Source organism: Phyllostomus hastatus, unplaced genomic scaffold (assembly GCF_019186645.2).
Source record: "Phyllostomus hastatus isolate PE091 unplaced genomic scaffold, TTU_PhHast_1.1 phas_scaffold_193, whole genome shotgun sequence".
NCBI lineage: Eukaryota > Metazoa > Chordata > Mammalia > Chiroptera > Phyllostomidae > Phyllostomus > Phyllostomus hastatus.
Genome location: NW_025334015.1, coordinates 5,110,004 through 5,254,182, shown reverse-complemented (window position 1 = coordinate 5,254,182; position 144,179 = coordinate 5,110,004). Strand labels below are relative to the sequence as shown.

Below are 144,179 nucleotides of genomic sequence, written 5' to 3'. Positions count from 1 at the left end.
AAAGCGATAAAATCAAAACTGTACTAAGATGCTACTTTTCATCTATCAGGTTGGCAGAAATCTCGAGGTTTGTGAAAATATTATATTAATGAAGTAGTGGGGAAAGAGATCCTCATTCATTATTGTTGGAGACCCAGGAAGGCAACACCCTATCAGAAGAGGATTTGTAAATATCTGGAAAAATATGTGCATTTACTCTTTGACCCACAAATCTCACTACTCACTCAGTACTAGCGAATTTCACTACTAATCCATCCCAAAGATACAGGAGCCATTACTGCAAATGACCGGCCCACACAGTTCATCCCTGCAGCATTATTTGTAATGGCAAATGGTTGGAAACAATTCAAATGTCCATGAATGGCTAGTTGCATAAGTGTGGGGCCTGCAGGCAGTGGAGCACTCCGAACCTGTAAAAGTAATGAGAGAGAACTGTACTGATGTGGAGTGATCTCCAGGACATAGAAAGTGGGAAAAGCAAGAACTGGAACATTTGTGTACAGAGGATGCCACTTTTTGTTAAAAATAAAAAGAAAAGCCCTGTTGGTGTCGCTCAGTGAATTGAGCGCCAGCCTGTGAACCAAAGGGTCACCAGTTTGATTCCCAGTCAGGGCTCATGTGTCGGTTGCAGGCCAGCTCCCCAGTGGGGGGCATTCGAGAGGCAACCACACATTGATGTTTTTCTTTCTCTCATTCTCCCTTCCCTCCCCTCTGTCTAGAAATAAATAAAATAAAATCTTTAAGAAAAAGGAAAGGGAAGGAAAGGAAAGGAAACAAGTGCAAATATACATATGTGTTTGCTTATATTTACAACAACAAATACTGGAAAAATAGATCGAAAGCTACCAAAAGTGGAAGAATTGGCATGATTGTGGTTATAAGTCAGATTTCTTTACATAAACCTTGTATAAATTTCACTTTAGACACACATAAATATTTTATATATTCAAAAATGATATATAAAAATTAAAAATGAACAAAATCAACTATAAATCAATTTGATGAATAAACACTTGGAGAAAATAAGTATTCCAAGTGACTTTAGACCACAGTGATAGAGGAATATATTCTAAAGATAAATAAAGCTGGAGAGAAATTTTAAACTTCACTTGGTAGTTTAATTATTAGTTTCATTGCTTTAAAACTATTTTATTTATTGTAGAACAATGCTAATGAGTAATTATACTAATGTTGGGAAAAAGAATTTTCAGTGTATGGAAAAACATCTAAAGAAGACATTTTTCAAAGCTAGTTAAGGACTTGAAAAATAGAAAGAGAAATGCAATAAATTCTAGTTTCTTCCTCTTTCTTCTTTTCTTTTTTTAGGGGACGTTAGGGGAAGAGATCCCCTCTCTGGGGGACTAGGTGGTTTTGAATACATTGAGAGGCTTCCCTTGGCTTGGGTTCTCTTACACTGAGTACTCCTTACAAGCCACAGAAATAGACTCTGGTTGCCTGGAAGGGGAAAGGGCCTATTAGAAGAACAGTCACAAGATCAAGATGGGTGCTGCCCAGTTATACCTTGGGCGGGGGTGGGGGGGGGGTGGGGCTTGCAGCAGTACACCCCAGGCCTGCTTTATTTATGCACTGCAGCATAACAGGCCACCACAAAACTTAGTGGCTTAAAACAATCACAACGCATTGTTTCTCACAGTTTTGTGGATTGGCTGAAAATGATTTTGTTGATGTCTCCAGGGCTCACCCATGTGACAACATTCAGCTGGCGGATAGACTGGTGCTGGGGTCATCTTGGAAGGCCAAGGAGACTGGACCTCCCTGTCCTCATGGTCTTTTATCCTCAGGGAGGCTACACCAGGCTCCTTCACAAGGTGACGGGGTGATGGGAAATGTCTCAAGAGGGCACAAGTGGACCTAGAAGGCCTATCTTTGCAGCTGTACATCACTTCCGCTGCCTTCTGTTGGTAAAAGACTTTCACCTGGATATCCCAGATGCCAACAGTTGAGAAAACAGACCCCACTCTTAATGGGAAAGACCACAAATAGTTTGTGTCTATTTTGCATTAATCAGAGTCTGTCCTCTGGCCAGTTATTTGCAGCACCTCTCATCGGAAACGGAGTCCACATTTCTACCCGGACTCTGGACGGGCTCAGCAGACTGTTCTGAATGGGAGAATGCGGGCAGGGCATTTCCAGAAAACCCCAGCACCGGTCTATCCACAGTGTCCCAGCAAGGCTGGCCCTTTCTCTCTTGGCACGCCATCTTTGCCGTGTGAACATGCTTGGCCTGGGCTCCAGAAGGAGGCAAGACCCCATGAAAAGAAAGTCGCTGCAGTCACTGTGCCACCTCAACACCGCTGCACGGGTGGTCCAGGGGAAGAGCTGTCCAACCAACTCACAGAGTCGTGAGAAATAATAAATGGTGTTTCCAGACACAACATTTCCAGGTCGCTTGTTACACAGCAAAGAAACCTGCTACCGGGGTTTCTGCCGCAGTAGCCGTGCAAGTCATTGACATGACTGCTCCACAGCCCGGTGTCCAGGTCCCTGGGCTCCGTGCTGGGGGCAGGAGTCTGCCTCCAAATCAGCCAGCTATGGCTGGGGTGTGAGGGGCCCCATCTCCTACCTCAGACAGAGGACCTAGCAGTCACGCACGTTCATATCTCCCATCCCTGCATGCTGTGTCCCAAGGAGTTTGCTGTCTCTGTTTTAACCTTCAAACCCAAGCCCAGGTAGGCTGATTCTCCTTCCTTGCTTCCCTTTAGCACAGCTGAGAAACTTTGAAACAAACAAACAAAAATTGCCAAAATCTCAAAAGGGACCACAGACACTAAAACAGAAAATCGAGACGATTATAATGATCTCATTGACAAGGGTTCTGATGTGTGCTGGCCAGACGGCCAGACAGTGCTGTCAGACGTAAGACTGCTATCAGTTCTCACATCTTCTTACATGTCGAGCATGTGCACCTGCTGCAGATCTGACAGCAGGTCAATGTCAAGGCCACACAGAGCACACACAGACTGAGTGTGGTCCATTCCGGGAACTTGCTGTTCAGAAATCCCACTGGGGGAGTTTTGCTGGGGGAGACAGCACTGCACAGGGCTTGATGTTAGAGACTAAAAAATCAGACAGACTCGTCCCTTCATTTGTAAAGTGGGAATAAAATGCAGATCATGGTGCGGATTAAATGCAAAAAACACATGCATAGTATTTAGCATGGTTGGCTAACAGTAAGGGCTCGAGAGTTCCTTGTTAACAGCACACTGAGAACAGCACTGAGCACAGGGATGCCGCCCTTTCGTCTCTGTGCCCTCAGAATCTGCCACCCAGCATGTAGTAGGGGCTCAATAAGCGTTCACTGAATATCACTTTGTCAGGGGTTAGGGGGTCAGGGAGCATGGGGACACCAGCAATAGAATCATTGGCCCAAGGTCACCACACCACACTGCCACTTCCAAGGACAGCTTATAAATCTCTGTAGTGCAGGTTTCCTTTCAGTCCCTTTTCCTGAGTGTTTGGATCATACCTGACTGAGCATCAGTCTTCGGGAGAAAGATTCAATCAGAGCTCCAAGACTGACTCCTATTCTAGCCACAAATGAGCAAGTGTCTGTCTCTTCTTTTCCCTGGGCCGGTGGCAATCTCAACAAATAGGCTTTTAAATTAAGTAGTGATTTGGAATGTAAGTGAGTACATTTAAGATGATAAGAGACAGAGAAATCCTAATGGCTGAAATATTTGTCATATCACAAGTAAACGGAGTGTTTCGGGAGTCACTAATATAACTAATTTTTCCAAATCCTTCTCTGCTCTGTGAGAGAAGATGAGGTCAGTGCGGTTCAGCCAGCCTGCAGTGAGCTGCTGCCAGGGGACTAGGGAGAATACTGATGGATGCTGAGGCGCCGGACCGCCTTCCTCAGGAAACCAGAGCCTGATTGTTCAAATTAAGCAGTGGCTGCCCAACAGCAGAGGCAGGTTGCTGCAAAACAAAATGGTGGAGAGATGAACATGCAGCCTAGATGGCTTTTCCCCGGCTGGTTTGGGCTTGGCCCAGTGCTGTGGGCGTCTGCAGAGAAGTTGGAAATAATCTAAGGCAACTACCTCCCCCACATTCTTGCCCCCCCCCCCGTTTTTTAATGTCCTCTGCAGCAAGCCCAAATGATGTTAGTCAAACCTCTTCTCCGTGTTCCCATGGCCTTGGGTCTCACTACTCCCAGGCAGTCCATTGCGATCCGCACGCCCAGAGGGACCCAGAGACCTCTGGCATTGCAGCCAGACTGACACTCTGCTTGTGTCAGCAGTGAACTGAAAGGCAGATGGCCAGTCCTTTGGGTGTGGTGCTTGGAGGGATGAGGTTTAACACTAAAACCTGACTTCAAGTCTTGCCCTCACCCTCAAATTTGCTGTTCTACCTTCCGGGAGGAGTGACACTTGCTAAGATCCTTCTGCTTTGCAAAAATGGGAATGATGTCTACCCCACAGCCTTGTCCAGTGGGGAGGGCAAGTGGAAAGGGAGAAATGGTCATTCTACCTGAACCTCACATTCACGAAGGGCATCACATGCAGATTTTGGTGTTATCTCAAAATAAATATACATTCAGCCCTGGCTAGGGTGGCTCAGTGGATTGAGCACTGGCCTGCAAACCAAAGGGTCACCAATTCGATTCCCAGTCAGGGTACATGCCTGGGTTGTGGGCCAGGTCCCCAGTAGGGGATGCTGAGAGGCAGCCACACATTGATGGTTCTCTTCCTCTCTTTCTCCCTCCCTTCCCCTCTGTCTAAACATAAATAAATAAAACTTTAAAAAAATAAATATGCATTCAGCCACAGAGAAACACTAACAAGACTGTAAGGGATGCTGGCCATTCAACTTGACATCCCTGTCACTTGGAGCAGACCTTCCGCAGTGTGCTTTAAGGAATTTTTAAAATAAATTTGTCTGGGACAAGTATACTGCAGGCATTTTTTAGCAGTCATTCATTCGATTTAAGTATGCCACAATGCTTGTAATCTCAGATTGGCATTTCTTAGCATTTGAGAGCCTAAAAAAATGGAAATGGCTTAGGTCCTCTCTCTGAAAGGCTCTGTCCTGCCTGCTTATATGATTCTTGTTATAATCAAGTAAGATTAATAATGTAAATTGGTTTGTTATTAAAAGGCCTTATAGATTATATGTGGTGTCCAGAAGAGTCAAACTTTTAGAAACAGAAGTGGAATAGAGGTTGCTAGCAGCTGGGGGAGGGGAAAGGAGGAGCTATTGCCTCATGGATGTGGAGCTCTAGTTTTGCAAGATGAAAAAGTTCTGGAGGTCAGTTGTACAACAACACACACACAAAAAATGTGTACTGAATGATACACTTAAAAACTGTTGAGATTGTAACTTCATGTTATATGGATTTTAGTAGAATTTTTTTAAAAATTGAATTAATTTTTTAAGTTTTAATGTAAATATTATATTGCTGCTATTAACAGGACTAACAGTAATTATATCTCAGTCTTTCTTGAAATATGTACTGAGGATCTATTCTGTGCAGTACCAGAAACTGTGCAAGGTAGTAGAGACTTTCAACTCTGCTGGTGAATGAAGTCACACAGAATTCCACGAGGCAGATAACAGGAAATTTATGGAAATGTGAAAGAAACCAGCACGTGAGTGTTGGTAGGTACATCAGTATGGGAATCTGGTCCACTCCTGTCAGTACGGCTGTAACAGCATACCTGAATGGAAGTCAGTGGCCCAGACTCTGGCTGGGCACTGCTGCCAGTTAACAACAGAGGGAACATGATGACAAGTAGTCCCTCAAGCCAGAAATCTCATTCTAAATTTCAGCTCTGCAGTTTACTACCTGTGCGACATTGGGCAAGTTACTTAACCTCTCAGTATCTCAGTTTCCTACTCTAACAAAGGGGGAATAATAATAGTGCTAACTTGAAAATGCTTTTATGGAATTTAATGAGCTAATATTTATCATAGTATTCAGAACACTGTCTCACATATAGGGAATCCTATACATATGGGTTAAATGAAATAGCATACTTTCTAGCAAGCCAGTTAGTTTTCTGGACTTTGGTAAAATAATGAGGTGCAGTAAATGACTTCTAAACATACTTTCAGGTCTATAAATTCTGCAATTCTAAATGTTAAACAATGAAGACTTTGTAACCTCCCAAGTCATGCATTTAGTTTTTAACCAGTCTAATTGGTTGTAGTAAAAGCTTTCTTTTTGAAAATATTTTATTTATTTATTTTTAGAAAGAGGGGAAAGAAAGGAGAAAGAGGGAAAGAAACATCGAATCAATTGGTTGCCTCTCACACACCCCCAGCTAGGGACCTGGCCTGCAACCCGGGCATGTGCCCTGACTGGGAATCAAACCAGTAGCTTTTCATTTCACAGGCCAGCACTCAATCCACTGAACACCACCATCCAAGGCATAAAATCTTTCTGGATAGTAATTATGCTGGGGTCTGGTTAAGAAACCAGAGGCTTCCAGTCAATATGGCAACATAGGTAAATGCAGTACTTGCATCCTCCCACAAACACATTGAAAACACAACCAAACTACAGAACAACCATCATTCAGAATCCCCTGAAATCTGGCTGAATTTAAGTCCTACAACTAAGGAATTAATAAGAAAGCCACATTGAGACTGGATAGGAGGGGCAGAGACACAGAACAGACTGGTCCCACGTGGCAGATAAAAATGAGGAGGAACATCTCTGTTACAGAGGACCCCATGAGCAACAAGGGGCCCCAGTCTCATACCAGGCCTCCCAGCCCAGGGTTCCAATGCCAGAAAGAGAAGTCCTCATATACAGCAGGGATTGTGAGTGAGTGAGACAGAGTGCTGCTGCAGTCCCAGGCAGTTCCTCTTAAAGAACCCACACATGGACTGGCTCAGACGCACTTACTCTGAGCTCTGGCTGAGACAGCAGCTTAAAAGCCACCAGGGGCGTTCATGGAGTAACTGAATTATCCAATGAGAGCTGAAGGGACAGCTTTCTCCCAGACAGAAGAGCTAGCAGAGACCATTGTTCCTTTGCTGAGCCCTACCCCTACAGAGCTAGCAGGTGGGCACCATATCGGAGTATCCAAAAATCTGGCTAATACCATTTCCTCTGCCCTGGTGATTCCCTGAGGTCCCGCCCCACCGAATTTTTTGTCTACCCAAGCTTTTTCCAGTGGCTTTTCCATACAAATGGCCTCTCTTGGCTCATTCTTTAAACTTTCCTAAAATCTTTCAAACAAGCAGCATCTAACCTCAGCATGACCTGTACCTCTTGCTAAGCAGCCCTAGAACAGGCTGTAGCAGCAGCCAGCCTTTGTTCAAAGTTTGGCCCCTTCTGGGTACCTCTGAACTCAGCACAAGTAGCAGCCATCTGCAGATCACTTTGTAGCTCATGCCAGGTGGCTCCAGACAGAGCACAGGCAGTGGCTGATCTTGCAATGCACCACTCAGGAGGCTCCAGAGCCAGTGCGTCTAGTGGACAGCTTCAGACCATGTCTAAGCACCATCTACCACCTCCAAAAGTGACACACTCAAGGGGAAGACTCAGCAGGTACCAGAGGCCTGATGAAGTAAGTCCTGTTCTGTGGAGTGGGCTCCAGCACAGCTGATCCTCTACAGTGGTCACAGACAGTTCTTTCAGCTGATGGACCTGGGGTCAATTCCTTCCCCCACACTGGTGTGCCAACAGCAATTAAGGCTCAACTACAATAGGAGAGTGTAACAGCCCACATAGGTGGTGCACCTAGAGTACCCAACTCAGGTGAACAGGGAGTCTGAGTGCCTGGACCCTTCAGGACACCCACTACATTAGGTCACTCTACCAAGCCTAGGAGATGTAGCAGCTCTAGCTAATACACAGAAATAAACAAAGGGAGGCTGCCAAAATGAGGAGACAAAGAAACATGTCATATATAAAGGAACAGAATAAAACTCCAGAAAAAGAACTAAGCAAAATGGAGATGAGCAATGGACCAGATACAGAGTTCAAAACACTGGTTATAAGGATGCTCAATGAACAACTGTAAAGGACACATGGACAAAACCAAGGTGGGGGGAGGGAGGGATAGCTGGAGTGGGAAGGCAGAGTTGGGGGTGTAAATGCAGACAACTTTACTTAAACAACAATAAAATAATTTAAAAATAAAAAATAAAAAAGAAGGCTAATCAGAGGAGTGTTACACAAAATAAATAAAACAATGTAGTAAGCCTGGAAAAAAAGAATGTTCAATGAACTTAGGAGAAAAGTAGATGAACTTAGAAAGAACATAAACAGCATTAAAAAAGGACATGAGCTCTGGCTAGTGTGGCTCAGTGGATTGAGCACCAGACTGCAAACCAAAGGGTCACCAGTTCAATTCCCAGTCAGGGCACATGCCTGCACTGCAGGTCGAGTCTCCAGTATGGGGTGCTCGAGAGGCAACCACACATTGCTGTTTCTATCACTTTTTTTCTCCCTCCTTTTCCCTCTCTGAAAAATAAATAAATAAAATCTTAAAAAAAAGGGACACAAAAACCATAAAAAACAACCAGTTAGAAATGAAGGATACATGAACTGAAATAAAGAATACTTTACAGGGAATCAATAGTAGAGTAGATGAAGCCAAGAATCAAAACAGTGATTTAGAATATAAGGAAGGAAAAAAACACCCAATCAAAACAGCAAAAAGAAAAAAAGAATCCAAAAAAATGATAACAGTGTAAGGATCCTCTGGGACAACTTCAAGTGCACCAACAGTCATATCATGGGGGTGCTAGAAGAAGAGAGACAGCAAAGCAAGAAATTAAAAATCTATTAAAAAATAATGATGGGAAACTTTCTTAACATGGTGAGGGAAATAGACATACAAGTCCAGGAAATGCAGGGAGTCCCAAACAAGGTGAAACCAAAGAAACCCACACCAAGACACCCCATAATTGAAATGCCAAAGTTTAAAGACAGACAATCTGAAAAGCAGCATGACAAAACCAGTTATTTACCTACACAGGAGCTCCCATAAGACTGTCAACAAATTTCTCAACAGAAACTTTGTAAGCCAGAAGAGATTGGCACCAAATAATCAAAGTAATGAAAAGCAAGGACCATCATTCAAGGTTATTGTATCCAGCAAGGCCTTCATTTAGAATCAAAGGGCATATAAAGAGCTTCCCAGACAAGAAAAAACTAATGGAGTTCATCACCTCAAAACCATTATGACATAAAATGTCAAAGGGTCTTCTTTAAGAAGAAGACCAAAAAATCAAAATGTGAACAATAAAATGACAATAAACACATATCTATTGACAACTGCATCCAAAAAACTGAAAGAAAACAAACAAGCAGAACAGAAATAGACTCATAGATACAGAGAATATTTTGATTGTTGCTAGGTAGGAGGAGAGTTGGGGGAATGGTAAAAAAAAATGGTGAAGGGATTAAGAAGTACAAATTCATTGGTACAGAATAGTCACAGGGATATAAAATGCAGCACAGAATATAGTCGATAATATTCTAATATCTATGTATGGTGTTAGATGGGTACAAGATTTATTGGGATATCAGTAAGTTATCTAATGTATAATCACTGGGATGTACACCCAAAACTAATGTAATATTGTATGTCAGCTGTAATTAAAAAATAAAAAATGGTTTAAAAAAAAGAAAAAGAAACCAGAAACCACACTAAGGATCTCAATGGAGAGAATTTCCTATAAGAGAGTGAGTAAATAGTTATTGATAACTGCCAAAGCTAAAAGGGAAGACTAAGATAATAATTTCTGGAATGGTCATGCCTTCTATGGCTGGGTCATGAAGGGAAGGAGAGGGGCTGTCACAGCCTAAAGCCTTGGAGGACAAGCCCATCGGGCTGGAGCCAACTCTCCGGGGAACGGGTGCTGCTTGACTGCTGCTGGTGCCTCAGGAGCTGGAGGGGAGTCCCCCGGAGGTGGGATTCAGACTCTGAAGAGGGATTTCACTGACAACCTCTGAAAGGGCACTGGATATTTGTCTGAGATGTGATGGAAAAAAGCTAGAAACTAGAACCAACTGCCATCATCATGGTGGAAGGCCATTGCTGGGCAATGCTATCAGTAACAGCAAGCAAGAGGGGAGGCCCTTATCCTTCCTCCTGCTTTCTAGTCTCCACTGATGCCCCTTCAGGGGGACTTAACAGAGACATAGTTGGCAATGAGAAATGGATTTTTTAGAAACTGAGCTCCAACCCCCCAAAATCAGAATCTAAAGGAATGGGTTTGGAGGTAGAGACTCAGCAACTGTCATAATGGTCCTGAAACTGCTTCCTACCACTTCAATTCAGCTATGGATGCCAGTTCTGACCTCCGGGCTAATACTGAATATATTCACACTCTGCAAGTATTCAAAAATAGCTATCCTTCCCTCCTCATGCTTTCCTTTTCTAACCTAACAGAGCCTTCTGTTAATTCCTCCACTGTGGGCTCCCTAGGACAGGAAGCCTCTTAGGCTCTTCACCTCACCCCTCTGCAATCAGCATAACCCCAAAAACATGCCAGGTGCTTTCTCAGCACTGATGTGAATTAACAGATTGCTCTAAATGTCAAGAAATCAGTCCTTGTGTTGAGGTCAAATCAGCCTGCCCTAAAGCAAGTGGCCTATCCAATTTGGCAAATTACCTGACCCACTCCAGACCTGTTTCCTCAGAGTTCAGACATCCCCACCCACCCACCCCTCCATCTCTGAAGAACTCTGAATCCCTCACTCAAGGGAGGAAGTAAAACCTTGGTACAGTTCTTAGAAGAAAATTGTATTTTAAATAAAGCATTTTCAGAAGGAAAACTTACTGAGGTTTGCACAGCTGGGGCACTATGGAATCCAAACCCCAGAGCTCTGACTCTGGTCCATGAATCCCAGAGAGACAGGGCCTGCAGCATACACAAAAATAAAGAAGACACAGTTGCAATCTCAGAGGAGCTCACTGACAAATGGGGGAGACAGCCAGGCACCCGAATGCCTCTAAACTGTTTGAAAAGTGCTATACTAAAGATGCAAATTGTACAGGAAGCACTGAGTCAGGGAGTCACCAACTTTGCCTAGGAGAGTTCTGAAGAAAAAAGATTTCAGGTGGCTCTTAAAAAGTGAATAGATTTCCAGGTGGAGAGGAAAAAACAAGCCATTCTAAATCCACAGGATTTTATTCTCTCTTGGCTCTACCCAGGCTACCTTGGATAACTGCATCTTGCAATACTTCTTACTTCTTCAGTTGCACTCATTTCCTTTAAATGGTGAGACCATGCTCCTATGTTCATTTGCATTAGTCCTCTTCCTCCATCCTGATCTCTGCTGGAAGTTTTATTATGGATAGGTTGTTACACTCAACAAATTTATCCTGACTATAAGCACAATACCCAAACCCAATCTCTGGACATTTAGGAAAAACCCAAAGTTAACATTGTATGTTATGGTCAAATATTAAATGCTTTTCTCCTAAGATCAGAAACAAGGCAAAGATATCCACTTTGGCCAGAGGTCCTAGCCAAAGCAATAAGAAAAGAAAAAGAAGTAAAAGGTATACAGGCTGTAAAGGAAAAAATAAACCATCTTGACTCACATATAACATTATTGCTTGTGAAAAAAATCTTAAGGAACTCCACAAAATCATTACTAGAATTAAGAAGAGAACTGAGCAAAATCACACTATACATGGTCAATATTTAAGTTCAATGGCATTCCTACAATGTAGAAGCAATTAATTGGAAAATAAAATTTAAAAACAGTTCTATTTACAATAGCATAAAAGTGTAACTGGAAATCAATTTAATAAAAGATGCAAGATTTCTTCATTTTAAAGTACAATACAAATAAACAAACTATAAATTTGATTACAATCACATATTTCACTCATAGTCAATCATGGTCAAACACACACGAATGCATGAACATTGAATAATCATTGATCGACATTTCGTCATCGCTTCTCATCGCACAAATGACACGCGCGCGACATTACAATACACCCTCGAAACAAACATACAGACAGAGATTCATCTTATTTATATACTGTTTCTTACATACTCACGATTATCCAACGTCTGAATGAACATTATATTGATATTTCAGCCACTTCCACAGCTGAGAGCTTCACCACACAAAGAAAGCAACTCATTGATGAACCAGATACTTCATTCACACTTCGACAACTGATTATTCATCACAATACTTGATGATATCCGAATAATATCAACTGAGCAACCACGACGTGAGTACAAACATAAAAGATATCCACGCCATGGTCGATTCACAGCTTTGCACACGCATGTTCACCACCGTTGTCACACACACATCATGCTACAAAGAGATTTTAGATCTTTTCGACAACCCAAGACGTCTTCACCACAATTTGAAGATACGATGCCAAACGGTCTCATGTCAAACATGAACACATTACACCTTCATCCACGCACCACAACGATTCGTCAATCATTCATGATCCACAAGCAGATTTGTCGGTTTATTGGTCACGCATCATCCACGCCAAGATTGATGATTGAAACCTCATCACGCCGATGAATGCGCTTGATCACACAAACCATTATCTTCCTTACGCCGATCTTCCGCATCTTGACATTGACATGTCATGACAAATGATTCGAATGGTATTGACTTATTGAAGATTCAAACCACACGTCCTTGAGAATTCAATGATACGAGTTTCCAAAGATATTATCGGTTTAGCGATTCATCACATAACGCGCCGCTCACAGACACAAATTTATTCATGATGCGCCAGAAGATAGGCAAGACAACATTTGCATCAAACACCTGATATCATAAACCGTTGAATAACCCACAGATATTTTTCACATTTCATTGTTATTTCAGCATTGAAGATATGGCTCAAAGAGATCCAAAGACTTCAGTTTCATTATTTGAGTTGATTGTGCGAGGGGGAAGGGAGGAATGGGGGGAAAAGGTACAAGGAAGAAGAAGCATGATTAGTAGGCATAAAATGGATGGGGAGAGATAAAAAATGGTATAGAAAACAGAGAACTCAAAGAATTTATATGTACAACCCATGGGCATGAACTAAGACGGGGAGAATGCTGAGGACTAGGGGTGCAGTGTGGAGGGGGGATAAAGGAGGGAAAACTGGGACAACTATAATAGCATAGTCAATAAAAATACTTAAAAAAACTACAAAACATTGCTGACAGAAATTGTAAAAGACCTAAATAAAGAGATATATACCATGTTCGTGGATTGTTAAGATGTCATTTTTACCCAATTTAATCTATCCTATTATTAAAATACCAATTATAATTCAAGTACATTAATTTTTTTAAGAAATCAAGTTGATGTTTAAAATTTACATGGAAAAACTCTCTGGCTGGTGTGGTTCAGTGGACTGATCACTGGCCTGGGGACCGGAAGGTTGCTAGTTGGATTCCTAGTCAGGGCACATGTCTCGGTTGCAGGCCAGGTCACCGGCTGGGGGTGCGCAGGAAGCAACTGATCGATGTTTCTCTTGCATGTTGACATTTCTCTCCTTCTTTCTCCCTCCCACCTCTCTAAAAATAAAGAAATAAAATATTAAAATTTACATGGGAAAGCAAATGATCTAGAAGAGTCCAAACAAACTTTAAAAAGAAAAACAGACTTGGGGGACCCATGCTATCTGGTTTTAAGACTCACTATAAAGCAATAGTAATCAAACTGAATCCGACACAAACTTAACTGAACATAACTGTTCCAGTTATTTGTTACTAAGTAACAAATCACCCTGAAACAGTAAATTAAAAATATAACAATCACGTGTTTTGCTCAGGAGCTGGGAGTTGACTGGTCTCACCTGACCAGTTCTCGCACAGGGTCTGTCCCACAGGGCAGCTGAATGTCCCGAGGACCCGGTGGAAGCAGCATGCATTTAATGATCCAGACATGGAAGTTACCTGGTGTCAGTCCACACACTGCCTATTAGAAGTCAGTCCCTGGATATGGCCCTTACTCTCCAGGGGAATTGAACCCCACACCTTGATGAAAGCAGCAACAAACCATCACACAAACCAAACAAGTGAGATGAAAGTCACTCTTGGCCTAACAGAAAGTATGGTGGAATCAAGGAAGAATCTGATAAAACGATGGGAAATGCCACACAGGACTCTTCGAGTTTCTTAAGTCTCCTGGTGAGATTTACCACAATGGCAGGTGGGGAGAAGGTAAGAAGTTGGGTTTGGGGAGGCACTTTTTCCCTCCTCAGAGTGTTGGCCTTACTTCACCAGATGAGGTTCCCCAAATTTCACGTAGCTTCTCTCTTTCGCTTCCAAGCCTTTGACATATGCTCTTCCCGTGGGTGAGGATGCTCTTTCTCTTCCCTGTGACTGTCTTCTACTCATTCTTCAGGTTCAATTTAGGCATTTTGCCCTCCAGGAAGCTCTCCTTGACCCCCAAGCAGGGTCAAGGCCGCTTCCATGGGTTGCCATAACACTCTGTACTTTGCTTCTTCTCAACGCTCATTAGTATCTTGTTGCTACCTGTTCACTTATTGATACCTCTACCCTTTACTAGAGTGGAGGTAACCTGAAGGCACAAGGCAATGTTTTGTACCCCTTCATATTCACAGTGCTCTAGTAAGTTTGATGAATGACTTAAATGAGGGTGTGGAATATTCCTGAGCTAAAGTAGGACTCAAAGTCTCACAAGGAGGTGGCTGCAAGATCTCTTGCTTCATCCAAGGTATTGGGCATCACCTCTTTGCAGATGCAAACCAGAACCAGGCAGAGCAGATCTGACCAGGTGATTAGCTAGTTTCTTAGTGCAAATAGCCAACAGTGTGATCTGCTCAACTGTGGCCTCCCGCCAGCCTCCCCAAATCAGCCAACTTCCCTTCCCAGCTCCTCTCCCAGAGTAGATCGACCTGCTCCCCACTAAAACTATAGACGCGATAATAGGAGGGAAAAAAGGGTCGAGGGTTGGACAATTGGTGGCGACAAGATGAACATAGATTAATGCTGCGGACCTTGCCCTGACACCCCAGCCTGGGCTGGGGAAGGTTCATAGTTGATACCCATTAAAGGGCTTAATGAAATAATTACAATTCACACCCCAGAGCATCAGGGAATCAATACTGGGGAACTCTGGGCCACTCTGGTGGTGGCCTCCCACTGGCTGCACAGCTCAGCACAGCTGGAAGTGCATGCGGTCGACATGGAAGTTGCATTAAAAGAGGGCAATAGTGGATTAAAAGCTGCCGGGATCCTGGGGACTGGCCGTTATCCTCTGCTCCCTGCCTTGCCCCATTTCTGCCCCTCGGTGCACTGTTAGCCCAAATCGATGGGCTGTCAGGCGACATGGCCAGCTCCAGCATTAATGCGAGCTCACAAAGGAAGCCTGGTCCTATATTATCACTTCTCTCGCCTCCAAATTACCACATAATGCAGGCCACGGGCAGCCTGTGACATGTTAATACTATACTCGATTTGCTGGGATTGGACTAAACATTTCACGGCTAAAGATTTCATCAGAGACTCGATGACAGAAATAAACTGCTGCCCACGGGGAAATCACTGGAAATAATAGAATTAGGCATTGTTTGGGAATGCGGAGGAGGAAGGCTGGGAGGGCGGGGAAGGGGGCTGCTGCCCACAGCTGGTGGGTGGTCTGCTGTGGGTCCTGCTTGGGAGAGGCGGATTGTCACTAACAGCCTTTTTGCTGGCCCCCAGAAAGAACAGGTATTTGACTTTAGTCTAGGACTTACTTTCTATTTTTGTGCAAAAGCTGGGGAGAGGCTTTGTCTTCTATGATAGCAGGGGATGTGATTGTCCTGGGTTGAATTGTGTCCCCATCCCATGCCACCACCACCAAAAACAGATAGAGTGAAGTAATAATTCCCACTTCCCCACAATGATTTGACCTTATTTGGAAATAGGGTTTTTACAGAGGCAACCAAATTTAAAAATGAGGCCATTTGGGTGGGCCCTACTCCAATATGACTGGTGTCCTTCTAACAAAGGGGAAATCGGGACACAAACACAGACGTGTGGGGAGGGAGGACAACGTGGAAGCCGCAGGAAGCAGAAGGCCCTGTGACCGGGGTGATGCATCTGTGAGCCCAGGAACACTCGAGGCTGCCCGAAGCCGGGAGAGGGACATGGGACGGCTCCTTTCCTGGTGCCTTCAGAGACCGCGGGGCCAGCCAACACCCTGGCTCCAGACTGCCACCTCCAGAGCTGTGAGACAGAACATTGCTGTTATTTTAAGCCACACAATGTTGGTACCTGGTTACATCAGCCTTAGAGAATGTTAATCATGATTATTATTTAATTACTAGTTGATAATAGCCTTTACTGAGCACATACTCTCTGAGCCAGGCAGAGCTAAACACTGGCTCGTTTACTCCTCATAACAAACTGAATGGTGGAGGCTCATAGTCCGGTGTCACGGGCAAAGAAAGGCAGCTTCAGAAAGGATAGTGAGTTTGAGGTTTCACACCTAGCAGGCAGCAGAGCGGGTCCCTGCTTGACAGACATACTGGAAACCCTAAATTGACAAACAAATGGAGAGATCTCTGGTGAATATTTCCAGTAGTTTTTCAAGCAGGAGCTTGCCTGCAGCCTGCTGTCTTTTCAGTCCAGTCTAGTGTTTTCAGGCCCTGGCTGTCAAACCTATACCTCCTTGGTTTGAGAGTCCAGGGTCACAAATGACGTGGACAATGACAGCACAGGGGGTGGGGAGACGGCTGGGGGTGGGGGTGGTGATGAACGGGTACACCCTTCCTGTTATAAGATAATTCAATAGCTTTTGGGGGTCTGAGGTACAGCATGGTGAGTATTGTTAACAAGACTGTCTATGTTCTTGAAAGTGGCTCTGACAGGAACCCCTAAATGTCCTCACCTCAGCCCAGGCTGGTGTGGCTCAGTGGACTGAGCGCTGGCCCGTGAACCGAAAGACTGCTTGTTCAGACCCCAGTTGGGGCACATGCCTGGGTTTCAGGCCAGGCCCCCAGTTGGGGGCACATGAGAGGCAACCCATCCAGTATTTTTCTCCCTCCCTTCGTATCTCTCTAAAATTAAATAAATAAAATCTTTAAAACATATTCCTTTTAAAAGAATGTTTCCACCACAAAAATAAAATGGTAATTTTGTGAGATGACAGAGGTATTAACTAACCCTATTGGGGTAATCACTTGACAATACGTTAGTGTATCAAATCAAGACTGAACTTATGCAATATCATGTGTCAATCAAGCTGGGAAAAGGAAAACAGCACAGCTGTGATTGCTCCACTCCTTCAGAGTGAGGGTCTTATGTCTTCTCTTGTAGTTCTATTGTTCCTCCACCTCCCTCTGCTCAACTGCCCCAGCAGGACACACATTCTCATTCACATGTCTCTTTCTCTCTCTCCTTCTTTGGAGAAGCCAGTTCTGCAGCTTCTTTGATCTCTCTTTTCTTAAATTAAAAAAAATCATAAAACTGCCCAGCTGGTGTCACTCAGTGGATTAAGTGCTAGCCTGCGAACAAAAGGGTCACCAGTTTGATTCCCAGTCAGGGCACATGCCTGGGTTGCGGGCCAGGTCCCCAGTAGGGGGTGCTCAAGAGGCAACCACACACTGATGTTTCTCTCTCTCTCTTTATCCCCTCTTACCCTCTCTAAAAATAAAATTTTTAAAATATATTTTATTGATTATGTTATTACAGTTGTCCCATTTCCCCCTTCACTCCCCTCCACCATGCCCACCCACTCCCACCCACTCCCCCCACTTTAGTTCATGTCCATGTGTCATAAGTTCTTTAGTTTCTACATTTTCCATACTATTCTTGCCCTCCCCCTGTCTGTTTTCTACCTACCATCTATGCTACTTATTCTCTGTATCTTTTCACCCTCTCTCCTCCTCCCACTCCCCTGTTGCTAACACTCCATGTGATCTCCATTTCTATGGTTCTGTTCCTGTTCTAGTTGTTTGCTTGGTTTGCTTTTGTTTTAGGTGTGGATGTTACTAACTGAGTTTGATGTCTTTTTTTACTGTTCATATTTTTTATCTTCTTTTTATTAGATAAGTCCCTTTAACATTTCATATAATGGCTTAATGATGATGAACTCCTTTAACTTGGCCTTATCTGAGAAGCACTTTCTCTGCCCTTCCATTCTAAATGAAAGCTTTGCTGGATAGAGCAATCTTGGATGTAGGTCCTTGCCTTTCATGGCTTGGAATACTTCTTTCCAGCCCCTTCTTGCCTGCAAGGTCTCTTTTGAGAAATCAGCTGACAGTCTGATGGGAACTCCTTTGTAGGTAACTGTCCCCTTATCTCTTGCTGCTTCTAGGATTCTCTACTTCATTTTTACGTTGACTAATGTAATTATGATGTGCCTTGGTGTTTTCCTCCTCGGGTCCAACCTCTTTGGGACTCTCTGAGCTTCCTGGACTTCCTGGAAGTCTATTTCCTTTGCCAGAATGGGGAAATTCTCCTTTATTATTTGTTCAAATAACTTTTCCACTTGTTGTTTTTCCTCTTCCCCTTCTGGTACCCCTATAATTCGGATGCTGGAACATTTAAAGATGTCCTGGAGGTCCCTAAGCCTCTCCTCATTTTTTTGAATTCTTGTTTCTTTATTCTTTTCCGTTTGGTTGTTCCTTTCTTCCTTCTGGTCCCTTCCATTGATTTGAAACCCAGTTTTCTTTCCATCACTATTGGTTCCATGTGCATTTTTCTTCATTTCACTTATTGTAGCCTTCATCTGTTCATCTAATTTGCGACCAAAATCAACCAATTCTGTGAGCATCCTGTTCACCAGTGCTTTGAACTATGCATCTAATAGGTTGGCTATCTCTCAGTCGCTTAAAAGTACTGGCCGCAGGGCTTTCACATCTGTTTGAGCCATCTTTTTTCCCCCTTTGGTCTGGTCGCACCTGTTAAGTATGAGGGGCAGAGCCTTAGATGTTCACCAGTGCAGGGCACCTCAATTGCTGGATTGTGACATTGTATGTGCGGACGGGGTCTGAGAGGGAACAATGGCGCCTGCTCTACTCTCTCTAGGACTTCAGTCCCCTCTGCCACTTCCTGCAAGCAGATTGGGCCCTTCTGGTGCTGGCTCCTGGGCGGGTGGGGTTGTGTACTTTCCAGGACTCTGCGGGTCTCCCCAAGGAGCTCTCCTGTGAAGCTGGGAGATTCTCTGGGCCTCAACCCCCACACGTGTTTTCAATTGGTGCTTTTAGGCTTTGTTTTCTGGTACTGGGTCCCTGGGTTGCGCAGTCTGTGTCACTGCCTGTTTTTGCTTAGTTTATCTGCATCCGAATGCATGACTATGGACAGCCAGCTGCCTTGCACACCTCGCTGGGTCTGCTGGTTGCCTCCCTTGCCCAGGGTCTGCCACCGGGTCCATCAGCTGTCCCTGCCTGTCTGGAGTCCGCCAACGGCCACCTGCACCCTGCATGCCCGTGTCTGCCAGCCACCGCTTTTTCCTGCTGGGACCCCTCGACCCCTCTCCGTAGGCCTCTGACTCTGCCCCTCCTTACTGGTCTGGATGAATGGTTGTCAGACTTTCATTCAGTTCATTTCTCTCTGTTCTGGCTGTTTTTTTGTTTCTAAATTTTTGTTGTCCTTAGTTTTGTTTGTGTGAGGAGACACAGTGTGTCTACCTATGCCTCCATCTTGGCTGGAAGTCTAAAAATAAAATTTAAAAAATATTTTAAAATATATCATAAAACTGCTTTATTGAGAACTATAATTCACACACCACAAAATCCACCTATTTGAAGTGTACAGTTCTAGCCCTGGCTGGTATGACTCAATGGACTGAGTGCCAGTCTGCAGAATGAAAGGTTTCCAGTTTGATTACTGGTCAGGGTACAGGCCTGGGTTGCAGGTTCATTCTTTGGTTGGGGTGTGCATGAGAGGCAACTGATTGATGTTTCTTTCCCTCGAGTGCCCCCAGCTGGGGGGCCAGTTCCCTAGCTGGGGGCACACGAGAGGCAACCACACACTGATGCCTCTCTCCCTTTCTATCCTCCTTTCTCCTCTCTAAAAAAATAAATTTAAAAAATTTTTACAGTGTACAATTCTATAGCTTTGAGCAACCATGACTACAATCAGATTCGAAGATTTCCTCATCGCTAAACAAAACCCCATACTCATTTGCAATCACTCTGCACTCCTTAACCCTTTTTTCCCCCAGCCCCAGACACCCACCAATCTACTTTGTGTCTCCAAACATTTGTCTGCTCTGGACATTCCATGTAAACATAATCATATAGTAAGCAGCCCTTTGTGATTGTCCTGTTTTCAAAAATCACCCACGTGGATGTGAGGGTGATCTGGCTGCGACATCTGTCACCCCATTGATGGCCAGGGTCAATTCGGCTCATATGGAGGGCTGGATGGGTGCCCCTCCCACCTATTCATGTGTGTCCCTCACTAAGCTACGCCCTCAGTCGAAGAGGATGACTTTCCCAACTACAGGAGAGGGCTGGTCTTTGGTCAAGGGTACATGAGTAGCGGCACTCACCTGCTAGAATCTCCAAATGAGCTCTCAAAAATCACCCATGTTACCAGGTATCAGTACTTCATTCATTTTTGTGACTCAGCAACATTTCATATTGTTTATCCATTCGTTGTCAGCTGGTGGACATTTGGGCTGTTGACACTTTTTGGCTGTTGTAGTTATGCTGCTGGGAACATTTGTGTACCTGTGTTTGTGTGGATGTATGTTTCGATTTCTGCTGGGTACATAATAGAGTGGAATGCCTTAGTTAAATATTCATTCTATGTTTAACTTTTTGTGGAATTACCAGACTTTTTTCCAAAGTGTCTGTACCATTTTTTTTTTTACCCTCACCTAAGGACATACTTACTGAACTTAGAAGGAAAAGGAAGAAGAGAAAGGGAAAAAAACATCAATCAGTTGCCTCCTGTGCACACCCCAACCAGGGACTGAACCTGCAACCTAGACCTGTGCCCTGCCTGGGAATCGAACCCATGACATTCTGGTTTAGGGGACGATGCTCCAACCAACTGAGCCACACCAGCCAGGGCACTGTACCATTTTACCTTCACACATCAGTGTATGAGGGTTCCAGTTTCTTCACATCTTTACCAAGTTGATCTTGTCTTTCTGATTGTAGTCATCCTAACAGGTGTGAAGCTCTATCTCGTGATTTTGAGTTGCATTTCACTGATGGCTAATGACATTGAGCATCTTTTCATGTGCTTATTAGCTATTTGTATATCTTCTTTGGAGAAATATCTGTTCAGAGCTTTTGTCCATTTTAAAAATTGGCTTGTTTTTTTATTATCAAATTGTTTTTTATATATTCTGGGTACCAGTCTTTTATTAGATATATGACTAGCAAATAGATTCTTCAGTTGTGTGGGTTGTCTTTCTTTACTTTCTTGAGTGTGTCCTTTGAAGTACAAAATTTACAATTTTAATGAAGTCCAATATATCTATTTTTTCTTTTGTTGCTTGTGCTTTTGGTGTCATATCTAAGCAACCCTCACCTAGTCCAAGGTCAAGAAATTTCGCAGCCTTTCCACAGGGCTCTGGGGCTGGCATGCTCTGACTGTTGTGAACTGTGGCCCAGCTGCTTAGGACGGACCCCATTCCTCCAGGTAGGCCCTGCCTGGGTGTCCTCTCCGGTAGCAAAGACTGGCTGCACTGTCTCTGCTCCTCTCCTCACTCCCCATACTGCCCAAGTCTCAGGGGCAATCTGAAGGCCTCAGTGGTCCTTTAGCTCAAAGATTTCGGCAGCTGTTTTGCCAGCTTTCATGTGGCTAGTACTGCTCCAAGTTTGGTCCATTTGCCTCCCATCTCATGCAACTCTAACACCGGCTCCTCACTCTGCACGGAGCAACTCCAGCAGAGACCTGTGGGGGAACCGGAGGCCGCCCGCCAGCCCGCAGCCACCACCCAAAGAGCCATGGCCATACCTGAACCCTCAGAAAGCCCAGAGGGAACAACACATTCTGCTACTCACCTCTTGGGTGCCTGCTCCCAACCCAACAAATGAATAAACACACCTCTTATTCATTCTTTTGATTACAATTGTGTGCTTATAATGTACCAAGCACTGGGAATATAGGAGTTCGTGAGTATTCTATTCTTGGGTTCGAAGTAGGTGGGGAACGCAAGCACCTTAACACAAGTGTGATGAGAGTCTTGGGAGCAGAAGTTCAGGGGTGGTGAGAGAAATCACATAGGGGCTTAACCTAGCAAAAGTAGGTCAGGAAAGGCTGTCTCCTGTTCCCACAGAGGCTTACGCTTTTTCCCCTCCTGGTTTCAAAGCTCTGTCCCCATCCCTCCATCCCCACACAGAATGGGTGTGGGTATAAAAGCCACACCCCCAAGCACATTAGCTCAACCCCTCGGGCGTGGCCTGGAATGCAGAAAGAGTGCACGGGACTGGCTTCCTCCCTCCGGGTCTGCTATCCCTCCACTGGGTCAGCTTTTGAAACAAACAAAGAGAACATGCCTTGGGGGTGGGGCAGGTAGGAGAGGGTAAAGGGCGGGTAAATGGTGACAGAAGGAAACTTCAGTTTAAGTGGGGAACTCACAATACAAAAGAGTGTGGGGCAAACGTAGGTTTACTGTTGTGAATATGTGAAACAGTTTATTCTTGTATTATTATTTATTAATTACTGTATTATTTTCTATATGAACAAACCTACTTTCCCCTACCTGTATAGAGATGATGTATTATAAAGTTGTATACTCAAAATCTATATCATTTTATTAACCAGTGTCTCCCCAACAAATTCAATTGAAAAAAAGCCCACAAATCTTAGTGAAAATTGGTCAACTCCCCGTCTCCGCCCCAAACCTGTTTTATAAATAGTTGCTGCCATCTAGTGGACAAAGATGTCCTTACACCCATATACAGACTTCAAGGAAATGAAAACTCCCCAGCCTTGCCTATTTATGCCCCACCAGTCACTCCATTCTACCTTAACAAAATCCAAAAGTTATTTTTTTCTATGAAAGCACAGGTCCTAGAACATTGTAGGTACTCAGTAAATATTGTTTGAGGAAAGGATTGTTTGGGAGCATTATCACTTTATTTCTTTATATCGCATTTTAAGTATGTAAATATTATAGTAACACTGTTGGGAGTAATTGTATTGCTGTGGCTTTAAAGGCAAAAGTTAGTCCCTTAGCAATTTAAAATTGTAACAATTACTGTTGAGTTAAGCTATGGCACTAAAAATGTATTTTAAAAGACAATCATGTTATTGCTAAATAAGTCCAGCAAAAACCAGCATGTAATTATTTTTTGTCTGTTTGCATGTGACTCTTAAAGCTGGACATGTAGGTTGAGGGATGGTGAAGTTTTTGCTCCCTCCTCCCAACCCAGTAGTGCCCTGTGCAGATCTCAGAGCCAGTATCTAAGTCAGGGGTGTCAAACTCATTTTCACTGGGGCCACATCAGCTTCTTGGTTGCCTTCAAAGGGCCAAAATAATTTTAGCACTGTATAAATGTAAATACTCCTTAACTGCTAAGGAGTTGAAATTACATTTGGCCCTTTGAAAGCAACCGCAAGGCTAATGTGGCCTCTGAAAGTGAGTTCAACACCCCTGCTCTGGGCCATGGCATCCTAACAACCACAGCCTCCTTACAAGAATCCACATAGAAACAGAATGCTCTTGCCTCCCTACATAGATTTAGGCATGCACAGCTAGATGATCCAGCCATTCTCCCCTGATAAGCTTGTTAGGAAAATCAAGTCAGAGAAGCGGAAGCCATTTTTTAACACTAAACTGAATGGGAAATAGTAGAAGATATTGGTGTTCCCGTGGCTGCCTTCTCTACGTTTTCTCTAAACCAGGGTGTCCGATCTTTTGGCACCCCTGGGCCACACTGGAAGAAGAGCTGTCTTGGGTCACACATTAAATACACAGACACTAATGAAAACTGATGAGCAAAAAAAGGTTTCAGTAAATTTACCATTTTCTGTTGGGCTGTATTCGTTGTCATCCTGGGCTGCGGGTTGGGCACCTTTCTCCAATAAATAACATATAATGCTCTTTCCAGGGTTTCCCCACAATGATTATGCTATTTTGTATATTCTAATCTCACTTTGTAATTGTCCTCAATTCATCTTGTGTATGTCAGTCTCTCCTGCTACGCTGTAGACATTTATGAGGCTGGAACAAACCTTTACTAGCTTTTTATCTATTCCCCAAACCAGGGCTCAGCCCACAGCAGAAGCCTAATTAAAAACAAAGTAAAAGACAAAAGTTGATTTGAATCACGGGGATCCTTGAGTCCCCAGATTGCTCAAGACTTCTACTTGCACAGGTCAATCTGCAACTGTGAACCCTCATACTACCAGGAAGGAACATGGTGTGAAAGCCAACTGCAACTGGATAAATACTGGGGCCTAATTAAGTATATAAATTGCACCTGCTACTTTCGTTTTTCCAATAAGCATGAATTCTAGACACGAAAATACCAGTTTGGAGAAAAGTTGCTGTTTGTGGACATGAGCCGATGCTTCGTAATTCACTACACTACTATGCAGGGACAAAAATACAGGTCGGAGTCAAGTTTACCCGACTTTGAATGCCTGGATCCCTGCCCCCATGTTGTTTGGTTACTCACCTCCTCTGAACCTCAGGGTCCTCATCTGTAAACACTCTTACGCAGATTGACTCTCCTCACAAGCCCCAATTCTTGCTTTGAGAGTAACTTTATTAAAGCTGGGGGACAGTGAGACAAGGGCTTGGAGGCAATGAAGGGGGCCTTGGAGACAGTCCCGGTTAGCCCGGACATTGGTGTGCTCCCGGGAAGAGGGTTCCCCCAGTTTTCCATCACACAGACCAGCGATGTGTTGTTTCTCCTTCCCATATAAAGAAAATATCGCCATTTTTCTCTCTCCAATTTCAATTTCACTGATGAAATTTAGACATAATAAAGGAAAATTGACTGCAGCTGTTTCATGAACTGCACTCACTTGGTTATGTTTACCAAACTAGATTAATGCTGAAAATTGTGGTTACTGGGAACTTCCGCTGAAATCCCGTCACAGTAGCCTATAAAATGCTACCTGGGTTTCACTCAGTTACCACAAAGGCATAGGAGGGAGGGCTCAGTCAGAGGTTAGGTCCGGTTACTCTGTGAGCCTAAATTGTGGCCTAACTCCCCATGCCCATGCTCAGTGATAGTCTGAACCAGCCACCAGGTGGCAAGCCTGCACCACTAGGCCCTGAATAGGCTTAGCAACCACTTTGTTCAGCCTTGAGGAAATGGAGGCCCAGGTGGGCAGTGCTGCACAAAACCTGATTCTTCGCTGGCAGAGAACCATGAAGCTTTTTGCTCCTAAGCAGGCGTATCTCAAGGCAGTGGTGGTTGGACAGATTTGGTAAACAGAACTGTGCTCGGAATCAGCTTGTCTCTATTAGATAATTTTATGGGTTAGGTTGGCTGCAATTAACTCACATCCTAAGACTATTAGCTACTCAACACCTTTCCAGACCCATTTTACTCACAGGTGAGAAGACCCTCACCAGGTCAACTGACAGCCAACCTGATTTACCACTTAGCTGCTGGGAGTGAACAGTAACAAAGAACCTGCTGTGAGCAGTTTGATGGGAGGACCGACCCTTAGACGCCAGGGTATTGGATTCCAAATGGCTGTTCCTCCCCAGTGGCTGTCCTCAAAATTTCCCATTACGCGTTGAACACACCAAATATTTCAGAATTGCATACCTGTAACCTGTTTTTAACCATTACCCCATTCAACTTGAAAAAAACTGAGCCATTTGTTCAGTAACTCAGTTGGAACATTGAACATTTGGGATTCACCCTCCTTCTTAAAATGTCTTAATTTTTAAAAAGAGAAAGATGGACTGCCTCCTGCAAGACAGGCACTTATCCTGCAGCCTCTCGGGCTGCAGGACCACACCCAACCCAGGGAGCTCCACCCATCAGGGAACCCTCCCTTCTCCCTAACACTTCCTTCCCAAGAACTTACCCAACCCTCAAGAGCATTATTTACTGTCTCTGTAGTTCAAACTGTTTCAGGTCTAGTAGTGGCATATAGTAATTTCAGCCTAGAAAAGCCCGAACTACAGGTTCTCCCATTTCCTTTTACTTAAAACCTTCCTCAGGTATTTGCCGATGTTGAGCAACCAAATCTGCATTTTATATGCCCCAGATGCTTAGGCCAGGGGTATATATCCAACCCCAGACCCAATGTCACCCCTGTAAACACTGAGCCAAACAACTTTATGGTGCCAATTTAAATAGTTTATTTAAGACATCGCATTTTCCACTTTACAATACAGTGCTTATAAAGTGCATTATTTCCCTGTGCACATAGTCCATGTTCAAGTATCAAGAATGCTGTTTTATTATACAGCAGCTCAACTTTTAAAACTGCCATGGAATTTGCTACAAATTTGGGTCCTTCAATATTTTATGTGGAACAATGCTAAATCAATGCAAGAGGGTTGGCTTAATCAACCTCTTCAATGGTGGGCCCAGAGGAGGCACCCCCAGATGGAGGGGCTCCACCCCCAGGGAAGCCCCCAGGCATTCCTCCTGGCATGCCACCTGCACTCTGGTACAGCTTGGTGATGATTGGATTGCAGACTTTTTCCAGCTCTTTCTGCTGATGTTCAAATTCTTCCTTTTCTGCGGTCTGAGAAGAGAATACAACAGTATTTTACTATCAAACGAAGGAGAGGAGGTTCCATGCATGACACAGTCTGGTAAGACACCAGACAGAGAAACCTACTACTGTCACAATAACAAAGCCTATGTACTAATTTGGGTCACTCAGACATCCAAGGAAGGTAGTTGCCAACACGACTTGAATTCTGGTGGAAACCGCGAATGTTTGGACCATTCATCCTTGTGACCCTGTACATTTACAAATGCACCTATACCCACCCAACTCAATTACATACCTGGTTCTTATCAAGCCAGTTGATGATTTCATTGCACTTGTCAAGGATTTTCTGTTTGTCCTCATCATTGATCTTGCCTTGAAGTTTTTCATCTTCAACAGTTGCTTTCATGTTGAATGCATAGGATTCAAGTGAATTCTTGGAAGACACCTTGTCCCGCTGTTTCTCGTCTTCAGCTTTGTACTTCTCAGCTTCCTGGACCATGCGCTCAATGTCTTCCTTGCTCAGACGACCTGTGGAGTTATTTAGGTATGTCCTGTTAATATTGGAAACCTACAATTCCCAACTCCATTAGTGATTACATGTAATCATCGGATAAAAGCCCTGGGGGAAGGAATGGCAGGAACATTTAGAACATGAAATCACTGAGACTGAAAGCATGGCACAAGACCAGATGACATCAACACACTTGTGCTTTAACTTACCTTTGTCGTTAGTGATGGTGATCTTGTTCTCTTTTCCTGTACTCTTATCCACAGCAGAGACGTTAAGGATGCCATTGGCATCAATGTCAAAAGTGACTTCAATCTGAGGAACACCACGAGGTGCAGGAGGGATGCCTGTGAGTTCAAACTTGCCAAGCAGATTGTTATCCTTGGTCATGGCGCGCTCACCTTCATAAACCTTGGTAGAAAACAGAAATTACTGCTTTGACCAGTGTGGCTCGATTGTGCCATTCTGCAAAATGAAAAGGCCACCAGTTTGATCCCTAGAGTCAGGGCATGTAGTAGTAAAATAGTAACTCAAACTCATTGTTTCTTTCTTTCTCCCTTCCCTTCTCTCTAGAGAAACCAAAATGAAACTTTCAAAAAATCCGAAAATATAAATTACTAGAAAACCATCAATTCTTGTACTACTTCTAAATATAAAGCTCTACTAGGGAAGACTGATCATCACTCAGACATCCAAGGAAGGAACTGGCCAACACAAGACTTCTGGTGGAAACTACGAATGGTTTTGGATCCATCATCACAGTGAGCCATGTCTTCCCTAGGTTTCCAGGACCTCAGGTGTGTCAAGGCCAATCAAGCTAATGAAGACACATACCTGGATGAGTACCCCGGGCTGGTTGTCTGAGTAGGTGGTGAAAGTCTGCGTCTGCTTGGTGGGAATGGTGGTGTTGCGTTTGATGAGGACAGTCATGACCCCGCCCGCGGTCTCGATGCCAAGGGAAAGAGGAGTGACGTCCAACAGCAGCAAATCTTGAACATTTTCAGATTTGTCTCCAGAGAGGATGGCTGCCTGGACAGCTAGATTAAAAAAGAGTAGTTTAAAAAAACACAGCAAAAACTCATGTTTTCATGAACAAACCTCAATCGCTCAGACATCCAAGGAAGTCAGGCTATCATTAGCTAAGCTTATAGTGGAAACTACGAATGTTTGATAAGCACTCATCACAGCGAGTCAGTTTGAGCCTCAATTAAGAGGCTGCTTCTTAGAACTGTTCAATTAAGACAGTAGAATTACCTGCACCATAAGCAACAGCCTCATCAGGGTTGATGCTTTTATTCAGCTCCTTTCCATTGAAGAAATCCTGCAGGAGTTTCTGAATCTTGGGGATACGGGTAGAACCCCCCACCAGGACAATATCATGGATCTGGGACTTGTCAAGCTTGGCATCCCGAAGAGCTTTCTCTACGGGGTCCAGGGTGCCACGGAAAAGGTCAGCATTCAATTCTTCAAATCGGGCACGGGTGATTGAGGTATAGAAGTCGATTCCTTCATAGAGTGAATCAATCTCAATACTGGCCTGGGTGCTGGAAGAGAGAGTGCGCTTAGCTCGTTCACAAGCAGTACGAAGGCGACGAACAGCTCTCTTATTCTCACTGATGTCCTTCTTGTGCTTGCGCTTGAACTCTGCAATGAAATGGTTGACCATTCGGTTGTCAAAGTCTTCTCCACCTAAGTGAGTGTCACCAGCTGTAGATTTGACCTCAAAGATTCCATCTTCAATTGTGAGAATTGACACATCGAAGGTGCCACCTCCCAAGTCAAAGATCAGCACATTTCTTTCAGCTCCAACCTGCCATTAAAATAAAGATTTATTAGTTATCTTAATTTTTGATGGCTCAACTTTCATTGAGGCTTGGCTTAACTCAGCCCTGGCTAGTGTGGCTCAGTGGACTGAGCACTGGCCTGGAAACCAAAAGGTCACTGGTTCAACTCCCAGTCAGGACACGTGTCTGGGTTGTGTTCCAGGTGCCCAGTTAGGGGAGTGTGAAAAACAACCAACATATGTCTCTCTTAAGCACTGGTTTCTCACCCTTCCCACCTTCCCGTCTCTAACAATGTAAAATCTTAAAAGCCCCTCAAATATGTCTAACAAATGGCACATACCTTCTTGTCTAAGCCATAAGCAATAGCGGCAGCAGTTGGCTCATTGATGATTCTAAGTACATTGAGACCAGCAATAGTTCCAGCATCTTTAGTAGCCTGACGCTGAGAATCATTGAAATAAGCAGGTACTGTGACAACAGCATTGGTAACAGTCTAGAAAAAAAAAAAAAAGAATTAAAGCCAAACCATCAGTCACTTCATAAACATGTTGGCAGTCACATACTACTTACTGGAACATATACTTGAAACACAGGACATTACAGAAAACATTCCAGTGAAATAAACGGACCAATTTCTTGTTACTACTATATTCTTGGTCAAAACCGAAATTATTCATTCACCAGGGGGGAACCTGGTATCTAATGTTTTCCTGTCTCTACCTATCTATGTCTTATCCCTATAACACTGCATTACTCACCTTTCCAAGGTAGGCTTCCGCGATTTCCTTCATCTTTGTCAAAACCATAGATGACACCTCTTCTGGATAGAAGCTTTTTGTCTCTCCCTTGTATTCTACTTGGACCTTGGGCCTGCCAGCATCATTCACGACCATGAAAGGCCAATGCTTCATATCAGATTGCACAACAGCATCATCGAATCTTCTTCCAATCAAGCGTTTGGCATCTGCAAAACGATAAATACAACCCCAAATCTTTTCTCATACCTTTACAAATACTCTAGCTCTCCATTATTCAAATACTAAAATGCCTTATCAACCCAAGTCCACGGTAAATGATCTTAACTTTGGAACACCCAGCACTTTTTTTCAGGTTTTCCTGATATCCTAAGATCAATTGCATTTTTAGCCTAAGCAGTTATCAAAGGATTATGGTGCGAGGACTAGTTCTAGTTCATTTAAGGCTTAAATGATTTTCCCAATTACGGGGACTTTCCTGGCTGCTGAATCATTTAATCTTCAGTTTCTCTTGCCCTGGCTGGCGTGGCTCAGTGGTCTGAGCCCCCTGCCTGTGAGCTGGAAAGGTCACAGGTTGGATTCCCAGCCAGGGCACGTGCCTTGATTGCAGGCCAAGCCCCCCAGTCGGCGGCACGAGGGGCAACCGATGGATGGGCCTTTGCACACTGATGTTTCTCTCTCCCTCTTTCTCCCCCCCCCCTCTGAAAAGCTTCAGTTCCTCAAATTACTTGCTTCCTAGCCTAGGTTACTTCGTTATATTTTTTAAATTAGGGGCTTACCAAACACTGTGTTGGTGGGATTCATTGCGACCTGATTCTTTGCAGCATCACCGATCAATCGTTCGGTATCGGTAAAGGCGACATAACTTGGGGTGGTTCGGTTTCCCTGATCATTGGCAATTATTTCCACTTTTCCATGCTGGAAGACACCCACACAGGAATAGGTGGTGCCAAGATCAATACCAACTGCAGGTCCCTTAGACATGGTTGCTGGGAAAAGAAATGTTTAAGCACTTAGAAGCATTTCCTTTGTTAAATGTCAAGTCAGACTATGAGGAATGACCAGTTAGATAACCCCTTAAACACGGCCCTTGTGGGCAATAACCACGCGGTACAATCAGCAAATAACGCTTGTCTGCAGTTCAGGCGGCCGCGCCAAACGCAGCAGAGCCCGCCTCTGGCTTGACAGAAGCACCTGCCAGGAGGGTCTGCGACACTGACGACCACGTGGTCTCCAGCTCCGGGCCGCACCTCACATCCCTCCAACATTCCCGCACAGCCCGGGGGCACCGGGAGCCAGCACCGCCCAAACTCCACTGCTGTCAGAGGCCCCATCCCCCGCCTTGGGCGCAGGCCAAGGAGGGCTGCCTAGGCAGGACGGCCTCTCCCAGAAGCCGGCGTCCGCCCGGCGCTCCACTTCCTGCGCCCGGAAGGTGGACAAGGTCCCCTCCCCGCCCCCCCCCGCCGGGAGAGCGACCTCCCCAGCGGGACTGCACGGCCGCGGCCCCAAAAACCTGCAGCGCGGGCGCTGCCTCCGCAGGGAACAAAGCTCCTGGCGAAGCGCAAAGCTCACCGCGCTCCGCCCACGGAGCACTCGGCCCTTCCCGGCCAGGCCAGGCCAGGGGCGCACGATCCTCGGACTGTCTCATAAACTACCAAAGGTTAGAAAGACAGAGGCCTTACCTTGGTACGCGCACGGCCCGCAAAGACCTAAAGCAGCACAGCTCCCCTGTGTTCAATGAGACCGGTTTCCGGCTGCCACCCTGTCTCTTATACCCTGCCGCAGAACCTTCCAGAAGGGGCCCGCCCTGCCGACTGCCCGTCAAGCCTGCTTGGCCAATGGGAGCGTGGCTGCTTCCATAAGCCCCAATGACGACCCCGGCTCCGCCCCTGGGCCTTGCCCCGTTCCGCCCCACCCAACTCCGCCTCGCGATGACGCACTCCCCGCAGCGTTCTGGAACTTTCATTCTCGCCCCCGCTCTCCGAACCGCCCGGGGGACAGGGCGGGTGGGGCCGAGGGAGCCCGCGCGCGGGAGTCCTCAGTCACCCCCAGCGGGGGAAGGGCGCGTCCGCTTCTGCGCCTGCGCCCCTCGAGAGCACGGGCGGGGGCTGGGGGAAGGAGAAGGAAGAAGGCGGGCGAACTTGGTAGCGACCAATGATGGCGGCACTGTCTGCCATTTGGGTCGAGGCGGTACCGGGGGAGGGCTGAAAGGCAGGGCTCCGGATCGGCGCCGGGGAGAGAAGACGGAAGTTGAGCTAGGACAAAATGGCCGCGAAGGTTGTCGCGCCCTTCCCCCACCTTGGTCCTCATTCTGCTGCCCACAACGCCGCCTGGCATTGCAAAGGGTCTTCCAGACCCTGAGGGTTTCCACAGACCCAGGTTTCTAGCTGGCGTGCCTTCGGGCTAGGGCTGGCCTCAAGGGCCCGGAGGCAGGTTCCGACCCCTGAGCTCTGTTAGGGTAACTTATCCGGGTGCACCCAGAGCTGGGGCTTGGGGGTCATCTGAGCGTTTGCGCAGGGTGGGACAGGTTAGCCAGGCAGGCCCCCAGAACCCTCACTTCACTGTGTCAGCTAGGGGCCGACAGCTCCCGTTGCAGAGATTTGAGAGGCTTGACTTCTCAGCACGGCCCCCGCCCAACCCCAGGGCCGCATCCTGTGATCCTGTGTCCCTACTCTCGGCTACCACAGTCCCCGCCGCTCCCCACCTGCCGCCGAGGACAAGCTGGGCTTCTGGGCTCAGCTCCCTCTCCCGGTTATTAGGAGGAGGAAAGGTAACGAGCTTTTTCCTTATAGGTGAGCCAAGCTTTAGGAACCCGAGTTTCTGTAGCCCCGTGTCCTTGGGTTAGACTTGCAGCCTCTTATTGAGGTAGTGTCTTTCCTGTTACGACTTTTATGAAAAACTAAGGGAGATACTATACAGACACGCTGTGAAAGCACTACTGATCGAGTGCACTAAACAACAGTATTTAAATTTCGGCCTTGTCACACTCAGAGCCTTTCTCAGTACCTTGAATCTTTCCAACATGTTTCAGACGGGCAGGGCACCTTGTCCTTGTCAAAGCCGGTAAGGAAGGTCTAGACACAGATTCAAACATAAATTTTCTTTCTATATTTGCCTTTTGGAGGGAATATTCCATTCAGGCAGGTACTGAACTTCTCTCTACCTCTCAAGAAGTTACATTTATATGATGCTGTGAAAGCAAGGTGTTGCTTTCATTTGTTACCTCATTTAATCATTGAAACAATATTCTTATATTATTCATCCCTGTGTTACAAAAATGAGGTTCATTGATGTCATTGTGGGAAGTAGCTAGCTGAACTAGTCAAACCTAGCCTTCTTTATTTCATATTCTTTGCTCTTTTTTATTCGTTCCGCAGTAGTGCAGTTTCCTCTCCAGAACCACTAAGTCCGACTCCAGAAGGGAAGCAGTGTCCTGTGACAGGCTGCTTTCAATTTTCTTTGGTACCTGCAATCTTCCTTTTCCCACCCAGTTTAATAAATCCCGTCTCTGAACTACACCCTATATTTTGCATCTTTTGTGATCTCTGAACTATCTAGAACATTTTAACCATTGAGCCAGTGGAAAAATAGAACTAGGGCTCAAATCCACTGGTTTGGAGTATTCCACCAAAGGGCAGTGGTTACAGAAAGTGGAACAGAAAACCTCTGTTTCTGATCACTCTCAAAATGCATTCTAGGACTGGGACTGTGTTCTGATGAAATAGGATGACTGGATTGATGCATTTAAAGTTCAGGATGTGATGCCTACCCTGCCTGCACTCTGCAGATGCAGAGTTTCAAACATGGGTAGTATCTAAAATGAGAGTTTGGGCGGCAGTGGAGGGGTCCAAGGCCTAGGGCTTCTCTCTGGGGAGGAGGGTTGTGATGAGCACTTTGGCACGCCTGTCACCTGCCAAGCACCTCATTTAATTTCGTGAAGTTTTTTCAGATTTATTTGAATCCCTAGTGTTTACTTTTCTGTTAGTATTTTACCTTGGCATAAAATACTTGCTTAGTAAATATTAATTGTTATTTTGATAAAGTCCTTAAGGGCAGGAACCCTAGCATGAATTCTCATTACTTGGAGATACCAAGTACTACTTAGCATCTTGCTCATGAGTACATACTTGGTATATTTGTGACTGAAATCAATAAATAATAGACCTCATTCAGTCTGAGTTCTTCTGTTCTTCAGCTGGCAGAAAGCTAATGAACAAATTTCCAGTGTGGGTTACATGAGCTTCAGCCTCTTCTACAGTATCACCCTTACTTATTTTTTAATTACTGATACAAACTCATCTGTAATAAATATTTGGTTTTTGTGATCAAAGTTCTGATTACAAGGCAACTTAGAAGACTAAAGTATAAACTGTAACAAAAATGAAGCAAAAGGATGTCTCTTTGCAACAGCAATTCTGAACTTGGTTTTGTATAGTGCAACAACAAAGGCATCGACTTCATTAATTTACAATTTTAAATTTATATATTTTATTGAAATTGTTACTCTCTAAACATTCACATCATTTTGTTTATATCTTCTTCCTACAAACATTTTTTCTTCTGTCATTTGGTTATTTTATCCTTTGTTTCATAATCAAGAATCAACTTTATTCGACTTACAAAGTTAATGGAATGTGGTTTGAAACCAGCAGTGGCTCAAACTGTATCTCAAGCCCAGATCCTGTCCTGTCTGAACCCAAAACTCTGACTCAAGGAGAACTGCACTGTCATTGCTAAGACTCCAGTATCTTATCTCTTGGGATCTTCAGGCCCTAGAATTTCTCAGATTGTAGGTAGTTACCAGTTCTGTGACTTCTTTGTTGATTTGTATTGGAATAATTTCCAAAATAAATAATTTGGTTATTTAACTGGTATTTTAGTCTTCTGACAACCATGTGTTTAAACTACCTAAATATCATTTTTATGCAAAGTGGACTGATCCCTGCTCTCAAAGGCACGGGTGGGGAAACCTTAGGTTCAAAGGTAGAAAGGAGTGCTCACAGCAAAATTGTTAGTGGTGGTAGAGCTGCAGCCTCCACAGTGACCTTTGGCTCAGGTACTCCGGGAATGAGAATTCTCAGTATTGTGTAGCAGAAGTAGTGATACGTTGCTGGATACCACTACCAGAAGAATAAAAAGTAAAGTAAGGGATTTTATTTCTTACAAGGAGGCAGCATTAGTATGAGAAACATTCCAAATATGCTAGCCCTCTTAAACTAACACCAGACATTCTTTACACTACTTCCTCAATGTCTCTTGTTTCCCAACTTTTTTTAGAGTACGACAAAGTGCAGATGAAAACTTTCTCCCGAGGGTAAACCCCTGTTTCTTACAGGGGTTTAGAAGGAAATGTGTTTGCCCTGTGTGAGGACACTGTGGTAAGAATTAAATGTAGAAATGGAAAACCAGAGAAATGGAGCACAATCCCATATCGGCCTCTTCTGTTTAAGCATCTGATTCCCATTTTAGAAAGCAGTGGCTTTACCACACTCAGCATTACCTTTTCTTTTTTAGAGCCTGCTGCCTTTTTAATAATAAATCTTTTACTCTTCCAATAACTGGCTCCTCGAACTATTTCAGGAATAGTTCAGGTTTCAGCATAATTAGTGATTTCAGGTTTTGAATTCTTGCCATAGGATGAGTTTGAGTGGCAGAGTAGTCACAACTATTAAAAGGGCAAGTTATCGCACTTGGAGGCTGCTGTTAGTTTTTCTTGTTTTTTTTTTGTTTGTTTGTTTTTTACATTTTCCAGACATCTTTCTTCCCCCGTGAATCAGCTTTTCTGAGAGCTACCCTGGTGAATCATTTCTGCTACTTCTTTCCAAGATACTGACAATTGAAATGTTAATGGACAATCAAGCAGACCTTTCCTGCCATTCACTAATTATGCTGTCTCTTCTGGAAGTGTTAATTCCATTTCCTCATACCCCAGAGCTACACTTCCGTAGAGGCTACATTGGTAAAATGCTGAATTTCTCTGTGTCTCAACTTCTGAGGCAGGGATGATTTTGACATGCAGTGCCATTAGGAAATGTTGACAATCCTGATCTTCCTGTAATGTAAGGCCTAGAATCATCAAAAGTCCCAGGTTCACAACCTTTTTCTAAAACGAAACAGAGAAAGCTGCAAGTTTGGTGCAGTTCTAAACTTCCTTATACCATTCTATGACACATTAAGAAAATTGGTCTAATCTCCCTTTCTAGTCTAGAAGCCTTAATATTCTGGTTTTGTATGTTCTCAGAAAAACTGTAATGGTATGCTGGGTAATCTTTCAGCATCTTTAAGAGACTTGTTTCACGGTAAGACTTCTTTATAGGGACATTGTCAAATGGCATGTAGTGAATGTTTTCTTTCTCCAGAGATACCCAGAAGGGAAGTCTGCAGAGACATCTGATTTGAGGGGAAACCCACACCTGTCCCAGGATACATTGCTGACATTTGTCAGTGACCCTCTGGACATCATTAGGATGAGAGGTTTTTCACAGTCCCCGTCACACATTTTTGGACTCTCTTTGTAGTTCTCTTGTAGTTCAGTATAAGTAGGGGGAAATTAGTGGTGGATAGAGTGGGAGGAACTCAACTATTGTCCTCTGTGTCCCATTATTTCAATTCCTGTTGAAATCTATATCCAAACCTAGTGGTAAATGAAGTCAAGATGGAATAGAAGAGACCGTTCCTTTTTTGGAGTTTCTCAGAAGTAGTAATCTCAGGACACAGTGCAGAGGGGTGTAATGTAAGGCTGTGGGTTCTGCTCGACTCTGGATAATCAATAAGCCATCTTATAGAAAGGCATAGGAAATCTATGAACAACTCGTTTCCTCATGACAATCGTGAATTGAAGTATTGATACAAAGCATCTCAGGTGAGTTTTTTTGTGGGTTCACTTCCTCTTTCCTCCGACTTTCTCACCCCAGGTCCTGCTCCACAGATAGGTTCAGACCCCTGCTTTCCCCCACTCTTGTCTGAAGGCAGGAGATGCCGTTTTGGAGATGGTGGGCTCACACCCTGGTTGGGTGTGCTCTGAGGAGAGTGCTCATTTGAATCTGTCCAGTGCAGCGCTCCCTGCTAGTAGATGACCTCTCAAATGACTGGGGGATGGTGTGGCTGGTGGCTGGGCTGTGACGACTAGAAAACTCCTAAGATGCTGACCCCAAGGACAGCCTGGGAGTTCAAGTGCACCATAATTCAGACAGTTTGGAAGGGCCGGCTCTGGCTGGGGCCCGTGCTAGGTGTGGCTTCTGCCTCGGTCAGGGCGGCAGGACGCAGGTCCTCCGGCGCTGCACCTCTTGCCCCTGGCCCTGCTCGGCCGTGCGCGCGGGGGGCAGGCCGCGGCGCCGCCTCCGTGGACAGTGTCCGCTGGCTGCGGGAGGCGCTGTTGGCAGTGGAGCGGGTGGAGGCAGAGCCGGAGCGCGAGCTCCGGGAGCCCGAGGACGAGGAGCTGGGTTTCACCAGGCGGGCTTTGGGCGCCTCTGCGTCTTCTCTGAGGAGGAGAAAGAGTGAGGGTAAAATGTAATACAGGAGACTCTGATCATGTCCACTACGGACGCTTCCTTCTGAGGTTCCCCTATGAACATAAGCTGTAATTTAGGGAACTAGGGACTGCCCCATTTCCTGGGACTGAAAGTTTGGCTTGGGCAAAGGGACCCTTTGTCAGCCCAGAGGGCTGGACTGCAGGCACCTTGCTGTGGGGTTTATGACTGAACCCTTTCATGACCAATAGGTTATGCCTGATGCTCTTTGTAAGCAGGAGTGAATTGGAAGTAATGTAAAGTTAATTTCTCTTCCCCCCTAAACATTTAATATTTCCTAAAAAGAAAGGGACATTCTCTTATATATACACGGTATAATGATCAAAATCAGGAAATTAACCATTGATACAGCACGATTAGCTAAATCAACCAACCTTATTCAGGTTTCACTAATTGCCCTAGTAACATCTTTCACAAAAGTGAAAATCCCAGATCATGCATGACATTCAGTTGTCAGGTCTTTTCAGTCTCCTTCAGGCTACAGCACTTCCTCAACCTTTCCTTGTGTCTCAGGACCTCAGCATTGTTACTCAGTAAAGGCCAGTGTTTACGTCGTCTCTCAATCTGGGTCTGACGTTTCCAGGATTGGAGTCAGGCATGCATTTGGGTCAGAACATCAAGGGAGTGATCTCTTCCGTCTGCGTCAGGGATGGATAGTTTCACAATAAAGGTTGGCCAGACCTTTTGTTCTAGGCTGGAGTTCCTGACTTACCAGATTGGATTTCTGGTTAAGAGAACTGTGGGACATTTATGTTCGCTGGCCACTATGGAACTGGCCCTAGAAGGGAAGCCGACGGGCAGAGGAGCTTGTGCAATGAGGCTTACCGAATTTCATTAGGTCTCTCTTCCTCCTCATATCGCTCTTTGTCTTTCTTTCGGATCAGCAGCCACACCAAGAGGAAAATCAGCAGTGCACCGGCCACCATGCCTGTCACGGCTCCTGCAATCATGCCCATGCTTTGTGCATCTGTTTTCTCAGAAGCAAAGGTGGGAACAGAGTGGAACATAAGCTAGGAAATACATGGACCTGAAAACCACAAGCCTGGACAGGTCGAAGATTTCCAGGTCTTTATATCTCTCTTCCTGAGTTCCCCATTTACCCCCACTTGGTGCATGACTATCCTGCTTGATGGGGAAGGGTAGTAGAATATGCCACCCAAAATAGGCCTCGGTGACTTTAAGATTATTTTAAGCTGAATATTTTCGAGAAAGTGCAGACACAGGAAAAGCTCTGAAAATAGAAGTACCCCTTTATGAAGGAAATCTCCGTTTGGTTCCCTCCTAGAAATAATAAATTTCTTTCGGGGAACTGGTAAATTCATACATAATTATACGTAGAGAGTTAACTATAACTGTTGAATCTTTCCTGCAACTATCAAATTTATTTTATTGAGAGCCATGCTTTTCTGGAAATAAAGACTTTTACTTGACCTTACTCTTATTCGTGATTTAACATGTTTTACACTGAACTACAATGCAAAGAGATAGATAAAACACGCTCTTTGGATACTTACACCGCACAGTGACTCGCACCACACAGCTCTCCTTCCCAGCCTCGTTGCCTGCTGTGCACTGGTAGAGTCCAGAGGCGGCCATGGTGAGGTTCTGCAGCAGAACGCGCCCTGGGTTGCGGTTGTCTGGGCAGGCAGAAAGAACGCCGCACTGCTCTTAGTGACGGGGTCTAGGCATATTGCTTATTTTACTACATCGCTGATTTAAGATTCTCTAACACAGTTTGGTAAGGATGACATAGATGACAGAGTAAATCCCATTTGGGAATGGGGAGGAAGGGTGAATGTGCTTTTAAATTTTGAGGATTCTCGTGAATCCTCAAAAGTTACAGAAGGTTGTGAACATTTAAGAGATACTAACCACGATAATTAGATTTATATGGTACATTTCTTTCTAATGTCTTTTACCACTTTTACAATTCATTTGAGGAAAGAAAAGACAGTCCCAGTTTATGGATGAAAAAAGGAAGTTGGAAGAGGTTCAGTAGTGTACTCAAGGTCAGAGAGTGAGTTGCTGTCAAAACCAGATTTAGAATTCATGGATGGAGTCCGTCCTGTCATCTCAATAGACTGGTAGAAAGATGACTCACCAATCCTAGATTTGGGAGGCAGATACTCATCCTCCCCCTCCTTCTCCGGGACTCGCTGCCAGTTATACATGATGGGCTTCGTGCCCGAGGATGACTGACACTGCAAAGTCAGGTCACTGCCTTCTGTCAGTTCTCCCTCCAGCTCACACTTGGGCTTTGATGGTCTTACTGGCAAGGAAAGAAAGTTCTGAATCAAAGATCTCCAAACAGTAGATTCCATGGGAGAATTATGTCCTGTTGAGTTGTTTCTCCAGCCATTCCTTCTAGTTAATTTTGAGTAGGGGATTCGACAGCCTTACCCCGTTATCTAGCCCTGGGTTAGGTTGCCCCCCCAGAAATACATCCACCTCTGTCCATTGTACACACATACACCCAATTCCAGCTGCTTCCAGCGATGCTGTTGTAATTTTCAAAGGCTGCTCAGAAACTACATCATCGCTTCTCAAAGAAGAAACACATTTTAATTGGGAATTTTAGGAAAGTTAAGTGTGGTTTTACTAATACTGATATAAGGATAGAAGTTCACAAATTTGGAGGATATTAAGTAGAACTTAGTAGCTCCTGCTATTAAAAAACACACACACAAATGGAATTGAATCACATCTATGAGAGAGATTTAAGTTAAATAATAAGGATATTATTCAAATATTAGAGGATACTTAATGTTTTTATTTTATTTTTTTTCCATTGATCTGACAGAGGGAGAAACATCAATTTGTTGTTGCACTTGTTGATGTGTTCACCGGTTGGTTGCTTCTTGTACATGCCCTGACTGGGGGATTGAACCTACAACCTGGGTGTATGAAGACAATGCTCTAACCGACTGAGCTACGTAGCCAGAGGGATATTTAATATTTTTAATGGGCTACCATGGAAAATTGTGATTATTTTTTCTTCTTTCATTATGGCTAAAATACACAACACACTTCTTCCCAGGGAACTAGAGTAGGTGACCTCTGAATAGAATCCAAATACCGAACAAGAACTTTTGTAGCACCATGATGCATTTGACTGTCCCTCACACAGACTTTATTAATTAGATGTAGGCATTTATCACTCTTGGGTTCCAACCTACTTTGCGGTGAAATGGCTAAACGCACCAAGAAGTTTGGGACCATTGGTAAATACAGCACCCATTATGGCACCTCCCTCAGGAAAATAGTGATGAAAATTGAGATCAACCGGCACGCCAAGTACACTTGCTCCTTTTGTGGCAAGACCAAGAGGCAAGCTGTAGGGATCTGGCACTGTGGTTCTTGCATGAAAACAGTGGCTGGTATGCCTGGACCTACACCACCATTTCTGTTGTCACAGTCAAGTCTGCCATCAGAAGACTAAAGGAGCCTGGCTGGTGTGGCTCAGTGGATTGAGTGCTGGCCTGGGAACCAAAAGGTTACTGGTTTGATTCCAGTCAGGGCACATGTCTGGGTTGCAGGCCAGGTCTGCAGTTGGGGGAATGCAAGAAGTAGCTGATCAATGTACCTCTCACACATCAATATTCCTCTCCATCTTTTTCTCCCTCCCCCTGGCTCTAAAAATACATAAATAAAATATTTTTTAAAAGAAGACTGAGGGACTTGAAAGACCAGTAGAACCTTTACAATGTGAAACATTGCTAGCCTATAATAAATGGGTTAATTTATGAAAACGAAAAAAAAACTAGGCATTTACCTTGGCACTCTATCTTACCTAAGACTTTTAAGTTGACATGGCTCCACACATAGCGCCCTGAATTCTTCACCTTGCAGGTGTACCGGCCCTCATCACTGGGCTTCAGAGGCTCAATCTGCAAGGAAGCGTCTCCTGCCAGGAAATTGGAAGCGAAGGCCACTCGGCCCTTCTGTTCCTCAGTCAAGTTATTGTAGACATGCTGGCTGGAGTACGTGATTACCTATGGGACAGACCAAGGCAGGGTCAAGCAGTGTGGTCTCACCTTGCTCTCTGGCTGCTGTCAAGGCAAGGAGTGGGACTACTGCCAATGGGACACAGCAGTAGAGCCTGGGCTGATACTAAGGATCCAAGAGACCTGTTCTAAATAAAGTTAAAAATACAATGTTTGTCTAGGCCCTGCTTTTCATTTTAGGAATAATAACACCTCATATTTGTGTACCATCTTAATATAATAATTTCATTACATGGGTGCAGGACCATCCCATTTTATAGGTAAGGGATTTTAAATGTGAGTTACATCATTGAAGCCACATAGAGGAAAAGCACAGTAATAGTGTTAAGAGTTGACTCTGAGGAGACTGGAGAGAATAGAGGAGAAGGGTGTAGAGCAAGACTTACCTTCCCCTTTTTAACTTTCGCATATTCTACCAATGCCATGTGATTTACTCAAAGAACAAGTACAGTCCCAGTGTTAGGTGCTTTTACATCTCGTTTATTTCTCCCACAATGTTCCCAAGTAATCCTTGTCCCCATTTCATAGACAGGTAGCAGAACCTGATTTGAACATGTCCACCTGAAGCCATCTAGTTCATTGCTCTGGTACACCAGTTACCTCTCACCCTTCCTTTTCCTACCTGTGTTTATTTTAATACTCATTAACTGCTCTTTCAGAAAGTTTAGAAATGAAGGAGAAAAAGTAAAACCAAAAATATTAACTTGTTTTGTCCTCACAAGTTTAGAGTCCAGCTGAAGGGATTAGAGAGCTAAGGAATAGAAGTTAATGGTTAAAACACAGGTCTGTATTGAATGTCAACTGTAATTGACAAATACAATTGGGCGGGGTGGGGGGGTAAGCGGTAATGGAAGGAGAGCTGACTTGGGGCGGTGCTCACGCAATACAGGGTACAGATGATGTATTAGAGAATCATATCCCTGAAACCCATGTAATTTTTTTAACCAATGTCACTCCAATAAAGTCAATACAAATTTTTAAAAAATTCAGGTCTGATACTGAGGGCTTTATTGTTTGGTTTCCCTTTTCTGATTTCACTGCAGATTAGTAAATTAGATGGGGAAAATTGTGTCCTTTCCTTCCATAAAATACACATGAGCTTCATGTCTTCATTTTTCCAGGTGAGGAAACCAAAGTTTAGCTTTCCGCAACAGAAAAAAAATAATCTTGAGTTTTACTGAATTTTCTTCTGTCTGCACCACAACCCTTACTTCTTGAACCCCTACTGATCTTGTCTACCAAGACTTCAAGCTCCTTAACTTCAGTTTCCTCCCCCTTGCCATGTAGCAGTCACAGTCTTAAAGTCATTGAATTTAAATGTCAGCAGACGTTTATGGAATGAATGATTCCCATCAGGTCAAGAGTCTACTCACATGAGTAAAACCCCCTTCTTGTCATCAAGTCATTTATAATCTAATAGGATTAACAAAGAGAGAAGGACAAACATAGAAAAAGTAATGATTAACCCTGGTTGGTGTGGCTCAGTGGACTGAGTGCAGGCCTGTGAACCGAAAGGTCACTGGTTCAATTCCCAGTCAGGGTACGTGCCTGGGTTGTGGGCCAGGTCTCCAGCTAGGGACGTGCAAGAGGCAACCATACATTGATGTTTCTCTCCTCTTTCTCCCTCTTTTCCCCTCTCTCTAAAAATAAATAAATAAAATCTTTAAAAAGAAACAAGTAATGATTAACTTGAAATTGTGTCAAAGAGAATGTCCCAGAAAAGTTGGTGGCATTTGAGTTAGGCTTTGAAAGATGAGTAGACTTAGAGGCAGGGAGAAGAGAAATGGAGGGAGGATTCCAGATACCCAGAGGAGCACTAGCAGAAGGCATGCAAGTGTGTGGGAGTGCTGAGCACATTTCTGGCTGCAGCTGTTTACTTATTTGTATTTAATTTTATTTAAAAAATATTTTTCTTCTTTTTGTTTGTTTTTTTTTTGCTGCAGCTGTGGTAAATTGTTTCACTTCTACTTAAGCCCTTAACCCAATCCTCAATCATGTGATGCTCTGCAACTCATTAATCGCTTTCAGAAAAGATTCAAAGCCATCCAATGAAATGTCCATTAATTCTTTCTCCATTATGTACTGTTCTACAGTCTCATGTATTTTGCCCTTACCACCTCTCTGAAAAAAGTGTCTTTTCCTTTCTCTGCATATTCTGTTTCTTCAGCTAACATTTATTGAGCTCACAGGCCTGTGAGGATGGAATAAGACAGTTCCTACCCTGAGGAACCCAGTCTTGTGAAGAAAAAAAAATAAGGGAGAGGCAATTAAGAGAAAATTAAGGTTAACACTGTAATGATCATATACTTTAAAATTTTTCAGTATACAGCTTTGCCCCCTCATTTCAACCAACACAATTGTGATAATTACCATATCCTTCTCTCTGGTTCCAACGTATTTTTGAGCTCCTGTTTCATATTTCCAGCTGCCTGGCAGCTGTGTATTTCTGTCCTTTTGGATCACCCACATAATAATGTAAGTTAGCACCAACTTCATATTAACATAAAACTCATGTTAGCTCTTTTCCAGCTCAGAAACCTCCCAGTACCCCCAGCTGTTGGGAACTGCCCTGCCTGGTATCAGAAGCTGTAACCCCCACCAAGGCTAAGGCTGAGGGAGTGGCCTTGGACCGTAAGCCAGCAAGGAGACAAAAGCTTATCTCCCTGGCAGGAATGCTGCTTCTGCTGCTTCATTCATAACTGAACCCCAAAGCTTGGTTGGTTAGCCAATGACAGGTAAGATTCCCCAAGGGGGGAACGACCTAAGACAGGCACGATCACATGGGAGGCCCCCAAGAAAGGACTTTGGGGGCTACAGCAAAAGGGAGTGATGGACCCTCGCTCCTGGGCTTTGACACTGCCTGAGTCCTCGTTGTCTGGGAGAAAATCTCCTTATCTCTTGGTTGCCTTAGTTCCCTTGCTCCACCTAAACCTGAAACAATGATAGGGTGGTGCAGCTCTGTGCTGAAAGGGGTGGGTTCCCCAGGTGATCAGGCCTAAGAAAGAATATGTAAGATCCTGTGACACCTGCTTTGTTTAGAATGCTCTCAGTTGAATGATAAGGGTCCAAGGAAGAAGTAAGTTTGTTCTTTAAAATTTTACAGCTGTTTGACCCTGATTCAAAATAGGCCCTCAGACTTCCTTGTTATCTGTTGTTTGATCCTTACTTCCTAGCAATGGGTAATGAGCTTTTACCTGAATTCTTATTCAAACGAAACCAATAAAAAGCCTCTCTAGAGGGGGAACGGTGCACTCTCCCCACCAGGGAGGGTGGCCAAGTGGCGCGCTCCCCACATGAGGAGTGGCCCTGCTGTTCCTATTCCCCCACAGGACCTGGTTGTCTCTGTGTATGTTTTTTTTCTTGTGTGTTGACGAACATCCGCAGCCAAGATGGATACTGCAGGCTGGTATCCATCCACACCCAGCACCTCTCAGTGACAGCCAGCCTCAGACCAGAGGCCTTAACACGGTGTGTAATCCACCTCGCGTGCCTGGGCGCAAACAGAGTACGCAATTGCCCTTTTATAAATGTGAGTTGTGCCTTCTCTGTACTCACATGCTTTTGCCCACTGCATTTTTCTGTTTAGAAACTCCCTTTTCTCTACCTGTTCACATGGAGATTCTCTCTAAGTTCTTTCACCCCAAAATCAATATTAATTCCTTACTAAATCTTCCTGGATACAAACTCGAATGGCCTTTTTTTTCTTAGCTCTCATCCACAGCATTTCTTTGCACCATTTTTATGTGAGGAGAAATTGTGAAAGACTTCAGACAAACAGGTTACTGGGTCCTCTTTCTCTAATGCTGGGCGTGTCCCAGAGCTCCCTCCAGGCCTTCTGATTTTGTCTGTTGCCCTTGATTGTCTGGTTAGGCTGTTTTGCAACACTGCAGTCTTTTAGTCAATAAACATGTATTACATTTTGAACATATTCTGTACTTGGCACTCTGCTAGAGATCATAACAATACAAAGAAATGAGATTTACAAGTAATGTTGTTAGGGACCAGGACCTGCCACCCTAAAATATACCACTTTGCATATGCATAAGAATTAATTTCATCTGAAGACATTTGAACCCTGACTGGTGTGGTTTGGTGGGTTGGGTGTTGTATTGCAAACTGAAAGTTCGCTGGTTCAATTCCCGATCAGGGCACATACTTGATTTGAGGGCCAAGTCTTCCGTTGGGGCAAGTGAGAGGCAACTAATTGATGTTTCTTTTGCACATTGATGTTTCTCTCTCTGTCTCTCTCTCCTCTCTCTCTTTCTCCCTCCCGTCCCCTCTCTCACTTCAAAAAAAAAAGACACTTGAGCTTCTGAAAGTACTTATCTGCCTAAAATAAGAGCCTCACAAAAGAATTTAAGTGTCATAAATGCCTTCCTCCAAAACAACTCTAATCTTCTCTTCTGGGAGAGCAGAAACCTGGCACCATACCCAGACAGTCCTATCACAAACCAGCCTGTCTCCCATCTGTCCTAAGGACCAGTTTACTTTTCCAGAAAGCCATAAGTTCCTTTTCTCACCCTCCCTTTTCCCTGCTAAGTTAGCTGTATGAGCCCAAATTCTAACCTCCTCTCTGAGTTATTCATCTCTGGGGACTCCCAAGTGTTACAAATGTGATACACAGGTTAATAAATTTCTGTCTTGTTAATCTAATTGGCTGTGCCCCAACCTAAGAAACTGAGAAGATTGGGGGGGGGCGGGAAATTGTTTTATTCCCTTACAGTCTTAAAGAGTAACTTTTTTTAAAAGTAAACCCACAACATAGAACATGAATATGTATCAAGTATTTTCTTTAACTCGTTAATGGTGTTAAAACAGGTTCAAATGAGATTGGACTAAAAGAGATTCCTACTGGCCTTTGGACAAAATTCATTTGCATCTCTGTGAACTAGAACAATGTGCTCCCCCATGGATGGGAAACATGGCACTGCCTTCCGAATTCCACAAAGTAATTTCAATTTCTGTGGAAATTAATACACGAGGAAAATTACACCCTAATTCATTACCAGAAACCCTGGACTCTAAGCGTGAAGATCACATTCAGGGGCGGCCATCTGTGGAGTCCGTGGGGAGTGAGGCACGCTTTCAGGCCGGGGTGGCCAAGGAAATAGATCTGCTGCAGGCTGCTCCCCTTGCTCCCACACCCCTACTGCCTCCTCCCTTAGCATGTGGTTTCCCTGCTCACTTTCTGGATCTCTGTGTTAGAGCTTGTAGGGCTCCCAGGCAAAGCATGGACTAGGATGAGGGGTGGGGCAAAAAGGAGGGATGGGGGCCTCTTCTCTAGGACAGAATTCTCGGGCTGCTCTCAAAAGCTAAAGTGAACTCTTCAAAAACATTTTTCAGCAAATTGGTAAGCATGACTACTCAGAGAAAAAAGAAAGAATAGGCCCTGACCAGTGTGGATCAGTGAGTTGGGTGTAGTCCTACAAAGCGGAAGGACTCCGGTTCAATTCCCCTCAGGGCACATGCCTGGGATCCATATCCGGGCGCACGTGAGAGGCAACTGATCAATGTTTCACTCTCACATTGATATTTCTCTCCCTCCTTTTCCCTCTCTAAAAATAAATAAACAAAACAAACAAACGAGCAAAACAGAACCAGAGGCTTGGATACAAGGAACAAACTGACAGTGGCCAGAGGGGAGGGGTGAGGGGGAAACAGGGAAAGAAAGGGAAGTGCCTAAAGAACAAGTGTAAATGACCCACAGACGTGGACAACAGGGTGGGGAATGACTGTGGGAACGGAGGTGGGCAGAGGAAGCAGTGGGGGTGGGGGATTGGGACAACTGTAATAGAACAATAAAAAAATTTAAAAAAGAGAGGATAGAAGAGTCCTCATCCGGAGGCAAGGCTGGAATATATTCTAGTGACGGGAAACAGACAGAAAGATACGCGGGTGTTTCACAGTATGAAACACTGTGAAAATAATGGAACCAGGAAGGCGTATTGTGGGCTAGGGGGACAGACTGCAATTCTTTAAAAAAGGCTTTATTTTTAGAGAGAATGGAAGGGAGGGAGAAAGAGGGAGAGAAACACTGATGTGTGAAATACCAACGGGAATCGAACTAGCAGTGGATTGAACCTGCAGCCTTCTACTTTTTGGGACAACACCCAACTGAGCTACTCTGGCCAAGGCCAGATTATAGTTTAAATAAGGTGGTCAAGGGAGACCTCAGCAGAAGGTGACATTGGGGCAAACACTTGAAGGAGATGCTGAACTAGCCTGGGAGCAATCTAGGGAAAAGAGAGCCAGTGCAAAGGCCCTCAGGTGGGGAGGGTCCTGGCATGCAGGAGGAACGGCAGGGGCCAGGCCTCCAGCCTGAGCCAGGAGAGGAGTGGATGAGGTCAGGGAGCAGGCCCAGACCATGCAGTGCCTCGAGGCCCACTGTGAAGATGATGGCTTTTACTCTAAGGGAAACGGGTCGGGTGGGGGCCCATTCCCCTTACAGGATTTTGAGCAGAGGAATATCATGATATGATTTATGTCTTGAGAATGCTGCAGGAGGCCGAGTTCAAAAATAGGAAAACAGTCAAAGGCTGTTGTAGTGAAGGTTCAGGATGGTAGCAATGGAAATGAGAACAGGTGATCAGATCCTCAATGTACTTTGCAAACAGAACCAAATGGATTTTGCAATAGACTGGCCACCTCGCCTAAATGTACACTTTGGTTATGAGAAGAGGGAGGTCAAAGGCTACTCCCAGGTTTTTGGCATGAACCAGAAAGGAGAGACTCGTCATCAATGAGGAGGAAGAAAACTGGGCAGAGCAGTTTGGGGGGCAGTGTATATTGAAGCTGGGAGGAGGGTCAGGAGTTTAATTTTGGACTTACTGCATTTGAGATACCGGTTAGGTGCCGAAAGGAGGCAGTGAGCAAGCAACAGCGTATATATCTCTCTGCTGTTCGGGGGTGAGGGTGGACTGGAAATTAGCATTTGGGAGGAAGCATGTGGATGGCATTTAAAGCCATGAGATTGGACAATACGCATGAGGGCACCAAAATAGAGGCCAAGAAAAGACAAGAAAAAATAAGGCTATCCAAACAGAGAATATCTAAGCACAAAGATGAGACTTGTAGGCAAAAAAGGGGGTGTTCTATAGGAAGTAACTCCCAGGGTGATCTGATCATAAATTCCTACCTGGGCAGGTCACGGTGGGTAGTCACACCTCATAGCTTTGTGGTGACAGGGTTACCTTTGCCTTAAGTGAGCCCTGTCAGGCTTTCTCTGCATCCAGGTTACCACACCTTTGAAATAAGCCATAACCACCCTCAAGAAGGCACAGAATCTCATTAACTGTCCTGTAATCCAATTCCAGCCTGATTTTCTCCTGACTTTCTAAAATATTCCTTATATCCTTCTTTAATTTCAAATACATTAAAAAAAAAAAAAAAACCACACACACACAAACCGTTTTTCCCTGAAGAATTTATCTCAGTCTGTTGAGATCTTGATTCCAGGTGTACCCTCTTTTGGGCTCAAGTACATTTTTATAAAAATTCTCTGCAGGTTTGGATGTTCTTACAGCGACAGAACTACAAACCCCAGAGTCAAATAAATGACTGTCACCTTGAATCTCTTTAGCTTAACATTCAAGTCCAGCCTTTGTTTACATTTCCAACCTTATCTCTGGATAAGACTCCTTCCTCCCCGCCTCACCTTGGTAAGGGAGGAGGCCCTAGAGGAGTGGGGGCAGGGGGAGCAGCACTTAAGAGATCTACCTCCCTTCCTTATATATCAACAGGGGACCTCTCTCTACACCCAACCTGAAGATTTGTCCCAGCCCCCCACATGCACCCTAGGGAGCTGCCTCCTAAACATGATCTTCGAGTGAGGAGTATTATGGGAAGTGTATAATAAGTGTACAGGAAGTGTATAATTTCAGTCGAATGTTCCCTGTCGATTCCCAGACAGACATCTTGTCTTGGATTTCTGCATTCTTTTCAAAAGCAACTGCAAGTTTTGAAGGAAGGGGCAGAGAAGAGGGAAGGGACTTAGTTGTAGAAATCTTGGGTTCAGAGCCTAGCTCTGAAATCTATTTAGGGTAAGGGCTTTCACCTTCTAAAGTCTAAAAGGTTTAGATTACAAGTTTGTTTTGAAGAGGAATTAAGGCCTCCTTCAGCTCACATGTAAAAGAAAATTTGTACCATAACTCTTATCCTATCAACTTTACGTTATAGTTATCCCTTCGCTCAGTGACTGTTCCATGACCCTTGGTCCTGCAGTTAGGAATGCAAATTAGACCTAAAAAAAAAATTATCAACACAACAACATTCACTCAGGGTTTTTTGTTTTTACTTAACATGGATGTGGTATTTATGTTGTGCTAGACACTGTTCTAAACACTTCACAAATATTAACTCCTCATGTTCAAGGGACTAAAAAGGCACAGGGTACAGCAATAAGTTATAGACAAGGTTAAGGGGATTCAGAAGGCCATCCCTTTGTTTAACAAAGGCTCCCGGAGTGAGGGCCAGGCATATATGTTAATGTGAAACTGGGCCCCCATGGGTAGATCTTGCTAGAGTGGGGTGGTCTTTTGGGCCCTCCTGCACTCACTGATTCATGACTGAGTTTCCCAGGGAGAAGTTCTCAGCGCCAGGGAGAGGTTGCTATTCTATTTTTATCCTTTAACACACAATGAACCTCCTGGGCCAGGCTGTGGCCAGCACCATTTCTGAGTCATTTCTTAGACCCATTTCACTGCTAAAAGTCTGACTCATAAAAACACACCTAACATTATTTTGCAAGTATTTCCAGAGGGTTCCTATCATTCAACTTAAAGGCCCGAGCTTCACACTGAGACCTGAGGAGCTAGGATCACAGCCCTTCTCTCACAGGCTACTTGTTTTAAATGTTTACAGGGCGTTCCTGGCCCCACATCCTTGCCCTTGAGTGTGCACTCCACAGGAGTGATTGGTGTGGGTGGCGGGTGCTTGGAAGAAGTGACCATAGAAATGCCAAACCAAATCAGTGGAACATGGGGCATGGAAGAAATAGATTAGCAACAGGAAAAAGTGTTAGAGTTTATCTCCTAAGACTGAAAGTGGGGGCTGATGTCTGAAGATAGAATAAGTGAGCTTGGAACACTTAATAGGAGCTCAATTCATGCATGTTCTCTCTTTCTGACTCTTTAATATCTGTGCACCTTATACAACAGATGAGTAATCACCCACAAGGAAGTCAGCTGTGCTTCCTACAGAAAAATGAAGAGATTCTAAATGTAGAGATCAGTAAAGACCTGGGTAACTTTTAGGAACTTCGGGTTTTGTGGGCTTTGGGAGTTTGGTGACCCTTTTTGGTCAGGGGGATTTCTTTCTTGTTCATTTAAATATTTGGACTAACATCAGGGAATACCTTTGTTTTGAAAGATACATTTCATTTTAGAGAGCCTTAGTAGGTGTGGACTCTGGCTGCTTTATTTACTTATTTTATAAGAGAAAGTTTATTTAGGGTGTCCAACCTTTTGGCATCTCTGGGCCACACTGGACAAAGAAGAGTTGTCTTGAGCCACAGATTAAACACACCGCAACATGTAATCACACACAAAAACTCTCATAATGTTTTAAGTAGATTTGTGATTCTGTGTTGAGCCACATTCATGGCCATTCTGAGCTGCATGTGGCCTGTAAGCCGCATATAGGTTGGACACCCCTGATTCTTTTGTCTCTGTAACTTTTCAAGCTTCAGAGGCAAAAGAACAGTTCCTGAAGTTTAGGAAAGATAGGGAAAGGTACCTCAATCAGCAATTTTCAACCTTTTTCATCTCACGGCACATAAAAACTAATTACTAAGATTCCGTGGCACACCAAAAAATATATTTTTTGCCGATCTGAACAAACATAGGTTTAATTTTGATTCATTCACACCCAATGGCTATTGTGTTGTCTGTTGCCATATTTTTATTTGACCATCTAAGGGAGAAGAGGTCAGGGCTGCTGACTCAATAGCCAGGCACTGCATGTATTAAATGTTCTGTGATGCACACTGGTGGAAACACGCTGCTATAGACTGTTAGAAGTACACCACAGTAGGGGCTTTCACATATTATGAACAGACTCACATAAAGAAATACAATTTTCTTCATGAATTGGCACCCACATAGCATACTCAAATGTAACTGAAACATACGTTTCACAAAATAGTGTACGCACCACATGCTCTGGTGTTTTCTAGTCTTTTAAAACAAAATGTCTGGTCCTCAGGATCCACTTCGGAGTCCTGACTTTGAAAAGAGCTGCAGCAAGGGGCACAGTGGTTGAGGGAGCTGCCGGGAGGTGTAACAATGGCATTCAAATGGGTTCATGCACTTACAGTTGTGTGCCTGGGTCAGTCAACCTTTGGATCTTAAAAAAAAAAAATTAATTAACCCTTCTAAACCTTAAGGTCCCCCATTGTAAAATGGGCCTAAGCTACTTCATAGGATTTTTTTGAAACGAGACAGTAAGCACCCATAATTGCTTTCAGAACCCCCCCTGAGGTTTCCACAATTGTTCAGTCCAGTACCCCCAGAATAGCAACTGTTCCACACATGTGTAAAGATTCCCCAGCTGCAAGCTCCCATTCCCCTCACCTGTGTGTGCAGTAGAATAAAGCGCAGCCTCTGAAGGTGGCGCCTAAAGCCAGGGTCCAGCCTGAGCCACACCTCATCTTCGGCAGGCCCTCAGATTCCTTAGGAGGCTAGTCCCTAAACCCAGTATCCCTTCATGCCCAACAATGTCCTCTGCTGTGTCTTTGTCTTGGGTCCTGCTGTCTTCTCCTCCTGATATGGCTTTCCCTCTTTTATTTTTGCTTAAACAGCACCCACAAAGGCCTTAAGACCAAGCCCAAGAGTTGTTGTCTGTGGATACTGGCTGTCCCGGAGACGGCTCTTCTCCCCTTTCTCCAAAATCCTGTGCTAACGTTTAGTGAAGAAAAAAGAGACAACCGCATGCAAGTGTTGGCACCTCTGGAGGACAGAGATTGTACGGCTCCAGAATGATCGTAATGTATGTACCCTTGGGCACGGACTGGGGCTCAGTCACACCCCTGCAACTTGGCTCAGTGTTTTTCAGACATACATTGAGTCTCAGATGCTTGTGTGTCTCTGTTTTATTTTTAGTTTCAGAAAATGTAGTGCTGAGTCTAAGCGACTGTAATGGGAGAACAATGAACATAAATTTAATTTTCTAGCAACCAAACACAAAATTAAATGTATGAATTACAGCTGTTGAGGGAGCTGTTTGTCTTATGACCTTCCTGGTGGATCCATTCCAGATGCATTGTCAGTGAGAGGAGGCAGGACAGCGTGTTAGAGTTTGTATGGAACAGATGGGTCAGCTCAGCTTTCTGGCAGTTGCTCTGCCATCCCTGGCCCTGCATGGCAATTGTGAAACTCTGAAGGAGCCAGATGTCAGGCCCTCCTTCCATTTTGCTTCAGGATGTTTCTAGTTGACTTAGAGAGAAAGGGGAAGGGCTGAAGGTGTGGCCAAGAGGTGGGGTGGGGAGGGGGTTGCTGGACCACCTCTATCTTCATTCCTCCAACAGAAAACTGGAGGGGAAGGGTTCTGTTGGGTGCTCCTGACCGACCCTGGGGGAGGTGGCCTCTCTTTGGAAATTCGACTGTGTTGCCATCCCTGGAACCAGGACGAGTGCTCCAGAGTCCTAGTGGTCATCCTATCAAGGCTGGAATTCAACTCTGCCTGAGCCTGCTCACCCACCCCCACAGTTCCCTGCATCTCTGAGCATCCTAGACAGAAGGAATGAAACAGTTTGGCTCAGATTAGAATGCAAAGATAGGCTTGGGATCTGGGTCACTGATTAGCTTATTTTAAGCTCCACATCGTGTCCAGTAACCCTTCCTGTATCCTCTCTTTCTCAGTCAGCCTTACACTCATTCTCAAGTCCCTGGCAATTAAAAAGTTTTGGCACCTTTACTCACTAAATTTTCACCCCTTCCTTACATAACAACTGCCCATGGCTGCAGCATCAGCCCTTACAGTACCACCTGATGCTGTTTAACTGATACTGCTCCTACTCAGGTGTCCCCTAAACCAGTGTGCCACCACACAGTGCCACAGGGGGTGCTGTAAAATGCAACGAGGCCCTTTCACTTGTGACATTCTTCAAGAACTCCATAACACAGCAGGGACAGTTCTGAGCTCCCTAGTGTGGCACACGACACCTTTCATGTGCTGGCTGTACAACGCCTGCAGGCCCACTATCTGCACTTCCCCTGTTCCAGCTGCTTGTGGCTTCCCCGAACTCCCAGCCTTGGTCTGTGCTCTGAGATTTCCTCAGGGCAACGCCTTCCACCAGCTTGCAGGTGTGCCCTGTTTTTCCAGTGTGTTTTTTTCAGATGTACTTTCTTCCATGAAACCTCTCCCCTCCTCCAACTACTCTTGGCCAATAGCTCCTCCTTTGTATTTATCTAGAACACTCTTCTTATTTCTAGCATGATATTTACCTCTTCAATGAACTCCTTCGGATAGAGTACCTGTATAGTGGGAATCCACATTTATTAAAATTACTAAATAGATTTTAAAAATAAAAATTTTCAGGTAACATTGGTGTATACTAAATTGATTTTAATCTTCTAGCCCACCTTCCAGCATCAGGGTCTTTGCATAATTAGTTTTGTCTGGAATAATTTTCTCCTCAAATCTTCCTTTGTTCTTTTTTTAAAAAAAAATTTATGTAGTTATTTTTAGACAGAGAAAGGGAGGGAGAAACAGTGAGAAACATCAGATATATCGATAGGTTGCCTCTCGCATACTCCCAGCTGGGAACCTGGCCCACGAGTCAGCCCGCAGTCCACTGAGCCACACCAGCCAGGGCTCCCCCTTGTCGCCTGCACAACATCTTATAATTTCAAATTATTTATGAAGGTGCTTTGGCTAGTGGCAAACAACCCAGGTACTGACATCAGAGTGCCTAATTTCAAAATACAAAATGGGTGACCTTACACTATTTTCACGCTCTGTTGTGTCTGTGCTTCAGTTCCCTGTTTGTAAAATGGGACAGACAAACCTCTGAGGAGTAAGTTAAATCACATGCCATGTGCTGAACAGACTGTGCCTGGCATGGAGCTAACACCTATTGTGCTCTACTTAAAAATATGTATATTTTATACATATTTTACATGTATTTTACATGTATTTTATACATATTTTATACATATTTATACATAAATATGTATGTATATTTTTAAGTTACTGAATGCTATTTAACTGGAAACTCCAAAAAGCTTGGCCTCTGATATCTTTTTTCATTTTATTAAAATTTTTTATTTATTGATTTGAGAGAGAAGGAGGGGAAGAGGGAGAGAAAGAGAAACACCAATTTGTTGTTCCTCCTACTGATGCATTCATTGGTTGTTTCTCATATGTGCCCCGACGGGAGCAAACCCACAACCCTGGCAGATTAGGATGATGCTCTAATCAGATGAGCCACCTGCAGGCACTGATGTCTTCTTTACCCTTGAATCCCAGTGCCGAGCGTGGCATGCCAGTAAGTGCAAACTGAGTTTGCATGATCTAAATAAGTGAATAAAGGTCTACAGCCATGCCACCCTGAACACGCCCGATCTCCTCTGAATGAGTGAATAAAGGACACTCCTTGCTTCAGAATATTAACTGAAGATAAGGAGGAGTTGTGACTGCTTATCAGGGCGCTATCAGAAGCCGTATCAGTGGCCTTCTCAAATCAATGATTAACTTCCTAACCCTTATGTTCACTAGGCTACAAGACCAACCTACTCTTTTTTTTCCTTTAGTCCATATGAAAACATTTGGGTGAAAGTTACATGAATGGAGTTGTTCTCAGGTTTTTATTAGAGGAAATTGTGCTCCTATTTACTTCATTCAGAACCGGGACTGACGAGGATGTTGTTAGAACAAGCCTGCTCAGGTTAAGGTGACCTTGCTCTGCAGAGAACAGAGAGTCAGGGCGATGCACTTGAGGACGAGCTGAGAGGCAGTTATCAAAATCACAGGGTGATGGAAGCAGCTTTTTAAGCAGGTGAAACTCCAACAGGGGCTTTGTAATTTATTTTTAGTGAGATCTTAGCCTCTGTCCATAAAACCCATCTTATGAAATTAGTGGTATAGACATTGGAAAGGAAAGGACACCTTTTTACTTTTTAGTAGGGAAAGAAGTAAAGTTCTGTAGAAGAAGGAAAGTCTAAGGTGAGCCTTCCTAGGTTATAGATATTTTTAAAAAAGCACAAAAGTTTCATCAAAAGAATTAAAAAAAAAAGTCAGTGGGTAAAGGGGGTGAGAATGCTTATGCTAGAAAACCTGGGTCAAGGAAACAGACAGCAGCTGAAAGAGCCAAGGCAGAAAGGATCCTAACAGTAGGTCACTTAGTTCCCATTCTCTATGAAGACCAGCTGGGAGACTGGCAGGAACAGAGTGTTACAAGTTCTGTTCACACTGCCGAAGTCGGTCAGGACCAGTGGACCCTCATGGTGGCCCTGTGCAACCTGCACCCTAAAGCCAGGGCCAGCCCTTCATTTCCAACTTCAGAATTAGTGTCAGTTCTTCTGCTGGCCAGCTCAGTATGTGTTAAACACTTTTATTCACGTCCTGTACTTGCTCCTCTGTACCATACATTTACCATATTACACCATCTTAGATCTCGGAAGTCACAACTCTGTGCAAGGCTGCAGCACAGGCAGGTGGTTGTGGTTTCAGAGCACGAGCAGAAGGAGGAGCAGGCTTCCTGCCAGAGGTAAAGGGCTGGCCCCTAGACTACAGCAGCAAGCAACTGCAGTGTAGTCCCCTTAGAAAAGACCTCTGTAGTGCAGAGTCCCTCTTTGGGCAAATGACAGGTGGCTTTCCAGTAGGTCTTGTTTCCCCAAAGGACACAGAATCTCTTGTCCTGACAACCCAAATACCCTTTCTGTGTACAGTTTTGTGTCTAGCGTCTTTAACAGCAATGAAAAAGGTGATTCTAGCCCTTTCTGACTCAATGAGAAAGACTGGAGCTGAGGGAAGGCCAAGGAAGGAGGCGGGGAGGGGCTCTAGCAGGCATATACTTACCACCTTTTGGTTCCCTTCATTATCTGTGAGCAGCCACTCGATGTCCAGGGTGTCTTTTTCTGGAAGCCCCAACTGATGATGACAGGGCAAAGTGACCTTCTCCTCTGCCACTCTCCTGATCTCTGTGTGAGTCCCCGAGGTTCCAACATAGTAGGACACTGAAAAAGGGAAACCTTTCATGAGTACTGCAGAAACTTCGAGGCAGTGCGTGGAAGCAAATATTACACCGGATTGTTATTGAGTGTTCTTGTGGGTCGGGGCCAAGTCCAGGTATTGGAAGAGCCCTAGATCAGAAGTGCTAGAAGTCCCAGGATCTCACACCACGGGCTCCTGCATTAATTGAATTCATCATAGTCCTTAACTGCGTGCGCCCCCGCCCCTGAATTACACTCCTACCAGTGTCTGTCTTTCCTGCCTTAGAGGGGTTTTTATGAATAATGAAATCACTCAGGTCAACAGCAACTTGTCTTTTGATCTTTCTCTCCCCTACTAGCAGAGGCTTCCAATAGGACAGAAACCAAAGGGGAAGGTGGAGGTTAGCATCCTCCCTCGACAGGCTCCGGGCACAGCTTTACTCTCTTAGAGAACCTTACCCTCCCTAGCCTCCCAGGAAAGCCTCAGGTAATAGGCGGGCTCTTGAGGGCAGGTCCTGATTCCTCTAGGAACACACATTCTCTCATGCCCCAACCTACCTTCATTCTGTATAGTTTCATATCCTACGGTTTCAACCGTTTCTATCCAAAGTGAAATTCTGAGTTACCACATTTGGAATCTGTCCCTCCGTGGATCTGATATCCATTTAGCCAACGGGAATTCATTTCCACTTTCTGCTTTCTTTCCCCGGAACCTTCATCTTCTCCTAGGGATGGTATCCTGTCGGCAACTTTGGACTCCAAGTTCACCTTCTCTCCTTTCTATTAATCTCTCTCTTAGTACCTGGCCAAGGCTCTGACACTGTTGACTATTAAGTCTACAGTATTGATGACTGATGAGTTGGTATAATAAAACCCCACCTAGATTCTAGGTATGATGTGTCTGGCATTCAAGGTGTGCTTTATCTTTGGATCTTCTTTTATGTACTTACACAGTGATAAATAAAGAAGCACAGTGTGAAAAATGATTTCCTTTAAGCCATTCACAATACAACAATATTATACAATCTCCAAGTTAAAAGAGCCCCAAGGGCCGGGCTTGTGTTGTTGGGAACTGCCCTGCCTGGTTTCAGAAGCTGTAACCACCCCATGGCTAAGGCTGAGTGAGAGACCTTCAGACCATAAGCCACTAAAAAAACAAAGCTTATCTTCCTGGCAAGGGCACCCCCTCTGCCCCTTTTACTTCACCCTGCCTGGCCCCCAATGCTTGATCGGTTAGCCAGTGATGGGTAAGATTCCTCAAGGGAGGGACGACCTAAGACAGGTATGATTACAGAGGCCCCTAGGGAAGGACTTGGGGGCTATAGCAAAAGGGGGTGATGGACCCTCACCCTTCAGCTTTGACATAGCCTGAGTCCTCATTCTGTCCGTGAGAAGTCTCCTAATCTCTTGGCTGCCTTACTTCCCCTGCCTGACTTAAGCCTGAAACAATGACAGAGGGCAGTGCAGCCCTGTGCTGGAAAGGGCGGGTTCCCTGGGTGATCAGGCCTAAGAAAGAATACATAAAATCCTATGAAACCTGCTTTGCTAAGAATGCTCTCCATTAAATGATAAGGGTCCAAGCAGGAAATGAGTTTGTTTCCCAAAGTTTTGTAGCCCTTTAGCTAACAGACCCTGACTCAGAATAAGCCCTCACAGTTCTTTGTATGCTATCTATTGTTTGATCCTTACTGCCTGACAATGATTAATGAGGTTTACCTGTATTCCTGTGCAAAATAAACCCAATAAAAGCCCATTGAGGAAAAGGCTCTTGGCCCTTCTCCTTTGAGAGATCAGCCACCTCTCCTCCCCAAGAAGATCATGTCTTGGTAGACTTATTCTCATCTGTGGTGGCTGGGGATGGCCGGGGGCTGGGGGTGGGGGCGGTGTGGGTGGAGCCCTCCCACATTGTACAAAGTCCTTTCTCATAGAACAAAACCACTCTGCCACCTTAGAAGGGTTTTAAGACCAAAGGCCAAGGATCACGACTAACAGAAACACAGAGGCTATTTCTTATTCCCTGCTCATTCCCCAGAATTGATTAGCAGCAAATCTGTAGGGAGGAGGAGGGCCTGTATCTTGCCTGCAGAAAAATGAAATGAGGAAGAAGGGAGCAGGGGCCTGTGTTTCTCTCTGCAGGGCTGATGTGGTCAGAGCCCTGAGTGGCCTCCACCCTAAGAGCAAGAGTGGGTGGGGGGCAGGGCCGGCGGGTCCCAAACTCCGTGGTGAAGAATGCAGCCCATGGAAGGAGCATAGGAAGGAGCCTTCAGAACCAATAGGAGAAGTCCCTTGTAGGGTCTCACTGACATTCTCAGCAAGGCTTCTGCTGTTTCTGTTTAGCACTTGACTCTGCAGTGGGTGTGGCCTCCATTTAGTGAGCACTGCCTGTGGGTCAGCTCTAGAATGAGCACTCAGATCTACAAAGAAAGGGTTACTCTCCAAATCTGCTGAGGGAGTTAGCAACTTGCCCAAAATCACAGACTGGCAAGTAACAGAGCAGGGCCTGCCCACACCTGCGTCACCGCACAGCTCAGGCTCCGACATCACTCATGCCCGGTGCTTCATGTGGCTTCCTGGAGGCCTGGCTCTCCCATCAGACATAAGCTCCTGGAAATTAAGTGCGGTCCACCACTGCACCGCCATAGCACCGGGCCCTGGTCTCACACACTGCAGGGACTCAATAAATATTTGCTGCATTGATTTGAATTGAAGCCATGCACAATGCACAAACTGAGCCCTGGGGGTAAAGGAGTCACCCAACACCCTACAGCTCATTTAGCGGTAGAAATAAGCCACATAAAACCCACCCTCCCTCAGTCCCCATAAAGCAGCTATACAGCAGCAGGAAATTGGCCAGCCTGCACTGTACTAAGCTAAGCTTGTGAGGGGGAGCTCTGACTTCTGTCCCTGATCACTTTCCACAAGACACAACAATGCTCAAATGAAGAACCCAGCACCACTTTAGTGCAGACTGTAGGCACTTCCTATACATTGAATAAATAAATGCAAAAATCAGCTATGAAAGTGCTGATTGGAGCCACTAGAGGGAATCAAAGGCTTAGGTTTGGTTGATGTCCCAACAGGAAAGAAGCACAGTGGTGAGTGATGTGCTTTGCCAGAGCCAGGTTCTATTTATACCATACCTAGAATTAAGTCAGTCAGTGCAGGGAGGGCACCACTCGGCAAATACAAATGACTTCATCAGATAGGGAGCCTCAGGGTCAGCGCATGCATCTCTAGTCTCCCCTGAGTTTCAGCTCCCCAGTATCGAGGAGGCTACTGGGATCCCAGCAGATTTCTGAGGTCCTTCTCTCCTTTTTTAGCCCATAGCCCTGTTCCATAGCCTACGTGGATAAGGTCCTGGACTCTGCATGTAACCAGGTTTGGCAATGCCAGTAGGGGCTCCCGAGCATAGGTGTGCTGCCTGGCAGGGGAATGGAAAGGGGCCATCTGAACACCCAGTGGCCAGCCTGGGGTTCCCTAGGCATTCAAGTACTCATCATTGTTAGTACTCCTCCTATTCAATTTAGGAGGAAACTACAGCCTGAAGAATTGAAATGTCAAGGCACAAAAATCCAGTTAGTGGCAGAACCCCAAGTCAGGGAATAATCCAGCTGGGAGTCTGGCACTCCTGTGGCACTGCCGGGGTGGGGGAGGGGGTGCTGGGGGCTGGCAGTGTGCTTGTCCGTGTTCATGCACACCAGGTGGTCACGTCTCGGGGGCTGTGGGCTCTCCCTCCGGGGAGACCTCTGCATGCAGCTCAGGCACTGCATGAGGACCGGGGAGAGCTTGGGAGAAGTGCCCTTGTGGAGCCCAGTGCTCTCACCTGCAAAGCAGGAATTCAACAAAAGACCAGGGTAAAGCGCGGAGGCATCTCTGTGAAAATGCTCTCCTCCCCTAGAAGGGCTTTTCCTCGGCTTAGTGGCGCCTGCAGCCAGTTCAGATTAATTTAAGGTTTTATTCTCTAAGGGGCATTAACGTTTATTAAAGATCTCTTGAACCTTCAAGACCTCTTCAAGGAGATGGGAGCAGAAGTAACTGTTTTGTTTTGTTTTTTCAACATGAATACTTTTATATAAAACTGAGCCACATATTCTGAAGATGAATCCACACAGAAGATAATAGTAAATTATTAAAAGGCAATTTCTATCACGAGTTGACGCTTTCATTCACATTAAAACACTCATTAGTGAAGTCTCTTTAAAACTATTCTGTACGAGCCGGCATTGCTTTTGTGGTCAGGTTCATGTCTTGGATGACCCTTTTAAGGAAGTTCACTTGGTCCAACCTAATGAAGCCCGTAGCCTTCACACACCGGCGGAAGCTGTCTCCGTCACAGATCCAGGCCGCATTTCTGCGCCAAACCACGTGGGCCGAGCAGCAGTGAGAACACTGGCCAGACTTCCTTCGATAGCTCCCCACGGAGCCACCGGTGACTCATCTTGCTTTAGAAAAAGGCCGGGGGTAACTTTTAGCAGAAACTAGGATGCTGCACCTAAAATATCTGTTTCTCTCTCATCTCCCTAATGGAGAATTATTCTGCTTCTCAAACATGGGCTGAGTGCCCGCAGGGCATGTGTGCCAGGGATCTCGAAGTTCAGTCTGTGTGCGGACTCTGCCGAGAATGGGCCTCCAGGGCCATTGTCAGCACAGGCTCCTGGCAGTCCCCAGGGTCCCACCTAGGAGAGGCCATAGTGCTCGGTGCACAGGTAAGAAGCAGGTGGTTCTTTTTCAGAACTGAGTTCTCCTTTACCAGGCTGTGTAGACAGGCAGTTTATGAATAATAAAGTTAGAGAGCCATAGTAGCTGCTATTCCTTGTCGGGGCAGGAGATGTGCTATGCACCCTAACCCACAGCAGGGCTCCCGTATCCTGGGGGACACAGTCCTGCCGGCACCTCCTCCACTCACTCGGTGGTCGCACTTCTCTGAACGGACCGTTCACTTACCCTGGGGGAGTGGGAAGATAATTTTCTTGTATTTTACTTTACATGGAGTATTTGAGAAAGTCTCAATCACCAAAGTCATCAAATGTCAGTCCGAGAAATAAAAAGGACTTCGGAAATTTTAAAATCAACTTCTCTTATTTTACAGATCAAGAAATTGAAGCTTAGAGAGAAGTGACTCACCCAATGGCGTTCTGGTTTACAGACTGATACACATAAAATTCTGGAGGGGTGTTCACGCATGTGTATGTGTCTGCGTGTGTGCAGCATGTGCCTGTGCAGACTGTTTCTGGAACACGGTATGCGATTCAAGATTCAGCATGATGCAACAGTATGAGCTTTGGCATTGGACAGATGCAACTTTAAGTAGTGGCCAAAACCCGAGGGAAGTCCCTGGCCGCTCTAAGTCTTTTCTTCTCTAAAATGAGCATAAAGCATCCACGGGACAGCCTGCTGAAAGGATGTATGTGAAATGCCTGGCATTGGCACGTGGTATACAGCACACACTCAAAAATGGTAATTATTATTAATAATACTTGTACACACTGGACTTTTAAAAGATAAGAAAAACCAGAAAAAGAAGCTGAGAAGGTAAAGCAGAATTGTGAGGAGTTGGAAGGTCATTCTACTTGATAACTGTTACTGTTTGGCCATATTGGCTTTATCTGTGTGTGTGTGTGTGTGTGTGTGTGTGTGTGTGCGTGCAATTTTTTTTGCTCCCTCCGCCAATTGGATGTAAGTCACAGATAGCACGACACTACATATTACCTCTAAATGTAAAAATATGGCTGTTCTCCACAACCACAACCTCACTATGACACCTAAGAAATTAGGAATATTGTACAGAAGGTCATTTCTGACTAGAGTGTTAAGGAAGACTGGGCTGTGGGACTGAGCTAGATCTGGAAGGACAGACAGGCTCCCCCTGCAGGGATGTGAGGGTGTGCAGCGCGTTTGTGGTGAAGGGAGCCCCTGTTTCCTGCTGGACAGACTCCCTCACTGCGGAGGAGGAGGAAGTTTCTCTTCTGCATCTCCTGTTGTCTCACCCCAGCCCCAGAGTCCCTCTAGTCTTCTCTCTGGAGACTTCTGAAGTCTTCAGAAAAGAAAAACCACACTTGTCTGGAGCCGACCAACAGCTGACCCTTGACACAGTTGGGACGGACGAGATGCATCTGCACAGCAGAGGCGGCTGTGGCTGGATCTCCTGTCTATCTCCTTCTGTATGCCTGACCCTGCTAGCAATTGGTGGTGGGATTTTTGGACACCTGTGCATTAGTTATAACAAAAAATCTGCATGATGCCTCTGATTCTGTGTGAAATGACTTACTGACCACAGAACAAAGTCCCTAACAACCCTAATACTGCCTACTTCCCTCACCTGGAAAGTTAAGGACAAAATTAAACTATGGGCAGACCAGCTGCCAGAACGCTGGAGGAAGCTGTTGCTAAGAATGCTCCCCAAGGAGTCACCATGTAAAAGCTCAAGATTTATTAGAGCCACTACCCCTCCCATACCCTGGACAGGAATATTTATTGATGGGACCAGGTGGGTAAATAAGGAAGCAGTTTTAATTAAATATAATAATCTCAATACATGGAAGAAAATGCAAAAAATGCCCCCACCCAAGATGTACAAGTCAATAGACCTAGGCAAAAGACCATTTATCTAACTTAGACAATCTAACCTCAATGAACAATAACTGACTTTTAAATCACCCCTTGTACCCTTTTAATTTAAACCAATCTATAGAACCTTAATAGACATCTAGTTATTAATTGGCACCTGAAAGTTTGTGCCCAAATAGCTTCATTGGCTAGCTGATTGATAACCCTCTTGGTCAAAGTAACCTTTGTTTAACATCATTGATCTATAAAACCTCCTGTACTTTTTGAAGTTATTTCTATGGTAACCTTTTCTGTTTTAATAATCACACTATGTACCTGCTCCATTGAGTATTGTATAACCTCCCCTATAGAAATAAAGATTGATTCTTTTTGGGGAGTCAGTCAGGCCTAGAGAACCTGGCTGTCCTCCGGCACCCCACTTGGTGTCTGTTTCCGTCACCGAGCCGTTCCTCCTTCGAGGACCCCAAGACCCGCTGAGGCTGGACCCCAGCATATACTCACTGTGAGCTGCTAAGGAACTGAGACCTTTAAATGCCTTCTCAAATTCAAATGTTATTTGGTGTTTAGAGAGTGAAGCTTGCAGATTACGAGTGGAATTTCAGACACCTGGGAATCAGGGTGGTGCCTTGTCTGCCCCCACCCCCAGAGGTGAGGATTTGTTCCTGCAGCCCCTAGAATTAGTGGTGTGGGTGCTCAGACCAAGGGGGCAGCCTGAGCTTGGGCTTTGGTCCGGGCGAGGCGGGTGGAGCAGACATGAAGCCCCTGCCCCATTTTCTGTGGAAGGAGAGAGGAGAGCTGAAGTTTTTAGACTAAACACAGACTGATGAAAAATGATCAACTCCCTTCCCTTCTCCTGTGTGAAAAGCTGTCTCACGGTGTACTTTGCATGTATTTAAAAAACTACGAGCTCTTCACCCATCAGGTTCTAAGAGTTTCTCCTCCTCCCTCAGGCCGTTAGAATGCTAATGACTAGCACTACTTTACATTCACTGAGCCCAGCTCATCGAAACTCACCATGAGCTCATAAGGAGCTCATGGCATCACCTCTGCTTTAGAGGAGAGAACTGAGACCCCCCAGCTGAGGCCACATGGCTGAAGGGTGCCGTGGGGACATGAGCTCACCTACAATTTTTATTCTGCTCTGGTTCCCACACAGAGGTCTTCATCTCTGAAAGTGGCTGGTTGGAAACACAGAGCTCACACTGATGAAATGCGGACAGCACAGAGCTAGGTAGCTGGCTGGATCCGATGGGACACACTTGAGCTCTTAGGAATGCTAGCTGGGGTCCTGGTTTACAGGGACAAATACTCAAAGTTGCAGCTTTACCTAAGTATAGGGTGGGAAGGACGCAGAAGACCCGGGGACAAGATTCACAGTGACCAGGAGTGTGATATGGCTCCTGAAGATGCCTGTGGAGCCCCAGCTGCATTCCAAGAGGTTTGACATCCCGCACAGGGGAGTAACAACTCTGCCGTGCACTGTGTCAGCAAAGAAAGCCAATCCAGAGCGCCCCTTCTAGATGGTGCACACTGACAGGGACACTGACCCAAACGGTGACATCCAGAGGGTTGTGACCAGGAGACGATGGGAGCAAAAGACATGTTGTAGGAGGAGCAAATGACACAATTATGGGTGAAAAGGGCGGCATGGTAGTCACCCTCCAACATTTAAAAAGCTACAAATAAGCAATGGGCTCGTGGGGTGCCGTTCCTGAGGGGCGGAGTTAGGTCCAGATGGCCTAATAGCTTCCACCCTAAAATCCCAGGCTGGGAGCTCTTCTTCCAGCTCTGAAATGGTCAAATTCCCTTACAAATCCATTTGGGCTCAATGTGCTGACAGACTTTCTAACAGCCCTGTCTGACAGGAGAATGAGCTGTACCATTTAGTGAGTTTCTCATTATTAGGCTCAATCAAGTGGGAGTGTGTCAAGGACTGTGAAAAGGATTCTTATGCATGGTTGCTGAACTCAGTGTTCAGTGCCCCTCCTAACTGTAGAATTCTGTGAAATGGTCACCAGTGCTCAGTATGTTCAAGGCACTGTCCTAGCTGAATGGGGTGGCAGCACGATACACATATGCATACAGCTACCTGTCAGTATAGCTGTCACCATCAGTGGTACAAATGGTCCAGCTTTGTTGCACTGTCATGTCAACACTGCTTTTAAACGTTGCTGCTGGGCTCTTGGGAAGAACTAGAGGGAACTGGCCCATGCAACTGTAACGTCTTTTCCTCTGTGAATGTTTTAATCCACAAGGGGGCAGAGTTTACTTAGAGAGGATTCTGCACTCCTAACCTTTAATATAGTTCTTACATTATTAATAGAAAGGATTATAATTGACAAAGACTTATAAACTATCTTGGATTTAAGATTCAGAAGCACTTTGTTGCCATATGTGCTTAAGTGCTAAATTTTAAACCCTCTGCATTTAATTTTCAAGGGCTGTGGAAAAAGTGGAAATCTTAGAAAATATGGTCAGAAATTCAAAAGAAACTTTATCAAGGAAATAGAAACATATACACTTTTAACAACTTCACATCACTGTTTTGACTTTTTCCAACTGAATTACATACTTACTGTGTCTAATACGAAAAAACACCCTTATTTTAATTGCAGAATTTATGGTAAAACAAATCAGTTACCCTGGTACTGTGAAACACTGTCTGCGGAATGTCAGTAAGAACAGGCAAAGAGGGAAGGAACAGAAATCCGTCCCAGGTGGCTGCAGCGGCGTCCTACCTGCGGCCCAGGATGGCTGTGAATATGGCCCAACACAAAACTGTAAATGTACCTAAAACATTATGAGATTGTTTGGTAATTATGTGTCACAATGTATTTCACCTGTGGCCCAAGACAACTCATCTTCTTCCAGTGTGGCCTGGAGATGCCGAAAGGCTGGGCACCCCTGAGAGGCTGAGCAATCGGCAAAAGAACTCTCAAGGTCCCTTGGGTCTTGAAGTTTTGTCTTTGTTCTAGGCCAGTAACTTCCTGAATGACAAAACCCTGAATGCTGTGGTTATATGTAGTCTGGAATCTCAAGCTGGGGAAGGCCTGCGGAAGGTGGTGGTCTATTTACAACTCATCTCCTGAAATGTATGAATTTATTCATGTTCTCTTATCACCACTGATAATCTGAAACCACAGTAAAACTGTTCTCTAAGATCCCGACAGGTCTGTTGTATCAACTTTTATTTGTAGTATGTCACACAATGTCCAGGGACACTGATTTCTATGGCGTTTCCTCACACAAACACCTTGTCCTCAATGCTTCAGATTCTAGGGGCTACGCATGCACCGCTGACAAAATAGTTGGCACCAGAGTGGAGGAGCCAGGAGCGCACATTTGCTCAATGAACATGAGTGGCCCTCCTGTTACCACACTGGGTGCGGCTGGAGACACAGAGGTGGACGGCATTGTCCTTTGTCTGAGAAGAGACTACAGTAACAGAGAAGCAGAATAGCAACCCAGCGAGCCCGATTCAAGGCAGTGGGTGATGGGTATTGAGGTCAGGGTCAGAGAGTGCTCTAGGAATCGGGAGGAGGAAGATCCCGTGGTGGCCAGGGACAGCTCCACAGAAGAAGGTATTTTACCTGTGCCTTGAAGATCTTGAGGCCATGTAGCAGATACATATGAGGTAGGGGCATCCCAAAGGCCGGCTGGCAGCTTGACTGTGTAGGAAGCCAGCAGCTAAGCTGAGCTCAGCACCTGAAGCCAGGAGTGTCACGGTGGACCCTTAGCTTCTCAGACTGGTCAGTAATGCCACATGATCATCACGTCAGCTGTGTCACGGTCCTACAGCACTGGGGTTGCTACCTGGGAGTAATGTTGCGTCCTGGGATCTCCAGTAAAGTGGTCTGCGGGAGGACGCTGACCTGGTCCACAGGGTCACTCTGCCACCGGAAACAGCACATCCCTCAGCATTGTGTCCTCGGTAATATGCTGGTACATGTTCCATGCACGTGTTCCATGTTCACATGCATAGGAAATGCACACAGCTGTCTACAGACCCTGATGAGCACGCCGGAGTTGGGGCACAGAGGAGACAAGAACGTGGGCCTTGATTCTGAGACTCTGAGAGCCGTATCCCTCGCTAACCTAGTTCATTGGCGTGTCTATTTATAGCCTCTATCTCATTCCAAGTGTGGCTCTCTAAATCTAAATCTTTCATTACCTTTTGCAGAGAGATTTAAACGGAGGGGAGAAATTAAAAATGGACACAGGCTTACTACTGAGAAGGCAATAGTCCATTTTTAGGCATCGCAATGGAGAGTTGAGATTTGCTGACAATTAAAATCCACTGATAAATTAAAGCCTCGTTTCAGCCTTTAACTTTATACTGCCCCCTTCACCTTCCAAGCAAAGCCAGTGACAAAGAGACAACTGGTCTGCATTTCATCTCTTTCCCCCTCAGTCACTCTCTCTAGGGACAGATAGAAGGGATATGGAACAAATAAAAAGACAGACAGTGCAGGTTTGTCATCCAATGTATTTTACACCCACTACGGGAGCTGCTTTTGATAATAGCTAACACTTTCTGAGCATATATGTGTATTGTTCTACTCGAATTACAGTCATTTCTATTTTTTGATTTTTTAAAAGACTTATTTATTTTTAGAGAGAAGGGAAGGGAGGGAAAAAGAGAGCAAAACACTGAAGTGTGAGAGAAACATTGATTGACTGCCTCTTGCACACACACCCCCAGCTGGGGACCTGGTCTGCAACCCAGGCATATGTCCTGACTTGGAATTGAACCAGTGACCTTTTTGGTTCACAGACTGGCACTCAATCCACTGAGCCACACCAGCCAGGGCAGTGATTTCCATTTTTAATCTCCACAGTGTGCGAGGTAAGCACTGTTATTATCCTCATCCTACAGGCAAAGACACAGAGACGCAGGCAGATAACTTGCCCAACATCACACAGTTACTGGGGAGTACAGCCATAACTCTAACCCAGCCATTTTCACTCTTAACACCCATGCCCCTGATAGCACCTTATACTGACTCTCTCTATATATATTTAACAAAAACTTTATTGGTCTAAGCTTATGCTAGTATTCTTGTGCATTCCCTCAGAGCTTTTCATCATCTTTTTTTACTCTTTGAAAAAATGTCTTTGTTGTTGACACTATTACAGATGCCTCCCATGTCACCCCTTTGCCCCCTACCCAGCCCCTACTCTTTTTTTTACTCTCGATCATATACAGGGAAGCTGCTATAAGTCCAGAGAGTGGTTACTCTTGGAGGAAGGGATAGTAAGTAGAGGAGACAAAGGGAGGCTTCTAAGGGTCTAGTTTTGTTCTATTTCTAGATTTGGGTGCTTATTGCTTAAGTAGGCTAATTTGGTGAAATTCCTTACACTGTACACCTACGACTGAGCATTTTCTGTACATATATTGTACTAAATTTATTATGCATTGCTGTATAGCACATTGTCCCAAAACTTAGTATCTCAGAACAACAAACATCTTTTTTCATGTGTATATTGTAATCAATTTATTTGTTATTTATTTAAAAATATTTTTCTTGTTTTACAGTGTCAACATTTTTGTAAAAATTTAATTGACTTTATTGGGGTGACATTGGTTAATAAAATTATATAGGTTTCAGGGGTACAAGTCTATAACTCATCATCTGTACACTGTACTGTGTGTTCACCACCCCAAGTCAAGTCTCCTTCCACCACCACTTACCTGCCTTTACACTCTCCTACCTCCCCCACCCCCAACACACATATCGCATCTCATAATTTCTGGGGTCAGGAGTCTGGGCATAGCTTTGCTGGGGCTCTGTCATGAGGTGAGATGAAAGTGCTGGCTGGGGCTGTGGTGTTGTCCGAAGGCCTCACTGAGGCAGGAGGAGCCCATTCTAATCTCACACCTACAGGTGTCAGCCCCTCAGCCCATGGACCTTTCCATGGGGCTGCCTCACCCTAGGCAGCTGGCTTTCCCCAGGGGAGCAATCCAAGAGGGAGCACAAGAAAGTGCTCAACATAAAAGCTCACAGGGGACATCTCATCGGTGTTGCCATATTCTATTTGTTATAAGCGATAAAATAATTCTAACCCACATTTGAGGAGAGGGGATGCTAAAAGGCAGGGGTGATTGGAGGCAATTGGAGAGGCTGCCTACCACACACTTCAATAAAGTTAAAAATAATTGTACATTAATTCCTCCACCTCACCACTCAAAGTGATACTCACTGGCTCACAGAATTAAAAATGCTTTAACCAATTCACTAGTTCTTTTTGTAATTATAACATTCCTTAGAGCACAAGTGTCAAACTCATTTTCAATGGGGGCCATATCAGCCTCGAGGTTGCCTTCAAAGGGCCGAATGTAATTTTAGGACTGTGTAAAGGTAACTACTCCTTAACTAGAGGCAAGGAGCTCTACATTCGGCCCTTTGAAGACAACCACAAGGCTGACGTGGCCCCCAGTGAAAATGAGTTTGACACCCCTGCCTTAGAGGTAGATTCTGACATGAATTTTTTCTGTTGTATAGAAATGTAATAAGAAGCTGAATACTACACTTTTATATTTGTATAGCACTTCCTAGATTTCACAATTCTTTCCCTACATGTTTTGAGTTTTGCTATGCAGAATAAGTGGAAATTGTAGTTTAGTGGTAGTTTATCTGAAAGTTATAAAAATACTTTATAATATTTAGCATTTCTTGAGTGCTTACTATATGCTAATTACTGTATATTAAGGGATATATATATATATTATATGTATATACATATATACTTATACATAAAAATCCACATGATTATTTAATTCTATGAGGCAGGTTTTGCCTCATTTTTCAGAGCAAAACCTAAGACACAGAGAAGCTAAGTGATCTGCTAAGGTTTCAGAGCTGACAACTGGCAGAGCCAGGATTTGAACTCAAACAGTGTGACTTCACACCTCCTATGAGCTTCAAATGATGTAAACAATACTCTTTATATCACACTGGTAACACATTTTCCTGCAATATTTCATGGTGAAACTTTTACAGAAGCTGTGCCGCCTCATATTGGGAAGGGGGAGGAGTTATCTTCAAAGACTATGACTGGTAGAATGTGAAAAACAGTAATTCCCCATGTGGCATTTGTATCCAGCATTACAGACTAAGGTAGTCTCTCTTCAAAAGGCTGATGGTGTTGACCTAATATCATCCAGGTAAAGTGCTAGAATATGTTCTTACCAATGTGTTCATGAAAAGACGACCACAGCATCATACTATTTATTAATTATTTTAAATTTTCACCCCAGGAATCAAACCTGCAACCTAGGTATATGCCCTGACTGGGAATTGAACCCTCAACCCTTTGGTGTAGAGGATGATGCTCCAACCCACTGAGCCCCGTCATCCAGGGCTATTTATTTTTAAATTTTTCTTTTTATTGATTGATTTCAGAGAGAAAGGAAGGGGGGATAGAGAGAGAGAGAGAGAAATATTGACTTGTTGTCCCACTGATTTATGCATTCTTTGGTTGTTTCCTGTGTGTATTCTGACCAGGGACAGATCCCACAACCTTGATGTGTCAGGATGATGCTCTAACCAACTGAGCTACTTGGCCAGAGCTCACTTGCCATACATTTAACACAGACTTGTAAGAGGGCTTGTAAAAATAACTAGGGTATTAGAGAAGTTCTTAAGGTCAATAGCTTTAATATGCTTCTTAAATCAAGTGTGTGAGCAGAACTATAATCTGGCTTAGCTCATGTTTCATAAGGAACATCTCAGAGCTTCTCTTCCCCCAGAGACAGGTAAGGGCAATTCGAAATCTGGACCTTGATCTGTATACTCCTTAATGATGGTTCACAGACAAATTGCTCAACCAGACTTCAGCTTCTCCGATTAAGGTGGCAAGGATTAAGAAAAAAAGTGGCAAGGACAGAGTCAGTGATGCAACTTGGCTTCTTACACGTAGTACATGCATATCCCTGCAGGAAATGTCAGGTCTCAGCAAGGGTGGATGAGCAATGCCAAGTAATTTCCCCTAACTTTACTTTTTTCCTATCATTCACCACACCCAATGACTCAAATGGCTGCTCCACGCTCATTTATCCATCTACACTCATGTAATTACTCAAATGACCCAAAGATGAGTCTTTGGCTTCCCAGAGGACTGTCTTCCAGATGATCTTTGCATTTTCGCCCTGGCAGCAAACAGGTCTGGCTGACCTTCCTTTCCCTCTGCCTACAGACTCAGAGTGCTTCATGCTTGGGGGGGGGGGGGGGGGCAGAGAAGAACAAGAAATTGTCCAAGTGCTGTATTATTTAAGATGGGTGATTCCAAATCCAGTTAATTATTAGCACACTTAAAAGGCTTTAAGAACATTTTTGAATAATGTACTCTAAGCATGTGTTAAACATTCAAGCAGAACAGAATGGCAGCCAGTGAAAAGTCAGTCCCCACTCAGTTTTCCTGCTGCAGGCAAGCCTGCCACCAGCTCACGTGAGTTCTGTGTCTCACATTGGATGCTGGTGCACCTGGTGCAGAATGTTAGGTGGGGTAGAATTTTGACTCAAATTTCAGAAGGCTCCGTTGACTTCTAGCTTCCAGAATTACTATTGAGAAGTCTGATGCCACCTTTAATTCCAGTCTTGAAAGTGACCTCTTGTCCTGGTTGGTGTGGCTCAGTTGGTGGGAGCATTGTCCCATCCCAGAAGGCTGGGGGTCGACCCAGTCAGGGCACACGCCTAGGCTGCTGGTCCGATCCCCCACTGGGGCCTGGGAGTCGGCCAGTTGATATTTCTCTTTCACATTGATGTCTCTCTCTCTCATATCAATACACATATTTAAAAAAAACAAATAAAAGTGACCTCTTGTTTCTCTCTGGACATTTTTAGGGTTTCTTTTTTCATCTATGGGGTTGTAAAATTTTACCATGATGGATTTTTGGTGTAGGTCTTTTTTTTCCATTCATTTATTTTTGGTTCATTTAATCTGAAAACTCATGCTATTTAAATGCCAGGAAATATTATTAAAGCTATTGAAAAATGATTCCTTCCACTTTCTCTTCTTCTTCTTTGTACCTGTATGTGTCAGATGTTGGAATTCCTAGATTGATCCTACAATTTTCTTATCTTTTTTTCCTCAGGTTGCTTGATTGAGTTGTTTTAAAAGTTTTTTTCAAAGGATCTCTGGGGAGCACTATATGGTAGTTGTTAAGGGATTCGAGTACATGTAGTACACCTTCCTTTGTTGGCAGGTTCCTCAACCTCTCTGCGCCTCAGTTCTCTACAACATGAGGGAATGACTGTACCCAACTCATGGGCATTTCATGAGGATCAAAGCATGTTACCAAGATGCAGTTAGTTTAATACATGCCTGGAGCACAGCAAATGTTCAATAAACTTTGCTGTCATCATTTTCTCTACCCTCTGCATAACATTCTGCAATTTCATCCCTTATATCTCTGAGGCTATTGATCAAAAGGTTCCTTGCATAGTCTCTGTTCCTATTTGTCTTTCTCCTACTTTTGTCAAATGTCTGGTGTTGGGTACAGAGTTATTAAGAAGCTGTTTGGAAGCTCTGTGAGGAAACGAGGTTTCTTCCAAGGGATTTCTCTGTAGGCTTTTTGATGGTGGAATTCCCAAACCGCAGGGACTCTGAAGCTGTTCTGTTTCTCCAGAGAAGAATTATTAAATCACCCACCTGTCAAGGGGAGGTGGATAGACAGCTAATGATCTCTGGGGGGATGGGTAAGGCGTCAGGGGTGTCCTGTTCAGGTTGCAAATCAGACAGCCTCCGAGAAAAGGCCTGCAGGCCCTGACATCAGGGATCTCCATGGTTACAGCTTGGTCCTCTGCTTTCTGTGGTGCCTGGTATCTGGTTCTCCCAAAGCCCTCCTTTTGGGGGAGGGGGAGGGGGAGGGGCTTCTCTGTGCAGGGTACAGAAGGAGAAACTTAGCTATCTAACTGTTCTTTTTAAAAGATTTTCTTCTGATTTCCTCATGCCTCAGCTCAACTTTTTGTCGTACCTGTGTAGCTTTTTAAAAAAAGATTTTATTTATGTTTTAGAGAGAGGGCAAGGGAGAGAGAAAGAGAGGGAGAGAAGTATCAATTGGTTGCCTCTCACATGCACCCCCAACCAGGGACCCGGTCTGCAACTCAGGCGGGTGCCCTGACTGGGAAGCGAACCAGTGACCTTTTGCTTTGTGGGATGTCACCCAACCAACTGAGCCACACCAGTCAGAGCTGAGTCTTTTCTTGAATTGGCTTGCCTTCTATTAGCAGTGGGGTTTGGACCACTGTGATTTGGTAAGTCAGTGTCTCTCCTCCATCTCCTTCTCTGTATCCAAATATTTGTTGACCTTCTCTTTCAAATTTATTTCCTCCCCATTGTCTTGTCCTTGTGGATTTACATTTGTTTATTTCTCTATTCTTACCTCATTGGCGTTTGATGAGGAAACAGAAAAACACCTGTGTTCAACCTACCACTTTCCTAAAACACCAGTAAATAATTGGGAAAGAGAGAGAGGGGGCAGTAATTGTCTTCAACACATTTTTTTCTGCTCCATTTAAAAAAAAATAACCATTTATTTATTTCCAGAGATAGGGGAAGGGAAGGAGAAAGAGAAGGAGAGAAATATCAATGTGTGGTTGCCTCTCACATGCTCCCAATCATGGACCTGGCTCTCAGCCCAGGCATGTGCCCTGACTGGGAATTGAACAAATAACCTTTCAGTTCACAGGCTGGTGCTCAATCTAGTGAGCTACACCAGCCAGGGCTCTGCTCCATTTTGAGAACAACTCAAAATGATAATGTCTGTGACTTTTACACTGTTCAACAGTCATCTGTGCAGAGTGTGCCCCTGGATGGTGATACTGTTTGTCTGAGTCTACAATGATACGACAGCCCTCCAGGACCAGAACTGCTTGTCCTTGTCCTCAGGAAGTTCAGGTTGGAGACAGGGGGGTCCCACTTCTGCTAGAGACATTTCTGCTGCAACACGCTTTGCTCAGAAGGATAGAAAAGGAGAGAGGAAGCTCCTGGTTCCCTGCGGTTTCTCCTCCAGGTGACCTTGTCTGAGAAAAGGGTACCAGGAAAACATGAAAGCAAGTCTCACGTGGAAGCAGGAAACTGAGAGTCATTTTTCTAATTCTGACCACAAAGAAAAAGTGTGTGGGATTTTAAAAATGTCTCCTTCTTTCCCTCCTTCTTGCCTCCCTCCCTCCCTTTCTTCCTGTTTGTCAGGCAGGTTGTATTTAAACTACTCTGGTTCAGATTGGGAGAAAAGGAATCCAGGATTTCATGAAAGAGGTACAGAAATCCTAGGGATGAGGCCACCGTGCCCAATGTAAATGAAGCCCCATTCTGCCCGAAGAGCTCCTTCCTCCACCCTCAGCGCTTTTGCTGTGTCTGCAGCTTGGAAACCCTACCAGAGACTGAGGCCTTCCTGGGATAATATTTGTTTAAGTCCTTCATTTTCTCTGTGTCTTTGAAGGCCCCTGTGGTTTTTAGTGCTGGGATCAGCTTTTCTGGGCATACCATTTTGGCCTCCAGCTGTGATCGTTCTGGGGACATGAACTCTACAGAACTTCAGCAGAGATCTGAAGATTCTTGCTCATGAGAAATTGATGGTGAGCCCTGTGAGGAGCTGCAGGGGGCCTGCAGGCAGGTTTCCTTGACTTCTAGCTCCCTTGTCAGCCAGCGAACCTACAACTAGGCCACATCTGATGCTGCCCAGGAACACCGTGGAAGCTGTGAGGTACAGTCACACCAGGGTCCCAGTTCCTGCCCTCCCAGAGCATTCAATGGTACAGGAAAGAAGCACTGAATACCATAAGACAGCCCAAAGTTGGCACAACCTGTGAAACCACTGGAGCTTAGAGGAAATGGCAAGCAATGGATGATGAAAATCAGTGAAGGAAATAACACTTCTGGTCTGAAGAACCATTTCAGTAGGTAGGACAGGTGACAGGTGGAGGGGAGCTTTGTCAGGACAGAGGCAAGAATGGGTGCTACATGTCTGAGCAGCAGTGAACTGATGACTCACGGCTGGGCTGTGAGAAAAAGAGGGGCGGAGGGGAAGGTGTGAGTCATCCGAGGAGAGGTTTAGGAGAAGGAGACTTCTAGAGAAACAGCAGAGGACAGCTCTAGTTTTTTTGTTTTTGTTTTTTTGGTTATTGTTTTTAGCTTAATAATAGCCTCTGTTTTTATCTACAATTCAATTTTCCCTGCTGAGTGCTTCACCCTTTGAGATTAATTCAGAGGTAAGACAAGACCTGCGTTTGCTCCCCACCTGCCCAACCCCTCTTAAATCTCTGAGCTTTTGGTGGGCTGTGGTGTCCAAGGTGAGTGGATTAAGCTGAGGATTTATTTCATGTAGTACAAGCCTACCTGGCAGCAGAGGCCTGAGGTGCCTAATCCCCACTCTGGGTTGTGCTGCCTACATACCCTGACAGCCATCTACCCGTATCACTTTATAGAACATCTGGCCCTATCCTCTCATTTGATGTCCATCATTCATTCACTTAATAAATGCTTACTCAGCACCTGCCAAGGGCCAGACATTGTTTGAGGTGCTGGAGGTACAGTAGTGAACAAAACGTATATTCTCCTTATTTTGTTCTCCTCAAAAAGATTTGCTTATCTCCACAGAGAGCTATAGAATAATCACATAATCAGGATTTTCTTGGAGTGGCATTTTACTAAATGGTAAGTAATTGAAAACAAGGATCTGTATTTAAGAAAAAAAAATATATATATATATATATATGGACTTCCAGCCAAGATGGAGGCATAGGTGGACACACTGTGCCTCTTTACACAATCAAAATTAAGAACAAAAATTTAGAAACAAAAAAACACACAACCAGAACAGACAGAAAATTGAACTGTCTGGGAATCCAACAACCATCCAGACTGGTAAGAGGGGCGGAGTTGGCAGCTGGTGGAGAGGGGTTTCGGCAGGAAAAAGCGGTGGCTGGCAGACCCGGGCACGGGGAGGCAATGAGCAGACCCAGTGAGGCATGCAAGGCAGCTGGGTGTCCACATCACACATTCGCACACAGATAAACCAGGTGAAAATGGGCAGCGAGACAGACCTCACAACCCAGGGACCCAGTGTCGGGAAATAAAGCCTAAAAGCACTGATTGAAAACACTTGTGGGGGTTGAGGTGCCAGGAGAGACTCCCAGCCTCAGGGGAGAGTTCACTGGAGAAACCCACAGGGTCCTAGAACTTACACGAGACCACCTGCCTGGGAACCAGCACCAAAAGGGCCCAATTTGCTTGTGGGAAGTGGCAGAGGGGACTGAAATCTGAGAGAGAGCAGAGCAAGCACCATTGTTTCCTCTCTGACCCCACCCCAACATACAGCGTCACAACCCAGTGACTGGGTTGCCCCACCCTGGAGAACACCTAAGGCTCTGCTCCTCATATGTAATAGGTTCAACCAGATTCCACCCTCCCCCCACCAAAAAATGGGCTCAAATGGAAGAACAAATCAAAGCTCCAGAGCAAATACTTTTAAGCGACTAAGAGATAGCCTACCTATCAGATGCACAGTTCAAAGCACTGGTGATCAGGATGCTCACAGAATTTGTGATTTTGGTCACAAATTAGATGAACAAATGAAGGCTACAATAAGTGAAGTGAAGAAAAATGTACAGGGAACCAATAGTGATGGAAAGAAAACTGGGTCTCACATCAAGGGAGTGAACCAGAAGGAAGAAAAAAACATACAATCAGAAAAGAATGAAAAAACAAGAATTCAAAAAAATTAGGAGAGGCTTAGGAACCTCTAGGACATCTTTAAATGTTCCAACATCCGAATTATAGGGGTACCAGAAGGGGAAGAGGAAAAACAACAAGTGGAAAGTTATTTGAACAAATAATAAAGGAGAACTTCCCCAATCTGGCAAAGGAAATAGACTTCCAGGAAGTCCAGGAAGCTCAGAGAGTCCCAAAGAGGTTGGACCCAAGGAGGAACACACCAAGGCACATCATAATTACATTACCCAAGATTAAAATTAAGGAGAGAATTCTAGAAGCAGCAAGAGATAAGGGGATAGTCACCTACAAAGGAGTTCCCATCAGACTGTCAGCTGATTTCTTAAAAGAGACCTTACAGGCAAGAAGGGGCTGGAAAGAAGTATTCCAAGTCATGAAAGGCAAGGACCTACATCCAAGATTGTTCTATCCAGCAAAGATTTCATTTAGAATGGAAGGCCAGATGAAGTGCTTCTCAGATAAGGTCAAGTTAAAGGAGTTCATCATCACCAAGCCCTTATTATATGAAATGTTAAAGGGACTTATCTAAGAAAAAGATAAAAAAATTTTTTTTCTTGTTTCTTGAGGTAGGTCTGTGATGCTATATGTTTCCCTTTTAGGACTGCTCTTGCTGTGTTCCTTTGACTTTTTGTTCTCATTCTCATTTGTTTCAAGCTACCTTTTGATTTCCCCTTGATCATTGTTAATCCATTTATTGCTTTGGTAACATGTCTCCATGTATATGTGGGCTTATCCATTTTTTCCTAGTATCTGATTTCTAATTTCTTACCATTGTGGTCAGAGAAGAGGCTTAATATGATTTCAATGTTCTTAACATTTATTGAGACTGTTTTGTGTGCTAACATGTGGTCTATGTTAGAAAATGTTCCAGGTACATTTGAAAAGAATGTATATTCTGCTGCTTTGCGGTGAGATGCTCTAATGGTATCAATATAATTTATTTGATTTACTGTGTCATGTTAAGGCTGCTATTTCCTTATTGATTTTCTGTCTGGAAGATGTATTCATTGATGTCAATGGGGTGTAAAAATCCCCTACTCTATCTGCAATACTGTCAATCTCTCCCTTTATGTGCATCAAGATTTACTTTATATATTTAGGTGCTCCTATGTTGGGTGGATAACTGTTTACAAGGGTTATGTCCTCTTGCTGGATTGTTTCTTTTATCATCATATATTGTACTGTGTGTCTTTGTCTCTTATTATAGCCTTTGTTTAATTATTTTTTAAAATTAAAGAAATGTTAAGCCCTCACTCAAGGATATGTTTATTAATTTTAGAGAGAGAAAGGTGAGAGGGAAGGAGAGAGAGAGAAACATCAATGTGAGAGAAAAACATCAATCAGTTGCCTCCTGCATGTGTCCCAACCTGGCATCCAACTGGTAACCTAGGTATCAGTAATCTAGGTATCTGACTGGGAATCAAACCCACAACCTTTTTTGGTGTATGGGATGATGCTCCAACCAACTGAACCACCCAACCCAGGCTACAGCCTTTGTTTTAAAGTTTATTTTGTCTGATATAACTATTGATACCCCAACTTTTTCTCCTTTCTATTTTCATGAAATATCTTTTTCATCTTTTTACTTTTAGTCTGTGTGTATCATTCACTGTGAGTTGGATATCTTGTAGGCAGCAATATATATGGCTCATGTTTTCTTATCTATTTGGCTACCAGGTGTCTTTTGATTGGAGCATTTAAGACATTTACTGGCTTGAAGTGATTATCAAGCCCTAGCTGCTGTAGCTCAGTGGATTGAGTGTGGGCCTGTGAGCCAAAGGGTCACTGGTTCAATTCCCAGTTGGGGCACATACCTGGTTGTGGGCCAGGTCCCTAGTAGGGGTCTGTGAGAGGCAACCACACACTGATGTTTCTCTCTCTCTCTCTTTGTCCTTCCCTTCCCCTCTCTAAATATAAATAAAATCTTAAAAAAATAAAGTGATTATTGATAGGTAAATATTTATTGCCATTTTATTTTTTATAACTATGTTCCTCTTCCCCCTCCTTTATTCTTCTTAAAGAAGACCTTTTAACATTCCTTTTAATACTTGTTGGTAGTAATGAGCTCCTTTAGCTTTTTCTTGTTGGGAAGCTCTTTATCTCTCCTTTAAATTTAATGATAGTGTTGGTGGGTAAAGTAGTCTTGGTTGTAAATCCTTACTTTTCATCACTTTGAATATTTCAGGTCAATTCTTTCTGCTGACAGTTCTATGGGAGTTCCTATGTAGGTAACTGTCTATCTCTTGCTGCTTTTAAGGTTCTCTCTTTGCCTTTAATCTTTGGAATTTTAATAGTGATGTGTCTTGTTGTGGACCTCTTTGGGTTCATCTTGTTTGGGACTCTATGGGCTTCCTATAATTGTGTGTGTTTTCCCTTCACCATGGTAGGTAAGCCTTCAGTTATTATTTCTTCAAATATGTTCTCAATCCCCTGCTCTCTATCTTCCTCTTATGGTATCCCTGTGATGTTGATGTTGTTACACTTCATGTTGTCACAATTGAGGGTCCCTTGAGCTATCCTCAACATTTTTCCCTACTGTGATTGGGTGTTTTCTGCTATCTTGTTTTCTAAATAGCTGTTGTGATTCTCTGCTTCATCTAACCTACTGTTTATTCCTTTAGTGTATTCTTCTCTTAGGTATTGTATTCTTCATTTCTGTCTGCTTCTTATTTATGACTCATATGTCCTTTTCCATGTTGTTTAAATTCTCATTAAGTTCCTTGAGCATCCATATAACCATTTGTTCTGAACTCTATATCTGGTAGCTTGCTCACCTCCATTTCATTTAGTTCTCTTTCTAAAGATTTCTCTTGCTCTTTCATTAGTGGTCTGTTTTTTTGTCTCCCTACCTTTTCTGCCTCTTTGTGTTTGTTTCTGTATTAGGGAGATCTGCTATGACTCCCAGACTTGGAAGGGTGGCCATATGTATTAGGTATCCAGTAGGACCCCATGGAATAGTCTTCCTGATCACCTGAGCTGGGTGCTTCAGGATGTCCCTTGTGTGTGGGTTATGTGAGTCCTCCTGCCTCCTGTTGTAGTTGTCTTTTTTTCTTGAAGCATATTTTTAAAATTATTTATTTATTTTGAGAGAGAGAGAGAGAGAGAAACACTGATTTGTTGTTCTACTTATTTATGCATTCATTGGTCACTTCTTGTTTGTGTCCTCACTGGAGATCAAACCTGCAGCCTGACTGGGGATCGAACCCTCAACCTTTGCATATTTTGTCAATGCTCTAACCAACTGAGCTACATGGCCAGGGATGTGGTTGAGTCTTGATTGCTGTTGGCCCATCCCAGCATGGAGATGACCCTCAGGCTGGCAGATTGTGAGGATCAACCCTGATCACAGTGTATAAGCTGCTGTGTGCTTGTTGATCACAGGGAGTGGAATTTGCCTCAGCATTGTCTGGTGCAAGTGAAGATCCCCCTTTCAATGTGCTGCTGTGGAGCTAATTGGATCCTGTTATGATGTCTGAAGCCCACCTCTAGGTGTGTTATTTCTGGAGCCTTTTGGGAGAGACTATGGTACAAGTCAATGTTAGACGCTGCCTGTGATTGGTCCCGGGCAACTGCTTTGGAACTACAATGAGACCCACAGTTTGCTGCCTCTGTGGGGTCTGGGTAGGTATGGGAAGGGCCAAGCTGTGCACTAAGGTAGGCTTCCACCAGCGTTGAACCTGGGGGCAGGTCAGCAAAAGGCCCAAGGCACTCCAAGATCTACTTCTGCCTGCCTCTACCTGTGACTGCCTGCTGGTTCAGTCACCAAAAGAGTCTCTGAGCAGCCTTCTCTCTGCTGGAGTCCAGGATGAGTGGCTGCACTGGTCCTTTCAGAGGGCACCTGGGTTTCTAGCAGACACCCTCCTTGGTAAACAGAATCTTCACTGATTGTCACAGCCAGATATTATGTGGGCTCCTCTTCTTGGCTCTGATGATCCAGGTTGGTGGTCCTGGCATGGTGGTCCTGGCTTGAGATCCCCACACCCCTCAGGGGCACCTTTGCAACTGGGATATCCTCCAGATTTTCAGCTGCCACCTGTGAAAGCGGGGCCAGCCCTTGCTGCATCTCCACCCTTCCTGCCAGTCTCCATGTGGCTTCTTCTGTCAATCCTTGGTTATAGGACTGCTGTTAAGCTAGTCTTCAGTTGGTTATATATTTATTGATTTTAGAGAGAGAGAAAGGTAGAAAGAAAGAGAGAGAAAAACATTGTTGTGTTGCCCCCCATACATGCCCCAACCTGGGATCAAACCTACAACCTAGGTATGTGCCCAGACTGGAAATAGAATCTGTGAGGTTTTTGGTATATGTGATGAGGTACCAACTAAGCCACCTGGCCAGGTTGATTGTTCTATCATTTAGTTGCAATTTGGTTTGGTCCTGGAAGGAAAGTGTGCCTTCCACTTGCTCCACCGCCATCTTGGATCTCCCTGCAGTGAATACTCTAGGTGAGTAAAGGCTTTGTCCGTAAGTCTTAGACACTTAATTATACCTGGTGTGGGCATTCATTCAGTCACTTCCTAACTCTGCTTACTGATGTTTTATAGGTGAGACCACACCCTACTCCCCATCTTTTAAAAATCATGTTTAACTGAGCATCTAAACCTACTGAAATTTCAGTTCAAAAGATGTAACTTACTACATTATAATATTAGAACCTAGTAGACTTGTTTACAATTTTTGCAACTGTAGTTCCCACCTTCTTCCCTAAGAGAGTAATTGGAACAGTTGGATTACTCTACATTGAAAGAAGCAGCTTAGAGAAACTAACCAACTTCACTAACATAAAACCTGTTATACTTGTCAAAACAGTTGGAGTTTATATATATCCAGTTACTTAAATTTTAAAGTTTTCATTTCTTACACATTTGATGTTGTGTGGTAGATTCTGAAGTGTCAGATTTCTTTTGCATGGTTTTACAACCAATGTAAATGAAACTGTTCTGTTTTGCATGGAATCTTCTGAGAAACACTAGAAGCAAGCTCTCAGGCTGGTAGTTTGCATGATTTATGAAAAAATTTCCTTCCTTTAGCACTGTTTTCTCTGTAGCCACACAGTCTTTTGTTCCTTTTACCTTTTGTATTTGTATAAAACAGACTCAGTCATGCAGTCAAGACACTGAAATATCTTGCATTCCTTTCTCTTTTCTAATTTTTAAAGAAAAAATATTAAAGACTATTGTACAAGATGTTAACAGAGAGAGAGTGTGTAAGAGAGGAAGAATCTCAGTCACGTTTAAAATCCTGAGCTAATCCTTCCTGGAAAGACTACAGCAATGCGACACCAACTCTTCCAGAAGATAAAGGAAGGGACACTTCCCAAACACACTTTATCACTGTGGCTCTGATCCTGGAAACCAGACAGAGATCTCTCTCTCTCTCTCTCTCTCTCTCTCTCTCTCTCTCTCTCACACACACACACACACACACACATACACACACAGGAAAACCACAGACCAGGGTCCCTCAGGACCATGAGACCTCCTGTTTGTGAGCCGCAATCATCCCTTAACAAAGTCAAATCAAGCAATAAATACAGAGAATTATGCACCAGACCCTGTGGGTTTTATCCTCAGAATGTAAGGTTCATTTAACATTAAAAATTAATCACTGTAATTGTTCATATTTATGCATAAGGAGAAAAACAGTATCATTTCAGTAGATGAAAATGAGAATTTTACAAATTAAACACCGTTTATGACAAAAACTTTGAGCAAATGAGGAAGGGAACATTTAAAAAAAAATAAAACATACCAAAATAGAACTAAAAGTTAAAAAGTAAAAAAAAAACAGTTAAAAATTTAATTATCAATGATCTTTTTTCACATTGAGTCATAAAATGCATAGCGGTGGAAGGAACCCTGTGAACTTCCATGCTAAGAGCTAACTTAATTAAGCACTTGCTAAGAGCTCTATGAACATTATCTTTTTAAAACCTTACAGCCACTCTATAAAATAGGTACAATTTTTATCCCCATTGTACAGGCGATGAAACAGGGGCTTAGAGAGCTCAAATAAACTGCCTAAGGAAAACAACTAGTAAAAGGTGCAGCCACTTTTCAACCACAGGTTTGTCATTTGCAGTTTGCGTCTTAACCCTCATTCAGTACGACTTCTCATTGAGCCACTTCACCTTACAAATCAGGCAACTGAGGGGCTGGCCACGCTGCTACCTGCAAGGCAATGATGAAGCTGGGACTAGCAGCCAGGATGTATGTATATAAGACACACAGGGTGCTGCTTTCTTCCAGAAACTAAGTGTTGCTTTCACATCTAACTTACCCACCCACTCCTTTTTAACAAAACACTCATTTGTCCTTTTTGGAAGCCTGAAGCCCAAAATACTAGAGAAATAAATACCACTTAGAGAGCCAACGACTGAATTTCATCTCCCGCTCTGCTTAGCAGTCAAAACCACTAAGCCACACGGAGAGTGGAGAATGCTGCCCGCACCAGGAAAGAGTGCCTTAGAGCAGGATTGAGTGGAACCTCCCTTCCCAGAAATGTAGATGGCGAAAAAGGTAAAGTATTAACAGGAAACAGAGGTAAAGAAAGTTAGGGGTGGCGGTGAGAACACTGCATGGCATTCATTTCCTGGAAATTTAAAACTCCGAGGCCTGAACAGGGACAGCAAGGGATGTAAGTGCCCCCGGAGCCTGGCCCACATCAGTTCCCGCCGTCTCAGGCACCAGGGTCTCAGAACAACCGGAGAGGTGCTGGGAGGGGCTGAGGGCATGGAGGCTCAGGAGCTCTGCTCGGCCCTGCACCGGGAGGGCTTGGCAAAGTTAAAAAGGAGGGAAAAAATTGTTCACAGTCAGAGCAACGTGAATTCAGAAGAAAATGGTATGGGCTGGGTGGCATCTGTGCAGGCCAGGAGGGAGAGGAACGCTCAGCAGCCTGCCTTTACACCAGCCAAAATCCTCTGAGTGACCGCTCTCACCTAGACCAAGGGAGCCCAATGTTGGGGCAGGTGGTCTCTTCCCACCGTGAGCAGCAACATTCTGGGGTCCTGGACCATGTGGGAAAATGGAAGGCAAGCATTTTGAAAACGGTTGACAAAAACGCAGTTCAGAAGTTGGATAGTAGTTCATAAATCTAAAACTTGGTTGTGAGTTGCCTCTTTACACCATCACAGTACATGGTACACATGTGCATGTTATACTTCAGTGCAGCAGAAGGGTCCAACCTTTGATTTTCTTCCTCAGATGGAGTTTAAGTAGAATATACTGTATGGTCGTTTCTCAGTATCCGAGGGGGGACTGGTTCGATGACCTACTGAGATATCAAAGCCTTATGTGAAATGGCATATAACCTACCCATCTCCTCCCATATAGTTTAAGTTATCTCTAGACTCCTTCTAATACCTTTACAATGTAAATGCTACATAAACGGCTGTGATACTGTATTGTTTAAAGAATAATGACAAGGAAAAAAGTCAGTACAGACCTAGCCTAAGAATTTTAACCCTAACTAGTACCTTTTTTCAAACTGAGTCATAAAATGCATAGCGGTGCAAGGAACCCTGTGAAATTCTATGCTAATAGCTAACTTTATTGAGCAATGCCAAGAGCTCTATGAACATTGTCTTATTTAAACCTTACAAACACTCAGCCCGCCCTCCTAGTGCAGTAGGCAGTGTGTCAGTCTCCTAAACCTTACAAACACTCTATAGAATGGGGACGATTTTTACTCCCATTGTACAGGAGATGAAACTGAAGCTTGGTGAAAGCAAATAAACTGCCCAAGGAAAACAACTAGTAAATGGCACAGCCACCTTTGAACCACAGCTTTGTCATAACAGCAGCGACATAACAAACGTAACACTTTTCCCCAACATTTTCCACCTGTGGGTGCTTGAATCTGTGGGTGCTGATCCCGCAGATACAGAAGGCCAACTGTATAATGTTCCAAAGTAAGATGTAGGTGATCATTTTTCCATCCCTGAAAATTGATCATTTAGTTTCAGCTCTTTGTTCTCCTCCCTCAAATATAAAGGGTATAGATATTTCACTTGCCACATCTGTTCCATTACGAAGTATTTTTCTGGCCCTCACTGCTGTGGCTCAGGTGGTTGGGCATTGTCCCGCAAAGTGAAAGGTAGCTGTGAGGGCACATGCCTGGGTTGTGGATTTGGTTTCTGGTTGGGGAGCATATGACAGGCAACCAATCAATGTTTCTCTCACACTTTGATGTGTTCCCTCCCTCCCCTCCCCTCTCACTAAAAATAGTCTTTAAAAAAGAAAAGAAATATTTTCTCGTAGCCATAGAGGTTAGAACATAAATATGAAAAAATAATATTTTGCATCTTAGAGAATATTCTTAACTTCTGTTAATTTAATTTTGTGTATTTAGGATTAGGAGCAAAACAAAACAAACAAATGGACAATAACAACAAACAAGTGCAACACTGACCTCCTCTAAACTCCTAGAGTCGTAGGTTTAAAAACAGTGTGGAGAGTGATCACCTCAGCGGGCCTGGCTGTACCAGACTGGTGTTCTGACACTGCCACACACTATATGGCCTTCGGTAGGACCCTTAACTTTCCGAAACCTAGTTCTATTATCTGCCAAATGCAAATAGTCCTCATTGCACAGGACTATGGTAAGGCTTGGACACAGGAACACTTGTTTTAAAGCACATAGCACATAGTATGAACTGTATTTTATCTGCCACTATAAGGAGTACGAAGTGGAAATTAAAAGTCCCATGGGGAAATGCCCGGGGACACAGCAGGGCTGACCGCGTGCTGAGGCAGGGCCCCTGGAGCACAGGCAGCACCTCTTCGGAGCGCACTGCAGATATCATTTATAGCTTCCTCCGGGCTGATTCCGTCCCATGCCCGGCGCACAGCCGGTGGGTGGGCAGAGCCCTCACTAAGGGACACAGAAAAGGCATGATTGCTTTGGGGAAATGTCAGAGACAAATACTGTATGGTTCTACTTACATGTGGGGCCAGGGAAGCTGTTGGAGAGTCAGCATAAATTACAGTTAACCCAGTATTTCCTATTTGCCAGTGCTCTAAGGTTAAGATTGCCCACTGAGAAACTCCAGGGTTGCTGGGGTGAGTTGAAAATATATTCAGGGAAAGACGAGAAGCTTCTAGTGACTTCAATATAGAATTTGTAACGATGGAAAATTGCAACAGTAGGAAATTGTAACTCACCCCACCATTCTTTTGACGTTGTTTTTGTACGTGCAGACACAGACTAACATGTAGCTTGTAGATAAACAGCAGGTTTGTATAAGAGTCCTAGGAACTAACTTCAAAAGACACATCCTCCAACCTTCAGGCATCCTAGCTCTGGGAGATGACCTTCAGCCTTAGAGCCAAGACGACATGGAGCCAGGATGATTAAACCAGGATGACGCACACAAAACCATCGTTTGCCTTATCGGAATGCAGTGTGCTGGTCTGCACACAGAGAGCTCTGCAATCCTCTCCGTCAATCTCTTTGTTCTGTTCCCCTCTCCCTCTCATGAAAACCTCTGTCGCCACTGACAGGTGGAGACGGGCTTTGAGACATGAGTCCCCCATCCTCCAGGTGGCTGGCACCTGAAAACAAACCACCTTCCTTTACGTCAGCACCTGCATCTCAAGCATTGGCTTTCGCAGCGGCAGGCAACCAGACCTGAGTTTGGTTACAAATGGACAGAACCTAATAATTGGAAATAAGCTGGAAGGTTGGACAGGTCCAGAAAGGAAAAGTGTGCATGACATACTAAGGAAAACAGAGTTTGTCCTTGATGCAGAGGCAATGGGGAGCCAAAGGCAATTAAAAAAAGATTTTATTTATTCATTCTTACAGAGAGGAGAAGGGAGGGAGAAAGAGAGGGAAAGAAATGATATGTGAGAGAAACATCGATTGGTTGCCCCCTGCACATGCCCTGACCAGGAACCAAACCAGCGTCTTGAGGGTCAACACCAACCAACTGAGCCACACCGGTCAGGGCCAAAGGCACTTTAAAGCAGGGGTGCTGCAAGCTCAGATTGACACTCCAGCATTTACACTCCAGCACGAGGACTCTGTTGGCAGTGTGAAACCAGGACTACGAGGGGAAGGCTCGGGTTTCCTGCAGGCCAGCTGCCCACAACCCAAGAGTAGCAATAAACAAGTTAACTGTTTTTCTTCCTGTGAGATTTTCCTTTTTCCTTACTCATCTTGAAACAAAATATCCAAAGAAGGTGTCACGCATCTTTGCCCATGCTCTCCAAGGTAAAGAATTCCAGAGAACACGGCAATTCTAGAGTGTAGAAACCACACCCATGTAAGGTGAAGGCTCAGACGGACGATTCACGTCCCACGAAAGAACAGTGGAAAAAGTTCTGAATGAGGTGTCTGTCTGTCATAGGTTTTTTCAGGAGTACGGGTTGTTGGAACTAAGGCGATTGCCCATAGGTTTTTATTTTCAGTGTAACATTTCATGCCTGGAACCTGGGTTGCTACTTTTAAGCAATCAATACCTTCTGACAGGTAGTCCTGAAGTATAACCTTAATAAATGGAGTCTTCCTTACAGGCTGGCTAACAGCCTTTGGTTTCAGATGTGAAGAGCTGCCAACATAGACTGACAGGTTTGCCCTGCCCCACACTGGGCAGGTGGCCCTCCCACGCCCAGTTCCCTGGGCCCAGAGGCCTTCACATGCACCTCTTCTTTCCTAGAACATAAAAATAACTGTCCGCGTTGAAATTTGAATTTTCCTTGCAGACTCTTAAAAGTTCATAAAGGAGTATCAAATTCAGAGGACTCCCTTTCCGGAGGAGGGAGGGAGGAGGCAGTGAAATTGGAGGAGAGGCTGGTGGAGTTTCGGGTCCCTGAGGGGACCGGGCCGTGTCTCCAGGATAAACAGTTTCAGAGAGGCTGGGCTGGGGACATGTGCTCGCTGTTTGCTTTGGCCACTGTGGGCCAAGAGGTCTCAGGGTGAGTTCTCCCCAGGGATCCCGAGCAGCTCTGAGCAGCCCAGCTTCCCCAGTGTGCAGCTTGCAGCCTGTCGCCTGGGGCTGTCCCGCAATTTCCAGCCTCTGATCTAAAGGGGACAGTCTACAGCTCAGAGGGTGGCCACCCTCGTTGGCCCAGCTCCCTGCAAACAAAGAATTCAGTTGGGCGCCGAGCTGCTGGGCTTCTGCGCTGGGCGGAAGGCGCCGGCTCCTGATGCAAACCACATGTGCTGGAGGTTCCCAGGTACCCTGGGGAGCAGGCTTTGACCTCAGGCCTCTGTTGTCTCCCTCTCCTTCCAGAGCCGGACCCCTGGGCCCCAGACCACCAGTTCCCTGGCAGACCAGCAGTGGTTGGTTTTCATTTTTATAAAACGGCAACTCCCCAGCCCCCACTTACAGAAATCAACGGAGAAACCCTCAAGGCCTGGGGCCTCTGCCTACGGAGCCCACTGCTTGGTTTCTCTCCCTGTGGGTGAGCCCCAGGCTCCCTGGACAGGACAGTACGAAGGGTGGGTCTATGGTGGGGCTGGCGGGAGGGGGCAGTGAGGGATAATTACCAAACTAGTATCATGTATCTTAATACACATGAACTCTTTTCAAATCTAAAACTTTATGAAGTTGCAAGACTAATGCACAGGGACATGTGTTCTCATTACAAAAAAGTGGGAACACGTCCAGGCCTCCATGACCCATGCTCTGCAACCCTCCTCCACTGCACAAGCCACCCCTGATACTAACTTTATGAATAGTCTAGGTCTTCCTTTGTTTTGTTATATGTACAGAAATATAAAATTTTGTTTTGCCTTGAGCAAAAACAGGATTTTAGTGCCTGTGTTGTTTGTAACTGCTTTTCAGTAGGTTTTTCAAAGTTTTTCCATACTAGCATGTAGGGATCCACCTTCACAGTGAGAAGGCAAGATAGAGGGTTAGCTGGAGCAGAAGATCAGCAGTGCTGGCCTACGGGCCAAATCTGGCAGCAACCGTTTCCAGTCCCCTCTCCCCCACCTTTTGCATGGTCTGCAGCTAAAAATGGGTGAAAGAAATGAAAGAATAATGTTCTGTGACACATGGCAGTTACATGAAACTTAAACTTAGTGTCCATAAATAAATTTTGCTGGAACGTGGCCACACTCACTCACGGCTGTGTCGTCTCTGGCTACAGTAGGCACACCACAAGGCAGGCAAAGCAGGGTTACAGTTGTGAGTAGGTTCATGAAACACAGAGTTCATTCTTGTACTGTTATTTACAAATTATTGTCTTATTTTCCATACGGACAACTGTAAAACAACCATAAACCTACTTTCACCCCACCCTGTATTTGGGGCAGAAATCACACGACTTATAAAACCAAAATATTTACTCTCTCTGCTTTTACAGAAAGACTGCAAACCTTTGAGCTAAAGAAGTTTTCAACTCAGTAGGATGCAAAATGTTCAAAAAGTTCTTGCACTATTAGACACAAAAAATGAAGCAGAGGAAAGAGGGCTGGCCTGAGTTAGGGGCCTGGGTGCCAGGGCAGTTCTGCCCTGTGGTAACCCCTGTGGCCTTGGGTAGTCAAGTGCAACCCCTCAGGGCTCAGCTCCCACAGCTGCAGTACAAAGGGTTAGATGAGATCGCTAAGCATCCTTTCAGTGGTAGCACTTTAAGATTTTAACTTTGGAATTTCTACATTTGTTAGTGGGTTGTCATTAGCTGGTGGCGTGAACCCTCTACGTCAGTGTGTGGGCCGATGGCCTGGTGTCTCTTGTTACTCAATCTGCCTCTTTTCTGTGTCCTTCCCTGGCCCCAACCCTCCACCCATCTGCCTTGCTGAAAGGCTTCTTCTCTGCTTGCTCTAGATCAGAGGTGTTTGCCTCCAGCACTTTTGGCGCCAGGTAATTCTTTGTTGGTGGGGGCTAGCCTGTGCAACAGCATCCCTGGCCTCTATCCACTACATGCTAGTTGTCCCCACTCTATAACTCCAGCTTCCCCTCGGGTTGTGGCAATCAAATATTTTCAGGCTTTGTCAAGGGTTTCCCAACAAACAAAATTGTTCCCATTGAGAACCACTGCTCTAAATCTGGGTCTCTTACGATGCCTGCCCACGCAGCTTGATTCTGGTTCATGATGGGCTCTTCTGTCTGCACAGTGCTAAAGCATCTACCTTGTACTGTAACTTATTACTGAATTCATTTTAATACTTTTCATGAGGTGGTTTACACTGTTTTGCGTTTGTCATTTGCAATATACATTCTTCATCCCCAGAAGCAGAGTGAATGCCTTTGGAAGTCAGGGGCTGTGCTTCAGGGCTCCTGTGATTTTGCACTTGTACACAAAGACTTCAATTGCACTTATTCAGGAAAATTTCCTTCTCTCCACTGTGGCTCGGCAAATGGGCTACTGTCCCTCGTAGAGCCAGAGAGAGAGAGAGAATTAAGCTGATCGAATCAAAATTCTTCAGCTTTGACCTTGATCCTGGTGTCAGAGATAGGACAGGAGAGGCAATGAGAAGGTGGATTATTTAGGATACTATAATGATCTTAAAAGTTGTTGAGATGTGAGCCCAAGATTAGAGAGTGACTCTTTAGGCAAGTTTCCATGGCACCTGGAAACCACGGCAGGCACCGTGGCTCAGAGTCCTATAGTCAAAGTCCCAATGGGTAAAGAAGAAAATTAGGGGTTAGGGATTCCTGGTGTAAAATCACCTAGAAAAAGTTGTGCATGAGGTTCTTGGCTGGGTAGGGTTTCCTAAAACAGGCAGTTTACTCCTGGACATGAGCCCACACTTTCTTATCTCTGGGCCAAAGTCCCACATCTCAACACTGGTATCTCTGGTCCAGGGAGGGACACGTCAAGACCCCAATGGAGGTTCCTGACAACCTACCTTTGGGCCAAGCCCCTCTCCTGCATGGGGGCACGGCACTGGGGAGTCTTATTTCCAGCTCCCCGTCCTAAGTTTTTTAGCAAGCTGCCTAAGGGCAGGGTCCATGTGCCACAGTTCCTATAATACCACTGAGGGGGACAGGCCCTAAGGTGGCCCCCATGATCCCTACTTCCTGGTATTCATGTTTTTGTGAATAAAACACCTGGCCCTTGAGTGTAGGTGGGAGCTGTGACTTGCTGCTAACGAACAGAATGTGGCCAAGATGATGGCTGTCCCTACCACGATGGCGGTGAATTACACGACGCTCCAGCCAGCAGATGAGTCAGGTGCTGTCCTGCTGCTGTGCCGTGAACTGGCTACGGGGAGGGAGCTGGGGCTGGTCTCTGGTCACAGCCAGTGAAAAACAGAAACCCTCTGTCCTGCACCTACAAGGAACCGACTGCTGCCAACAGCCATGTGAATGGGGGGGAGGGGATGGGCATCCTTCCCCAGGTGAGAAACCAGCACAGGCCAAGACTCTGACTGCAGCCTTGGGAGGCTCTGAGTGGCAGAAGCAGCTAAGCCTTGCCTGGACTCCTGGCCTAGAGCCATCCTCAGATAATAAACATCTGTCATTTTAAGCTGCTAGGTTTGTGGTAATTTGCCACATAGTAACAGATAATGGATTCATACATCCATTCAGTTTGTGTGTGGAGGGCTTTTTGATCTGCAGTGCAATGAACATGTATAAGGCATTACTGGATCCAATATCGAGCACAGTGTGTGCTCTCGGTAACTGTGGGTGGTGATGTTCTTGGTAAAATGAGGCTGCAGTGGGCAACACAGTGAGCATCATAACAGAAAAGCATGCAAAGGGGATCACAACGTGAAGCAACAGACTGTGTGTTTTTTAAAGGCAGGGACGTCCTGCACCTTGTGGACTCACGGGCGGGTTGCACACGGACTTTCTCTCTGACAGTGTGGGCTCTGTCCCCGCTCCCCTGCCTGACTGTGTGATGGACCCTGGCCACTGCTGCTGTCCTACCCCTCAGACTCAGTGGGCTTAGGAGCTGGGCTAGCCACTGAGCCGCACCTGGCACTTGCGTTCTTGAAATGTGGCTAATTGGAATTAAGATGCACTACAGTTATCTTAACTATAAAATACACACTGGATTTTGAAGACTTGGTGAAGTAAAAAGAGAGTAAAATATGTTAACTTTTTGTACTGATTACAAACTGAAATAATATTCTGTATACTTAGGGTTAAATAAAATATAGTATTAAAATTAATTTCAACTGCTTCTCTTGCTTTTTTTAGACATGTCTACTGGAACAATTTTAAATTACATGAGACCTTGCCCTGGCTGGTGTGGGTCAGTAGACTGAGCACTGGCCTGTGAATGGAAAGGTCATGGCCAATTTGGTTCCCAGTCTGGGCACAGGCCTGGGTTCTGGGCCAGGTCCCCAGAAGGGGGAGAGTGAGAGGCAAACAAAAAGCAACAGAGAGGCAACCCGATCCATGTTTCTCTTGCACACGGATATTTGTCTTCTTTCTCCCTCCATTCCCTTCACTCTAAAAATAAATAAATAAAACCCCCCAAAATTACATGTGGCCTTGCATCCTATTTCTATGCCTTTAAAAAAAAATACTTATTTACTTTTAGAGGGATGGGGAGGGAGGGAGAAAGAGGGAGAGATACATCAATGTGAGGGAAACACCAACATGTGGTTGCCTCTCACATTCCCTGATGTCCCTACCTGGTGACCTGGCCCAAAACCCAGGCACGTGCCCTGGCTGGGAACTGAACCAGCGACCTCTCAGTTCACAGGTTGGTGCTCAGTCCACTGAACCACAGCAGCCAGGACCCATTTGTACGTAGTCTATTGGGCAGCGTTGCTCTAGAGGCACACTGAAGGGCTAGCTTTGGGCTCTGATCTGTTCCCCTGACTGCTAACTGTGACAGGCGGGCTGAGAGCTGCTGTCCAGCTGAGGGGTCTTCACTGTGCTGTGGCAGCTGGGCTCCTCACTGCAACATGTGGAGAAACTGGCGGCGCTTCCTGGCCTCGGTGAGCGTGATGAGCACCCTGGGAAGCAGCGCCTGCAGGGTCACCCCGTCACTGTCGAGTTTCTTCTTGCTCCTCAGCACACACGAGAGCCCGCCCCCAGCAGAAGACTTGTGACACCAGAGGACTGGGTGGCACCCAGCCGCCTTGGTCTCCGTCCCTGCTACTCCTCTATGCGTGTTAGGGTCTTGGTGACAATGCCACCCACACGAGAGGCTGTCAGTCACACCTCCCAGCATCACGCCCTCGCAGTTCTAATAGTGAGGCTTTGAATCCCAACAGACAGTCCTTTATAAAGGCTTCTGGATGTTTTTTCCTGTGAAAACCCAGGCATCCCTGGGAGGAGTGATCACTTCAGCTGTTGGCTTTCATTTGTTCCAGGGGATAAAGCGAGGGTGCTGGGGTCTGCCTGAGCCTGAGAGGAAGCCCTACTCCTTAACAGCTGTATGGGTTTGAACAGGCCACTTGGGTTCTCTGAGCCTCACTCCCATCCACACATGCAGATCTGAAGACATTGAACATGAGGTCTATTCTCTTAATGAACATCTACAGCGCATCTGTGACCCAGTGTGGTCACCCAAGGCACAGTGTTGCGCAGTGGAGTGAACTCACTCACTCCGCTGAGCTCTGAGGAAGCTGTGCCTGTGATTAGCATGTCCCCCCACCCCACCCCCCGCCAGTCCCTGGCCACCACCTTTGGTTCTATGGATCTGACAATTTTAGAGACCTCATAAAAGTGGAATCACACCACATTGGTCCTTCTGTGGTGGCTTATTTCACTTAGCACAATGTCCTCCAGGTCCATGTCTCAGACTGCAACACTCCCTTTTTAAGGCTGAATAATATTTCGTGAAAGAACAGCATGTACCTAATTGTGTGGTCGTTGAGAATGAAATAGTTTACAGATAGGGTTTCGTGCTTGGCACATGTATGCACTGAATAAATGTTGGTTTTCTATGATTTCTCTATTCCTCTTGTATTAAAAGCCTGCTGTTTGGGGAAAACAGACATGGATTGGGCACAGCCCTGTTCTCGAGTCGCAGTGTTGGTGGGGAGTCAATGTGTGGACAAGTAGAAGCAGGCCCACCCCTCGGCTCTGGGACTTGTCTTCATTCTTAACCCTTAGCTCGTGTGACACCCTCTTCTCGAGGGTTTCCTCCTGCCTGGTCCCTGTCACTGGTTCTTCTCTCTCGTGAGGATGGCCTGTGAATATCAGGATGCTGGCGCAGACCGACTCTCCGTCTTCAGCTCTCTTTCATTCCTCCTTCCACACAGCCCCCTGGTCTTCTCGTCACCTGCAGAGCTTCCATGCACCTAAATGCTGATGACTTAACTCCCAAACTTAGCTTTCCCACCCAGACCTCTTCCTCTAAGACGTGCAGGTTCAGCTGAAGTATCTCTCCTTGGGTGTCTCACAGGCACCTGAACTTGGAGGGTCCCCAGTTCTGCACTCTGCCCCACCCCATGCTCCTTATCTGATTGAATGGCACATCCCCTACTTGCTCAACCAGAACCAGGGAGTCACGCTTGCTCCCTCTCCTCCTTTGCTTTACATTTACTCTGCCCCAGTTCTCCGGTCCTATAGATTCTACTTTCTGAATGCCTTTGACTTTGACCCTTCTCTATCCTGTCTGGCCCACTGTAATGCAGCCCCCACAGGGTCTTCACTGAGTTACCTCCACAATGGACTCCTGGCTTTCAGTTTTATATGTTCATATTCCTCATTACTTGCTTTCTAAAACACTATTTTCTCCAGGTTCAACTTCAATTCAGTATGGTGAAAGGATGCTTGGAGATCTCACTCTGCTTGGCTCACCAACCTCATCCCTTATGACGGACGGTCCCACCCCTGTGCTATGTTCTAGCCACACTGGTGGCTCCCTGTTCCACACAGGAACTGCCAGACCTCTGTCTTGGCACTCACGACTTCCTCCCCCTAGCGCTCCCTTCCCTACCCTTTCATCCTGCCTGTAGCCCCATGATCACCCTTCTACCAGCCCCGTGAGACCCAGGGGCCACCTCCTGCAGCACGCCTCTCTTGACTGTCCCTCCTCTGTCTTCCCCAAGGGCTGTCTGCACACCTCCCTCCTAGCACTCTGTGTTATGATGCCTCCCCCACTGGACTATCAGTGCCCGAGGGTCAGGGCCATCCAGCGCCTTCCTCACTGCCTCTTCAGGACCTGGCGCAGTGCTGTCACAGACAAAGTGTTCAGGAAATGGTTTCCAAAGAAATGAGTGGAGGTCGTGTAACTTCCTTTACAGGGAGGCACTACTGAGTGGTTCAGTACACTGAGTCTCCAGTCAGACTGTATAAATTCAAACCTTGGTTCTGCAGCTTACCTAGAGGCAAGTTACTTCATCTTTTCATGCCTCATGATCTTCATCTGTAAAATGGGGATAATAATGGTACACAACCTCACGCGTTTAGTGGTGAGAATTAAATGAGTTTGTATCCAGAGGACACCCAGAATGGTTCCTGGCACATTGTAAGTGCTACACAAGTGCAGCAGTTATATCTAGGACTGCAGAGCTGTAGTAGCTTTCAGGGCTGGCATTCGACCCAGCTCTGCCTGACCTCAAAGCTTCTGCTACCTCCACTGTGCCATGCTGTTGCAGACCTGCATGGCCTCTGCACGAGGGCACTGGGATGCAATCTGAGTAGAAGGGGAACGAGCATCAGTGGCCTGAAGTTCTGGCAGCTGAAAGCTTAGCATGCAAGGGTGTGCCTGCTTATGGCAAGAGAATGGGGAGAAAAGTTGACCCATAATAGGAACATCCCAAACCTGCAAGTTCATGAACTCTGGTTTCTGTCCTACTTTCTATTACTCATACTACAGCCACAGATTGTTTTCTGGCTTAACTTAGCAGTCAGGAAGGGCACTGATGTCGAGGGGGGTTTCCTGGGGCAGTGGGGATTTTCAGCCCCAGGCTTCCGGCCTTCTAAGAGATGACAAGATTCTGCACTGGAGAACTCTAAGGCAGAATGTCGAATTCTCTAAACTTCTGCCCTCATCCCATAAAGTCCCACCTGTGTCTCCCTGACTTTTCCAATGAGAAGAGAGCCAATTATGTGCATGGCCCAGGTTCTGGTCAATACTAAAATTTTAATAAATTATCAAGACCTCACCCCAGCCAGTGTGACACAATTGGTTGGAGTGTCATCCTGTAAGCCAAGAGGTTGTGGGTTCGATTCCTGATTAGGGCACATGCCTGGGCTGCAGGTTCAGTCCTCAGTCGGGGTCCATTTGAGAGACAACCAATCAATATTTTTCTCTCACATTGATCTTTCTCTTCCTCTCTTTCTCCCTCCCTTTCTCTCTCCCTAAAATCAATAAGCATGTCTTGGGGTGAGGATAAAAAAATAAATTAAAAAAATCTAAAAATTGATCAATCCCTTTTTTTTGACCACTTACTGCCCCTGAGTATTCCCCAGAATAATCTAGAAGCTGAGGCCCAGGGCATGAGCCTGATGTCTGGCTTCACCTCGAAGCATCAGTCCCTTGTTAGAGAGCAGAGTAAGGCAGCTTCCACCCCACCATGGCCACATCCTCACGCAGCATGCACTCACTGCTGCTCAAAGCCAAGGTTCAATTTCATCTCCTGCATAATCAAAGCACACGCTCAAACAAGGGGAGGTGGGCTAGGATGTGGTGGGGGGGAGGTGGTCCCATGTCGGATGCCTTGAATTTTCCGGAAGCAGATGTCTACACGATCACCAGAGGACGTGGCTCTGAAGGGCGTGCTGCAACATGTGGCTCTGAAGGGCCCACTGAGCACCTTCGCACACTCGCTGTGTGCACGAGGATGGGACTTGCTTTGGTAAGGAGGGATGGGATAAAAGCAACACCAGTCAGGGAGGTGTGGCTCTTCCCATGGGCAGGATAAATTCCTGGAAGGCAGGGCCCGTCTGCTACTCATCTTTGTAGTTTTCCCAGAACCTACTTTCTGAAACAAACCGAGTTGGGAGCCCCGGTCACGGTTAGATCGCAGGGCAATAAAAGAGCCCAGGAAGTGACTGCAGCCCACTCGGACTCTGGATGGATGCCATGAGAGAACAAGTCACACACACAGATGTATTTGGTCCTTCCATCTTATCTCTCCACCTTCTACACCCAGCCTTGTCCATTCAGCAGGCATTTTGGGAGCCCTGCCACAGCGTGTGGATGGTAGCAGAAAGGTGCAGGAGACCACCCAGCAGTGCCTGGGAAAGGATCTGGAGCACTAACGGGGTGGGGCCATGGGCAGAAAATCACTGCTTTCTGCCAGGAAACCTATTCCAGGCACGCCCCCCTGGGGGCCACATAAGGCTGTAGAACAAAGTCCACCTGTGAGAAAGGCCTGCGGAAAAACTGGAGGTCAGGACCACTGACTTTAGAATTTTTGGTCTCACAGAGGTTTTTGTTAGGGTGGGTTTACCTACTTGCATATGAGACTGTCTTGGGGACACCTGTGACATTACTCGTACTTGTCCTCAAGCCCCTTCACATTGGTTGATGTCACCCTTTCCGTCCCTGGTAATGGCGTCCCAGCAACTCACTCCTGCTCATTCACCCATTCACTCAAAAGGTAAGCATTGTGCCTCCCACACCCAACAAACTTAACTAGGTACTGGGTGTACAAATGAGTAAAGTGCTGCCACTTTCCTGGAGGAACTCAAGGTCTAGTGGGGGGGAGAGATGTATAGACACATAAATCGAGTGTGACACAGCGGGCGCTCCTGAGCACAGGGGAACGTAGCAGCGCGATGCCCCCTGTCTAGTCCCCAGGGTCAGGAGGAATCCATAGATTAGTTCATGCTGAGATACAGACAGACGTCTTTCTCTTCCTCCCTTTCCCTCTCCCTAAAATCAATAAGCATGTCTTGGGGTGAGGATAAAAAAATGAATTAAAAAATTTTTAAAAATGATCAAGACCTCTCCTTTGACAACCCAACATGTTGCCCTTCCCAGGGGTATGCCCGCTCATTCCACAGCATCTTTATTTTTGGCGTGTTTATTAATCAGAACCAACACAGTCAGTCTGTTCAGATTTTTCTAGGTCTAGTACCACTCCCCTAACTCAGGCTTTCATTACTTCACTCCTACAGCTCCCTGCCCACACACCCACCCCCGACCCCACCACAGCCTGCCAGATGCATGTGCCTGTAGCTCAGTTCTGATCGCAGCCCTCACGCCTGCTGGCCACGCAGTTTAAGCTCCCTCCACCCAGTCTTCTCATTCATAGAATGGTTATATAATGCCCCACTCACTTCGTTACATGGTTGTGCAAAGGAAATGAGATAATATTATGAAAACTAGTAATTGTAAGAGGCTATACACCAATGTTATTCTTGTTGTTACTTCATGACCCAGTGGGAAAGCCGTCAGTGAGAGGACATGGCCCTGCCCCCAGCCCTCTGCACTCCATCGTCAGCTTGCTTTCTCAGCCCTTCTCTTCTCCTCTCCCAGAGGATGATGCTCCAGTCTCACAAGACTGGTCCAGACCAAGCCTCTGGGTGTGTCTGTGTAGAGCCCCATCTGACCCACTTTCCACGCTCTTCCTCTCACCTGGAGGAAGAGCTCCTTCTCCCCACTCCCTCACTCCACCCTTACGCAAATCTTACTCTCCTTTCCAGCCAGCTCAGTTCCCACCTCTCCAGTAAAGCCTTTTTTAAACCCCACTGATCCACGGTGATTTCCTCATCTCCTGAGTTCCTGCCCATAGTTCCCACAGCACAGCAGCCTTATTGATGGATTCATGTGACTTTTCACATGGGTGTGATTGTTCTCCTCTAAACTAAACATCCCTTTTTATGGGCTGAATTGTGTCCCCTCAAAATCTGAATGGCAAAGCCCTAATCCCCAGTACCTCAGAATGTGACTGTATTTGGAGAGAGATCTTCAAAAAGGTGATAAGTTAAAATGGGCCATCCAGGTGGAGCCCTGATCCAATGTGACTGATGTCCCGATTAGAGGAGGAAGTCTGGACACAGGCAACACAGAGGGAGGGCCATGTGGAGACAAGGAAAGAAGACAGTCACCTGTGAGCCAAGGAGAGAGGCCCCAGAAGAAACCAACCTGTCCCCACTGTGATCTTGGCCTTCTAGCTAGCTCTGAGAACTGTGAGGAAACACATTTCTGTTGTCTAAGTCAGCCAGTCCGTGGTCCTTTGTCAGGGTTGCCCAAGCAGACTGCTGCTCCACGTCAGGACAGCCACTTCTAATTTTTCTCTAAAGCTCAAAGTAGGGAAGTATTTGCCAAGCATCTTGTCATTTCCCCCCCTTCCCCCCATAGGTTCCCCTGTATCTTTTCATGTATATCATCTACGGCCCGCCCAGACCATAAATTACTGAAGTGCCAGGCTGTGCCTTCTATTGCAAACTCACTAGGATCCGGTTCGGGACTGTGAGCACAGAGATTGTGTAAGAAAAAGGCCTGAAGGGCCAGCATGTTTCGAGAGTGTCTCAGCCACCGGGCTGATGGTACAGATTGCCCTCAAAGAAGTTCACTGAGGACTTTTCTTCTAAAGGTTTTCTCTATAAAACTAAATGTCTTGTCACGAAATGCATCTGGCTGAGAGAGTCCAGAGCAACGACACTGAACATAAGTGACATTAAAGCATCTCCCTGGTCGATGCTGACGGAGCTCCTGAGCTTGGGGCTGTGTTGCAGCAAGCACTGAGGTTCAAGGTTGCCCACCGTACATGTGCCCGGCACTGAGCTCTCCTCTCCCCAGGCACAGAACAACCTCCAGGGCCTGAACAAACAACAACTCCAGCTATTTTCTGTCCAGGAGGAAAGAAGGCATGATGGAAAACTTTTATCTGCTCTTTTTCTCGGAACTTCCTCTGTTCCCCTGCCAGCTTCTCCTTTGAGTCCTAGGGCCATGACCACATCTATCCCCAGAGACTTACCTCTCCCACTTAAGAATTTTGGCCCAAGTATGGCAAATAGAAAATCCTTTTTTCTTAGGCCCTTTAATTAAGCTGAGGCAGGTTGGAACATCCAGAAGGAACTTTACTGTGAACTACATCGGGAGCAAGTACTAACGCTTAGGCAGAGTGTGCCAACATTTATGAAGTATTTGTTTTGAAACAACTGGCCCATTGAATTTGCTCAAAGGTGTTATTCTTTCGATCTCTAGGCTGAGGAGATTCCTCTTTAATTCATAGGCTCCTCTTCCTCTGATTCTGTTCTTTCACAGAAGGCATGGGGACTGGACACCTGTCACATCTGTCATAAACTGACCTTCTGCTGAAAGGCGGGTTGTGGCCCACCCCAGGATGCCTGTGGAGCCCTCTGCCTTCTCAGCTCTTATTCTCCATGGCAGGACAAAGTATATGGTGAACCATACTCCTCGCCCCTCCTCCACTTGGGTAATCTTGAGACTGAGGTCCTGTCCCCTATCTTGACTGTGACTTTCATTTGTCAGCGAGAATCTGGTTCCTCTTTTGATTGGATATGGGCCAGCAAACTTGAAGACACAAAACTGGCTCCCTTGCTTAATGCTCTCAGTAAACAGCTCTAGAATTTACAGCCTAAGGTCTAGTGGGGCAGCCCTCCGAGGATGCCGCCTGGGAAACGGCCTTTCTGTGGTACTTATGGGCCAACATCTGTGGGGTGGAGGTGTTGCCCATTTGTGCTCTTCGCACAACGGGGCCCTGAGATGGGGTTTACCCCGGAGTTCACAGTGCTAGACTGGAAAAGACCTTAGATCACTCACCATGTCAGATACCATGTCAGAGACACAGCACAGCGTGTCAGGTCAATACGGTGACCACTTAGAATTAGGGAATGATCGTTGGTTTGGAATCAAGAAGTCCAGGTTGGAGCCCCAGTTCTGTCATTAACTAATCTAAATGACCTTGGGTAAATCCCCTTCACCTTCCTGGGGCTTTAAAATGATAATTACTTTGCCTTCTACTGAAATTACCACAACTTGTATAGAAAGACTATGACCTGTCACTGACCAGAAGTTCTGATAGGCAGTTATATAAGCCTTTGATAAAAATAATGGGAAATGACATACATTGTTCATGTAGTTTGGTGGTCAAAAGTACTTCAAAAGATGGGCTCATTGGGAGAAAAACAATAGAAAGAGCCTTGGTGGTTAAAACAGTTGAGGACTATTACAGTAGGTGATACAGATGTTTCTCCGACATTCCAGGATTCTTTTATTATTTTTGTAAAGATTATTTATTTATTTACTTTTAGAGAGAGGGGAAGGGAGGGAGAAAGAGAAAGAGAGAGAAACATGGATATGAGAGAGAAACATTGATAGGCTGCATCTCGTATGCCCTGACCGGGGGGACCAAACCTGCAACCCAGGCATGTGCTCTCACCAGGGGTTGAACCAGTGACCTTTTGCTTTGTAGGATGATGCCCAACCCACTGAGCCACACCAAGAATTCTTGTTTTGCATTGTCATTGCACAAGAAAAGTATGTGAAGCCTGGGCAAGCAATGAAGGTGGGAATAGCACGGTGGTGAGACTAGGGAATGTTAGGGATGAAAAGAATATTTACTTGATGACCATTTGCAACACAGCAAGTCTGTTCTATCATTAAATATGCCCATCCTATGAGGAAGGTATTGTTCTACTGAAGGAGAAAGAGACTCAGAGAGGTTTGCTTTTCGCATAGCTTTGAAGTGGTGGAGCTAGGATCTGACTCTAGCTCCAGATATGCTGCTTTTCAAAATGAATGTTCTGCCTCTGATACCATGAAGTCTTGTCATACACAGACGTGACAGCCGGGTCCCGGATGGCCTCCAGGGACTCCTGCCTCCTGGCATCACAGTTCTTCCCTACCTCAAATATGACCGACTTTCATAATTCATAGGATCTTGCAGAAAGGACGGTGTGTGACTTCTGAGTCTAGATCATAGGACACATTGTGGCTCTATCTCTCTTGGACAGTGCCTTCCTGGGGATGCCAGGCGCTATGGCATGAGGATGATAGGGCAACTCATGGAGAGGCCCGCATTGGGGGGAACTGAGGTCTCCTCTGGCCAGCAGGTAAGTACCTTGGAAGCTGTTGCAGACCCAATGTTTGGGCTCCCGCCCCCAATTCCTAACCCTACAGTGTGGCTACATTTGGAGACAGGGCCTGTAAGGAAGTAATTAAGGTTAAATGATGTCATAAGGATGGGGCCCTAATCTATAGAATTAGTGTTCTTATAAGAAAAGACACCAGAACAACCTCTCTCTCTCCCTTCCCACCTCTACCCCTACCCCTTTCTCCCTGTGCCCATGGACCGAGGAAGGGCCATATGAGGATACAGGGAGAAGGCAGCTGTTTGCAAGCCAGGGAAAGAGCCCTCACAAGAAACTGAATTTGCTGACACCATGATTATGGACTTCCAGCCTCTAGACTGTGAGGAAATCAATGTCTGTTGTTTAAGCCCCACAATCTGCGATATGTTATCATGGCCACCCAGGCGGACTCACACAGAGACGCAGATCTTCAGCCCCAGGCAAGCCCTCAGATGACTGAAGTCCCCATTTGCCTGAAAACTCACAGGCAATCCTGAGCCAGAACCACAGAAACTACAAAATAATTATAAATGTGTAGTTTCCTTATCTGTCAGGCGGTGATAGGTAACTAATGCAAGGAGTGAGGGAGAGGCAGTGAGCACCAGGGGGCACTCTGCGTACCTGGAGGAAGGAAGCTGAGTTGGTGAGACTTCACCTGTGGGACAAAGCCCAGCAATGCCACCTCCTGCGGGTACAGCCCCACAGGTGACGACGCCTCTTTTCCTCTAGCTTCGCCAGATGGAGGTGCTACAGAGATACCCAGCTGTGCTCCACTGCGCAGATAACCTCTCCCAAATGATGCTGCCTTCCTCCCAGGAAGATCTTCTAGGCACCCCCAGCACGGTGCACACGGCTCCAGGCAAAACCTCCGAGGGTCTCACCACAGGGACACTGTCTTTCCAGGAGTCTATCTTTTACTTGGGCTATCAATTATTTCGGTGAACATTTCTACTGAATGCTGAGACTGATGGCCTGATTCCTGTTTAATTGTTTTAGGAGCAGAAACAGTAAGGAATTGTTATACCCAGGAGGAATCAGAGGAGTGAAATATCTGGGACCCACTTACAAGCTGGCTCTGCATTCCAAAACAAAGTGGCTTTAGACGTCAAAATAAGAGGAACCTGAGTGGCTTTAGACGTCAGGCCTAACCTCCTGATGCCTGAGAAAGGGTATCTTAGAAACCATCCAGGAAGCCCTCTGTAGTTCATGAATCGAGACAAGATAAAGGCCCAGAGGTTGAGTCACTTGCCCAAGCATGAGTGATGTGTGTGTGATGGAGCAGAGCCTGGCTGCTAGCCTCTGCGATTGCAGAGCACGGCTGAGTTGCCCTCCAGGGCTGGGAGGAGGGTGGGAAGCAACACCCGGAGGTTCTAAGGGGGACCTTGGCCCTGACTCCGCTCTGCACCACTCCTGTCCCTGCAGCCGTTTCTTCATTAGATAAAATTTTCCTGCTCCTTTCTCCGTGGTCCCCTTTGCACCAAGCCCCCAGGTTCGGTCTCATGGGCTCTCTCACACAGATCACTCAGCTGGCCTGAGAAGCAGGACCGCATGCTTCTTTGCTCAAACTCAGGGTTGGAAGCTAGTGGAAGGGAAGGCGTCCTGACGGCAGGGTGGGATGACTGGGCTGTAATATCAGCCACCTAAGTTCCACTCTGAGATCTCAGACAAGTCACTACTGCCTGTCAGCCTCCAAGTGCCTTTCTAATGGTAACCTGCCATCTCGTCAGTCAGAGGAAGTGAGCGACGTAATGAGTTCGCCGGCTAACTCTCAGTATCGTGCCTGGATAACAGAATGAGGCCATCTCCATAAAATGCCTCTCTCCTGGAGAAGACTGTTTAAGAGAAGAAGCAATAAGGGAGGATTCAGGACCTGTAGACAATTGCAGTACCAGTCTCCACTGCTAGGAATCAGACTCGGGGACCACAGGGACAGTGATATGGGGGCCCACTGGCTCTGGTGGACCCCCATGCGCCTCGCTGGGTCTCAATATCTCCCTCTTGAAAAAGGCACTGTTTGTTATTTTGTCATATGTGTTTGGCTGGTGGGTGTGCTAGTTTAGTTTAGCAATAACTCACAAAGCCAGTAGGCTGCTCAACTATTCACAGTCCCTAAAACCAATGGTAGTTCAACTGTTGTCCCGGTATTGTGCTATGTCAAACATAGGGGCTTCGAAACTGGACAGACCTGGGTTCAAAGTCTGCTGTATCTCGTCCTGGCTGTTGGGCTTGGGCAAGTTACTTCATCCCTCTGAGCCCTAGGTTGTTCGCAGCCAACAGAGGGACTCCACAGTGCGGCCCAGAAAAGTGTCCAGTGAATATTAGCTGTGATTACTGCTCTTCTCTATCTGATCCATTAGCCCCCTTTGTGTGCCAGGAGTTGTGCGGGGCCCTGGGGGTCAAATAGGAAGGAGGGTCATTCCCATAGAGAGTTCATGAAGCAGTTGCTACACAGGCCTGGTTCTAAGGCATTTGCAACATGGAGGAAGGCCAGTGACTTGTCAAAGCCTTAGAGAATGAACGTGCTGAGAGATGGATTGGGGTGTGTGTGCGTTATTTTAAAAAGTGACTACAGCAATGTTTGGGAAGCCCAGCAAAATCCCGGTCTCTCTTGGGAACTATTTAACAGTTACTTTCAGTAAGAAGATAACAGGCTATGAACCTTCCAGAATGCGCTCGTACCAGGTTCCCTGCAGGCTGCCGTGCAGGCAGAACTGTGCTGCCCATCCTGGGGTGAGCCTGGGTATGAGGGCAAGGAGGAGGGAAAAGGTTAGGGTTAGGGTTAGGGTTAGGGTCAGAGGCCAGTGGGTGAGAAGGGTAAAGAGCGTCCCCTTATGTCTCCTTTAGATCCTGCATTGCAGGCAGCAAAGGATCCCGGTCAAGCAGGCATGGGCACCGTCTGAGTGTGTGTGACAGCGGCACATACAGCCCATCACACAGAGTCACAAACACTAAGAAACACTGTAGGGTGTTGGTTTTCATTTCAACTGTCTCTATGGCCTGTCTTAGGATAACTGTCTTATGCTTAATCGAAAGGGGGACGGTCGACTGACAAATTGTAAGGCAGTGAGCTAAGTGCTGTTAGGGTGAGGAGGTGCCTCACCACACTGGGGCACGTGACAAGGTGGCTCCCGGGGCCCAGGGGATGCCCCAGTCTCCCAGGGTGTTCAGGTGTTTCCCATGATTCTCTGCAAATACTCTCAGTTGGTGAATAATTGTTGCTTTAAAAATTCTTTTCAATTTTTAGCCCAAAAGGGAACAAAATGAAGAATTCATCCATTTTTTTTACATCTACCATGTTTGTTTGTTGTAAGGACCTCCTGCCTAAGAATGACAATGATATTATCATGAGCTAACAAATGCTCCAAGAACCACAAAACAGACCCTGCTGAAGGGAATTGATTTCAACAATCCACCTATGTTCTCAGGAACCTTTCTTACCCTGAGCAGATCAACAAATACTGACATTTTGGGGAGGACATCCTGAGAAGCCCATTGTGCTGAGCAGCTTCTGTGCAGGCCTGAATGACTTCCTAGAGGCCGGCTCACAGAAATGCTGACGGCTCCTTTCAGGAGAAAGGTGGAGAGCACAGCAGACATGCAGCACAAGGGCCTGGGGAACAGGAGCCTTTGGATTATGCTGGTTTATTTGAGATGGTTCTGGGTAGAGACAGGCTTTCGCTCTTCTTTCCTAAGATGTAGAGAATAAATGGCTAGGGCCTCCTTCCCGGTGAACATCTCAGGGACAAATACTTCAAGAAGTCGACAAGGAACTTGCCCTCCTCCTATTCAATGATTGAAAGAGGCAACTTGGGTTTCCTGGGCTCTCCTCTGATAGCAACACTGGGAAGGGACAGGAAAGGCAGTTCCTTGTCTGATAGTATGCACTAAGGACAAACTCCGGCCCAGCCCTGGCTCTGCCTGATGGAATTTACAAGAGAAGTAATCTAAGACTTGGTCTCTAACTGTAAGTCACTTATCTACTTGGGGAGCTAGAACTAAGGTAGGTGGAGCAAATAATTTCATCCGTTAAGTATTTACTGAGCCTGTCCTGTGCTAGGGCAGTCCACCCCACCCACCTGTGGGAAGCAGCGCTGTTTCTGTCCTTCAGACACAGCGTGGCTGGGCCTCAGCCCCAGGCCACGGTCCTCTAAGGGCCATTTTCAGACCACCGTCAAAACCATCTGGGAACTCGTTACAGAAAACAGTTGTTGGTCCCATCCCACAATCTCTGGGGGTGGGACCAGCACTTGGTGTTCATTTGTTTGCTTGTTTGTTTTTAATCCTCACCCAAGGACATTTTTTTTCATTGCTTTTAAGAGAGAGAAAGGGAGAGAGGAAGGGAGAGAGGAAGGAAGAGAGAGCATCAACTGATTGCCTCCCATACATGTCCAGATTGGGGATCCTGTGTGCCAGGACCAGGGATTGAACCTGCAACCTAGGTATGTGCCTTGACTAGGAATCAAACCTATAACTTCTCAGTGATGGGATGATACTCCAACCAACTGGGCCACACCAACCAGGGCAGCAATCTGTGTTTTAACACACCTTCTAGGTGCACGTACACTCAGATCTGAGAACCATCAGATTCAACAGGCCTGGCGTGGGATGTGGAGATTTGGGCTCCTGAATGTTTCCAAAGTTGCAGAGAGACATCGATGAGTGGCTGGGACTGGGGACTACTGTGCTGTGTGCAGCAGGAGAGCTGAAGGGATGAGGAGTGCAGGGCCCTGGACATGAAGGAGCTCAGTCTCATGGATGGTGTTAAACTGGTGCTCATCCTATGTCTCAAAGTGGAGCAGGATACCAAAGAACTGCAAAAGCACCTTTCAGAAGGACAGGTGAGCAAGAGGGTTGGAGGCAGACAGGCATGGGAAAGGCAGACGGCAGCCTGTGCTTTACTCGGCTCTGAGGAAAGCATCCATTTACCCACATTTTGCCATGTGTAATCCGCACCCACATTTTTTGCCCAAGCTTTCAGGAAAAAAAAATTTTTGTTTTAATTTTTTGATTCATTTTTTACTTATTTATTTTTACATACTTGTTTTTTGTATTATAAAAGGATTTTAGTGGTTTTGAACATATTATGGTACAAGAAATTTTACATAACAAATAATTATAAAACACAAGAACAGATACAAGGTATTTCAGGCACTACCCATGTATAATGTGCACTCTTATTTTTCCCTCAGAAATTTGGGCAAAAAACTGCGCATCATACATGGCAAAATATGGTATTTACTTAACAATGTCTACTCTTGCAGATAATTATGGATCATGTATAGCTCAATGATTTCCAAAACGGATTGGATGTGGCTTATGATGCTGAAACACATCTAACACAGGAACACGAATAATGCAAAGAGAGAAGTGTCTGTGAAAGGAACTGGCAACAGATCATTCAGACACCTGGGGTGAAGTAACTGAGGGTTTGCTGGGAGCCAGCCTGGGAGAGGTCCTGCAGGGCTGCTGAGAGAGAAGAAGGAGCTTGAGCCCACAGGGAAGGAAATAGTGCACACAAGTAACCATATTTAGGCAAACAGGTATATGGCAGTTTCACGCTCACTTCCAGCAGTGGAAATGGGTGTGGGTGCCAGAGAAGAGGGAGAGAGTTTGGGTGCTGAGATTAGGGCCACAGCTGGAGCATCAGTGGAAGAAAGAGTCCCCACAAAGTCCCTATGCAAAGCAGCAGTGAGCTAGAGCATGGCATAAAGCAATGGGAATCATGAGACTTCTTATGTGGGAAATGCTGAGGCTCAGTCTCAGAGCGTCTTGACTTCAGTGGGAGACATTTGTGTCCAGTTTGCTGGTCAGTGGGGAGTTGCTGAAGGCCTCGCAGCAGAGAGTAATAGGGAGTCATATTTTAGGAAGATGAGTGTAGCAGAAGCATGGAGGATGTGGAAGATGGGGAGACTACAGGTAGAAACCACTTAGGACCAAACTTGGACGAAGTAAGGAGGGCCTGAGCTGGGGATGGCAGGAGCAAGAGGAAGGAAGGTAGTTGGAAGAGCAGCTCTGGGGTTATAATGGACAGCTCGCTATTCCAGGTGTGGTCCTCAGGCCACAGGACCAGCATCACCTGGGACATGTTGGAAACACATGACCTCAGGCCTTATCCCAGGCCCTGCAGGACTCAGGATCTGCATTTCAGTAAGGGCCCCTGCGGGTTAGCAAACACAGCCAAGTCAGAGATTGCATTGACTACCAGGACCTGACAACTGCTGAAGGTTGGGAGCGTAGGGAAGGAGATTCTAAAAAAACGTCAGATAGTTTAAGGGTTGGACCATAAGGGGTTGGAGGTAGGGTCAGAGTAAGTTTGCACTGAGGCAGAGAAGATGGTCCAAGAAGACACTCTCTTGACCAGCTAATGGGTTGTGGGGTCCCCAGGTAGAAAGATATTTTGAGAGTCAGAGTATGCTTAATTTTTGTATCTTTACTCCAAATCGTTCTGAGGTAAAGCCACTTAAGTCTCACTGTGTACACATTTTTCTCTATAAAATTGAGAAATTACAGTGTTGCCCAAATTTTATAAGGAAAAACATCAAAGGTAATCCACCAGAGGGTTGTTGACAACCACAATAACAGTGATAATAATAACAACATATACCTCCAGTGACTGAGTGTTTGCTCTCTTCCAGATAAAGTGCTGAGTCATTTACTGCGAGGCACGTCGGTGGTGATGTGCCTAACAAAACTGCCCTGATTTGCTACAGATTTTGCCTCCTTTGTTTCATATCATTTATCTACTTACTACTTGTCTCCTCTCATAGACTCTTGTCAAGTTTTCCCAGTACTTTTTTTACTGAATGAAACCATTAGGGTGAGAGCAGCTGTCTGCCTGGAGCATTAAAGATCATGATGTTCAGGTGTTTCTTACACCGCACTTATTTCTGTATCTGCCTCATGTAGAAAGAGACAAGTTGAGTTCTTCTCCTGATCCTAGTGCTGGACTCAGTGTCAGGCATATAGTAAGTGCTCAGCAAATGTGGATAAGTAAATGAGTCTGTAGTTTGTACTAAAATGTTTTTAGGTTAGTAAAAGGGGCCTCAGAATTCTCAAAACTGAAACTAACCAAAGAATGTTGTAGCATAATCAAGCACATTTTTATTTGGCCAGGGAAGAAAGGATGTCATAACAGAAGGGTCATGATCTCTATGAAGTCTTAGAAAAATTAACCAGAAAGATGAGATTTTCTCAGTGTCTCTTCACAGTGTACAGGGAAAAAGCTGTTCTAATAAAATCAGACACCTCTTCAACCTGAAGTCCACTTGGCTAGTCACAGCAGCCTGCTGGCAGGGCTGTCCTGTGTGCTGCAACAAATTTCAGTCCGTAATCTGGCCTCCTGAGGACATGTGTCCCCCATGCCACCCCAGGGGAGCATTCTGAACAAGTAACTAACCGTGGTACAACTGCTAATAAGAACCTGAGAGAGCAGGGGGAAGTTCAAATCCCAGTCCCACCACAGACTAAGTCTGAAACCTTGAGCAATTTACTCAGCCTCCATGAGCCACAGTTTCATTTGTAAAATAAAGAGACTAACCCACCAAGGTTATGAACATTAAAAAATAAAATAGTGCGCAGAGAGCTCCTGACCCAGTATCTGGAACCTAGCACAAAAACGTCATCGCTCCTTGTCTACCCCCTGACCTCGCCCATTCATCCTCCACCCATCCCCAGGTAGCATCCCTGTCATGCTAGCCAGATATTATTATTGCTCTGCAGTTTTGCATGTGCATGCAGGTCTGTGGAGACCTCCTCAAAGTACTATTTCCTGACTTGCTAGCAATTTACCCAGCTGGCATCGAGGGCAGTATTCTTTTCATCTGGCCCTGAATCTGCAGGCCTATTTCTAAACCCTCCTCTTAATCTCGAGTCATCCTAGGCACTTAAGAGAGCACACGGCCTCCAGAGGAGCCCTGTAATGCAGTGCCACCCTCAAAGCCGACACCCTGGAAACCACAGTGGCGCAGAGATAGACCTTGTCTTAATTCAACGACCAGACCGGACTGTGGGAGCTCTCGAGCCATCTTTCCCTTTCCCCAGATCTGTTACAGGATTCCTACGTCCAAACTTCATAAAATGGTCTTGAATTACATTTCAAGGGAAGATAAAATAAAAATTCAAGGGCATAGGGCCCAAATTCAGGATTTGTGCCCACGATCCTTCCAAGTCTTATATGTCCTCCAACCTCCTTTCAGCACTGGTTTGCTCTTACAGCTCAGGCCTGAAGGGGGAGCAGTTAAACCCACATTCTGGGAAATCCCCAGAGTTTGGCGTTAGGGAGGTTTCTGGTAGTTTCCATAGCTTCCCCAAGGCCAGGTGCCTCTCCTCAGCTTCATCACTTACATTCAATCCCAGGGCTACACTGCGTCTTCGGAGGGATTGACTATAAATGGTCATCAGGGGGAAGAGGCCAGAATGCCAAGAGCTACAAGCCTGACAGAGCTTGTGCATCAGCCTGACAGCTTCAATAGCCCAGAGTCTACATGGAATCCCAAACAGCCCTGTTTCTTCCTGCCCAGCGACAGGCCGCCTGCCTGCCTCCTGGACCTTGTTTAAACAAGATGAGAGCAGGCTGTGTTTGGACTTGGTGACTTGTCCCCAGTGTGGGAGAGCAGGTCAGCAAGTCACTGCTCAGGCTGAATGCAAGCTGCTCTCTTGCTTTTATGTCTTCCTGGCGTCCAGAAACTGGGGACCGTAGGACTTCCATCATCTCAGGGGTCTGCTGCCCAGGGGAGAAGTGCCCAAGATGAGCGCAAACTGTGTGGGTCTGCACGTAGTAACAAGCCAGTGAACATGACTGTGTGCCCGTTGTGGCTCTGGGTGCTTTGGGGTAGCGCACACACCGCCCAGCAGGACACACCAGGTGGGAGGGACTCAGTAAGTGCCAGCTGTTTTTATCCGTGATCTATGGGTCAACCTAGGGAGAGGTATTATTATCATTTATTTTCTTTCCTTCTCTGGTTTTTTGGGCCTGAGGAAACAGACACTACGGGAAGTTCAATAACTTATCTGAGGTTTCTTCGCTATCAAGTCAGAAAGACAGATGCAGCTGGGCCTGTGCAATCGCAGAGACTGTACCACAGTCTCCTCTTGTGCCACTGTTCCCCGGCTCACAGGGGATGACCACAGATCCCCGCCCAACTCTGGAGAAGCCACCTCTTCACATGAGGGCTGCAGGGCGCGTTACAATTAATGGCCTCCACACATCCCTTCCAGCACTGTCTGCTGTGAATTCAGGTTGCAGCTGCAGGGATAGGGGGGCTCCTCCCACCCCATGCAGATGAGGCAGCTGCCCACAGGGAGGTGATCACCTCCCAGAAGAAGTGGATGAAGACGGGGCCTTTCTCATCAGGCTCAGGGAAGAAAGATGGACAGATGACCTGGGATAGCGGAGGGGTCAGAAAGCAGAATGCCTATTCTCAAATTGATGGAAGTGCGCCAGGCTGCCAAGCTCAGGGAACAAGGTGGGACCGGAGGAACGTCTGCCAAAGAATCTGAGCTGAAAATGCTGTCAGATGTTGGAAACCTGCCACCATAATTTCCTCCTTCCACTTCATACCCGGCTCTCCTCTAGTGCACGAAGAGACACACGTACTTTTTTCACAGAGCAAGCTACAGGGCGGGGGGTTGGGGTGAGGGGTTGTCTGACCAAGGCAGTGCCATGGCCCTACACACATCCTGAGGCTGGGGCCAGGGCCCTCCAGCCTCAGCCACACAGCACAGGGGACCACCGCCCCCACTGGGCTCTCCACATATACATTGGGATTCATTTGGCCTCCTTCTGCAGCTTTTCTCGGAAAGCCCATCTTCCCTTCCAGACTTGGAAGCAACTGTGGTCACTGGGCTAGTTACTTTGGAATGAGATGGGGCTGTTCTTGGGAGCCTGAGAACCGGGAGAGCTGCTTTCTCCTGCCATTTTGTCACCCTGCAGTGCCTCAGGGAGGAGCAGGCCAGCGGTCCCACCTAGTAGCACCCTCCCAACTCCAACCCTTCCCTGTGCAGCTCTCCCAGAAGTCCTGAGAGTAGATCCTGCGGCACTTCCTCTAATCCTGTCTCCTCTCCCTGGCACCTACCAGGCTTATATGCTGCTAGTGATGTTCCCTTTTACATTCCTCTGAGGTTAGTGCTCTCAGGTTTCTGCTTTTTGGTTTTCCTTCTCTAATATTCCATTAGATTTAAAGTCCTTTAGGAACCGAAAAGCCCCTAGGGTCCTCACCACCCTCAGCTCCAAGATTTGCAGCATCCAGCCTGGGCTTTACGTGGGGCTGTGCTGCATCCAGGCAGCAGGCTCCCTTGGCCAAATCTCCAGGATTGGGGCTGTGAGAGGAGTGGAGGGGAATCCCTGGGCTTCAGAGACTCTGGATATGAAGGGCCACTGTAAGGAGGGGAGGGGCAAAACAGAGGACCCTGAAAGTGAACTGTCAGGCCCCTGCTGAGGACAAGCCTTCCCAACACTGGACTCAAGCAGCCCTCAGACTCAGAAGGTCCAGGAGGAGGTTCAAGGAAGGGGAGATTTTACTTTGGCTGCGGGGGGAGGGGCTCCGGGACTCCCAGGGGCTTGGGCCCTCACATATATTTATGTGAACTTAAGATGCTAATGAGCATTGTGGAGCCAAGAGCTCTGCTGGGCTGTGGGAGCAGTTGGCCCTGCTCTTAACACAGTCTCCTTTGTCTGCAGGGCTGTAGGTTCAAATTACAGGCCTCGGTTTGGCTCTGCAGCCCGCAGCCCACGTGGAAACATGCCTGGACACCCTATGGGCCCCAGGACAAAGCTTCCCGCCCTGTGTCCTTGGAGAATACACTGAAGCCTGGGTCTCGCTCAGGTCACCTTGTCTACCTTCCTGTCTCCAATAAGGACAATGACCAACTCCTCTTACAGAGAGGTTTTTACCCTATTCTGAGGGCATTTCCCTACCCCAATCCCTCACCTACCCCAGTGACAGCGACCTGTGGAAGTTCCTCCTTTTGGCTAACTTAAATCTATTTTGCTACACATGCAGCCTGCTTTTTATTGCTGCTTTTAAGAATGAAGGTCAATCCACAGCCATCTTATAAATGCCATCTGCTTGGCTTCAGAGGTGCCTGCTGCTTCGTCTGCCCCAGCTCAGCGACCAGCTTCTTTCTATTCATCACTGGGCAGCTTTTCTGGGCCAGGCTCCGGGCATACCCAGACAAATGAGTCTCAAACTTCATCCTCAGAATTTTATAATCTTATGTGGGGAGGGGTTGGAGGGCAACATATTAAATTACCAAAACAAATTACAATATTTACTATAAGAGAGCTATGGGCAAAGTCTTTGAGCAAGTCTTTGAGAGCAGAGCCAATAGCAACAAGCTCTGTTGGGACTAACGGGTACAGTTTCACAGAGGGGCCCTCTCTGGACTTGGACTTAAAGGCAAAGCCAGTCTCTCCCAGGCAGAAAAGGAGGGGAGAGGGTAGTCTGAGCAGCAGGGGGGCCATGCAGGAAGATCAGAAGGTCTGAACGGGGCTGGCCTATGTGGGAAACAACAGATCATTCGAAGGAGTTGGAACCCTATCTCCTAGTCTAGAGGCAACAGTTAGCCACAGCCTGTATTAATTAGAGGGTATTACACCTGCTCGCCTTAGACTCATAGAAGATAACTTGGGAGATAATGCAGGCTGGGCTGGGGAAGGGGTGGGGTGGGCAGAGGAAGGGCCAGTGGGAGACTGTTGTACTAATTCAGGCAAAAGAGAAAGCCATTTAAGTGGCACTTGGCTAGTTAAGCAATCTTTAAAGGGATGTTTAAAAACTAAAGTTTATATGCAGTTATTATACAAAACTTGGAAAAGAGAGATTAAAATATTGAAGAAAATAACCACCTGTAAAATTTCCTTCTAGTCCTTCTCATATGCATAGATTAGAGATTTTTCTGTATACGTAGTTCTGTAGTATTTGTATTATTTTCTATATGTGAGCATTTGTCTGAGTCAGGAAAATTCTTTGTTATCTGTGTCACTAACACTGTATTCAGTTGTTGGGTTCACGAGCTATCATTTCCTTCTTTTGGTACATTTAGTGTGCGCCGGAGTTTTCACTGCAGTCAACACTCTTGTCCATAAAGTTCTGTGTGTTCTATCTGGTTTTTTCCTCAGCAGAGGTTCCTAACAATGGAATTATGGGCCCAAGGTTATGAATGCTTTTAAAACTCCTGGCGCAGACTTTTAAACAGTTCTTTAAAAAGGTTTGTGCTGTGTGCACCCTGCCAGCAATGTGTGAGCATGGCTGAAAGGACATGGTGAGAGGGCTACCATCCTCATCAATTTGGTGACACCTTGCCAGATTGTCAAGCAACTCACACCTTGCACCCTTGGGTGGCGACCAGGCACTCCACTCTGCTCCTTATCATTTGCTGAAGGTCAACACCTTTTCTCAGACTTCCTCATAAGGATGATCAGTAAGAGCAGATATGGTTTACTTGAACCTCTTACAAAGAACTCATGGCTGGGACAGGACAGCAGCAGTAGGATCGTCCAGAGTGAGAGCCAAGTGTCACTCATGCTGAGACGGTTGGTGCTGGCATCAGTCGGAGCAGGAACCACTCTCTGGGGTCCAGGCCTGCTTTCCCTCAGGCTGGAGCTCTTGCACAGCCCAGATTTCTGGGAGCTCCTGGCTTTGTCCTACAAGTCCTAAAGCATCCTCATACTAGTCAGACCAAAAAACTACTTAGATCTGTAAAGCACAGTCCCACAAAAATGTGCTCACAGACACACACAGATGTGGGCTGACACAGCTGCTGTGCATGCCAGATGGGAGTCCGTGCCTACAAACCACAGGGAACGACTGCCCAGTCCTGGCTCACTGCACGCATTTCAGTGCATATGACCTCATCTTGGTATGCTCAGAGAAAAGAGCAGTAAGATACATAGTAGGCTGTGACGTAGGCCAAATTTCTGAACCTTTGAGAGCCTGACCTTACTCCTTTCTAAAATGGCAGCTAGTATTCTCATTTTGCAGATAAGAAAACTGAGGCTCAGCAATAAGTAACTTACCTGAGGTTATGTAGCAGATAGAAAATGGAGCTACCCAGGGTTCCCCACACCTCCACCATATTTTTAAGTTATAGCCCTATGGATTTATTCCTGTGATGCAAGGTTGGTTCAATATCTGCAAATTAATTAATGTGATATACCACATAAATAAAATGAAGAATAAAAACTATATGGTGATTTAGCCCTGCCTCAGAGTGTGAATCAGTGGATTGAGTGCCAGCCTGTGAACCAAAGGGTCACAGGTTCAACTGCAGGTCAGGGCACATGCCTGGGTTGTGGGCCAGTTCCCCAGTAGGGGGCATGTGAGAGGCAACCACACATTGATATTTCTCTTTCTCCTTCCCTTCCCTTCTCTAAAAATAAATAAATAAAATCTTTAAAAATATTATATGATGATTTAATTTTTAATAGATGCAAAAAACACATTGGACAAAATCCAGCACCCATTCATGATAAAAATTCTCAGCAAAATGTATATAGAGGGAACAAGGTTCAACACAATACAGGCCATATATGACAAATGCACAGGCAACATCATACTCAATGGGGAAAAGCTAAAAGCATCTCCCTTAAGATCACAAACAAGACATAAGTATTCACTTTCACCACTTTTATTCAACATGGTATTGGAAGTTCTACCCACAGCAATCAGACAAGAAGGAGAAAATCATCCACATAGGAAAGGAGGAAGTAAAAGTGTTATGATTTGCAGAGGAAGTGATATTATACATAAAGAAATCTAAATATTCCACCAAAATCTACTAGAACCGATACATGAATTCAGTAGAATAGCATGATAAAAAATTGATATCCATAAACTGATTGTAATTTTATACACTAGTAACAAATTATCAGAAAGAGAAATTTAAAAAATCCCATTTACAATTGCATAAAAAATACCTAGAAATACATTTAACCAAAGAAGTAGAAGACCTATACTGAGAAAATTATAAGACTGAAGAGAGAAACTTAAAGAAGTTACAAACAAATGGAGGTATAGACTGTGCTCTTGAGTAGGAAGAATTAACATCATTAAAATGTCTATACTATCCAATGCTATCTATACATTCAAGTTGATCCTGATAAAAATACCAATGCCATTTTTAATAGAACTAGAACTAGTAATCCAAAAATTTGTGTGTAATAATAACAAAAGACCCTCAATAGCCACAGCAATCTTGAGAAAAAAGAACAAAGTTGGAGGTGTCATGCTACTGGATATCAATTTATACTGTAAGGCTATAGTAATTCAAAACATCATGGTACTGGCATATAAACAGACATGAAGATCAATGAAACAGAATAGAGAGCCCAGAAATAAACCTATGTCTATATGGTCCATTAACCTATGAGAATGGAGGCAAGACTATAAAATGGGGTAAAGACAGTCTCTTCAATAAATGGTTTTGGGAAAACTGGATAGATACATGCAAAAAATAAAATGAGACCACTTTCTTACACTGTATACAAGAATAAACTCAATATGGATTAAAGACAAATATAACACTGAAAGCCACAAAACTTCTAGAAGAAAATATGAGCAATAAACTCTGACATTTTTCTTAGCAATTTTTTTCTGCTATACCTCCTCAGGCAAGGGAAACAACATAAAAAACCAACACATGAGATTACATCGAACCAAAAAGTTTGCACAGCAAAGGAAATCATCAACAACAAAAAAACAACCTAGTGAATAGGAGAACATTTTCACCAATAATATATTCAATAAGGGGTTAACACGTGAAAATTATAGAGAACTCATACAACTGAACACCAAAAAACAATCCAATTAGAAATGAGCAAAGGACCTGAATAGATCCTTCTCCAAAGAGAACACACAGATGCCCAATAGTCATAGGAAAGTTGCTCAACATCACTAGTCATAAGAGAAATGCAAATTAGAACCACAGTGAGATATCACCTCACACCTGTCAGAATGGTGATCATCACTAAATCAACAATCAGCAAGTGCTGACAAGGATGTGGAGAAAAGGGAACCCTCATTCATTTTTGGTGGGATTGCAAACTGGTGCCACCACTATGGAAAACAGTATGGAAGCTCCTAAAAAATTAAAACTGGAACTACCTTCTGACCCGGAAATTCCACTTCTGGGTATTTATCTAAATAAATCCAAAACATTAATTCAAAAAAAAATGCATCCTTTTGTTAATTGCAGTATTATTTACAACAGCCAAGTTACAGAAGCAACCCAAGTGCCCAATAATAGACAAGTAGATAAAGAAGTGGTGCACGTATACAATGGAATGGGACTCAGCATAAAGAAAGAATAAATCTTACCATTTGCAAGAACATAGATAGACCAAGAGGGTATTGTGCTAAGTGAAATAAGTCAGGCAGAGAATCAAATACCAGGTGGTTTAACTTATATTTGGAATCTAAAAAACAAAATAAACTAACAAACAAAACAGAGACAGATCCATAGATGCAGAGAACAAACTGATGGTTGCCAGAGAGGAGGGGGGTTAGAGGACAGGGTGAGAAAGGGGAAGGGATGGAGAAGCACAGATTGGGAGCTACACAACAGTCAAGAGGATGTAAAGAATCACATAGGGAATATAGTCAATAATATTGCAATGACTACACATGGTGCCAGGTAGGTACTAAAATTATTGGGGGGACCACTTTGTAAATTATATCATCATCTAACCACTATGCTATACACCTAAAATGAATATAAAATAATACTGAATGTCAACTGTAATTGAAAAATAAAATTACAGCTCTATGAGTCTAAACTTTTATGATCCTTGTCCTTCAGAGTAAGCTCTTCCCACACTTACTTAACTGTTCTTTCTACTACAGTATGCCTACTTGTATTTTCCTCCAAATCTAGTCATTTGGGAATAGGAAGTAGTTTGAAAATTTTCATACTGTGCACAATAGGAAGTTCCAACTGCATCCGTCTCACCTAACCAGGGGAGCAAGATGGTTAAGAGGAAGGGATGACACGAGCCAAGGTCAGAGGGACCTAAGTCACATTCTAGCCTGGATCTGGCTCCTTTTGCATCTGGACGCTGAGGCACTGTCTCCTGAAATGTCATATTTCACAACTAGGCCTGGCATTGGGTCTTCCTGAGCTGATTTGTCAAGCACTGAAAAAGTAAATAGGGGAGCCTATCCCTTGCTTCTCCCTTTGGCACATCTGGTCTCTGGGGACACCACAACGGATGAGCTTGCTGGTCTGTCTACATTCTGAAACAGGCCCTTCTATCCCAGAAGTAGCACCCCAAGGCCCTTTCAACTCTCTTTGTAGTTCAGGCCCCCACAAATTTTCTTTAATTTAGAAATTAGAAAACTCTTAGTGTTTTTTTAAAAATCATCATTGTTTAAGACCCTGTTCCTCAATCATGATTAATTCATACCCTATTCTTCCATCCAGCACTTTTCCCCTTGGCTTCAGCTATCTGGTTTGTGTTCATCATAAAACATGATAGTGAAGTGATGGTTAAACTTGAAAGAACAAACAGGGATCGGATAAAAAGACGTCACGTTGTAAAAGCGGTAGTTTCCCTTTCATCTTTCATGACCCGGCACTGTAGCTGGAAGCACTTGGGCTTTAGCTAGAATAATTCTAGCCAAATTTATCCAAACTCATTTTCACCAGGGACTACATCAGCCTCTCAGTTGCCTTCAAAAGGCCAATTGTAATTTTAGGACTGTATAAATGTAACTACTCCTTAACAGTTAAGCGAGAGCTCAGCAGCACCAGGTAGAAACAAGGTGCGGGGCTGCATAAAACAAGGTGGAGGACTGGATGCAGCCCGCGGGCCTTGTGTTTGCTACCTGTGGGCTAGATGATGATCTACTTAGGCTATTGCATTTGTTGACAAAAGCTGCATGCTTGTGAGTCTCAGTTGCAAGTGGAACCAAGTCAGTGGGTCCCAATGATTAAAGAACACTTCAGAGGAAGAGGCTTATGAACTGGATCCTTCAGACAAACTTCAGTCTGAAGGGTCGTGCCCTGGTCTCCACAGCAGGTAGAGATGTTAAGGTTCATAGAAGCTCTGGCTCCTAGGGCTGTGAGGTACTTTTGGATTTGGGACATATTTAAAAATTTCTTGATTGTGGTGATGGTTTCATGGGTGTACACATATGCCAAAACTTAACAAATTCTGGACTTTATAAGTGTGTAGTTTATTGTTATGCCCATTATATCTCAGTAAAGTTTTTTTTAAGTACTTAGAATTGGTGTCAAATAAACTCCTCAATAACAATGCCCTCATAACTCCAGGCCCTGCTTTCCTGCTCAGAGTCAGACCCCTGCAGGCGCTGTGCAGGCTCAGGGATTCTGTGGGGATGCCAAGCCTCTGACACAAGGAAGATCGTTCAAATGGGAGAGCATCCAAATTTGCACCATTTCTCACTCTGAGTCCCACAGTCCTCGTTCCAGCCCTTCACCCCAGCATTGTTCTCATTTTCACAGTCTCTGAGACCCAGGCTCAAACCCCCACTTTCTGTCACTTACTGAGTGACATCAGACATATTACTTCTCTGAGCATCAGCACTGTGCTTGTGTACAAGATGGAAATATCTTAGGGTTCTTCCAGAAAGTAATTCAGTCTACCTCTTGGGTGCCTGGCACATAATAGGACTTCAGTTAATGACGATCAGTGCAATCATTACGATAAGTGGAGAGAAGGATTTAAGGAAACAGGAGTGTTCCGTTTGTAGAAGAAAAGAGCAGGATGGGAGACAATCATACAAGGACTTTCTCTGACTGTTTACAGGGCTTTGGATAGAAGGACGGTGTGCGGCTCTGGTGGAGGAGAAACGTTGTCTTGGAAGTTCCCTGGCACCTGTCCTGGGGCAAGTCCCTTAAACCCTCCCCATAAGCCTCAGTGTATTTGTACAGTGGGGTTCGGTTCTATGTACCTCAGGGTGTGGTTGTGGGTATTATATAAGGTGACATGTATGTACATGAAAATGTCCAGCACAGTGCCTGTTACAGATGAATGTTTTTAAAACATCACTTTATAAACTGGAGGGCCTTTTACTTGTACGGTGATTATGACATTTACTATCCTCTGTCACCTTGGCTGCTGGCAGTTCCTGGAAAGGGCAATTCCAGCTCCGAATGGAAAGTCCTTCCAGTAGTAAGAGCTGTCTTAGAGGGCAAGGGCCCCTTGCATGTACTGAGCTTCCCATGGTTTGCTCAAACAGTTGTCTTCCGGAAGGGGGTTTATGCTGGTGGAAGGTGGAATAGATAGATGTGGAAATTTCCAACAGCTCTACATTTAATCCCCTGTGTCAGGAAGAAAGAAACTGGGAAGGTTGAGGAAGGGTGGACTTTTCTTCTGCTGTTTTTAAGATTCTCTGTTTTTAAGCTTTGGTATTTTAATTGTGAGCTGTCTTGGAGTGGGCCTCTTTGGACCCACCTTGTTTGTGACTCTCTGTACTTCCCGGACTTATATGTCTGTTTCCTTCCCCAGGTTAGGGAAGTTTTCCATCATTATTTTTTCAAATAGGTTTTCAATTCCTTGCTCTCTCTCTTCTCCTTCCAGCACCCTCATGATGCGACAGCTGGTGTGTCTGAGGTTGTCCCAGAGGATCCTTAAATGAGTCTCATTTTTTTAATTCTTTTTTTCTTTTTGCTGCCCTGACTGGATGTTGTCTGCTTCTTTATCTCCCAAATCACTGATCTGATGCTTTGCTTTACCTACTCTACTATTGATTACCTGTAATAAATTGTTCATTTTAGTTAATGTGTTCTTCATTTCTAACTGGTTCTTAATGTTTTCTATCTCCATTTATATGTTTCCTCTTTGTTGAAGTTCTAAGTTCATCTACTCTTCTCCTAAGTTCATTAAGCATCCTTACAACCAGTGTTTTGAACTCTGCATCTGGTAGATTGCTTGTCTCCATCCTGTTTGCTTCTTTGTGTGAAGTTTTACTCTGTTCTTTCATTTGGCCCATGTTTCCTTGCTCCTCATTTTGGCTGCCTCCCTGTTTGTTTCTTTGTATGAGGTAGAGCAGCTACTACTGTCAGTCACATCAGAGTAGCCTTATGTAGTGGGTATCCTGAAGGGCCCAGTGGTACAGCCTCCCCAGTCACCTGTGCTGGGTGCCCCAGGTACGAGTATGTTCTTGTGTGGGCTGTGTACATCCTCCTGTTGTAGTTGAGCCTAGATTGCTGTAGGCAGATCAATGGGAGGGGTTTACCCCCAGGCTGATTGGCTGCTTAGGCCTAGCCTTGACCACCATGGATGAGCTATTGTGCAGGGGCTGACCTCACTAGCAGAACTTGCCTCAGTGGGGCTCTGGTACCTGGTGGTCTGCCCTTTGAGTGTGTCTCTTGTAGAGGTGGTTAAGTTTACCTCTATGGCATGGTCTGAAGCTGGCTCTGGAGCTTTCCAGGAGGTGTAAGCCAAGGTCAGCTGCCACCTGTGCTCTACCCAGGGTCACTCAGCATGAGCTACAGTGCCATCTACAGATGGTCAGTACTTGTGCTGGGCTTGGAGGTGCCCAGACAAAGCCAAGCTGCAAACCACAGCTGCTGCTGCTGCTAGTGCCAGGCCTGGGGCCACTTAGCAAGAGGTGTGGGTCATGCAGAGGCCAGATGCTGCTTGTTTGAAAGATTAAACACAAACTAAGACAGGCCATTTGTATGGAAAAGGCACTGGAAATGATGTGGGTGGGCCGCAAGTTGGTTTGGGTGAGGTATCAGGGAATTGCCATGGTTGGGGGAACAGTGTGAGCCACGCTGATGGAGACTCCGATGTGGTGCCCACCTGCTGTCTCTGTGGGAGGAGGGATCAGCAAGGGAACAATGACCTTTGCCAGCACTTCTGCCTGGGAGAAAGCTGCCCCTCCAGCCCTTACCCTGATCATAGCAGTTCATTTCCATGAGGCAGAGGGAGTGGTGGTGGGTACACTGGAGAACACACACCTAGATGGCTGAGTGTTTGTGCTGGAAGAAGTCTGGGAATCCTGGAGCAACCATTTTTGTCTCTCAAAACAAGAGCTGTCCTGCTCTGTTATGGGAAGCCCAGGGACAACCAAGTCCCCTGGCTGTGATGAGCTGGGGGCAGAGGTGAGAATCGCCAGCCCCCTGGCAAGCTCTAATTTAGGCATCTATATTCCTGCAAATGATCTTTGAAGATGTGTTTATGTTTTCTTTTTCTTTATTTTTAAATTGAATTTATTGGGGTGACATTGGTTAATAAAATTATATAGGTTTCAGGTTTACAATCCTATCAACTGTATCATACATACATCAACCATATATTATATGGTGTGTCCCCCACCCTGAGTCAAGTCTCCTTCCTCGGTGTACGTGCTTTAAAATCCTCGGGGCTGCTAAACTGTTGAAAGAGCTTTGGGCTGGGAGCCAGGACCCTGGGCTAGAGCCTCACATTAACCAGCTATATGACCTAAGGAATGCCACCTAACTTCTCTGAGCCCCAATCCCACCTTCCATCTCTCCTTTCCTTCCTGAGGAATATTTTCCACACATCAGCAGCACTGGCTGGGAACTTGTGGGAAACCCAGAATCTCAGGCCCCACCCCACTCCCACTAAATTCAGATCTTGTATTTTAACAAGGTCCAAGTGAATCATAAGCACCTTAAAGTAGGAGCAGCACTGGCTTAGATGACTTCAATAGTATATTATCTTATGGTACCAGTGTTAAGGTCAGACTGCCTGGGTTCAGATCCTAACTCCATAGCTCACTAGCTGTGCATAACCTTTGGTAAGGATTTACACTCTGTTACAGTCGGTGCCAATCTCTGTTGTAAGGATTAAATGAACTAATGCACACAAAGAGCTCTGCTCACAATAAAGGCTAGAAAGAAAACATAACAGGATGAGGCAGAGGCTCTGGTCAGACTGGAAGAGTGGGTGGAGCTCAGGAAAGATCTCTTAGAGGCAATATTTGCACTGAAACCTGGAAGGCAAGGAGCCAGCCTTGCAAAGATCAGGGGAAAGAACATTGCAGGGTGAGGGAGAAACAAATGCAAAGACCCTGAGACAGGAACGAATTTGACATCTTCAGGAGAAACAGCAATCATAGGTTGGACAAAATGTGTCTATTCTAAGCAAGGGAAAGCTCTGGGGGCAGAGCCAGGGCAGTGGCAGGGAGCCTGGGGGAGCAGGGAGCTTGTGGTGCAGGGAGCCTGGGGGTGCAGGTGGGAGCATCAGCTCACAGCCTGCAGTGAAGCACAAGAAGCAATCTGCAGAGCAGAAAGGATCTAGAAATTCTGGGTTCCAATCTCCCCTTGTGCAGGGTGAAAACTGTAAATGAGTGAGTTGCCCAACGTCATTTTTCAGCACTGCCTGGGGCAGGTCCCAAATTGTTCTGTAAACTATGAATGTGTGTTATTTCCAGAATAACTATTTCACAACTGTCTCCACCCTACTCTCTCCTAAGAGTTCTTCCCCCACCCCCTTCCTACCTCCATGCTCCTGCCCTCTCTCCCACCCCTGACACAATGCCCTTAAGCGACTGTGTGTGTGTGTGTGTGATCTCACATTACACATATTCTTGCTTCATTGTTAGCCAAAAAAAAAATCTTATACCTTAATGACTATTCTTTTCCAAAATTCCCATTTCATTTCCTGTCTGTACCAAACATTTTGGCATTTAATTACGTTCTGTTTGACATCTTTCACTACTAGCTTTTCCCTCTGTCAGTCTGGTCCCCCAACCAGACTGTGGTGAGCTGCATCTTGGGTTATGTACAGCTTGCCAGTCCCACCGTGCCCCTGCCCTAACCTCCAGTACCAAGCACACGGGAGCTGCTCCATAACAGAAATCTAGATCTTCTTGTAAAATCCACCTCCACCTACACCTTTGAGATCCCAGGAAAACAACCCACACACACACAAAAAGCTACAAAAGCAACGTAGATCAGAGACATCTCTCCGTATTACAAGAAAAGTGATGGCCTGATCTCTCGGTGCCAGGGTGGGATTAACGTCACAGCAGAAATCAGCTTTGTCTGAGACACTCTCACGGAAGGGATGACTTGTCACCTCCAGGCCTGCCTGTCACTCCTCCCTGGGGCTGCCCTAGAGCAGGGTCCCTTCTGGGCACATGACTTGGAAACTAACAACCGTGGGTGACACCACTCGTAGTCTGAGGCTACTCATAAACCCCAGAATTGCAAATGTCTTCTAGTTATTTTAACATCTGACAATTGGGTTTGAGGGGGAAACAAAGATGAACCAAGACGGCACACCACCGTCATTTAAATCACCTGAACAACTGCTTGGACCCAGGTTTCCTGAGAGATAAACCAAGGCTTAGAGAGGCTGCTGAGGCTTGAGAGGAGTTGCTGGCACCCCTGCCCTGTAGCACAGAGGGGATCCTTTTGTTTGTGGTTCAGCAAAGACAGGAGGGTAAGCACTGACATCTTGTTTGCAAAGCTCATTGGGTTCCTGTGCTGAGGAGCCCCGCATCCAATGGGAAAACGCATAGATTTGGAATTCCACTTTTGTAGCCTCCCTGTTCCTTCAGTAAATACCTACTGAGAGTCTACTATTTATTTGCCAAGCGTGACACACACTCTGACCTCTGTGCTTTCCTCTCGAGTGTCTGAGTCCCCAGGCCCCGGGAGTGCAGCCGGCTGCTGTCCTTGAGCTCACTCTGGCTAATTTGCTGTGCCCAGCTGACAGCTCCAGCCTCTCCCCGGGAAAGGGTAGAGCAAAGCCAGGAAACTTCAGAGCCCTTATAAGAACATCCTTTATCAAGGGCAGATAGAGAATCTCAGCCATTAATCACTTCATGCTCATATGACATTTCACCATGAATGGGTTAAATGTGGGACCTTCCTTAGCCTATAAATCTGGTTTTGTGTATCCACATATGTCAATGGAGGCCAAACAAAAGCTCCTTCCAGGTCAGATAACTCAGGTACAAGTCCTCCATTTCCCCAGCTCCTGTGAAAGGTGCGCCAGGTGTTGTTCTAGAGTTTCTCAGGAGGTTTTAGACTCATATTCTACGGGGTTCTTGCACAGATCTTGCAGATTCTGGTTCAGGGTGTCTGGGGTGGGGACGGAGATTCTGCATTTCTCAAACGCTCCCTGGTGGTACCACTGCTGCTGGCCTGAGGACCACACTTTCAGTAGTAAGATACTGTGCCACTGGGGCAAGCACTCAAGTGGCTTCCTCAGGACTGTCCTGGTTTTAGCGCTGAAAGTCCGAGGCAAATCACGAGGATTGGTCATGGTACATATCAATTCTCTGAACCTCCTGGAAGCTCGTTCCATGCCCACTCAGTGAGTTGAGGCAGCGATGGAACAACAGAGGACAGAAGCCAATGCAGAGCCCTGCGGAGTCTGGTGAGGTACGCTGCCACTCACAGGGGACTGTGGCTGTGTGCGGGAATGGATGAGCAATGATCTGGAAGCCCAAATGACCTGCCTTCATTTTTCGGGTTCTGCTGCTAACTAGCTGTGTAACACCAGCAAAAATTCTCAACCTTTCTGACCCTTTTCTCTAAGCTGGAGGCTGACAATATTTGCCTCACAATGCTGTCATGAAGATGAGAGGGGCTAACATATACATAAGCACTAATCCTGGAAATAATCTTTTCTGAACCTCTCATCACTCTGTGATTGTTAACTGACTTGTGTTTCCTCCTCTTGCCCAGCCTCAGTGATACCCTGGCAGGGTTAGTGATGAGCAAGGCGAATCCACAAAGACAGAAGACAAAGAGAAAAGAGAAAAGATGAGGAAGAAGACCTTTAACTCCACATGCCGGCAAAGGGACTCCTTATTGGCTAAGCACCCATACAGAAACCTTGTCATTCACCCCCAGAGGACCTGCAAAGGAGTGGGAAAGGAGTTGGTCAACATGGTTGGCCTAGTCCTCTAATCAGGCCAAGCTCAGAATAGTACTGGAAGGAGAAGCTGCATGCCCCCCCTCCCCAAATTATTATGTGGAAAATAAATCACTCAAGGGCTGGACTTCTACAGCCTTCCCATGATGAGATCTAAAACCAAGGGGTTGCACACTGTCATACTGCCCACCCATGGACCTGCTCACTGCTTGGCTCTAACCATCTCCTGCCAATGACGGTGAGCTGTCCTGTTCTGGGAGCAACTAAGAGTGGCTGGCCTGCCTCCCAGGTGGGACAATTTTGAAGCACGCTAGACAGGCCCCTCTGCCTACAACAGTCCCACCATCTTCTGTGCCTAAAATGATCATTTCCCCTTTTGGGTTTTTTTGGTGATAAAGAATCTGCATTAAATACATCCTAGGGAAGTCCTAGCCAGAGCAATCAGGCAAGAGAAAGAAACACGAGTCAACCAAACTAGGAAAGAAGAAGTAAAATTGTCACTTTTTGTAGATGTGACAACATGATTCTTCATACAGAAAACCCTAATAACTCTACCAAAAACCATTAGAAACAATAAACAAATTAAGTTGTAGGATACAAAATCAATGTACAAAATTCCATTGCATTCCTATATACTAACAATGAAATTTCAGAAAAGGAAATGAAAAAAACTCCTTTTGCAATTGCGACAAAAAGAATAAAATACCCCCAAAATAAAAAAAGAATAAAATACAGAGGAATAAACTTAACAAAGGATGTGAAGGACCTACACACTGAAAACTACAAAGCATTATTAAAAGAAATTGAAAAAGACACCAAGAAATGGAAAAATATTCTTGTTCATGGATTGGAGGAATCAACATAAAGTGGCCATATTACCCAAAGTAATATATAGATTTAATGTAATCCCCATCAAAATCCCAATGACATTTTAAAAAAAGAAATAGAACAAAAAAATCACCAGATTTGTATGAACTACAAACGACTCCACATAGCCAAAGTAATCTTGAGAAAAAAGAATAAAGTCAGAGATATCACATTCCCTGACTTCAAATTATACTACAAAGCAACAATAATTAAAACAGCATGGTACTGGAAGAAAAACAGATGCACCAATCAATGGAATGGAATTGAGAGCCCAGAAATAAACCCACATATACGTGGGCAAATGCAGGGTGGTGAAAAAGTAGGTCTACAGGAGGTGGTATGCAAAACACAGAGTTTATTTCTGTATTATTATTACTCACTATATTATTTTCCATATGAACAAGAGTAAACCTACTTTTGTCAAATTCTGTAATTTTCAATAAAGAAAAAACATACAATAGAGGGAAAACAAAGCCTCTTCAATAAATGATGCTGAGAAAATTGAAATGCCACATGCCAAAAAAGGAAATTAGACTGCTTTTTGTCACCATGTACAAACAGGAACTCAAAATGGATCAAAGACCTGAGACAATAAATTACACAGAAAAAAACATAGGGACTAAACTTACAAACCTTGGTCATAACAAGGATTTTATGAATTTCATGTCAAAGGCAAGGGAGGTAAAAATGAAAATAAATGAATGGGACTATATCAAACTAAAAAGCTTCTGCACAGGAGAAAAACAAACAACAAAATAACCTGTCAACAAAACAAAAAGGCAGCCAACTGAATGGGCGAAGGTATTTGCAAACAACACCTCAGATAAGAGGTTAACACCCAAAATACATGAAGAACTCATACAACTCAACAACAAAAAACCTAACAATCCAATTACAAAATGGAAAGAGGACCTGAACAGAAATTTCTCTCAAGAAGACATACAAATGGTTAATGGATATATGAAAAGATGCCCAACTTCACTATTAGGGAAATGCAAATCAAAACTACAATGAAATGCCACCTCCCACCTGTTAGAATGGCCATGATTGATGAGACAAGTAATAACAAGTGTTGGAGAGGCTGTGGAGAAAAAGGAACCCTCGTTCAGTGGTAGCAGGGATGTAAACTGGTATAGTCACTGTGGAAAACAGTATGGAGGTTCTTCAAAATATTAAGAATAGAGTTACCATTTGACCCATCTTCTGGGTGACTATGTTTACTAACAAATTTTAGTAACAAATTTACTGACAAATTTTAAATGTTTTGAAATTTGAAAACATTTATGCACAAAGATATATGTACACACTCCTATGCTCACTGTAACATTATTCACAGTGACCAAGACATGGAAACAACCAGAATGTCCTTTGACAAGTGATTGAATAAAGATGTGGAACGTATATACTAGGAAATACTACTCAGCCATAAGAAAAGATAAAATACTGCCATTTGCAACAACATGGATGGATCTTGAGACTATCGTGCTAAGTGAAATAAGTGAGACAAAGTCAAAAACCATATGATTTCACCCATATGTGGGATATAAAACTGAAAGCAATAAATGAACAAGACCAACAAACAAAAACTCCTAGACCCCGACAACAGTAAGGTGATTACCAGAGGAGAGAGGGTTGGGGGGAAGTAGAAAAGAGTAATCAGGGCCAAATATATGAAGAAAGGAGATTCGACTTTGGGTGGTAAACACACAATACAATATATGGATGTATTATAGGCTTGTACACTTAAAACTGGTTTAATTTTATTAGCCAGTGTCACTCAAATAGATTTAACATTTTTAAAAAAAGGTAAGCTAGGAAGAGGTAACAGGTACTTGATACTGTAGCAGAGGTAATCTCTTTATTTTTATAAGCTTACACTTTACACTAACTTGCTTCTTTATGTGTTCACTCATTCATCCATTTTTCAAGTATCTAACGTGGGCCAGCCACTGGGCCTGGTGTTACAGACAAAGCAACATTGTCCTCTGCTCACATTCACACAGGAAAAACAGACCCTGACTATAATGTAACATGACATAAGCTATTCCAAGGACTGGCCAAGAGGCTATGGGGTCCAGACGGGTGAGTGGTGCTCTCCACCTGCAAGTGTCAGGGATGCCTCTGCAGGTGAGAGGAGAGGAGCCCACCATCTTGTAGCATGGGTGGGAGCTGGTCTGGGAGAAGTGGTGAGAGGCAACCGGGCAAATGGGAAATGTAGGGTCCAGGCATGAAGGTGTTATAAAGCAAGGCATGAGGCCTGAGGGCAGACCAGGGGGGCAGAGCACTGCCACTAGCAAAATGTTTCAGGAGCAAGTTCTTTGTCCAGGTTGTGGGGTGTGAATTTGGAGAAGTGGGAGGGAGGAATAAAAAGGAAAAGAGTCAGTATATGAAAAATGAGCTTTACAGAGTTCACACTCTTTTCTTCTCTCTTGCCTTCGTGTGTTCTGTCTCTGTGTCTGTCCCTATATCTCTGTGTGTATCTCTACTTCTGTTTCTGTCTTTTTCTCTCTGTCTTACTCTCTCTGTCTCTGTGTGTGTCTCTCTTTTTTCTGTGTCTCTCACTTAGTACAGAATCTGAGAGAAGGCCCTACTGAGCCCAGAGAAAGAGCACCAGGAAGGTCAGCAAAAGTGGCAGACATGTGAGGGGCCACCTGGACTCCTCAGAGCTTGGGAAGCTGCAGGACTCCGGGGACAGAGAATGAGAGGCGATGGAGCAGAGAAGGTGGCTGCAGAGAGGTGGCCCCATTTCCAGCCTCTCCTTCTTTAGGGGTGGAGAGGTGGGAGGGCCGAAGCTTGCTGAGCTTCTCTATTATTGGCTGGAGCAAGGGCAGCACGGAGCTCCACCAGAGGAAGCAGATGGAGACCCGGACCATGGAAACCCAGACCCTACTGCCTGGCCCAAGAATTCATTTGGAGTGGGAATTCTAGGTCTGCAGAAATCTGGGACATGCAGCTTGGCCCCTTTTAATAGAGAGGGAAATCATACTCTTGGCTGTTCAGGTCAGTGGAAAAAAACAAACATTTTTCTTTCACCTTGAGGTTTTCCTTTCCTTCCAAATTTAAAAAGGAAATATCATTCAACACATCTTGGGTATGGGAGTTGGGCTCACTGGGGCCTAATTTTGGTCACAATAAATGACTGCTGGAAAACTGGTGAATGCGGGAACTTGCACCTCCTTACTAGGCAGACCTTTCAGAGACCAGGTGGATCGGGTCCCTGAGTGGCCTCTGGCTGGGTGTCACCATATGTCTGCTATTTGTCTGTCTCTTCATTCTTGTTTTCCCCAGATCAGAGGTGAAGCAGAAGGCAAACTCAGTTCCAGTCTTCTGTTTTGCTATATTCCATTGGTACAGCCCTAGGACAGAACAGCTCACCTCTTAAGTCTCACTTTCCTGACTCACGAACTATGGATAATAATACTTGCCTCATGGGTTGCTGTGAAGATACAAGAAATGACTCCTGTGAAAGTCCTTAGCATAGTGCCTTGTACATAGTTGGTGCTTAATAAAGCAGGGCTTGACAGCAAAAGCTCAGATGAACCATCCAGGATTGCCCAGCTGGATTGCCCAATCCTGCCCATCCAGGATTGCGCAGCCCAGGTGCACACAGGGAATGGGTGGAGAGAGGGCAGGGCCGAAGAAAAGCAGGCCCGCACACTGTGACAACGCTTTGGCAAGGAAGGGCACCTCTGGCCTCAGACTACAACACATGAGTTTCTGTTCCAGAGCAGCTGCAGTTGGGGCACAGATGCCATTCTTGGGGCCCTGGAGCAGGGTGACATTCCCTGAAGGACATTTGGGAACTCATCTGCAGGGTGGAGAAGTAGCAGTGGATGCTGCCCTGAAGGTTGGCCCTGCTCTGTAACACCAGGAGGTCAGCGGAGTGCAAACAGACCCTCCAAATATCTGGATATCTGGAGGCTAAGCCTCTCCCAGCAGGGAAGGTGAAGTAACTGGCCCCAGGCCACACGATGATGAAGAAGAGGAAGTGGCTGAGTCAGGGTCTGAGGACCCCGGGGCCAGGCGCTTACAGAGGTTGCTGTGTGGCTGGTCCACATGGAAGCCTCATATGCCCTCAGCTCTCCCCTCAAAGAGTGATTGGAAATAATTGGAACTGTCACTGGAAGTAATGAGAAGTGACAGAGGCTGGGTTAGAAGACTTATTGCTCCCAGTCTGAATGATTGCCACAAACCCAAGCCTAAATTTAAGCAATGAAGTCTTTGGGATTTGATCCTCTCCCTCCCTCACACCCGCCCAACAAAAGAAAAAGTACGACTGTCAGGGGCTGAGTCTCTATTCAATGTTATGGGTGTCTTCTAGAACAGAAAATTCCTTCTTGGCTTGATCCTATTTGCTTTCCATGTGGACAAGCACCATTAAAACCTTGCATGAACAGGCCACCATGCTTAGCAATTAAGAGATACAAATTTATTGATATATCTCTTTCTCTCTCTTTTTAAAAACATCTCACGAGGGATGAGAAAATTGGAGGAGCTATTTCGCTGGCAGGCTGCGATGAAGAATGAGACCATAACTTTCCATAGGCAAGGCCATCAGGAGGTTCAATCCCTCCAGGAAGCACCTGGCTGAATGCCCAGGACATGCACCACTTAACTATCAGTTCTGATGACGATGGGGGCGATCCATCAACACCCCTCATGAATGTGCAAGTGCTGTGAGGGGTGGGGGAGTCTCAGACACAGTGCTGGGGACCTCCTGGGGGAGAAGTGCCCCATCTGCACAGGACAGCACATGCTGAAGGGGCTGCCTCCATGGGGCCCTGAGAAACCTGGGTACTTTCCCCATCACGGCATTTCCATGTATCCATAATTCCTTCTTTAGAAATACGTCCTGTCCACTGGATGTTCTCAGATGGCACAACAGAAACTCTGCTTTTTATATAACTGGAGTCTCAGAGCCTAGCCAAGGGCCTGAACTACAGACAGCAGCTCCCTTCCATCATGGTTTTGCAAGTGAGAGTGCATGAACGAGGTGGAAAAGTTACAGCACACATGTGAGTGCTCAAGCGGATCCTCGAAGGGTGCTCCAGGAGCTGCCCCTGCCCTCTGCAAAGAGAATGAGCTCAGAGAAACTGCCCGGTAAACACAGGCGGGCAATGACTTCAGCTTAGCTTTTTCACCCTCTATTGTTGCTGTTGCTACACCTTCCTCTTTTTCCTCTTCCTCCTGGTCCTCCTCCTTCTCTCCTCTGTCACCCTGAGTGCCTGAACTCTCCATATCCCCTTTATTGCCTGGCTTCAGGAAAACCTCCCATACTCCACACTGGCCAACGGAGGGACCATCTGAAGACGTTTGGCCATTCTCCCTTCTCTACGCGAGACTGAAGGAAACAGCTTCCTCCCTGATTTCCACGCAAGCAAAGCGTCTCTAGTCTTATCACCCTCAGACTTTGGCTCAGGCCACATGCCCAGTGACCTGACTGTCGCTGACCAAATCAAGGTGGTTTGATTTCAGCCTTCTTCCCCATTGTGGTCCCCATGGTGTCAAAGGAAATAAACTTATTTTCCAGAGTCCAGACAGCTAAGAAGCTCAGATAACCAAAATCTTTCTTTTTTGCTGCTGTCTGCATTTGGGGGCAGGAGATTGCGGAGGAGAAGTCTAAACCGCTGAAGACAGGAATTAAACTAGAAAAAGCAACAGGTATTGCAGTCTTGCCTGATTGTTCGTGTCCCCACGCACAGGACTGTGTGTTACAAGGGGAGTTCCTGCATCCAACTCCAGTGCAGGGCGAGGTCTGCGTAGCAGTAACCCTGACAACCACAAAGCCTCCTGATTAATTAGTAGTCCACGTCTGACACATGCAGTCATTCTGGGATATGAACCAGAGGCATTAACCCAAACACACCATTTCTTAACCATCTGAATGAAGTGGAAGCAGAGGGGGTGGGACAAGTGTTCCGTTTCTCCCTGTAGGACTGATTCTGTGAAACCCTGTAAAGTGCGAGTCTGCTTCAGCCTGCTCCTCTCTTCTTGGCAGCACAGATGCCTCCATTTCAGAAGAACTGTGTGCCTCCTGGTGAATGGGAAGCAAATGGTCTTAGAAACCAAAACACTAGGTTAGTGTCCTGGCTCAGCTGTTTGTTAACAGGGTAGTCTTCAGAAACACTTCATTTCTCTAAGCCTCAGTTTATTTCTCTGTAAAATGGCATGATAATGACACCTGTGCTCCAAGAGTGATTTTAGGATGAAATAAGGTATGTTAACATACTTTGTAAACTGCCAAACCTTGTACGAATGTTGGCACTGAATTCTACCATCGTAATAATCCATACTATTCTCTCTCAGTGCTATAAGTGAACTAATAATACATAATTCACATTTCAAAACCCAACTACGAGTTCAAATCTAAGCAAGGAACCCATTAAGCAGCATACTTGGTGGGTACATATTATGATATATAAATTATGCCTTCCTTTTAAAAATTAAAAAAGTGCTTAATTCTTACAAATTGTTTCACACAACAGACCCTCTGTGCTGAAGTCTACCCTGGGTGTCCATGCTTGGGGATGTTTTGGAGGTAACTCTCCTTAGGATGAGGTCCTTCAGGTATTTCAGCTACTTAACTTCCTGGGCAGGGGTTTCTGGCCATGCAGCCTGACCCTGAATGAGGTTTCCTGGTTAACAGTGCCATAGTGCCACTCCAGGATGGAGTCACTATGGCTCTCTCACATTGGGTAGTCAGCCCTGTGGATTTATAATCATAGGTAACCAACTGCCATGCGTGGACAAGTGCCTGAAAATGCCATATAAGTATGGTGACACCTATGTGTTCCTGATCACAACTACACCTAGACCAGCCTGCAAATTCTCAGAATTAAAAAAAAAATCAGAGACTGTTTGTGGTATAGGAAATGTAACAATAACCTTAGCTAATAATCTCATTTTACAGAGAAAGAAACTGAGGCTCAGAGAGATATGACTTGCCCAGAATAACCCTGCAAAATTATGAAGGGGCTATAGCCATTGAGTTTTCACTGTTTCTTCTAGGCACTCACTCACATGGTTGGGATTTTGGGTCTCTCTTTCTCCTAAATACACAAGACATTACAGAAGTTTCCAAGATTTCAGTTACGATGGCCAAATTGAAATGTTACGACATCTGCCCTATTTTTCAGGCAATTTCTCAACATAAAAGCCAATGCCAATTATTCAGCATTTAGCTCATTTAACCGAAGCTTCTGAAGAGCAACTGTGATCCTGGAGCTTAACTGTGTGAGCTGGAAAGGAGGGAGAAACATTTTCTATTTCAAGAATATGTAATTGGACAAATCCTGGAACTGGGGTTCTCGTCTCGGCCCTCCTACTAAGCTTGCTGTATAACTTCAGCCAAATCTCTCTAAACCATCGATTTAGATCGTCTCTTAGCTTTCTCCCACCTCTGACCCTCTTGCACTTTACCTTTTAAAAATGTCATTATTTTATACATTCTTGAAATGCATGCACATGTACACTGCCCAGCTGAGCATGAGACAAAAACAGAATGAGACACGGCACGTGCCTACCGGGAATTTGTCGTTCTTATTATACCCACCATCACCAACCCAGGAAGACGAGGCAAGGACACAGACCCCTCCTAACACCTGTCGCCAGACTGCAGACTGGCAAGCTATGCACTCGAGACTTCCTTAAATGCCTTTTCTGGGAAACAAAGCTCCTTGCCTGCCCAGGCACAAGCTTCCATGAAAAAGTCTATTGTTAATCTGGCACTAACATAGTTGCTATAACAAAGTAAGTTTGTATAACGGTATGCTTTCTGGTCCCTGCCCATTCTATGTGTGGGCATTCTATGTGACATTCTATGTATAATTAAAAAAATAGCACTGATCCTGGTTTTGCATGAACGGACAAGGAAGCACAGAAACAAGCTGCATGAAAGCCAGGCTCCTCAGAATCGTGCCATCCCACTGAGAGCACTGATCCTCCAGATCTTTCACCTCTCTTGACTGTCAATGTTCCAAATGCCTCAAATATCCAGTTATCTTAACAAAGCATTCACCAGTCTTTAGCCCAGGTGGATGGGACACTTACTGTCCACACGGAACTTACACTCTGAGGGGTATCAGATAAGCATTCAGATCATTATCCCACACACACAGCACAACAGAGAGGCTACTGGGATTCAAAAGATGGAAAGAAAAGATATACTGTTGGTGAAATCATGTCTGGGCATATGGAGGAGGTGGTGTCTGAGGTGAGACTTGGAAGGTCAACAAGGTTTTGATGTGCAGGAGTAGAGGGTAAGGGTGTTTTTGGTGGAGGGTGATCATAAGCAGAAGCATAGAACCGAAAGAAGCAGGGGACATGTTTAAGGCACGAGACAAAGCCCAGGTTCTCTGGACAGTTGTCTGGGAGTAGGGAGGAGAGGAGAGGAATGATGTTCTATAAAATCTCTGATATGAGAATGAAGTGTTTATGCCCAGCATTATAAGCAGTAGAGACTGATAGGTTTATGGAAGAGGGGAGTAAGGTCACAGGATTACAGAAGTTTTGAACTCAAGATCCCTGCGCCTTCATTCTACAGACAAGGGAGTCAGATCCCAATTCTCTGCACTGCAGCAGCTGTGCTACAGGGTGACCCTGGTAGCAGTGTGCAGGGGGTGGGGGTGCTAGGGGTGGAGAAGACAGAGTTCAGGCAGGACAGTGGTGTGGCAGCTGTTACAGAGTCCAGGAAAGTGGTTCAGGCGGGCTAATGAGGACCTGAGCTTCAGGGGGAGAGTTGAAGGGTGGTAGTCACAGGAGGGGCTGGGGTTTGGGGAGCCCATCAAGTCCCCCTTCCCTCTTCTCCATAGGGCTGAGGGTAGTAATTTTTCATTCACATCAGAGAGGCAAGCATTTGATTGGATTCACTGGCAGGTCCGGAAAACAAGGAGTGAATGGGTCCATCCTTCTTCTGACTATGAACTCTTAGCCCTCCCGAATCCCTTCCAATACTGTGCAATCTCTAGAAAAAAAAAGAGGCCAGAAACCACGCCAGGGATGACCAGTAGCAGCCCTGGAACTAACTGTCCCTTCAATGGACCAGCAGATGATTTTAGGATTCAGGCAACTCTGAGGCTTTTCTTCCTGGCTTTGCTAAAGAGTGCCCAGGCATACCACGGCCCAGAGTCACTTCACAAATACGGACCTTCCAGCCCACAGGGGTGCTCCCCTGAGGGTTTCGACCCACACAGGGATGGCAGAAGCCCTCCTTTGGGGTAGTTCCCTGCAGATGCCTGTCTCTGGTTCACCAACCTCTGCTTGGGGCTCCTGCCTTGTCCCTTGTCCTGCCCTTCAGCTCATCCTCTCTGTGACTTCTTATTTGAACTGGCTCATCAACTTAAAGCCAGGATGTCATGAGTCTGTTTGACAAAGGCATAGCTGTGGCAAAGCTTAACAGTAGGTGTGAACTTGGAGCTTCCAGTTGTGCAGAATTCTGAGTCGGCAGTCCATCTTTCCTCTTCGACACGGCCTTTTGTTTGTAACAATTCATAAAGACAACCAAGAAAGAAATCACGAGGGGTGGTTTCTGTCATAAAGACAGAGTATCAGCCTAACAGATCATTTTCTCACCAGCGCAATGATTACACATAGTAGCAACCCAATAAGGATGGACAGTGAATCAGTGACTCTTTTGGTCCATGCCATGCCTTGGTAAGTTCCTCTTTCTCATGAACTAAGAGGAGAACTATCATCAAGTCCAGTTGATTTCAACTAACCTGGTGGGACGAAGTCACCTTTCACTTTCCACTATAAACTATTTGCAAGGTTGTTGGTGTCCTCTCCCCCAACCACCCTGTACGGGACGGGGGCACAGGACATCTTAGGCTCCATGTGGAGGACCAAACTGGACCTCACAACAGAGGACACCTTTAGGAGTCCTTTTGTAGTGTCTGGAGGTGGTAGATTGTGGTGGTTTTGTGAGCAATCTCTGGAGGCAGACAACCTGCATTCAGATCCCATCTCTGCTAAGGATGAGCAGATGGTCTTGAGCAAGTTACCTGATCTCTTTCCACCCTGCTTTCTTCATCTGCAAAATGGGAATAATAAAGTGGGTATCCAACAGGGTTGGCACACAGAAAAAGTGAATCAACAAGATACATAGTGCTCAGCATAATAAGCACTTAAGAAATTCCAGATGTTTTTAACAAGGAAGCTCTGATGTTTGAGTCTACTGAACATCTCGTGACCGGTAGCTTAGGGGCAGAGGCCAGTAAAGGTGACAAAGGTGCTCTCTGGGCATGCTGGCTGTGCACAGGAGCAGTATTGCAGTACTTGGCAGTATCTAAAAGGGCTCAGAAAATAGTGGCCCTTCACCTGCCTCCTTGAGCAACAGTTCTGGCTAGTCCACCCCTGCAGCCTGCTCACCTGGGCAATTACCGGCATGAGGCTGACCTAGACAGGCATGCATATGGCCTGATTGGTTTGTAAGGTTTCAAAAAGAAAAAAAAAAGGGAAAGAGAAAGAGACAGACAGGGAGCTCTCCAGACAGCTATTTCAGGGGGACTTTTTAGTGCCTTTTCACTTTTTGGGGTGGGGGGGTGTTTTTTCTAGACATCAGGCCCTGTCAACCTCCTTGCGTGTTAGGCTGTTCAGCTTGTCAGACTTGGGTGGGGGTTGGGGGGAGACTTAGGAACCATCTGCCGGTCTTGTTTTGGAGCTAAGGAAACTGAAGCCCTGGGTAGTAAATAAATTGCCCAAGGTCACCCAGTTAGTCAGTTCAAAATCAAGGCAAGTTGTCTGGCAGCCTGGTGTCCAGGGTAGGGCTCACTCTACCCCAACAGGCTGGCTCTTTGGTTTTCTGAACTCCGCTGACTTTTGGCCCTGTTTCCAGGGTCAAACTCAGGTGAAACCCGAGTTTGCTTGTGCAAATCGTGGCTTTTCTTCAGTTTTCCTGCCTGCGACCCCTGCCCCAGTTCCCTGCCCCGGGCATCCCGATATTCACACCTCCCTCTTGTCGGCCCCTGGTGCACACTCCTCGATGTGTTCTGTCCTGCCGGCTCCTGAAAACCTGCCTGCTTCAGCCCAGAGGAATCTGTGCCTTAGGGCGTCTTAGGCTTCCGGAGTCGTGCCTGGGTGACACCCAGAAGGGACACACCGGAGGGTCCAGTTCTCTCTGCCCCGAACCTGTTTCTCTCCGCTTTTCTCTTCCACTCCATTTTTTGTCTTCTTCCCACTCTCCTTGCTCACTCTCCCTCAGTCTTGCTCTTCTGCTTCATATTTCCCTTCTCGTCCTCTCTCCCTTCCAATCCTTGTCCCTTCCCTCTTCTTCCTTCCCTGGGTCATTTTCGAGTTTGCATCTTCCTGGTTCTCCGGGTGCTCTACCCCTTTCCTCTCCCCATCTCTTCCCCCTTCCCTTCCGCTGACCCTTCAACACATCTGTTTCCAATCTGGGCCCCGGAGGCGCCTGTTTGAAACAAAAACCTATCCCCGCCCCCCAACCCCGCAGGAACCTGGCACGAAAATTCCTGAAGGAGCCTTTCCTTCCCCAATCCTCTAGTTTCCCCACATACTCCTAAAATTGAACATCAATCCCCCAAAAGACACCCCCCACAACGGGTCACAGCCCAGCTGGACCAGAAACCACCTCCAGCCCCGAGTGTGCTCCGTGGCCAGATGTGCTCCTCCGCAGCCCGGAGGCCGGGGGTGAGGGGCCGGCTCACTCCAGGGGCTGCCGCACCACGGTCCGGAGCCAGCGTTCGTCCCCGGACGCAGGCGTGTGTTTGCCCTGGTCCCCCGTCCCCCGCCCGCCCCGAGGCACTCACCTAGCCAGAGGAGCAGGAGAAGGGTCATCCCGACGCCCGACACGGGTACCTCCGTTCAGCCTCTGCTTGGCGCTGGGGCGGCAGAGCGCAGCCGACGGACCTCGGGCAAGCTGGGCGCGGCGCCTCCGGAGTCTTGCGGGGTGACTGCGGCCATGTGCCGCCGCCGGAGCGGCCCCGCGCCACGCGCTCCCGCTCGCAGACTGGCCTTCTGCGCGCGCCCCACCAGCTGGCGCCCAGACGGGAGCGGGGACCAGGGTTCGGGAGGAAAAAACGAGGCGGAAAGACTCTACCGCTCGTGGAACACTTTTCCCTGTTTGGAAAGAAAGAGGAGTGGAGAAAGAAGGGGAAAAAAAATACAGTGAGCTGGAACCACTTGGTTGCCTCCTCCCTGCAGCCCCTCCCTCGTGGCTCGCCCCCGCCCTCCCAGCTCTGGGTTGCGCCGCGGGGAAGGGGCCGGGCCCGGCTGCACCTCGGGGCCGGAGGGGACGGGGCGAGCGGAGGCTGCGTGACTGCGTGGGCGCGCAGTGTAGGGTTGAGTCTGTGTAGGACGAAGTCAGGGGTATCCCAGCTAGGAGCTGAGGGATGAGGCCTTGTCAGTGTGCCCTGTCTCTGCTCTCACTTTGACCTCTCCACGCCTCTCTTGCATCTTTTTCTCTCTAACATACACTCTGCTTTCATTTCTCTCTCTCCCCATCCCGGCCCCCCCCCCCGCCCCATTTACATTCTTCTTGCCTCTCCCTTCTCACCTCCTGCCTCCCGTTTTTCCTTTCTCCTTTTCTCCTCTCCCTGGCCTCCCTGTCTGGTTTCGCCTGCTCGAAACTGCAGACCATACACAGCACTGCGCGTGGAAGTGGCTACTGAGACAGCGAGGCAGCAGAGTGATTGCTGCCCTCCTGACTCACCGCCTGTGCGTACACCGCAGCCACCTCCGCCTCGCTGTCCCTCGGGCTTTGGCCCTGGCTCTTCTCTGGTCTGTGGCCAGAGTTTACTGTGGCCCACCCCAGATGCGGGCAGAGCCGAGCTGGCCACCACCGGGGGTTGCGGGCCAGAGCACAATGGACGGGATCTGTTATAGGGAGCAAGGGAGCAAGCCGCACTGCAATGGGCCCTGGCCAAAACGTGAAACACCCCTTTCGGAGAGAAAAGAAAGCAGAAAGCAGGCCTCTCTTCAGGCCTGAGAGGCGGTGCTCCCGGCTCCAGGAACTAGGCCCAGGAGGGGAAGGGGGCACGGGGCCGCTCTAGGGGTCTTTCCTTGAGGACCCTGCAGCAGCTAGCCCGCAGGAGGGGGCTAGGAGAGAATGGGGCAGTGACCGCAGCGTTCAGGCCTCAATTGCCCACAGCTCCAGCTCGTGCCTCGCACCCGTGTCCTGGGGCTCCCGACCACATTCTCTGGCCCTGGCCTCCAGGCGCCTGGAGCGGTGGCTTCTTCCGCCACAACTGGCCTGAGGAGCTGCTCGCTTACCTTCCTCCTCATCAGTGCCTGTACTGGGAGCGGGTCGGAGCTCTGAGAAGCGGGGTTGTCGGACGAGATGAACCCCAGGCTAGACAGGCTGTTGGATCACACATCTGCCCCGTTTTTTTCCAGCCCTCTCTCCAGGGTCTTAGATCCCAGGAGCTGCAGAGTCCTCTCTAATTAGCTAGTCCTTGTTGGAATGAAAATCAACCCATTTCACAGCCGAAGAAAGCGGAGGCCTGGAGAGGTTAAGGGGGTCCTATGAAATCACTCAAACGGGACGTGAAAGCAGGGCTGTTGGGCTCAGGCAGGGTTGCTGCTTTGTCACCGTCACCGTGTGTTAGCATCTGCTCTGCGCCAGATGCTTTGTGTGTGTGCGGACACAAAGCGCATAGAACTCAGTTATTGACATTTTTAAGCATTTGGAACTTTAATATCATGGCACCAACATGAAGCAGGAATTATATTAATTATCTAATATTTATCTTTTTATTTAATTCCTATGAAAATGCTAAGGGATGGGCATTTTTAAATCCACTTTAAGGAGGAGAAAACTGTAATCTAGAGAGGTTAGATATTTTGCCCCAGATCCTACAATATAAACCCTCTCTATTACAATATTAATATTCTAAAATATTGTTTGAAATAAAAATATTTTTATTTTATTTTATTATACAATATTTTTATACAATAAAAATAAAATATTTAAAAGTTCTCTTTAGCTTTTCCCATTTTATACTTCTTGTCTAACACGAGGAAAAAATAGTCATAAATATAGTTTGTATATGAATGTGTTAAAATGTTAATTCTTCTTAAAGGCTGAGGAAGGTGGAAAGGCAGCTTTTCATGATTTCTGCTTTAAAATTTTATTTAATATTCTAATATACTTTCAGACTTACAGGTTTGCAGAAAAGTGACAAAAAGCATATTCTAATATACTTTCAGATTTACGGAAAAGTACAGAAAATTCTTAGATACTCTTCAGCAAAGTCCTCCTTTCATTTCTTTCTAAAGGAAATGTTTTTGCACAAGTTTTAAGCCCCATCTCTAGTGCCCCTCTGCTGGTGGCCTTTCTCATGGATCTGGTCACAGCACGTCTTGCTCGAGGGTGGGGTGCTCATGACAGACATGTGCGCGTGTGGGCAGGAGTGTGTTTAAACCCACGTTGCTCAAGCTAAAGGTAAATAGATGCTGGCAGCTTCAGTCATCAGTCACCAGCACAGGAAATGGTTTCCCTAGGCTGAGTCTGGGTCATAAGCATTTAGTTTTCCCAGGTGCAAAGTCCTCTCGCCAGTAGATATTTGGCATGTATTCCTTGGGGAGAGTCCTTGACCCTTAGAGATTACTGTCCCCAAACTCAAAGCCTCTCTTCTGTTGCGCATTTGTGGGTCAGAAGAGTGGGGAGCCCTGGGGATGGTGCTGTGACTCAGCAGCCCCCGCCTACCTACCCCATGTCCCACAGTGACTGGGTTGGGTGCCATGGGGACCCAAGAGGCATGTGGCGGTCCTTACCGTAAATGGACATCTCACTCCAGTGGGAGAGAAAACAGCAACATGTGAAAACTTTCAACAAAAATACTCAAAAGTTATGTGGTTAAGCAGCAGAATAGTCTGCTTACCATGACAATAACAAACACAAGTATTCCAAGAAAGGACGGAGCCCTGCAGGCTGGGGTGGCTGTGGAGAACCCCTGGAAGAGCACTTTTTGAGCCAGGCCTTAAGGAATGACTTTCATTCGACAAAAGGACCCGAGGAGGACCACTGTGGGGCACCCCTGAACACATGCACGGAGCTGGGTATATTCAGGCGGCCCTGAATGAAATGATATATGGAAGATGAAAAATTCGTGCCGTAGCAAAATGTCCTGGAACAGTTAGCCTAAAGTGAACTTGTGAAGAGTCCTGAATGTGAGGCAAAAGATTCTGGACCTTTCCCAAACTCACTGAGAAAAATTCAGCAAAACGGACCTTGATGAGGACCATAATTTTAGAAGTGTAAATTGGCAGCTTTTCCCCAGAGGTGACCCCAGAAGTTAGCCAAGGATGGAGAGCTTTAGTACCCCTTTTATATCATCAAGCTCCTACCCCATGCTTTAATATGGACAGTGGACATTTTCTCAGCATTTTGTAAAGAGGTATGGATGTGCGGCTTCAAGACAAGTTCCTTCTTTTCCACTCTCTATGGAGAGCCAGGGACTGCCCTAAACCTCTTCTCTAGAGGCTTCTAGAGCCACCTCAGTGTGTGCATAAAAGATTGGGAGAATGTGAAGCAGAGGAACTGGTTAGGACCTGTTACATTTCATGGGGAGATGAGATGAGGGCGGTGATACTCAGAGGAAAGATTCGACAGGTTAAATATCTGGTGGTCATTATGGGAGAGGAAGTAGAAGACAAAAGAGGCACCAAAGATAACTCTACATGACCTACTGTATTTGATGTGTGCTAAGGTTAATAGCAGCTATTTACTGACCTCCTAATATAGAACAGGGATTATGAATGTTGTTAGTGAGCCTCACAATGCCATACTACAATGAGGAAACTGAGGTTCGGAGATATCAACCAATTGCTTACCACTCCCGGGTTAGTAAGTGATTGAGGCTGGATTTAAAGTTGGGAGATTGAAAGCCCCTCCACCTCACTCTCTTTTGATGGCATTGCTAACTAACTGGGGAGTCAAGTGAGTTAACTTGTCAGGAAGGGAAATACAAGTTTAATTTGATACATGGTAACTTTGAGGGGAAGACAAACCATTATCCATTTATCAGTTTATTCATTTATCCATCCATCTTTGAAGTTTTTTAAATTGATAATTCATGGAATCTTGTTTAAGCACCCAGAACCTGCCAAGTCCTGGGAAGTCAATGGTGAGCAAAGCAAAAGTTGTCCTTGACATCCAGGTGCTTATGGTGAGTGAAGGATGAAGGACAACAAACACTCACAATGTGGATTGGGAACTGCTCTGAAAGGGAACATGCAGAGTGCTGTGAGGCTGGGCGTGGACTCCTGCACCTCGGGGAAGAGCTGTCGGGGAAGCCCTGTGAGCTGAGCAGGAGGGGAGCATGATGAGGAACGGGAAGACCTTGCTGTCATCTCATGTCAGAGGGTCCTGGATCCGAGGACCACGTCTTTCATTCCCTTAGAGCTCCAGTGTCCAGCTATGCCCAGGCAGCCCCTCGGGCTCAGGAGGGCAGGTGTTGCAGAGAAGGCAGCCATGGGGTAGTGGAAGATCTCTAGGCGGGGAAGGCAGATAGTTCGTGTTCTCAAGGGCTTTGAGGAGGTCACTTCAGCGAGCCTCCCTTCCTCTTTTCCTAACACTGTTGTTCTGAGAAAGAATAAGAATAATGAACATACCTACCACAGTGTTTAATACTTAGGAGACTCAGTAAATACTTGTTCCAACTAAAACCTGAGTTCATAAGATTCCATCCCCTGAAGAATAAAAGAGCCAACTCTGTCTCATTCCCTTTTCCTATTAAAATAAAGTTTTACATGGCATTTCCTGTCCTACAAGGATACTTACTGACTCGGCCATCAGCATGCCATCTTTTCACCACTGGACAGTAGGAGGTCCCTGCCAGCATTCAGGGTCTTGACTGGACAACAGTGATGGAGGCTGCACCTGGGGAGCCCCATGTGCTGATGGCGGCTGAGGGAAAAGGAATTATCACCAAGGTGGGGAAAGCATTTGTTTTCTTCTCAGAGGGCCTGGGAGTGGGGAGAGGTGAGGATGGCTGGGCCCTGTTCTGTCCCACACCATGAGAGGACAGCCCCCAGCTTTGATCTGTATGGCCAGGAAGGGATTTTGGGGGACAAGTGTTCCCTGTAGGACATTTGTTAGAGAGGAAACAGTCTCCATCTACCTGCAAGGCCCCAAGATCCACAGGCCTGTCCTTTGACCCCAGTGAAGGTTTTAGGGTACCAGGGGGAGAGTCAAGAGCCAAGATGAAAAATAGAGATGGTTTACACAGCGGCCAAGCCTAAGGATTTGCAGCCAGGGTCTCGCTCTCCTGCCACCTCTTCCTTGAGGTCAGCTGCTCTGGGCTTTCCCAGTCCTCCCCACACCATACTTTCAATTCCTGCTACAGTAACCCTGTCAGAGTTCAGGCTTTGGAGGAAGACCAGCTGATTTTGTTTTCATAAACAACAATTTTATTTCTCACAGTTCTGGAAGTATGCTGGAAGTCCAAGACTGGGGTGCCAGCATGGTTGGATTCTTGAAGAGATCCTCTTCTGAGCTGCAGACTGCTGAGTTTTTGCTGTGTCCTCATGTAACTGAAGGGCCAGACAGGCTGCTTTTGAATTTCCCTAGCCTCCATACTGTGCCTAATTTGGGCAAGTTTCTTACTCTCTCTCAGCCTACGTCATTTCATTAATAAGATTTCTCTTATGGTTGTTAAGAAGATTATGTGAGCCCCGCGAGGTGTGGCTCAGTTGGTTGGAGCATCATCCCATTCACTAAAAATTTGCAGGTTTGATTTCCAGGCAGGACATATAACTAGGTTTTGGGTTTGCTCCCCAGTCAGGGCATGTATGGGAAGCAACCGATCGATGTTTCTCTCCCTCTCTTTTTCTCCTCTTTCTCTAAAAGCAATTATATATATATGTGTGTGTGTGTGTGTGTGTGTGTGTAATCTCATATATACATAATCTCCTCTGGTGAGGACTAAAAATAATACAAAGGGAATATGGTCCCTATGAGCTTTTCATTCACTCAGCCCTGAAAGAGAGTTCCAGCCTGTAAGCCCTACATTAGTTCCACTGCTGCCTCCACTGCCAAGCTGGATGGGCCCTTCGAGTTCTTTTTGGTCAAACTTCCTCATTTTTAGACTGAGACCTAGCCAGGGGATGTGTTATGTCAGGGTCACACTCAAGTTAGAGACA

General features: G+C 45.6%; 2 protein-coding genes, 1 non-coding gene and 1 pseudogene across 4 annotated transcripts; 1 reads left to right on the top strand and 3 right to left on the bottom strand.

Annotated features, from left to right (window-relative positions):
* Positions 1 to 26,138: 26,138 nt before the first annotated feature.
* On the bottom strand, positions 26,139 to 31,402 carry HSPA8 (heat shock protein family A (Hsp70) member 8). Its single transcript, XM_045860304.1, has 9 exons — positions 31,253 to 31,402; positions 30,350 to 30,559; positions 29,574 to 29,779; positions 29,156 to 29,308; positions 28,286 to 28,841; positions 27,866 to 28,068; positions 27,244 to 27,442; positions 26,819 to 27,051; positions 26,139 to 26,550 (listed from the first exon to the last, which is right to left on the bottom strand). The coding sequence occupies exons 2-9, from the start codon at positions 30,552 to 30,554 to the stop codon at positions 26,365 to 26,367; spliced, it is 1,941 nt and encodes a 646-aa protein (XP_045716260.1). The 5' UTR covers positions 30,555 to 30,559; positions 31,253 to 31,402; the 3' UTR covers positions 26,139 to 26,364.
* On the bottom strand, positions 27,712 to 27,796 carry LOC123832637. The gene has a single exon (XR_006788107.1). It is a non-coding gene; the product is annotated as a small nucleolar RNA SNORD14 (small nucleolar RNA).
* A 2,657-nt stretch (positions 31,403 to 34,059) lies between the features above and the next one.
* LOC123832585 (CXADR like membrane protein) lies at positions 34,060 to 138,693 on the bottom strand. 2 transcript variants are annotated; one of them, XM_045860311.1, is made up of 8 exons: positions 138,592 to 138,693; positions 137,846 to 138,155; positions 56,119 to 56,276; positions 40,890 to 41,091; positions 39,201 to 39,368; positions 38,614 to 38,736; positions 37,925 to 38,066; positions 34,060 to 37,050 (listed from the first exon to the last, which is right to left on the bottom strand). In XM_045860311.1, the coding sequence occupies exons 2-8, from the start codon at positions 137,871 to 137,873 to the stop codon at positions 36,756 to 36,758; spliced, it is 1,116 nt and encodes a 371-aa protein (XP_045716267.1). In that variant the 5' UTR covers positions 137,874 to 138,155; positions 138,592 to 138,693; the 3' UTR covers positions 34,060 to 36,755. The 2 variants fall into 2 exon arrangements, with proteins under 2 accessions (XP_045716267.1, XP_045716268.1); XM_045860312.1 differs by lacking the exon at positions 138,592 to 138,693 and adding an exon at positions 138,315 to 138,437.
* LOC123832623 lies at positions 40,287 to 40,669 on the top strand (annotated as a pseudogene).
* Positions 138,694 to 144,179: the final 5,486 nt, after the last annotated feature.

Coding starts and splice junctions, on each gene's coding strand:
- LOC123832585 (XM_045860311.1), bottom strand. CDS start 137,873: ATGACCCTTCTCCTGCTCCTCTGGCTAG. Junction 56,277..137,845: donor TCTCCTGCTCCTCTGGCTAG/GTGAGTGCCTCG, acceptor TCCCTTTTTCAG/TGTCCTACTATGTTGGAACC. Junction 37,051..37,924: donor GAGAGACCTAATGAAATTCG/GTAAGCCTCATT, acceptor TCTCCTCCTCAG/AGAAGACGCAGAGGCGCCCA.
- HSPA8 (XM_045860304.1), bottom strand. CDS start 30,554: ATGTCTAAGGGACCTGCAGTTGGTATTGATCTTGGCACCACCTATTCC. Junction 29,780..30,349: donor TCCCACCAACACAGTGTTTG/GTAAGCCCCTAA, acceptor ATCGTTTTGCAG/ATGCCAAACGCTTGATTGGA. Junction 29,309..29,573: donor CGGAAGCCTACCTTGGAAAG/GTGAGTAATGCA, acceptor TTTTTTTTCTAG/ACTGTTACCAATGCTGTTGT.